General features: G+C 35.4%; 5 protein-coding genes and 1 long non-coding RNA gene across 10 annotated transcripts; 3 read left to right on the forward strand and 3 right to left on the reverse strand.

Moving 5' to 3' along the window:
• Window positions 1-3797: 3797 nt before the first annotated feature.
• On the reverse strand, window positions 3798-43946 carry LOC113492138 (protein yellow-like). 4 transcript variants are annotated; one of them, XM_026869469.1, is made up of 8 exons: window positions 43818-43946; window positions 29045-29323; window positions 21826-22023; window positions 11669-11816; window positions 8463-8649; window positions 7481-7675; window positions 5343-5475; window positions 3798-4618 (listed from the first exon to the last, which is right to left on the reverse strand). In XM_026869469.1, exons 2-8 carry the CDS (start codon window positions 29312-29314, stop codon window positions 4514-4516), a joined length of 1236 nt encoding a protein of 411 aa, XP_026725270.1. In that variant the 5' UTR covers window positions 29315-29323; window positions 43818-43946; the 3' UTR covers window positions 3798-4513. The 4 variants fall into 4 exon arrangements, with proteins under 4 accessions (XP_026725270.1, XP_026725271.1, XP_026725272.1 ...); XM_026869470.1 differs by lacking the exon at window positions 43818-43946 and adding an exon at window positions 43726-43806; XM_026869471.1 differs by lacking the exon at window positions 43818-43946 and adding an exon at window positions 43007-43713.
• Window positions 6868-10799, forward strand: LOC113492147. Its single transcript, XR_003400480.1, has 3 exons — window positions 6868-7165; window positions 7314-7435; window positions 9104-10799. It is a non-coding gene; the product is annotated as an uncharacterized LOC113492147 (long non-coding RNA).
• A 120-nt stretch (window positions 43947-44066) lies between the features above and the next one.
• LOC113492140 (protein yellow-like) lies at window positions 44067-52397 on the forward strand. Its single transcript, XM_026869473.1, has 5 exons — window positions 44067-45328; window positions 46233-46380; window positions 48353-48546; window positions 50917-51137; window positions 51413-52397. Exons 1-5 carry the CDS (start codon window positions 45111-45113, stop codon window positions 51697-51699), a joined length of 1068 nt encoding a protein of 355 aa, XP_026725274.1. The 5' UTR covers window positions 44067-45110; the 3' UTR covers window positions 51700-52397.
• Window positions 52398-52568: 171 nt separating this feature from the next.
• LOC113492149 (ubiquitin carboxyl-terminal hydrolase 43) lies at window positions 52569-62089 on the reverse strand. Its single transcript, XM_026869485.1, has 14 exons — window positions 61633-62089; window positions 61103-61294; window positions 60771-60905; window positions 60115-60249; window positions 59404-59507; window positions 59085-59205; window positions 58719-58866; window positions 58040-58186; window positions 57209-57393; window positions 56831-56937; window positions 56331-56462; window positions 55881-55976; window positions 54721-55808; window positions 52569-54582 (listed from the first exon to the last, which is right to left on the reverse strand). The coding sequence occupies exons 1-14, from the start codon at window positions 61966-61968 to the stop codon at window positions 54542-54544; spliced, it is 2967 nt and encodes a 988-aa protein (XP_026725286.1). The 5' UTR covers window positions 61969-62089; the 3' UTR covers window positions 52569-54541.
• A 467-nt stretch (window positions 62090-62556) lies between these two features.
• On the forward strand, window positions 62557-89347 carry LOC113492148 (ATP-binding cassette sub-family A member 1). Its single transcript, XM_026869484.1, has 31 exons — window positions 62557-62755; window positions 63378-63608; window positions 63693-63946; window positions 64030-64203; window positions 65592-65836; window positions 66111-66221; window positions 67322-67463; window positions 67784-67963; window positions 68516-68728; window positions 70215-70318; window positions 71314-71446; window positions 73157-73386; window positions 73935-74100; window positions 75404-75637; window positions 76060-76201; window positions 76276-76379; window positions 76469-76854; window positions 77263-77472; window positions 78388-78492; window positions 78922-79093; window positions 79585-79710; window positions 80158-80281; window positions 80797-80915; window positions 82145-82269; window positions 82640-82820; window positions 83382-83543; window positions 84031-84188; window positions 84475-84571; window positions 84954-85145; window positions 85421-85523; window positions 85839-89347. Exons 2-31 carry the CDS (start codon window positions 63397-63399, stop codon window positions 86020-86022), a joined length of 5088 nt encoding a protein of 1695 aa, XP_026725285.1. The 5' UTR covers window positions 62557-62755; window positions 63378-63396; the 3' UTR covers window positions 86023-89347.
• Window positions 89348-89994: 647 nt separating this feature from the next.
• On the reverse strand, window positions 89995-115029 carry LOC113492150 (ATP-binding cassette sub-family A member 3-like). 2 transcript variants are annotated; one of them, XM_026869487.1, is made up of 32 exons: window positions 114955-115029; window positions 108255-108499; window positions 105414-105745; window positions 104867-105040; window positions 104445-104692; window positions 104056-104166; window positions 103832-103976; window positions 103581-103754; window positions 103075-103284; window positions 102873-102967; window positions 102659-102788; window positions 101593-101822; window positions 100925-101090; window positions 100478-100711; window positions 100241-100382; window positions 100044-100159; window positions 99542-99761; window positions 99099-99264; window positions 98459-98674; window positions 98154-98258; window positions 97600-97771; window positions 97044-97169; window positions 96402-96525; window positions 96084-96208; window positions 95565-95689; window positions 94820-95000; window positions 94228-94389; window positions 93387-93544; window positions 92715-92837; window positions 91630-91795; window positions 91171-91297; window positions 89995-90803 (listed from the first exon to the last, which is right to left on the reverse strand). In XM_026869487.1, exons 2-32 carry the CDS (start codon window positions 108491-108493, stop codon window positions 90614-90616), a joined length of 5232 nt encoding a protein of 1743 aa, XP_026725288.1. In that variant the 5' UTR covers window positions 108494-108499; window positions 114955-115029; the 3' UTR covers window positions 89995-90613. The 2 variants fall into 2 exon arrangements, with proteins under 2 accessions (XP_026725288.1, XP_026725287.1); XM_026869486.1 differs by lacking the exon at window positions 114955-115029 and adding an exon at window positions 112207-112311.
• Window positions 115030-116517: the final 1488 nt, after the last annotated feature.

The following is a 116517-nucleotide window of genomic DNA, read 5'->3' on the forward strand; positions in this document are numbered from 1 at the left end:
ATAGTTTATCTTAATTTGATAAAGATTTTGATCAGTCATTAAGTATTATATATTAAGGAACAAATTGAATGACCTCAGTGCACCGGAATTGATTCGCTTAAGAATCTTTAAACTTCAATTGCGGCAACCGAGTTCAATCCGATTGAAATTGATTTTATTTTCATTCTCAGTGATACTCTAGCGTCTTAATATTACAGTTTTGAGAGATTTTATATTTTAAGTTAGGTCTGAAGAGATTCATCTGAATTACTAAGAGAGTAAGGGAGATTTCGAGTTCAAAAGAGTAGGATGTTTAAAAAAAAGGTTGCCTAACTAATCTCTGCCTAACGTTTTGTTCTATAAAAAAACACTAACTGGGTAAGTTTATTTTTTATCTGAAATAATCCATACGAATATATACGTAATACAAATGAGAGGTACCTTTTACTTTTCTCCCTTTTTTATTTCTTTTGAATCATTATTTAAATAATACGTCAAACCTATACTGCAGAATGCCAGACTATTGTTAGATAATTATCCGGTTTTAAATCTAGGAAATTGAAGACCAACGAATACGAATTGCTAATTCGAATAGTTGTTTTATAGTTGCAATTAATTTACTATGGCCACTGAATCTAATGATATGTTGTGGTTTGTAACGATTATTCAGGGCCCCGATTCTGCTATTTACAATGGCCGAATTCATCATTCAATGAATAAATGACAATTAGATTAAATTTGAAGTTATTCCTATTCTCTTAAGCATTTTGCCAATACAATAATTGGAAGTTCATTGAATTAACCTTGAGTGTACCATCCCGTACTGAATTTCCAATTATTGTGTACGAAAAATGCTTAAGAGATAGATAGAGCTGATACTAAAACTGTCATTTTAAGCCAATTTTTCATTTATTCATCGTTCCCTGAACCTTTGTATCTAATGTAGTCCTTTAGTATCAAAATGAACATACCAATAAACTATACCTAGGAATAAATTAAGATATACTATCTTATAGGCATATGTATATTTAGCAAGCTGTATTTCAGTAACGTGTAAATAAAACGGAATGTGTTGTAATTGCCCTAAATGTTAAGTCGGTTGCTATCGTTTTAATTGACTTTTTGACAGAAGAAACAAATGGTATTTAATTTATTTTTAATCATTGACGTATCGTTGTCTAATTTAGATACGCTAAATAAAATAAAGAGTTTTTCTAACTTGCTTTTAAATATACTTATCTTTTATCTCATATTCTTCCATTCAAATAAATTAAACCGAAATCTGTCAACTGCAAGTTGGTACCTCGATATTAAGGGTGCCGCAAAAAACCTAAAGAAATTGATTACCCATATTTTTTTATAACTATACTAGACACTGCTCAAACAGATTTCAATTCGAAAACAAGTTTAATTTCGAGAATAAGGAAAAAAACGGAAAATCAAAAACAAATAATTTTTAAATATTTTTTTATTATTAAAAATATAAAAATAGCATACAGACCGCCGTATCGATATATTACATTTATATCTTTAACGCAAATCACATACAGATGTATTTTACAAGGCATAAGTACAAACCGGTACTTAATTTTTGTATGAAGCTTGTTGAGATACTGCACTGTACAAGAGTTACAAACAATGTAACATCTGCGGTTTGTTTACAAGATAATGTTTATGGCAGAACGCAGTCACTGATAAAATGTATTGGCTTTCAAAAAGTAGGTATTTCAAAATAAGGTAATAAGGTTTTATATTGACAAAAAAGAATAAATCTCTTTCATGAAATCCGACTTATAAAGAGTTATGGTGAGAACTTTACTATTTAGGACCAAAGTGTAACAGTCCCTCTAATCAATTGAGATACAATTTTAACGTGTAAAGAAAATAATTCAATATATGGAAATGACATTTAATTAGGTACAGCTTCGATAAAACACGTGACTTTGTCCTGTCATCTCCATACATTTGAGCGGTTTCTATCAATGTATTCTCTTGTAAAATGTTGCTGTGTAGTTCTACGTATCTTTTTTATTGTTGTAATCAAACCAATTAAAAAAAGGATTATAAATATTTCTGCATCATAAAACGTCTGAAAAATAAATTATTTACATTCCAAGAAATATCATAAAAATATAAGATTTAACGCAGGTGAGTTTTGTATTTAACGACCACTCCTGCTTATAAGAAATTGACGGCATTCGACTGTTTATATGACGGATAGTCAATACATTTTATCCTTATTTGACAATCACGAATCTATTAATATCTATGTACAATTACGTAAGTAGGTACAGGCAAGCGCATCGTTTAATGGGTAGTTTCAAAGCCATCTTGTTGTGACGTCAGCGTGAGGCAATGCGTACTGGTAACCATTTATAATCTGTAGGTATATTACACGTCCTTTATACATGTTTATTCTAATCCTAGACTAGACCATATTAGACCTCGTGAAAAAGAAATTCTTACCTCCTAAAAATATAAGTTCAAGATACAAAATATGTAAATAGATTTTTTTAAACTTAAATATAGTATTTACTAGTGTTAGTTCAAACATGACGTCATGTCAAACATATAGGCTTTTTCTAGTTCAAATAGACGTGGTAAGTAAAAAGGGGAAAAACCTTATTACGGGAAAACATGTATTGGGAACAATTTCTAAAGAAACCGGTAAATAGAGGTCGGGTAATTCACATTTGGTGCTTATTTGGCCAACATAGATAACATACAAATGTTTTATCTGCCTATAATGGGCAAGTTCTATGTAAATTGCCCGTTTTTTAAATACTATATCCGTAATTAACTTAATTGGAATATAACTGTACTAGTTTAACAAAAAGGTAAATAAAGAAACAAGTTCTTATTCAGCGTTTTTTATATTTCGATTTTTAAATTCATTTGTTTTTTTTTTACTGCTCAGCTAAGATAATGAGGTTTAAAACCGCAGTATTCTCTAGTGTAACACCATCACACTATGACACAAGAAAAGGCCATCTTAAGGGTATTAGTACATGCCTGATATAAATATAATATGAACATTCAAAATATAAGTAAAAGACGACCATATGGAGATATGCTGTGTCATAGATAACAAATTATCTATGTACTGTGTTAAGTAAATTTTAAACCGATTTGAAAAACCCAACTTATTGTAAACATTAAAAAAAATGTTTAATAAAAATTTATAGATGATTTAAAAAGAAGTTTAATTTCAAAATAGGCTTTAGAAGCAATAAGCTACATTGTGATTTGATGATCAAAGCATAAAATTATAAATATATTATGTAAGCAGGTTTTATTAAAATAGAAAAGGAATAAAAAGCTTTCAAGTTCATTTACAGCGCCTAAAACTAAAACTCTCCAGAAATACACGCATGTTATCATTCATACATTCTTTGTTTCACGTACTATATGCAAATAAATTATATACGAGGGAAATTAAGCTAGCCTCTCCGAATCTCACTGGTACCTGATAACTGAACGAGTGCTACGAGATTCTTTAACTTCTGTTAGGATTCATTCACTAGGGTTTTTGACAACAATAACTATTCAGTCCGTCAGACAGATTTCCAAAAAAAAATGGTTCGTATTTTTTATTTTATCTTGAAGACCAAAAATGAAGGGGATACAGTGATTTAAAATCTGTTGTGACGTCACTTACCGTACGTTTTTTACCAGTAAGTGATATTTTTAGCCTACACTACCAAACTTAAGTGCTACTTATCTTACTTACTGTTTATTGTTGTGAAAAATGAATAATACAAATTCATTTTTTTTTACATATGCCTGACGGACTATACATTTATTTTAATCATTACATTTAGTCAAATACTCTATTGTCAATAGTTCCAGAAGAAAAAATAAGAAAATTTAATGGTCCCGCAATAACATATATTCGTAAAGAATATAGCATGCGTTTGCCTAAAAAGCTGAAAATAGGGACTCTAGAGAGTTTTTTTGCCCTATTTTAATGAGAAACGACTCACTATTTACATTTTATTGACCTTAAATTTACTTTGACGATAATGACCGCATCTTAAAACTGCGATCTCAGTTCAAGAACCTCGACACTCGTTATTGACGTATGACGTTTACATTCTATATATGCACAAACTGTTTGCTTAAACACACATAAAATAATTCTTAGAAAAACACTAACCGCTTTATGAATGAACCTCTTCGGTAGCTTAACTTATATCCGTACAAAGTCGCTGTAGGTGCTAAATGGCATTCGCTTAATTTAATTATTAAGATGTTACAGAAGGAATTGAAATCTGAGGGCGTAGACAATGTTACATTGCTTTGGAATAGATAAAGAGTAGAAAATTTCAAATATGAAAGAACGATTCCATTGGTAAGACTTTTAAGTGTTAGTTCAATGCAATAATGTAAAGCAACGTAACTTGTCTACAAGCCCTGTTAATTTTTGGTAACTCTTTTTGAATTATATTACTATTTTATTATTAAACGGCTCTCTGAAATGGAAGCTGCAATGACTTTGGCAGTGTGTGTCTGCGGACGTGCTTGTTTTGTGGTCTCAGTAGTTTGTGGTGGCGTTGAATTGTCTGGCGGCGCGACGCAGCACGTGCGGTTGGAGAGACACGAAGCCATTGTCGATGATGCGCACGATGCGAATGTTGATCTGGAATGAACAAGAGAGTGAGTTTCTACTGTTATATTTAGATCTAAGTGTTCGGGTGAAAATTCAGAAATGATCCCACAGGAACATGAAATCGGTATGAAAAATAAGTTGTAAACTATCTATGTACCAAATCCGTTCAGTGGATTTTGCGTGAAAGAGTAACAAGCATCCATCCATACTAACAAACTTTCACGTTTATAACATGAGTAGGATAGTTGCTTTCATTGAAAAAATTGTAATGTTTTCGGAACTTTCAGTCGGAAGGCATTTCATCATATAATCCAAAGAAATAAAGACAACGTCAGTATTGAAAGTTTTTGCGGGTCAATAACACTTTACTACGAGTGTGTTACAGTACAATATTCTTTTATTCAATTAGTACTATTCACACCAGTTAAACAAATATCAACACAATACGTACGTCAATACCGCATACTTATTCATCTTGCTCAAGTGACTAATCAGATAGAAGCTACTCCCGCAGTAGTAAGAATTGAATCCTAGTTTATCATAGTGTCGCGGGGGGTTTTACAAACACACAAATCACGTGCACCCAGACCCAGACTCAGAACAAGCATTCGTGGATCACACAAATGCTTGCCTTACGCGGGGATCGAACTCGCGACACGACGTTCAATGCGGGTTTAGCGTGGTGACCGCAACCACTCGGCTATCCGTGCAGTCAAGACACTACGTAGATAACTATGAATTGTAATGTCGTTACCTCATGTTTCGATGCAGATCGTCGGAAGAACTTGTGGAATCTTGTGGAGAGCGCCCACACGGCGCCGTTGTCGCGCTCCGCCCACCGCACCTCCGCGCAGAACTGAAGCTTCTCAGGGTCCTGCGCCAGCACCCTGCAACACGAGACGCAAGTTAATTAATATAATAATGTCCTGACGATTTTAAGACTACGGCGGCTTGTGTTGCAAGTCATTAGGGCCAGAATTCCGTTATTTAAAATGAATGATGATCGAATTGGAAATCGGAAATTAAATTACGGCCCAGTCAGCCGCGCGAGACATATTTTAGTGCCAAGTGGATGTATTATTATTGCCACACAAAGTTATAGATTTTAAAAAGCTAAACACTTATTTTTCTTGTCAGGTTTTGGTGAATAAGTTTTGATCTCCCTATAATAATAATATTTTTGTTACGGTAACTCTAACATGGCGCTCGATTTGGCTAATTTTTCATTTTTTAATAATTGGGAGTCTTCGGATCTACTCTAGAGATTTGATTACTAGGAATTTCTACTGTTATATTTTTCACGTCAAAACTCAAAATGTTCTTAATACAAATCGGGACTAACCTGGAACGAGTAACGTATAAGATATTCACGAACACATCATACAACAATATTTTAATTACCAACTCTACTCATACATTGTATGTAAAGATAGGAAAACGAAATGCACACACCGAGACGTTCAGTAACTTCCTTCAATAGGAAACATTCTTCGAATAAGTAAATGACTTAAGAGTCATTGTAGTGCTGTGATTAATTGTGAACTTCCCTTTGCATCATTAGCTGCAAGAGTTTCATTGACCTTTCATCATGATTTACTTGTACGGTCAACAAGAAAAGCGATGCACAATCAGATTCTCAAACAAAACAAGCGAACTCAATCAAATTTAATGAGTATTTTCTTAAAGGTAGCCTGGTAGTATGACAGTATAAAGACCAGGTCCAAGGGTCTGAAGTTCAATATCAAGTCACACACTAACCACTTCTTCCAGCTATACCGTTTAAACGATTTTATAGATTAAGAGAATAATAAAGACTTGAATTTGAATTCTAAACTATTCGAGTGTTGCGTGTGTTTTAGAAACAAATATGTTATCTTCCGTAATTAATAATCCGGAGGCAAGTAAAAATTTAGGCCTGACCTGTCTGCAATCATACCGGCCTGCCATCCCTTCACTCGTGTTACTGTTGGTAATTAACTACCCAAAAAGTACCCAAGGTTAGTGGGCTAGTCAACATCATGTTTAGTTAAAACATACTAAACATCTATTCCTTCATTTAATTGAAGGTTCCAACTAGCTCTTTATAAATCACATTAAGTTAATCACCTTCTGTTACTAGCTGTACCCGCAGTTACAAATCAATTGGATTTTCCCACGATGTGTAAGAAAACCTCAGGAATCCGCCTTTATCAAGGAAAGCCGATGCACCTTATTACCTTATAACTATTAAATCGTTTATTGTTTATTACAAAAATGATTCATAGTACCTATGTGCAATATAATATCAATAAAAACAACTTATTAATTTATATTATATTATCATCGCACGACTCGTAAAAACCTATGATTCAATAACCTTTAATAACAAACCTTTTTTATTATTGCATCAAATGCAACACAATGACGAATACAGATTGAATGAATGAAAAATTAATAAATCGTCAAATGTGACAGAGATGTGAAAAGTAAGTAATGCAGGTCAAAACCGAATTATTACGAAATAATTATTTTGACTATAAACGTTTTTGCTCCTTCCTTATTTAGCGAAAATTGAATGATAATCAAACCACACCTAAGGTAATTATCAACCTAAATGTTTAAAACTAGTCTTCAAACACAGTCTTAGCTAACAACAGTCAATTTGAACTACATATGTTTTGATAATGATGATTAAAGTAGATAAGTCACATCAGAAGGCGGTTTAAAGTTTAAACCCTTACAACAGGTTGCACCTCAACCATTTGATAAAAAGAAGAAGTATAATTGCCTGCGCTGACGCGGCAGCTCAGGATTAAGGACTCCGGTTGGGTCCGAAACTAAATAGTCGGGCTACCCCGATGAATACGCGTGAGTAAACCGTTACATCACCTAAAAAAGAACAATTATTCTTACTTGTGCGAGTTAGTGATGGGGTTCCAGGCTGCGATGGCGGTCTCGGTCATGGGGCTGAAGATGATGGTGTCGTCTCTTGGGTCCACGGCCACGCCGAGCCCCTGCGAGGATTTGCGGCCCACCAGGTTGACGGGCAGGTCGGTGCCCTCTGCTGGGGGACCAGACGCTAGCACCGCGGTCGATACGCTGAAAAGTCTGCAAAAGCATACAATATTAGGGGTATTCTAATTGAAACAAGCCCTCCATACGTGCCCATTATAGCAACTGAACTGTATACAAGGAAATCCACCGAAACACTGAAGTTCGGTGTATTCGGGGAAGCAATTAAGCGGCAGTCAAACGAGATGCGAAAAAGTGGGAAGGCAAAACTTAATATAGTTTCCCAGCTTAACAGCGGAGCAAGGACCTAGAATATCTTAGTATTCTAAGAATAGTGCTCATCTTGAAGAGTTTGTGCAATTCTTGGTATTGAAGTTGTTACGTCTTTCTATGATGCATTTACGTCATCAAAATAATGAAATGCCAATTAAAATCAATTGACACAGCTGCACTGAATGTGCAATAATAGTTTTAGGTTTTGGGTTTCAAATTGTTTTCATGACAACTTATTTCAGAAAAGGAGGCCGGAATCATCAAAAAATATGTTAACCTTCACGTGCTGAATGTACAAGTGAAGTGAACACAGCCAAATACTCGAAACAACTGTACACCATTTTATTTAACCCCCACTGTTTAAGCCCCACAGTCAGACAACAGAAATTTAGTATTTCTGTTGTCTCAATAGTTCTCAAGTTCAATCGCAATCATACCGCAACTTTTGTAATTCGGAAGGCAGGTCAAAATGTAGATCCTGCGCCTGACCTATCTTCAGTCTTATCGGGTTACTAGCCACTCGTACTAACGTTAACGGTCGAAGGTATCTCACTTGTCTTGATAGCCTGGAGTTATAAGGCAATGAAATTCATTGACAAGTCGTACATACCTGTCAGTGGCCAAAGGCTGGTAGTACAGTAGTCCCTGCGCCGGCGAGTGCGCGAGGCCGACCACTCCGTCCATGAGGGTGAACTTCTCGCCACCGATGTCGTACTCTCCGAGGTCGGGGTCCGGGTACATGGAGGCGTGTGTCACTCTCCACGCGTTGTCCCGCCTGCCATCGTACACTATAATACCTGGAAACGAAAGGTTTTGTGAATTTCTGATAATTCTGGAGGAACAGAATAAGGTTATCGTTCATCACCCATATATCATAATATATTCAAACATCACCTCACCCATCGGTAAGATGATGTTTGAATATATTTCTTGAAGATTGTTAGGAAATGTTAATATTAGCGACGTCAAAAAAATGATTAAAAAATGAAGTCATGTTTTAGCGTTAATCGAATAGTGCTTTTAAATTCAGATCAATGCTGCGTTTGTAATGCCTGTAAAAGGCCGCAAAGTTTTAAGTACCTATAAATAAAAAAATCTTGATTGATTGATCAAGATATATTTTTTCAAACAGTGTTCTAACCTGACCCACCAAAAAATATAAGCTATAAATAGCTATATAACTGTTTAAGAATTTGTCATAAAAGGACTAAATCACGCAAAAACTAATCTTTCATCACATATTGTTCTCAGGTTTGAAACAGTAATAAAACTGCAGTGTGAGAATCGATCGACTTTACATGCAAGTGATAAATACGAATCAATTGTGGGAATAATGTTTCTAAGCGTTAGTGCAAGAACTCTCATTATTAAGTACCACTTAGTGGTTGTTCATAACGTAGTACAGCGATAAACTGTGAACCTGCGACCACCATTATAACTACGTCATTTTTTGATGTGAGTGAGATAGCGCATTACATGGCGTGGACTTTTGTAGAGCAGCCTCTTGTTTCCACATCCACGACAGTTTTAGTTTAAGAGGTTGTGTCCCCTGTTTGCCACACGAGGTGAGGCAAGGGTGGGACAATCTGTCACGAGCAATCACTTTTGAACGGTCTTTAAGGCCTTCAGCAACATACATTCACAGGTTTCCAATGATCCTTATCAACAAAAGTGATTGCTTATTTCCTACTCTACAAAATTCTCAGTTTAAGCTCATGTGAATCAATGTTTGTGAGTTATTGAAATGAATATGCCTACTTATAATATAAAATACTCATTCATACAATAGTTCTTAGATCCTCGACTGTTTTCTAACTTTATTTTATCAGGCGTTTGCGTCTTAAGCGACAGCGTAATTAAAATCAAACCTTGTGTTTTGATAACATGTCAATATACATACCTACACTTTGTTCACAACGATCTTATATATGAGAACATGACCAAAGGAACTTTTCAATAACCCATACATACCTACATATATTTCATTTTATTTTGGCACAAAACCAGTTATTTTTACTGCTAAGTCTGAAACTAATATTAATGCGGAAGAGAGATGCCATTCTACGAGTATCGCTATATACTCGTAAAGTGGCATCTCTGTCTCGCTCCCACAACCATGATAATATTACTTTAAGACGGTTTCTGGTAGGTGGTAGACCCTAAGGTCGCCGTAAACTGGTTTTAACACTTACACATTTTTTTTTCGCAAGAAGGTCTTAATTACAAGTCATATCAACCTTTTCATTGAAAAAATGGCGCCCAACATTCTTTTAAGTTAAGCATTTTACGATGAAGAAATAATGGCTGCGTTATCCTTGAGACAATTACTTCAACTATAGGATAAGCCTATATATCTAAAGAGTTACTATCTATTGTTATATTTTAATTATACAGCTTAGCTTAATAGGTAGCTGGTACCTCTGCCTCTATTTTTTCTCATAATTTTTGCTGTTGCGTATAACATAAACAGATCATAATCTATTGTTGTATCACAAATCTCTCATATGTATAAAAGAGAAACGAACTCGACCATGTAAATGGCAATAAACGTACCGGTAACATCGTAAATTATACTTTTCACACTAAACTTACGCAATATTATAGTTTCCCAGAAGGACATACCTACTCCGTCAATTTAATTAGTATTAGTTTCGCGTATGTCAGCAATTGCATCACATTTTCGGAGAAAGCAACATTTGTACGCTTCGGTGGTCACTAAACACCCAAACACATGTACTTAACCGGCAATTATTCAATATGCCACTAGTTTAGACTCATACTAATTATACGGTCATTAACGCGCTCTACGGATATTCAATCACTTAAAATTTATGTTCGATATCATAATTAGCAATTACCTATACCATGCTAGCTGATTCTTGTAATACGAAAGAAATCTACAATGTTTTTTTTACTTTAAATTATTGAAACATTCTGTGAGCAGGATAAATTTAAAAAGCTAATCTGTTCTGATGTGTTGATAAATTAAATATCCGGTGTTTAGCAATGGAACTTAACAAAAACTACATAGTTCTATTAAGTTTTCTTTTGTTTTTGCCTGACATAGCGTACGTAAATTAATCTACGATCGCAACACGCCCTTTTCAGAGAAAGCGAAATTACTGGGAATTACTGATAGTTTTGGAAACGAGGTTAATATTTATTACCTCTACTACTGGTTAATTTATTAACATCTGTACTTCGACCTAAGCATTTTCACTTAGTCTAAGGGCCTCTATTAAGATATGCATTAAATGAGGTTACATAACCATCAGAAGGATGTTATTATTATATTTCGTGTAATAAAAATATAAATGGTACTTTATTTAGTTTCGAAATCTGTACTCTTCCTGGCTGATAGAAATACACTCAAAATTTGTGCTTTCATTCGAAATCGATTTTTAAAATATTTCCGCTTCTTGGAAGCCGACCAAAAATCATCATGGACTTTCTCCTTCCTAAACGGAAAAAGGAGGAAAATGACTTGGCAAAATCCCCAAACTCTTTCTACTGGATTATTACCGGTTAGTACCGCTGACCGAATCACTCGAATGAATAAAGTGGCATTTCATTCCGACCTCCTATTTAAAATGGCCGCTGAATGAAAGAAAATTTTCTCAAAAATACACTTTCGTATTTCCGTAAACATTTTTCCTACACAATAACTGGAAATTTAGTATGGGACGGTACACTCAAGGACAATACAATTATTGTGTTGGCATAATGCTTAAGAGAATAAAAATAATTTAAAATTTGGTCCTATTGCCATTCATTGATTGTATAATAGCCGAAACGGGGTCCTGGTTTTTTATTTACCTGGTGCAACTGTGTCACTGATGTAGGCGAAGAGGTTGTCGCAGGAGGAGGACAGGCGGGAGGAGGAGGACCGCGTGTCGTCCAGCACGATGTTGGTGAGGAGCGAGCTGGGGCGGAGCAGCTCGCGAGGGAAGTACACGCTGCGGACCTGGAACATGAGCGCTAGAATGTTGATACTAGTATATGGATGGTAGTATAAATATAATTTAAAATTTGAAAACAGTAAAAACAATTAATTGCTCGAGCAATTTTTATGAAATTTAAGAATACTTGCACATAATTCACTTTTAATACAAATTAAGTAAATTTAATATAAAATAAAATTTAAATAACTCGATTTATTCGGAAGCTATGATACCACAAAAATACAGACAGATACGTCAAACTTCTCTTTTTGCGTCGGGTTTAAAACAGGAAAACATTCCTTGGAACTGTGTAAAGAGGTCCGGTAATCCAAGGTATGTATATTAGTTGTTGGGTCTTGTCTTCAATTTCTTAGACAATCCCATGAAATCTATGATATATATATATTTGTAATATATGTATGATATTTTTTTAATATCTCTTTGAGAGAGAAATCATAAATCTGAACCAAGCAGCACCTATCAATTGTTCATTTGATAATGGAATAATGGGATGGCCAAAATTTGACAATTACGAATAACATTTAACAATAACATAAAAAAGCTACATAAAACAATAGACTATAACATTCCTAAACAACGTCGACTTATCACTTTAATTAACGTAATCCGTGAGGCCGAAGAGAAATGTAATATCCCCGTCATGGACTAATTGCAGGCAAATTTCGTGAAGAACAAATACCGCGGCTACATTCGTTAAACCGTTCACGAGGTTGAACACCATTCACTAGTTTAGAATACAGAGCTAGTTGCTAACCGCCTACAAATTGTGCGTATTTGAAACGGACAATTGCATTACGGACAATTGAACGCGGCAGTCGGCACACCCTTTCAAATAATAAGCCGACCTCGTCTAAGCTATCGACACCAAGACCACAGGGGAACTTGTCCTCCTGACTGTACAAAAATGAATAATGATTTCGGAAAGAATGGGGCGCTTTGATTGATGTGAACTATTAATCAATAAATTCATACAATAGACTTTTTTCATTTGACTGCAGTGGGAAGTGAGTTTTTGCGTTTGATTGCTAACAATTGATGTAGATTTATTACCGAATGTATATTACTTTTTTATTATACCTAGACAATTAAATTCACGTTTGGCTAGAAGTCGATCTTAAATGTGATTGTGAATATGAATAACCATTTAATAACAGAGGCATATAAAATATCCTGTCTAATATTTACTGGCAAACTTACAAATTAGTTAATTGTTCTCCACCTCTCGAAGTCACTACATAATTCGATTTAAGCGCCAACCTTTTAAGAAAATTGAGACAGGATTCTAAATGCATGATCTTAAGTATATATTCATACAATTAACTAAATATCAGGCCCTAGTATAACACAGATTGTTAACCTTATGCATTATACACTACTCTATAATTATTTGTTGCAGAACATTTTGTGCAATGGAAACCTTGTACAATCGTTATTGTAATCTATAGCTTCCTATAAACGCGAACACACATAATTATTTACGCACATTAGTAAATATGCATCAAGTGTCGATCTTCACGCATCTCTCAGGATGTTGTTCATTAGAATTTCTGATAGCCAACGTAGATACTGTTTTGTTCGGTACCCAATTACAATAGCATCCATTATTTAACTTGTAATTGAGAGAAGAATTCCTGAATTAACGGCGTTTTAAGCATTGCTCTCGGAAGTCGTGTAAGCGTCTCTAGCCAAATGTCTTTTCCACAACGAAATAAAAGGTATTTTTCAACGCGTAGCCAAATTTTAATCATACAACATTAAAAGCGGATATGCAATTGAAAATGCCAAAAAAGTGATGACCAAATAAACACACTATCAGGAAGATGACTCCTAAGCCGCCTATAACAATTTACCTTCTTGCTTCTGTATTCATCAAGCCTTTGGCCGACACTATTTTGACATTTTGGTTAAGAATTAAAAATAAGTTTGGTGGTTGAAAAATGAATCCTATATAATGCTCAACGCTCTTACCTAGAGGGTTGTAGAGCCCCAAAATAAACTATAACTGCATGAAACTTCACATAAAATACCACTATGTAGGTACTCTACTACATAGTGCACCAACCAATATCTATTCCAAGGTTTATTTCCGTACTATAACATGAATTATTTCATTCCATTAACTTTGGTCTGTTAACTCTAATTTCGCGAAGGTTCAAGCCCAATGTTAATTGTTTTAACACGCATTAGCTATTGTTGTTAGATACTCTAGTCTTTCGTAATAAGACTAGCAGTTATTTTAACTATAACTATCACGAATGATTGTCCTTAGTCTTGGTGTCTTTACGGTTGTTTTCTTTTTCTACTTAAAAAATCGACTACGGCAATAAGGAATTTAATCTTTGCTTCGCGGGGGGTTTGACAAACATATAAAACACGTGCGGAACAAGCATTCGTTGATTACAAAAATGCTCGTCTTACTCGGCATGCAGTTGTTTTGAAAATCTGTCCGTTACTCAATTTCTGTTGCTACCCGTAACAATTTATCTTTCCAATTTAGAAACCTAAGGTTCATACCCTTTCTAACAGACTTTGGTTTTCCGGTTCCTGTATAATAAACACTTGGAAATCCAGTGAACATTCGCAGTCTCTAGACTGTAGAGAATTTATAACTATGGCCATATATTATAATAGAACCTAGAAATAACTCCTTTCACTGCATCTATTTGAATTAAATGTATAGTTAGTGCAAAGCATAAATTTATATTTCTGCAAATGCTATAAGGAATAGGTGATCACTAAATAGTTCCTGTTGATTTTATGTCTTTATTTGCACTTCCAACATTTACTTAAGCAAAGGTATCTTTGTGTAATTTCTTTATGATACGTAAGCATATGCATGAGTTTCTTAATAAGAACCGGTCAAGTGCGAGCCGGGCGACGAGCTCAGGGTTTCGTACAAACAGGCTTCAGAAAAACTAATCGGTTGGGCGATAAACCATTTTGAAGTCGGATTCTAGAAGTTTATTAGTCATCCTTTCAACCTTTGCATAACGACATCCTTTTAACAAACCCTTTTAACCTGACTGTCAAGGGTTCCTTATATACAACCTTATGCCGGACAAACGATTAGACGAAAGAAAGTGGTGCCTCAGGCATTTAAATGTTACCCTTTTTATACAGAACCCTAAAAACCAATGTTTACTAACCGCACATTTCTTCACCTTATTGTTTTTTATGGGAGGGCATTTAAAATTGCACTCAATAATTAACGTGGTAAGGTCTATATTTATGTTATAGCAAATATTATTATTTTTATTAGGCTTACGTGTAAAGTGAAACAACGGCTTACTGTGTCATTGCCAACTACCAAAAATTTCTGCAAAAATATATATGAAATATTTTTGTATTTCGAATATTGCATAAAATAAAATAAAAATTAAATTTAAATGTGCCTATTCAAATGGCATAGTATATTTACTCTATCTGGTCTGCATAAAATCCGCTATTACTATTTAAAAAAAAAAAAAACAAATAAAAAAAGATATTAATCTACAAATAATTATTGTTACGAAACTTATATCCGTTGAGGCAAAAAAATCTAAGATGCAAAACAAGGCAGTTACATAACCAGCTTAGCCTCAATCCATAATTCGTGACTCTTTCATTACCGCCTCTAATCTAGACATCAATCTGTATCTAGATACCTTTTTACAAAAGCTCTCCTCGCGAAGGTTATATGTAACTATATAACTACGTATACGAAAAGTACCTAGGTATGTGTGTGTACAGTCAGCGATAAAAGTCCATGAACACTATTAGGTTTACAGTGCTTTTGACAATCGAATTCAATAATTAAGGTTAGAAATTACATAAGTAGTGTAAAGTCCTCGGTTATACCTCAAACTTGTTTTAGAACCGATCAAGTGCGAATCAAACTCCTGACTCTGAAGGATCAGGCCATGTAGGCTAAAGATAAACGAATCGGTTTGGTGACAAATAAAATTGTAGATACCCAGCCGCAAATTTAACCTCACATAATCTAACATCATTTGTTACCAGAATTATGCTTAACTTCAAAGCATTTTTTAGTATTTTTTGTAATATTGGCAGCAGAAATACATCATTTGTGAAAATTTGATCCGTCTAGCTATGGCGGACAGCGGAACCTAAGTAATTTAGGATACAAAATGTTAAAATGAATGGGTATTATAGATGTGTGACAACCTATAAAACTGAGTTACTCTAGACTTTCGTTGCTGGCTGTAAATAGATACCTACTTAAATGTTAACGCTAATTATACACAATAAACTCTGTATAGTTATGTCGGCAACAGAATGCCATTAGACTATTTGTGATTAACAAGATTTTATAACCTACGCTTTATTTCGTTCCATACAGCTGTACGTATAACGTTAAGAAGTTGTAATATGTACTTGCTTAAGTATCGTTAAACAGGATGATTAGGAATTGGCGGGGTATACAGAAACGGATTTTATGTTCTTAGAATAAACGAATTGATTATGATGACTTTTGACTGCTTAAACAAAGTACCTAGCATTTGTGACGGTTTCTTTCCCTGTTATAACAAAGCTCCTGTCATTTAAAAATAAACACATTCGATATGATTGAAGATAGGAAACTCTGTTCAAAATCAGTCTCTATTTACCACACTAATCCTATTCACCCCGCTTTTGAAACTTTAAATTAATAAATATATGAATCCTAGAGATAACCTTTAAGATGGAAGTGCAGTGGTGATACGAAACCCAACAACCTTACGGTGGCAGGACCATTAAACCATTTTGTTTTAAGTACCAAAGAAAAAAATCTATATTGTGTCAGGGCAAAAAAACAAAAATCAAACTATCTTGTAAGTTAAAAGATAACACTATGAATGAACATTGTTATAATAGCAATATCGGTAGTGAAACAAAACTATACCGTCTGTTACTACATTGTGATCGCGATCTAATCTCGTGAACTTGAAAAGTTGATAAATATTTTTGACAGAGCAATGCATTGTTGACACGGTAACCGCACCTGTATTGCGAAACTTTTGGTTTTTATTTAAACGACACCCATACTTAAGAACAATATTACAACATTCAAATCTTGTTATTTTGATGACTTGTTTTCTTGTGCGTGGGTACAATACACCCAGACTTAGAACAAGCATTCGTGGACTACACAAATGCTTCTCCTTCACGGGGATCGAACCCTCAACCAGCGCTCAGCGGGTTTCGCTTGTTGACCATTTGGCTCAGTGCAGTCATTCACTATTCAATAACAATAACAAAATATACCCAAGTACAATGTGGGCGTTGTAATTCAATCAACTTTCATAACTAGTTGTCAGCGAATAAATTCGTGTCGCATATTTGAAACGTTACAAAATGAAACCAATTTAAGAATTGAAATTCAATATTTAGTTTCCTAGTTACTTCACGTCGTTTATATTATGTTTGCTTATTTGAAGCATCAATAATCTAGAGTGAACTTAAATAATAAATAAATGCGGACAACATCACATACATTGTTCTGAACCCAAAGTAAGTTGCTGAAGCACTTGTGTTATGGAATTCAGATACAACGAAGGTACCACAAACACCCAGACCCGAGACAATGTAGAAATGTCAATTTTTACATTGACCCGACCGGGGATCGAACCCGGGACCTCAGAGCTAGCGACACCTTGAAACCGGTGCGTACGCCACTCGACCACGGAGGTCGTCTCAATCTGTTTGTTATGATTCGAAAAGATATACGAAGTTATTTATCTTAAGCCGGATAACCTCAAATTGACCTAAAAGAAAACATTTTTGCACATGTTTATTAAGAAACATGTATCACGGGCAATATTTGCATAATTTATGGAATAAAATCAATTACGATAATTTTATGACATCATAATTAATTCACAATATTGTCTCTCTAATACATTAAGTTAATCGCACTACCTGTCGAGGCGAATTTGAATCTAAAATGAATTTATAAATATCAATAGTGAAATTGACAAATCAAAACGATCTCTATCTTGGCTCGTGTACAAGATAAACGTATTCACAGTAATCAATCAACCGTGAAAATTTGTATCAATGTACAGTCGACAACAAATCTGTAACAATACCTGAATATTAATAGCGCTTTTCTCAAAGCAGTAAGGTTGATTTCTCGTTATTGTCTGCAACCATTGACGCGTGACCGGCTGTACTCTATTATAACAGAGATATATAAAAACTTCAATAAAAGAACGTGTTTGTGCGTGGATACAAACAATTACTTGTAATTCATATATTTATATGAGTTTTTTATAATATAATTGTATTTATTATACGTCATGTCACGATCGCTTGGCAATGTAGCTTTGGAATGTAATACTAATTTTAGTTTTGATTTGACATGATTGTTTGTATTTTGTCAATTCGGCTCTAAGAACAGATGAACTGCATTTCAACTGCAGTCCTAACGCAAATTGCTAAGTGCAGTTTAAATGAAGTTGACACGACTGCAATATAACTGCAACCCAAATGTGCGGTCAGGGCCAATTATGGTATTCTACAATGGCCGATGAATGAATGGCAATAGAATTAAATTTGAAATTTTTTCTATTCTCTTAAGCATTTTGCCAATACAATAATTGAAACTCAATTGTAGTGACCTTGAGTTTAGCGTCCCACATTGAATTTCCAATTATTGTGTAGAAAAATGCTTAAGAGAAAACGAAAATTGTCATTTTAATCCAAATTTCATTAATTCATCGGCCATTTTAAATAGCAGAATTGGGGCCCTGATTGCAAGCCGACTGCAATTTGCAGTTCAAAAAAAAATCGTAAGATACAGTCCCAAGTGTAATAATAAAATAATACAGTATTCATATTTACTAGCAAAATTAAAGACATTGTTTGTGTCAAATGAGCTCAGCTATTACAATTTTATCTCACAGTTGACACTGACAAAAATATTATACACCCAACTATGACATAATGGCTTCATAATTAAACAACATAATGGTTATACGTAACTTTAGAAACACTAAACTATCTAAATGTTACGAAGTTGACATCAATTGCCGCCTATGTGCCTATTAAACTTGCGAGGTGCGACGGTAATTAGGTATGTCAAAATAACTCCTTATGAAGGTGCAAAAAAGTCAATTGCATCGGTGAGGGCAACAGATTTATGTGAAAGGATAGTTCAATTGGGGACTTATCTATAGATATAAATAAAATTGGAATGTCTGTTTGTAATATTGTAAGAACCGTTTTTTTATTATCTGCCTGTGAATGTACGTATAAATACGGTACGTACACGTATTTTTTTCAATTTTACGTATTGGTCAATCTGTCCATCCATTTATTCGGGCTAATCTCTGTAAAGCCTTGACCGATTATGGCGAGATTTAATTTTAGTATTTAAAATTATTTGTTTAATTCCATATGTCTCCGCAAACCTATAAGCATTAACATTGCAGATGCGGAAGCGTGACAACGCTACTTAGCGTAGTGTTTTCTCTCTTACACAAGTAAAATAATTTACCTACATATATTCAATAGAAAATGATATCTCAAAAATTTCTGATAACTAATCAAGACAGAATTAACACGAGATTGGTTACACAATAGTATATTAGCTCTAAAAATAAATTAATCAGTCATCTGAACAATTGCTGTAGTCGACATTCAATTAAAACATGATTAATTCAAGTGTGTCAGCAATTCCGGTTGCATATTTTAAGAAGCAAAAACGTTAACCTTATGCTAATATAACCCATATGTCCTTTTAATATCTGTGTTTTTGTCTATACGTAATGTGTTGTCGATTTATAATAATGATTTCAATAAGATCGATCACTAGAGGTTGCCCGCGGCTATGTTCTTGGTTGTTATAGCTGCAAAATGGCTACCATTCTTTAAGAGCTGCAGTCGGATAATAGTAGCCTATGTGTTAATCCAAGGTGTCACCTCACCTCAAATTTCATCGAAACCGATCTAGCCGTTCGAAAGTGAAGAGGTAACAAACATACACACATAAACACATACTATTTATGCACACACACACTCACATAAAATTGATGGCGAAAAATTCACTGTCGAATTTAAAAAATTTAAAATACTTTTTTAGAAACTAGAGCGCTTATCTCGCAAAAACGCAAAAATAATAAACGTTGTACTGTGAAAAATATGTTTACACTGTAACGTACTTGTATGTCTAAAATCAAGGTATTCTACTCTTCTTTAAAAAAGATTTCGAAATATTTTTTTGGCTTTTAAACCACTTCCATATTTGTTTTTTTTACCCAATCATAAGATAAGCTTCAGAAATATTTAACATTTACTGCAGAAGCAGATACATAAAATTCTGTTTTATTAACGCAAAAATTCATACATCTTTTTACCATACATATTAAATAAATCGGAATATGTATGCCTATACCCATCTAGGAAGAAGTTACAACCACCATAAAGTGATTAATTAAAACTCTCACATCGAATATTTAGCTAACATCCTTACGTAACCATCCAAGACCACACAAGTCGTCCTAATAGGCAAAGTTAGAACAAGTATATTATCCCATCTAATATTATAAATGCGAAAGTAACTCTGTCCGTCTGTCTGTCTTTTACGCTTTCACGTCTAAACCACTCAACAGATTTTAATGAAATTTGGTGCAGAGATAGAGTTGACCTTGAGAAAGAACATAGGATAGTTTTTAACCCGGACTTTTGAAGAGTTCTCTTGGAAACGCGATATAACCGACCTCGACGCGGGTGAAAAGCTAGTATATTATCTACGGATGTAATATATACTTCACTGCTTATATGTAAGTAATGTGACCACTTACTAGTTACACCAACATTGTAATATGTTTAAGTACTTCGCAGTATCAAGTCTGATATCAGAGTAATGAACCAGGTCTCTATGAGTTGGTCCTGACCGGTTTCAACTGGTTTTGACCCCTTTTACAAATTGACATTTAATATCGCATTTTCAAAACTCGAATTTCTAGATCGCGATTTCAAAACCTCCTGATACAGATATTAGTAATGTTATAATTATTTCTACTGATTGAAGGACTCGAGAAGTTATCGAAAAGAGTTTTAAACATAACTCGATAAATGACGGGAAGTTTATTCGTTAATTAAAATGGCTATTAATTACTGATTGCTAGGACCATAAGCAACAAACTGTTTAAGCCAATCTTAAACGGAAGATCTTTCAAGTGAATGTATTTGTATACGACATCGTGTAACCGGCATGAGTTTCCGGCAACAGATATATTGTCTGTAGTCCTAGAGACCTACCGGCCACCATCACCACGTTTTAACGTAGTATAGTATTGAATATGTAGAAAAGAGATGCCGTTATTTACAGTGTAGAGCGCTATCTCTCTCTTCTACAACTACAATTACGTCACTTTAAAAGGTGGTGGTAGGTTTCTGTTCACTTCAAAAGATCAACACACCAAAGAGATCCTGTTTCTGAGGTCAAATAGGCGTGTGTCGATATCTCTTGATAACGCAGAAACATGAGTCTTTAGGACATTGTACGAATTTTAATGTCCTGTTTTCTAGTTTCGTAAATCTTGTAGAAAGTAAGGCAGCGATGTGATGAATAAAAATTAGATTGAGATGAATCTTGCTTTAAATAAAGATAATATGGAAATCGACCAAAATGTTACGTCTACCTTAAGGCTCACTGCAATTTAATAGCAGACCATTGACTGAAAGGGTATTAGCATGTATTCCACCATGCGTAAAGGTTACAAATAAAATAATTGTGTTCAATAAACATTAGTAAATCTAAAATTTGGAATTCCTGACAAAAGAAGAAAAATAAAAAGAAATTGGTATTTTTCGAATTTCAGTATAAATTTGATAAAATATTTTTACAGTCGAATTTTAGCTTTAAGTCGCAAATAAACCTGACTGAATTTCCTCATTGTAAACGATAAGGAATTGTAACGACAAAATTCGCTCGGTATGGTCCTCTACTCTACCCACAGCGGCACCTAATACTGATCATTCAGAAAGAAGGATAATTATCTTATTTTTCTAATAATGAAAACTTACCAAACGATCAGTAGCCATGTCGAAGATGAGGATCTTGGGTGGGCAGACACGTCTGAAGTCATCGATACTGGTGACGACGCCCGCGTCCAGCACCCAGAGCCTGTTGCAGCGGTCGGCGCGCACGCGGTACACGGAGATGAGGCCGGTGCAGTTGATGTCGCCGCGACCAGCCGTGTGCCAGGACCAGTCGGGGTAAGCCTGGAAAATGAACATATTCGTTAGGTTACTATGTTTTGGGTTATAGGGAATTTAACAAAATAAAATTACACGAAACATTGGTACGTACTCTTTTATCTCGTAAACAAAAAAATGAACGGGATGCAGTCACTTAAAATCTCGCGTGACGTCACTTACCAGTACGTTTTTTTATTAGCAAGTGCTGTTTTTTATTTAATGATATGATAATATGAAACTTATTCCATATTTTTTGGAAATCTTTCTGATGGACTCAACAGATTTATATTATTAGATTTAGTCAAACAAGAATACATCTGGGTTTTTCGCAAAAATCAAGTAAAAAGCTCTACATTTTTATTCTCATAGTTTTTTGATAATAACTCTCAATTATAATACTGAAAGTGAAAAAATATGCTTTTCAACATAATTATGTACGTATATCAACATCGTTATCATATTTTGTTTATTTGCGCCATGGTTGTGCAACAATCGTTAAATAGACTTTTAGTATCACCTCATAAAAAAAAACTTACATAGAATTACTGCTCTATTTATTTATGCTTAATTAAGTGAGGTAATCGATTCAGTAGATTTGATGAAACAAAAGTCGTGACTAGAGCTGCGAAAATTAAAAGTATCGATTACAATTTTATCTATATACTAGCTGACCCAGCAAACGTTATTTTGCCTAATAAATTATTTCTAAAAAAGATTCGTCCAAAAAATAAAAAAATATTTTTTTGTGTGGGCAACCCTTGTCACTTAGGGGTTTGAAAATTAGATGTTGTTCTATTCTCAGTCCTACCCAATATGTATACAAAATTTCATAAGAATCGGTCGAACCGTTTCGGAGGAGTACGGTAACTAACATCGTGACACGGGAATTTTATATATTAGATATACCTACTAGCTGTTGCCCGCGACTTCGTCCGCGTGGTTAGAAGATATGAGTTATGTTTATATCTGCCCTGTTTTTCCACATTTTCTAATGTATCTTCGCTAATATTAGTCGCAGCGTGATGGTTTATAGCCTAAAACCTTCCTCGATGAGTGGTCTATTCAACACAAAAAGATTTTTTCAATTTGAACCAGTAGTTTCTGATATTATCGCGTTCAAACAAACAAACAAACAGTCAAATAAACTCTTCAGTTTTATATATTAGTACAGAAGTATAGATTTATACCTTGTGGACTTATGTTATATGTTTAATAATTTACTTTGTTCATATTTAGTAGTCGTTCACAGTACTGCTGATCGATTTGTTTCCCATAAACGTATCGTTTGAATGAGAAAACGTCTCATTTATCGACGTGGCAGTTTTCCGATGCCGCATACAAATAAGTTCGTTGACAAAGGAGGAATAATGTCGGTGGCATCGCTTCGTGAATATAATCACATAAATAACTATTGATAAGTTCTACAAAGTATTTTATTCGAATAAAATGTAGTTCTTGGAGTTCACCTTCAATATTCGCATTGTTTGCGTAAGTCCTACATGGGCACTTACATTTTACTTTTCAAAACTATTTTTTTGCCGTATCCAAAAACAACAGAAATACTTTGTTGAAAATAGAACTTTAAAGTCATGAGCTTTAGATTGTTTTTTGTTTATATTTGTTGTTGTTGTCTTGCAATAATTATGCAAATATCAATTTATCTTGCGTAAGTTATCTATACTGTGTCGTCGTATTCGAAAGCTGTGTTTGTGCTTTAATTCTATAACAGTCCGCGGACCGCATATTTATGCAAGTCCTAATGTAATGCCGTAGCCTAGACACACTCTCACTTGCATTTGAAATTCAAGACAAAAGATGCATATATTAATGTTACATTCGCATTTGGACAGAACAATACGAAAATGACTTTTTATATATAATCAGATAGGAATCCTTACGTTTAATTAATTTGGAAACTGTTAGATAGTTTTTTTTAATTCTAACGGTAACCGCTCTCAGGAATTTAATCCTTGTGTCGCGGGGGGGGGGGGGGGGGTTTACAAACATTCAAGTCACATACACACCCAGACTTAGGACAAGCGTTCCTGTAAACAAACGCTTATATAGGGGATCAAACCCTCGAGACGCCCCACATATTGGGTTTGCCGTGGTGATCTCAACCACTCGTCTATCCGTGCAGAAAGTGTACATGAACGATGTTGATTAGCGTTAAGTGTCTATTCGCCTCCACATTCCGGTTGAGTATAACAAATACAGCGCCAGATTTTTGTATGCGTCCTTCTTGCTTATAGCTCATAAGTTTCTATCCATTCAACAAACGTCCTTAAAGTGCACATAACAATGTTCGTAGAGCCGTGAGAGTGGCACATCTAAATGTCCACAGACACAGCTAGCCAAGGCTAAACCGCAAGTCCGCCTGCCCTTCACGCTTTCCCGTTTCTCACGTGTTTCGAACATTGTATTGTAACTTTACGCATACTACTAATACTTGAACCTACCACGACAATTAAAGTCAGGCTGTTGTTTGTGAAAGCGGGACAGTGCAGTGACGGGGTATAGCGGCGTTTCTTTCCCACAACTGCTAGAGGGTAGTGGTAGTGGCAGATCTCTTCGTCATCATTATCATCATCATCAGTCCATATTCGTCCAAAGCTGGACATAAACCTCCCCTATCGCACGTCATCGAGATCTATCTTCGGTTGCTCGCATCCAGCTCCTGCCATCTTGCGCAGATCATCACTCAACCGTGCCGGAGGACGTCCTACACTACGTTTGCTGAGACGAGGTCTCCACTCGAGAACTCGTTTTCCCCAACGCTTATCGGCTCTTCGGCTAATATGGCCAGCCCATTGCCACTTCAGCTTGGTAATCCGTCAGATCTCTTACTAACACGGAACTTTTATTAAAATCACTGAATTCCCAACCACATGCTTGACATAGCTTTGGTCGATACATATGGTTATAACTGCCTTCTAAGCAGCATAACCAGTTGAGACTCTGGTTAGTAATAGGTATGACAGGAAAAAATTGATCTGTTTTTCATACCGGAAAACTAGAGCGACTTTTCTAAATTTTTTGTTATTTATCGCGATGCGATAAGCATGTATGATTACTTCAAGTTTTGCATTAGCTTGTTCCATAAGTTGAATATAAAATAGTGGTGATTCTATGTAAGTGTGATTGAGTTTAACACACGTGTGACGAAACAATAGTTCCTCTTATTACTGCGACCTACTGCTACAGGATGTGTTTCTTATTAAGAACTGCCAGCTATAAAATATTGCTCAAAATCCATTTTAAACTTTAACACAATTAGTGAAAACATATTTTACCATTTTCATTTTTCTAGGTCGGCCGATTAGTCAAGCTTAATTCCTTACATAGAATTATTACGTTTTAATTACAGTATTTATGTTTGGTAATGAACTGCCATAATAATACATCAAACTGGTAATAGACAAGCACAATTCTTTATCATAATTACTCTTTTATATAGCCAGTTTCAATAAAACAGTTGACAGGCACAGATAATGAATCCATTCTTACATACATATTTAGACTAAACTTACGCAAGATACTAATTTGACATTTTTATGTCAGGTCAGGCCACCTTTTCAACAAGAGTTATACGTAATTTATTGATTGACCTGTTGGTCCAATGGTTAGTGACCCTGACTGCTATACTGGAGGTCGTGGTCGTGGGTTCGATTCCCGCCCAGGACAATTTTTTGTATGAGCGCAATCGTTATGTATGGATTTAAATCAAAATCCATTTATTCAAAATAGGCTACAAAGTAGCACTTATTTAGAAATGTATAAGTATGTTTATCAGTTGTCTTAACTTTGAAGTTGTCGAAATTTAATATATAGAGCGGCGTTTCTTTTACACAATTGCAATAACTACTTTACTAATACCATAAAAGTGTATCTAATGTAATAATAATGTGTCTGTTTGATTGACTGAACCACCTTCAGCACCTTTATCCGATAACGAGTTCAGTTTAAAAGCCTCATTTTGAAATGAACTACATAATTACCACCTAGAGCAATCAATAAAATCGGTATTTTTAATTGACTTGTACATCGATGTTGAGCAATTTACTTCAAAATATTACACGATAATTGCCTATATCCTTGAAAACGCCTTTACCTGCATTATAAGCACATTATTTAAAGGCTAATAAGACAGATTCATCTATCAATCAACTACAAAAAAATAAGTGGAATATTTTTTTTGTTAATTTTTAGTTATAAGGACATAAAGAAAGCTATAATTTAAGTGGGTCAGCTAGTACTAAGGACCTACACAACGCACACAAACACAGTTTTCGAAGGCGACAAGCGCTTTATAAGATTGTGCAACTTTCAAGTTGAAATCCGAATATTGCAACTCGCCTCAACAGAATGCGTTCCAAACGTGTGATCGCATTTTGTTTTTTGTTGTTCAATTCATAAATTCTAGAGTAATTCCGTCGTACGCGAGAATACTTTACAAATCCTATTTAGTTATGGCCGGTCGCGATTAATTGTAGAAATATGCCAAGATCTTAAGCGCAGTGTCATTTGGAGCAAGAAATGCCTAGGGAGTACTAGGAAATAAGGTTTTAAATTAATAACAAGTGAGTATTTATAGACAGCAAGCTGTTTCATGAGAGTTATTATTTATTTTTTGGGATTTATACAAAAAGTATGGTTAAGTAATTCAATTATAACCACACTAGATGGCGCTTTGAAATGAGAGCCAAATTTTAGATCACATTATGGTTTGTTTACGAATGTTATCTTTCTTTTTGAACTTGTGTATAGAAGCGCTTTGTTTCATACAATTCTGAGAGCTAATAATATTAACAAAATCGTATAAACAGCTTTATGAAATTCGACACTTAAGAATTTTAATAGCTATCGAAATAACAATGTACGTAATTAATGCATGCGTGTCTACTGTTTATGCATGCACATAATTCACGTTTATTTGAAAACGGATCAATCTTGTTCTTCCTACGATTTGGCATGAGTTCAAATTTTACATGAATTTATGATATTTTAATCATTATTTATGATGATTATTGATTCGTTTTTAATGATTCATTATTTAAATTGATATCCGCTATTAAACACCTTTTTAGGTACGTAACATCTATATCTAAAAAAGGCATAACCCTTATTCATAATTATCGCATTTATTTTATGTACTTTGACTAATAGTTCTATCATTGTATCTTTACTGCAAAATCTATTTAGATTTGAACAAAGCGCCGTGAAATAGCTTAGACCTAACCAACCGTTAGTATACAAAGCACGACTTAGCTTATAAAACTTTGTTACTTAATAATGGTTTGCATAAAGTAGTTCAACTTAGATTCTGTCTGAGATACTTGGTAAAATTAACTTAGTAACAACGAGTCACAGCCTCGATACATAAATATACATGTTAAAAGTGTTTAAGGACAGTCAACTTAAGAGAAGCAATAGGGCTTTATCTACACGTATTTATTACAAAGAAGTAAAGTTTGTGATGTTATATCCTCGTAAGGCCCAACGACCTAATTGAATGACAAGAAAATATTGACACTGCGGCCCAGGACACTTTTTTACGAGGATATTGCATCTCAGAATTGACTGAACCGCTTTTGATTGTTTATATTTAAATATAAATGGGTTTCTTTTATTACTAATAAAACAATCAAAATCGGTTCAGTAGGTCCTGAGATACGCATAGCCTTTATACGAGTGTACCCAAAAAATGCCGCGGCAGAAGGCCCGGGTAAGCTAGTACCGGTAAAATTCCATATTATCCCAATGAGTTTGAAATTATAACATCAATTTCAACTATACTTATACATAATGGCATTCCCACTTTATGTTGAACAAATGTCCTCACTTTATTTATAGTTTGAATTGTTTAAATCGTTGTTTTTGTTTTACGCTCGTGTTTTGTTTTAATGCCAATATAAATTACTTTACTTCCTTAATTGCCGCTTATACAAAGAACAATTTAGAGCATTTTTAAGGTCTGTTAATTTTTCACGATAACTATAATGAAATAAAGGCGAAAATGAAATATAAATGATATGTATTACGCATTTGCTTACTTACTCATATTTATTTCAATATTTTAGCAATTGGCTATTTAGTTTATTTTTTTGGTGTGTACAATCTTTTATTCGATTGAATTTAAAACTTGTCACATAAATCATATCCTGTTACCATGGAACTCGAGAATCATTGCATCATAATTGCAATAACGATTAACTTATTAAACATAAATAATTAATGAGTAGACGACTATAACCTTGCCTCAAGGGAATGTACAAGGATCTAAATACTAACTCGTGTAGTTGCGTAAAACTAAGGTTTCCTAAAACAATTAAATAAAACCTAATTTTATTTTTATAATCTAAAAATGTAGAAAATGGACCGTGTGTGTTGGCTAAAATCCTCTCTAAAGTCCTTCAATTTGCTTCAGTTTATAATTGAGAATAACAAATTCATAATTGTTATTTCTCGTTAAAATTTCAGTCTATCAGCTAACGGTGTCACTGACTCCATGATTGACGTTGATTTGACTCGATCTTGTCTCGTTTAATACGAAACATTCGGAGCGAGATGATACGATGCCGTAACATAGATTGATGACACCAGTTTCAATTTCGTAAGAATGTTACAAGAAGTCCCTTGATAAATGTTCCACGCAATTATTGTGTATCTTGGTAATTGTAAATGTGGCCTCTCGAAACGGTTGGTCGGGAACAACGTGATATGCCACAAATACCGCGGCACTCGTTGAGGCCAACGTAGCTTTAATGTATGTTTAAACCATGTCGGAAATTTGTCCAAATGTTAAATTAAATAACCAAATTGCTTGTATTGAAATCGACTATCAACTGTTTTGCCTTAGTATCTATTAACTCAAATAACAGCAAATAACCTATTAAAGTAATTAAACAGAATTAACAAACTCCTGTTTTCAATCCTGTCCATTAATCAAACCGTAGGGATATTCTCAAAAGACCCTTTTATAATACGACAACCGTCAATTATTAATTTTCAAGTAGTACTAAATAGAAATCATAAAAAATCTCACCTGAAGAACAGGACTGACGCCCGGCGGTAAGCTACGAGGTATCCAAGCGAGGGTAGCGGGTACCCCGGCCCTCAGACGCGGTATACCCAGGTAGAGCCGGTCCCAGCCGATCTCGAGTCCCGTTGGGACCGTGTTCTCAGGCTGGAATTTCTCCAGCAGTACCGGGTCTGGGGGGAAGTCGAACTGCAGCAAACTCCATTGGTTCACCACTTCGAGAGTCGCACTCGCTGCGGCTAAGCAAGCCAATAGCACTGTAATGTGCCTCCTCATAATGACGGTCTGTAACAAAATTAATTAATTAATATTAAATAGTGCACTCGGTATTTTAGTTGAAAGGTAGGGTGCATAGCCAAGAGACGTTGGTTGGAGTCCTGTCTGAATTTTGATTTGTTTACTATTCTATTTTAGTTAATTGCAAATATTAAGTAGTATAGTAGAGGATCGTCAAAGATTCCATTAAGGCGTTTCAAGACGAGTACGACCTTTAGCAATGAAGAATACGACGATGAAGAAGAATAAGCAAATATTAAAATATTGTTTATTTGTACAACAATATTAATTGTAGCTCGCGTGATCAATACAAGAATAAGACTTAACAAGCAAATTCATTACCCTGAATAGTAAACGTCGGTTTCCGGAATAATAGTAAATTAAATAAAACCTGACAGCCTGAATTACCACGTTTAGTTTAATAATAATGTTATATTCTAAACTTGAAAATAACCTGTAATAGAGATATAATCTCGCACGAATCATTTTAATCATTATTTCAGACTATATTTGTTACAGTCAATTTACATTTCAAAATAAATTCGTGTTTAACTTGGCTAACTTTGTGTTGTTTTTCGACTCTATCTTTTATCACATCAATCTACATAAAATATTGCAACGTTCGTCTACAATTACGATAATTGAAAACAATGATATTGTTACATCGTTTCAGCATTGACATTGGATTCGTTGTTGCTTAATTTTTTGTGGGCGTTAGGCCGTTGACGAGCTGACCTGTTGCCCGCGATTTTTTTATTGCCTAACACTTTCGTCAACTTGCCCACACTTATTTGTTTAACTTTGCAATTTTCTTTATCAATGAGGTACCTACAATATTTTAACGCAGGACTATTGCTTTAAAGAACGAGACAGCACTCTGAGCGGGGGTAGAGCGGCATCTCTGTCCCACAAAAGTAAACATGCTATGAGAGGTCATAGTAGAGTCAGGCTTCTGAAATCACATACTTTTAAGTTTACTATTCGCACCGCATGTATATTGTTTGTGTTTAATATAATTTTCAATTCACACATCTATTGTTCGACTAACTTCGGACATGGTAGAGAGAATACAAAGACATGATAATGACCTAGCGAGCACGCGACCGACTTTTACTTTTAGTTCAAGGACGCTTCCGCCAAAATTATTGGAGTCACGCTTCTTACTGCGGCTTATTTATGTTCATTAATCATGTCTATGTAACCGTGACTTTGAGAGACGGCGGCAGTTCTTGAATATGACAATAAGGGCCAGTATATGAACACATATGTATGACTGGAATATGTAAATTTTGTTTTGACTTTACCATGTTTGATCTACTATTTTCGACTGGTTTGGAAGGTTATCAAAAACTTACATAATAAAAGTTTGTTTGTAGAAAAAATAAATGTACTTGCATAGTATAGGCAATGTTTATAGCGTCTCAATAATTTAACGGTAAAAAACGAAAAAGATAACTTGAAGAAAATAATTTAAAGCATTTCTTTCATTAAAAATGTGCTTCTCTATCACGACATTATTTAGTTCCAATACAAAGCTTGCTCTAAGAATTATCAGTCGTAAACTGTGTCAATAACTTGCAACAGCTGTGATCGTACGACAATCATATTTATAAAACAGGATTTTGGCTTTACAACAAGTGTGGATTCGTTCTGAGCACATCGTTCAGAACAACGCATCCCTTTAAAGTCAATACAGAAAAATTGACGGTGAAAGTGTTTATTCGTATTTATTTATTACGAGATTTAATTGACCATCTGTTCTACTGGTCTAGTAACTAGACATGTATTCTAGACTATTGTTATATTGTTTCTGCTCTGGTGCACACATACTCAAGTATTACTCAATTAAAACCGTTAATTTAGGTTTATAGTCATTATGCTGCAACTGTCATTTTAAGTAGGTGATAGGTATTAGTAAGATAGATAATTTACGTATAGGCACAGACAATATTGTCTTAAATTTCAGCTTACTAGCTTATTGGGAAGTAGTTCTTATGAGCACACACATATCATTGTGCAATTTTTAAGGTACCTTCAAACCCGATGACAATAAAATTTTCAACTATAAAAACGGCTCAACCGATTTTGATAAAATTTGAATAGAGTGTCAATTAAAAATGTAGGCATTTAGATTTTTTTAATTTATAATTCGGATCTCTCTTACACACAGGTAAAAATCCTACTTTAATACCGGCAGTAGACCCTGTGAAACTCAAGCCACGAACATACGATACTGTTGATGCTTCGTATTTACCAGTAATTAACATTGTTTAAGTTTTTACTAACCTACATACTCTCTCGTCCGTACACTTTACTATAATTATAACAATTTAAACACAATTTTGTAGGTACTGCTATTTTTAATAATACCACACATTTACAACAATAATTTCACTGACCCAAACCATAATTGTGCTAGAATTCATTATGATAATTATACAATAATTATTTTCTAATCCATTCTTAAATTTACATTAATAGCACATCTATTGAAAAATGTTAATATTTATAAATTTAAGCTAGAGTGATTTTCTCATTATCTTTGGTGGAACGATAGGACAATCGCAATAAAAGAAAATGGTTATAAAAACCCGTACAATAATCCCGGTCAAGTGCGAGCCAGATTTGCGATAGAGAGGGTTCCGCAAACTAATCTATTTATGCGATGTTTCGTAACCAACTTTCGGTGATATTGTTAAAAACAAAAAAGTTTAACAATGATATCGTAAATAACTTCTTACTAACTTAATCGTAAATCTCCTGTGAAGTTAATATCTATGACATAATCAAATCATTAAACATACAATCGAACTAGTTTCGTGTCATAAATTAATCACTTGTTGACTAGGTTAACTTTCCATTTTGATTTCACTACCAAGCGAAATCATTCTATAATACATTTAAGTACCTGCTGCTCTTGAAGGTATCAAGAGTGTACGCAGCAGTGTTATATTTTAAGAGTTCCGAATCTAAAGCTCAATAAAAGGATTATCATCACTGAGGCACCGCTGCCTGTTCGTCTTTCTGTCTATTAAGTAAAATATCAGAGATAATGTATTTCTATTGACGCCATAACAACAAGTACTGATATAATATCGAGCCTAAGCAACATTTGTTCACAAATGAAGTGGGCGCCCAACTCCAAATTTGTTTGCTATCCAACCGATTTGTTTTCAGCCTATTTGTGTCTCCAACTTGATGAGCTTTTTTCATCGTATAAACAAAACACCATCAGACCAGTCTAATCTCACTCATTGTTTATTACACAGCCATTGTATATAGTTATCAAGTTACGAGTAAAGCATTAGATTGTATCAAGTGCAATTTTCATGTCAGTATGCCACTCAAAATGTCAACGTAGCGAGTAGATTTGTTATGTTCTAGAGAATATAGCGAAGTGTTGACATCTAACGTTAGAACAATGAGCGTGCACTTTATGTTCCAGTAGTTTGGCGATTCATAATAATAGCTTATAGCTCCTGTTATGTTCTTGTTGAAATTGTTTACGAGAATTTTAAAGGTTACTGTTAAGTTTTATGGCTTTAGGCTAGATAGAAATAACTATTAAGTGTCTATGTGCTGATTGTAATTGAGCGGTGATTTGTGACGAATATTATTGCTGTCGATAAGTTCGTCAGGTGGTGTCGAAGTGAGATAGCACTACATGATGCAGAGCGCCTTTTCTTTTGTTTAAATTGTGAATCCAAATACAGAAGGTGATGGTAGGCTGTAGTTGTAAAATTTCTAGTTTAATATTTGTGACTTAAAGTATAAATTACATTCTTTTTTCTATATACTAGTCTATGTTATTACCAAACTGGAGAATTTGTTTGTTTATTTCTAAAAACGCGCTAATCTCAGAAACCAAAATCCGGTAAAAAACATGTCTGTAAGATTGTAGGACATATATTATATCGTCACTATAATAAATATGAAGGAAACAAATAGTTACAAAACGTGGAACAGTTTAAAAATCCTAACTTCACTTATCTTCATAACCGCGGATGAAGTCGCGTGAACTAGCTTATAGTTTAGTATTTATAATATATGAACGGTATGCAGAATATAAAATCAATAGCTTCGAGGTCTTGTGCAGGCAATCGACTGTTAATGTCACTGCACTTTCTTGAAAACACTATTAACTTGAAGGATAACGTTCTCTGTACGAGCGTAGTGATCAACACTTTGCTCACGACGAACAATTTAAATATATGTAAATTAAAATAGACGAATTATATCACCTTGTTGGAAGAGTAACGGAACGGAAGTAAGTTGGAATAATAGCAGAAGAAGCAAAGTAATAACTCTAGTAGTGATCAATACAGAATCAGCGAAATAATTATGGAGGGTGAATGAGATGGGCAAACCACATTTGATAGATAGAGGGATAGAAGGAATGCACAAGTCAAGCGAAATCAAGCGTCACGAAGTGAGGCCTACTTCTAGTAGAGGGTTATTTGAGGGTAATGACGATGATGCTAAGTTGCTCCTTCAGAACCCTACCTCCAAAGGCTGTTTTTAAAAGATCGCTGAGAGGCTGAAAGATTATGGCAACATGATACTATTTGTTAGAACGACCGGAATCAAGACAAAAAAACAATTGCCAATCACCATTTTAGTTCACCTTAATTCAATGTTTGTTTGTCAGCGGTGTTGTGAGCGAATAAGGTCAGTTTAAATAACGTACGTATGTGTGTCACAGCACAATGCTACGAGTGCAGGTGAACGTGTCCCATCCTGCGGTAATGGATTGTATCGGTCTTACGACATCCACAGGAAACTGGGCTAGTACAACTCAGATCGAATAGCTTTTGAATTGTGAACAATTTTGTTTGTAGAGCTAGCAACGAGAGACAATTAACGCTGTCAAATGAACGTAGATTTTTTTTCAGTATTTTAAATAGTCAGTATTCGGGGAAACGAAAGAATAAAGCATCGGAAGTCTACAAGGAATTGGCCAGATACCAATATTGAGAGAAATTTCTGGGATTTTGTAAATCAGAATTTGTCAAACGACTTTTTTGCTAACCTTACCAAGTTCACCCTGCATCCGGGACCACGTATCAACAAAAATATGTAGCAACAAAATGACAGATAAATAAAGTTATTTAAATGTCTACAAGGTTATAGTGCGTTCACTGACAGCCCAAGGAAGTGGGCTTGTAAAAAAGAAGTCGACGATCAAAACATTAAAAGTGGATATCCTTATGTCATTTGGCAAAAGGAAGGACATAATATCATTTCACACATGATAAGCACTTTCGTATAATTCAAGTGATAGTACTCAAGTTAACCTTGAAAACTACTTTTTAAAGATTTTTATATGTATTATTTTAATGGGCGTTTCTAATTAAAGTTTTATTGACAAAGATACCCAGACACAGGAAAAGCATTCAGGGTCCCAATGCTGCTATTTAAAATGGCCGATGAATGAATTAAATTTGGCTTAAAATAACAATTTTCGTTTAACTGAAGCATTTTTCTACATAGTAATTGGAAATTCAGTGTGGGAAGCTAAACTCAAGGTCAATACAATTAAGTTCCAATTATTGTATTGGCAAAATGTTTAAAAAGAATAGGAATAATTTCAAATTTAATTCCATTACCATTCTTTCATCGGCCATCGTAAAATAGCAGAATCTGGGCCCTGGAATCACACAAACATTTAACCAGCGTATATTTTTTGTTTAAAAAAACAAAGCAATCATATAATTCAGGAACTGAAATCTATCTATTTCGACAATCGTAGTCTAACGCTATAAAGTCGCAGATACAATACAGATCGCAAACTTATAGTCTTTTCAAAGACTAGACCAGTTCTCAAACAAACCTGTTTTCTTTACACAAGCGTTGCATGACATTGTACTTAGTCAAATACAAACTGTTAGTAATTCACTTTCATTTCAACAACTCCCGAACAAAGGAATTGTTCCTGGTCTGTCCATATACCAACGATCACTTAAATATATGTTTAAAGAAAATTCAGACTGAGAATAAGCATTTACGGATGACAACACTGATTTTGATTTCGATTCCTTATGCAGGGATCTAATACGACGCGCGTTTAATAGTGTGGTGTTAAATAGAGTTAAATGTCGACTAGACATGACTATGTGTGGAGTATATTATTATTATAAGTATGGATTTTTTTAGAGGTTCTCCAAAGAATTTACATTTTGGTACTGTGCATATAGAATCATAACTGTAAAGTTTTAAAAGTGCCTGGAACACGGCCTACTTGAAATAAAATCTTTTGATTTTGATTTAGTGTCGGGATTTTTGCTGATTGCCGATGATGCACATATGTTGTAAAACTGTATTTGATCAATTTTATTAAGTCAAATAGCAAAAACAATATTGATCTAGGTTAATACAGAATGGCTTGAAGCAATTTGCAAGAAGTCCGTCTTTAAATATAATTAAGTTTAATATTAACTATGACATTTGCATTAATAACCTCGGGTCATAATTAGTTGACCTTACAGGTGACTTAATATGTTTTAAATCATGTAGGAAGAAATTGCAGTTTTTAATCAACCACTATCACTTTCTTGTTATCCTTGAGTTTATTTATAGCTGAGTTATTAAGACCTGAGTTATAAATAAGCATTCCTGATATTCATAACCTTTGTTTTTTTTTTTAATATCATTATCACAATAACGAAACACAGAACTAATAATAACAAAATGTAAAAAAATAAACAATTCTTTGTTCTTGTCACAAAATATAATAGAAGCATACTAAACAAATGTTTACCACAAGCGGGAAATGAACGCGTACTCCATTATAGTAATATCTACCATAATCTGCTCCAAGACATTTAAAACAACGCGACTGCCAGACATAAGAAAAACTCATATAAAAAATGAATGCCAATAAATCGTGGCACTTGAATGCAATAACAATTCTCATTCTACAATCGCAATAGCAATTAGTACACCTCGTAAGTACGTTACGTAGGTCTCATTTAGTACCGCTATACAGGTTAGGTTTGAACTGGTCTAGTCTGACCAAACCGTGGTCATTGCGGTCAATGCTTACATTTACCGTCCAACTTCGTTTATACAACGAGTTTATAACACAAGTTAAGAAGTATGAACAACTTTCTTCGAGAAAAACAGGATATTTTCGAAAACTTTGGCTTACCATAAAATTTGTCGTCGGACCAGTAAAATAAAACATCTTCATATCAAAACACAGTTGCGGTATCTTCAATATGGCCGAGTTTTTTTTCATCCCCTTAAGCATAAAGGTACTCAATTATTATAAATGTTTATTTATAATAATTGCTTGCAGAGGCGGTACAAATGTATTATTTACATCATTAAGCCCGATTGTAGTTTTGAAGGTTATATTTTGAAATTGTACCTTCTTGTTTATTTTCATTGCGAGAATAAGTTCCTGATTATTGGCATATTAAGGAGCATTTCATTTATTAACATTACTACTATTTGTATTTTTTTGGTAGTAATTTTCGTTATTTTTTCATTCATGATTAGTCGTTTTGCAATTGAAATATTTTTTTGCATGGCTAATAAGTATATATGCCGGCAGCAACATGCGTATGTGCTATTATAGCCGGCTAGAATACCAATGAACTCTTGGAGGCCTAAGTAATTAAGCACACTAATTTCGTAATTTAAATACTTCAGCCATTATACCTGATTAATTTCGGTGAAGGAAGCAACAGATTAGGCAGAATAGTTTCCAGAAATATTGAATACTACGTTTTAAGAAATCTCATCAATATTAAACGAATCATCTAATTTAAAACAAGCTGAAAGATAAACCATCATCTACTGAAATGCGTCACAAACGCATTGAAATCTTGCATCAAATACTTTTGTACGTAAGAACACGTGTTATTATCATGTAAAGCACATTGTTATGATTATATCATTGCGGTTAATAGTGCAAACAGGGAGGAACGTGAACTAGGCCGGCAGGCGCAGGCGCGAGAGTGAAACCGGACTTGATATCAAAACGCCTCCATCTGTAACGACACACACCGCATACACGAATACCTTTATTCATTTACCAATGGAAAAAAGAGACAGTCGCTTAATGTAAACGATAAATCATGTTCCAATCTAGTTAATACTTCATACATGTTGATTATGACATTGACATTCGTAACTAAAACTGGACTGAAAATTAAAGCCGTGCAATTACGAGCGATTAAATCTAATTATGTGTGTGAAGTGTTGCATATATTTATGAGCTTGATTTTCGTAGATATACATATATCAAGTGTACGTTAAATTGGGAATGAGTGAAACTCGGTAATCATGTGTTTAGGTTAGTTATTGCTTTGATGGCACGCTATCGGTAACATTGTTTGACGATTATAGACGTTACGTCGCGGTCGCGAACGCCCGCTTGTGGAATGTCGACAGCAGATAATTGGCGATCGAAGCCTATGTGGTCATCGGAAGTTGATGCTCAAGTAATTATGTAATTTCGTAGTGAATTAGCGAACTATTTAGGTAGCTGTCACGCAACATTTGCTTATCAAGGTGTACGTTTTGGCAGAACGTTTAAATCGTTTTAAAAGATCCATTGCAGTCTTACTTTTACACATTTGCTATTTAAATGTTTTCCAACTGTGTTTGAAGCGACCACGACGTCATGTATTATTGCATTGTACTGTTTGTGGATTGTGGTATTATATGATTGCGCTGTCACATTTATTGCTTTCCCAAAACACAAGACAAAGGTGCCGCTTTGCTACAATTTGAACAAGATCTCTTTAGAAGTGTGCAGTTTTATCCTAACGGCTGCCTCAAACGATGATAAACGCGTATGCGAACTGTTACACCGATAAAAAAATACGAAGATAGACCAAAACACAGGTAGTGAAACGTGCGGAAGGCTTATAACGGCAGTTGTTGGTATAAAGTGTCAACTGGATTGTTATCACGAATTCAGCAACATATCAACAAAATCAGTCATTACAAAAAAGGATTTGAATTCTTAATATAAAAAACAGATGATAAGATTATATAAGTTGCTTTTGTCGAGAGTTTAATGTTTATAAACAAATTAATAAAATTAGAGGTCGGCGTCATGTATAGCACCAATGATGAGAATCGCGTGATTTCACACACCTTTTATAAGTGGAGCAGGTATTTCGTAACACATTCTTTACCACGCCCTTGTCGTCTGAATGTGATTGCAGATCCAAAAATTAATCTCAATTTCATATTAATGTTCAAGTAATGTTAATGCATAACCCATTTCGCCCAGGTCCGTCCACAGTTTTAGCTGTTATCGTTCAGAATACTAAGTGTAAAATATATTTTTTTTTCATATTAAAATTTAAATTATTGCATTATTATGTGATGGGGAACTGTCTAACTCTACTTTTGTAAATGCCTGAATTGTACGAAAAATGTTTGTTAAAAATGACATAATAAATTAACATAAACAAAATTCTCATCGACCTCTCAATTTCACACTTAAGTTGAACTCAAAGTGCGAATATTCAAATGGATCGACAAACCGGTAACATACATATGTATCAGTGTATACGCTGTTGTGACGTCACAACCTCGCCAGCCACTTTCACTAGGGCTGTCACTACAACAAGCGCACGAACAATACGGTTATAGTTATAACTGATGCAGTTACGCGTAACTATTATCTAACTATGAAGCTTATGAGATCGATATGTTATGGTTTTTATATTAATAAGTTATCACAACATTAGCTTCATTAAACTATTTTCTTTGATTTTATTAGAGAATGTAAACTTTTTTTGTTATTCCTTTTTTCTACTTTTTTGTTTACAATAGGGTACAGGACAATAGGTATGTATATTAATGTGATTTTCTTCCATGGATGAGAATAGACAAAATATTGTTTTTTTTACAATCTGAGAAATAACTGTTAGACTATTAACCTTTATGGTTAAAGTACCATTACCTATATGGTTAACATATTACACGATACCAAAATAAACAAAGTGTAAAATAAAGAATGGTGTCAAATACTACTAATCTAATACAATAAAATTCCCGTGTCACGATGTTAGTTACCGTACTCCTCCGAAACGGTTCGACCGATTTTTATGAAATTTTGTATAAATAATGGGTAGGTCTGAGAATAGAACAACATTTATTTTTCATACCCATATGTGATAAGGGTTGCTCACAATAAAATTCTTATTTTTATTTTTTAGACGAAATTTTTTGTTTTTAATTTTTCATAATGTGGTATTAAAAAATACATACAACTAGAAAAAAAAATCGGCAAAACAACGTTTGCTGGGTCAGCTAGTATTTTTATATTTTTCGTACAGGAAAATGAAGCCAATCATTTCTACTATGAAGTGATTTGTAACGCAGGTGGTAGCCCTAATAAGAGCTATCGCCCGACGCCGTGATTAAGTCATTATCATTAGCCACCGGTCTATGCGTGAAGTTCAGTAACGATAAGATCCGCATCATAAACTATGTATATTATTACAATACTAATAAATACGCATTTTATATTTTAAAGACTTTCAAACAGTTTTGAAAAGCTAATTAATTAGCATCAATTCGCCAAGAAGAATAAAAATGTTTTGTTTTGAATGCAAATAATTGTGTATCGCAGAAAATTTGGTGTTGATGGTTTATATGTCTGCAATTAAAAAAAAGCTCTCTTTTTTTTCATTTTTGTGTCACCACTTGCATTATACGGAATATGAATACCTACATAGATAATAAAGTAGCAAAACAACGAATTTCAAAAGAAGTAAATCATACAACTTATGAAAGGTCCTTCGAGTAAAATCAATACATTCAGAATATCTTCCTAACAAAAGACATAAACGCGTTTAAAGGTAAAATCAAAATCACTATTTCATGCATATCTTTTACAACTGCTTTGAATGCAAATACTTGTTCTGCCTTTTACTTTAGCCACAATATCTGTTCTCTATAGAATAGCAAGTATATTGGGAAATTGTCGGCTTAAATAGGGCTAAGCAGAAACCCGTCGACCGGATTAAACTATTCATTGTTTGCGTCGAGATACGCTAACGGACGCGAATTTACAAGATGTTCCAAGGATAAGATGTTTATGACACAACATAGTTATAATAATTGAAACAAATTGAATTAAAACTAGTTTTTGTTCCTTTGTACTATTGTACTAGTTCAAATTACTATTTCCGGATCTTAATGATACTGCATAAACTATTATGTTGGTTATAAAATAAATATGCTTTCAATTTTTTGCCTAACGTTAAGGATAATAAAATTGGTTTGACATGACATTCACGACCAGACTTATTTTGGGATACTTTGCCGTAAAACTAGTTACGGTCGCCTTCCGATCTTAAGAAGTTAAGATATTAAATTGACCACCAAGTTTACAAATAGTGACTGCTCATTAGACCCTATTTCTAATTGACGTTTCTGCAATCGTGGTATTTTCTACCGCACTAAACCCATTGTACGCAACGTGTTGTTGTTTCGATCCACGAACGCTGGTTTTGAGTCTGAATGGATTTTTTGAAAAAAATCACAGTACCATTAAATTAAATTAGTTAAATTCCTTACTTCTGGTTTAATAGCATTTTTTTTCTTTCAATCACTTGTTGATAGAGTGGCAGAAAAACGTCATCAGGGAAATTCATGAGATGCAGCTTCGTAACACACTGCCACACAAACGGATGAACAAAAACAAAGCCTTGATTTAGGGTTTTGTTTTATCAATTCGGGTATGGCATCCTCAAAAATATTGTTTAAAAAGTGATTACAATAGACATTTTGTGGTATCAAGGTAAACACAAAAAATCGATATTAACTTTTTATAGAGTTACATTTTTGCAACTCTTAAATCCACAGATTACTTCATTACACTTCACTGGCCTCAATCGTCACACCTACTGTGAGGTATTCGTATGTTTTATAGCTCTGCTTCCGAAACAGGGAAATAACTGAATTGAAACACAAATTGAAATATGTGCTATTGGCTCAAAATGGTGATCCTTAATACCGACATAATTATATCCTTGACAAGCAATAAATTATTTTGGTTAAATAATTAAATGGGTACAGAACAATTTTTCATTCCAGGTCGCAATTTTTACCGGTAAAAAAACAAATATGTATTTTTTCGATAACCAGCTTGTAAAATGGATGATTAAGCTTCAAACAATTGACCGAAAATCTTCTATATTTTCCGCACTTCTTATCTTTAAACAAAATAGGAAATTTCACTACTACATTAAAAAAAACAAAGGCAACTCACCCCCATTCAACACACGTCAATCACTGTTAACTTTTCAGTTAAAACTATTACTTCGCCGAGAGAAAGGGAGTAGTCATAATATCGTGATAATATCAAAACAATTGATGTCGTAATGACTACCAATGAGTTCATTTGTATAGGATTAGAGATATCACAATTGTACGTTATATACATACTCATAAGCAACTAGATCACTCTCTCAGGAGAATTTGTAAATAGTTCTATTTAAACGTAAACTACAGGTGTAAAACAGGAATGATAACAATCTTTTTGTTAATGTCCGTCGTGTAGTTCAATGAATAACAATGGATACGTATTTTTTTCTTTCGTCCCGCTAACATAAATTGATTAAATTATAGTGAATAGAACTTGTGCGAGATTTTTTTTACTTCTGTGTATAATTTTTGTGAAGTCACGAGACTCCTAAACTTAATGTTACCAATTGGATTGTTCAAAAAAGACAAAATTACGTGTCTAACATTTTTAATTAATTAACTATCTATAGTTTTTTGCTTTTTACCCTGTCATCATCCCTATCCTAAGCAATGATACCCCACTATTTATACATTTATTTAAAAGGCTTACATAACAAAGTCATCTAAACATTAAACGCAACAAACGTCAATTAAAATTACACGCAGTAAATAACAATAAATAATCTAGTAGTAAAACGTGTAAGAACTGGCAATTAATTAACTAGATGCTTTAATTCCCTGCGTATTAAAAAAAGAAGAAAAACATTGCTCTTATATTCGTAACAGCAAGAATTTGAACCAGCCAGTTACTTGAAATACCAATAACATACTCTGTACAAGCACACCTTTTTTCATCATTTTGCAATAGGGCGATACACATCGCCTTAGCCTATTCACACCGATTGTCATATTTACCTACTTAGAACAATAGATACCTACTAATATCTATGGGAAACGTTCGTATTGTAAATATTTTGACAAGTAAACGCGATTCTGTGGCTAAAACATGTGAATATGTACTTGTAGGTATAGGTATTGTGTTAGCTCATTGTCATTGTTGGAGTTTAGTTGTCTATACAGGCTTACTACTGGAGAGAGATACGTGTGTATAGTAGTATCTTTCATCCGTTTAATGTTTGTTTGATAAAATGATATTCAGTGCCGCGCGAATTTCGTTGTATTTTGCATTGAAAGAAAAATATGAAAATCAATTTCTTACTTTTTTGTTGAATACAATTTTTGACTCAGTATTTATTTTTGTATTGCATCTTACGCATTTTAAACACTACTCCGAAAAACGCAACAAATTCACCATTGTCATAGTAAACGGTTCATTATTAATATTTTGCCGCCATTTCTAAATATACATTAAACAAATAGCAAGACCGACAAGTATCATTAGTAGAATCTAGTTAATATTATTGCAAAACTGAATATATTATATTTAAATTACAGTACAAGCTTAATGGTACATACATAATAGTAAGTCAGTATCACATAACTTCATAACACACTCATATAAACCATAATTATTGAATAAAGTCGTAATGTGCATGATAAATAATAAAATTGTTCAATTAAGACATAAGATAGCTCGCTACAACAACTTCCTCCGCTTGTTAGACGGCCACTCATTGTTTCTCGTGTTTGTAAACACATAACGGCCAATTATCGCACAATGAACTATTGTTTACCTCGATTATTATAGGCATTGCCCAAACTTAACACAATTACAACATTTACCTAATACGCGTAGCTACAGATATTTCTATAAAATTCCATTCTCGTTTCTCTAAATAATTTAATTGTCATACAATATAGGTATGTTAGGTTTCGTATCTGCATAAATCATGATTTAAATGAGAGTGTTGAATTATTTACCCTGCTTAGTTCATTTTGGTAGTTTTTAATGTAAAAGTTCACTTTTATAAAGTCAGCATGTTGAGTAATTAAACAACATTTGTAGACCGAAACAATACTAGCAAAACTGCTCTACATTCAGTCTGATAGGTTTAACAATAATTTATTATATTACGTTATTATAAACCGCAATAATTAATTAAAGTGTACAGTTCTACGCGAGCTCGATTAGTTTAAAAAACCTAGTTCTTTAATAGAGTTACTTGTTACATTACACTGACATTATTTTATTCGTTTATGAATTTATTTCATAAAATTAAAGATTTTATTATTACCGTGTTTTTTTTTCGATCTTGTAATTAATTTAAGTTAGTATATAATCACTGCACTTGTATGACAGTTAGATAGTATGTCACTGCACATGTACCTGTGGTCGATGCGTGTAGGAGCGTGGCGATGTAGTGCGCCGGTGCCGGGCCGCGTGCGATCGGTCGCAGCACGTGTTCAATCACAATTTCGCGAGCTACGCAGGTTGGCGAAGCGTGTCACGGTGCGCCGCCTACGACCTATACTGGAAGAGAACATTCGCACTCGCACTGATTTTACTCGCCCCCCTACACAACACAACACCTTCAAAGTAAAAGTGGTCGATCCCGAAGGCGTGGCAGCCGGCCAGCCAACAGCCGTGACTCGGCATTGCCCACGGTATTATTTTAGTATCAAGGTGCGTGACTGCCAATCGTGGTGGCCGCTATCACGCTTGTCAATCACGCATTTTTAATCAGGAAATGTCAAGAACATATCATTTAAGCAGTCTAGGTCTCGCGTAACTATATCTAAAGTTTTTAATAATTAATCTAGATTTTTTGGTAACCTTGAATAGCTTTAGTTTCAAATAGTATGTAAGTAATTAATCTGGGCGGATATCTAATATCCAACTACCAGACGTCTGGGTATTACATAAAATATAATAAACATAAAAACACTCAAAAAACAAAAGAGAAACCGTTGCATAAAGTATCATTTTTATTATGATACTTCATGGTGTTACATATGCATACGTTATATAATACTAGTATCATGAATATCCTTCGTCAATCAGAAATGTCTATCAGTCTCCACGCCATATTGAACACAGAAATTAGTCAGCAGTAGAGCAATGAAATGGTTAACAATTATGGAAGGCAATGAAACACAGGCGGTTACGGAGCAGTGCTCTGTGCAGTAGGTTATTGCCGCAACTATGAGGTAGCTGGTTCCCAGGCACAGCACAATTGATGCTTTTTGTCCTCGATCGATATAATGCCACGGTATCGGAGACTGTGAGAGAAACAGGAAACATGAGCCCTGCCCTGTGTCGGAAGAGTTGGCTCATGTTCCTGCAAAAACAATCAGAGCGAATCGGAAATTCGGGCCTATCGATTTACATCTATCTTTGTTAGGACACACTATCTAATATATTACATATCGGTATTCGTTACACACTATAACCTACATTTATTATGGATTATAAGTGTCATATGAGTCATTAATTAAAGACTCATTTCATAACATTGAAACAATGCATAATAATTTTATTTCCCCGAAACTTATTCTGCATCAGCGCTTTAATTTAGTGTATAGAATTATGCACTGACCAACTTCAATTGCTCAAGGCAGAACATTATAATATTTTTATAATAACCGCGCATTCATTACCTTTTCAAATTATACCATAAACATGCATTTTGGAATAAATCCCGCATTATTGTGTATATTTTTACAAATAGTGAACATTAATGGTCATTTATCGAACTTAGCTTGGAACGGTGGACCTCTACATCTGCAATGCGAACGGGAATCTGACTTCTGGATGAGAAGCGGACAATACATCAAAGAAAATGTAATCGCAGTGAAAGCCATAATGCATCAAGACGATGTCTTCGTCATGACGCCAAGGTACGTAAATATTTTCAACACGAAAATTACAACAAACTAAAGAGTTAACTGGAACAATTCAAGGAACGTAACGACAATCAAAAATTTATAAATAACTTGTAAGTGTGTTAACTGACGAAAGGCGGCACCCTTGAACTGGTATGGTTAACTCTAAAAATACTTTGTGCTAAAAATAAACATTTTATATTTAAAATATCAATAAAATTTTCGAAATGCCCCGTTTGAGATCAAGATAAACCTGATGTAAGTACTTGGGCTGCTGACATCGTTACTTGAAAGTCAACTGCTCTTGTTTGCCGTTATTACCCATTAAAGGAACGCCTTTCGCTATTAACACACAGGCCTCGCTGTGTATATTTTGGTCAGGATTTTTAGGCACATGACAAAATGTAATATTACGTAAAGTTTATTTTTAGATCCTGAACTTTTACGTAAGTCTTCTTTCAGATTTTTATTTCTTCATTTCCAAATGTGGTGATTCTGTAATGGGAACATGAATAATTATATTTTTTTCGAAATTAGGTTTTTTTATTGTACAACTATCACGATTTTATAATAACTAAATTTGTATTTTTATTTTGCCTATCAGCTTTTTAGCGGCTGTCATTAAAAATAATCCATTATAAAGTGCTACAAATATATTGCTATTTGATTTTTTTTATGTCATTTTAATTAGGTAGACTAGTTTAGTAATTGCATGTAATATGACAAAGTGCTTTGATTGTATCTAATCGGATAGTTAAATTACACACTTACACATTAAGTTGCTTGTATATTTTTTTCTGTTAGGCATTGCTCTTACAGCAACATACCAAAGCAGACAATAATATCTGCTTTGATAAAAAAAAACTCAATCACGTACGATTGGAAACATTTTAAATTATATTTTTTTTACTGTCTGCAGATTGAAGCCTGGTGTTTTGGCAACATTTTGGTTGATTGTAAAAGATAAGAGCCAAGTGGAACTCCAGCCATACCCAGAACTTCGAGATCATAGTGTTGGCGACTGCAGCGCCATTCAAAATGCCGTAGACATGTACCTGGACCACCTCGTAAGTCTTGTCAACTACAGGTAGGTATATGAAAGCAGCAAAATATTTAGGTATCGATCAGAGAGTTCACACGATTATGATACACGGCAAGAAAAGATAAATTCCACTCTGTATGCGATTGTAGAGTTGACCTCCGCAGTTTTCTTGTCTTTGGTGACGAGGAAAATAAAGTTTTCCTGCCACCACTGAGGTAAAGTTAAATGTAGGTAGGTACTCAAGAAGGCAGTTAAGCTCTAATCTGTAAATTCTATGTTTATTTGTGTGTTAATATGCTAAAGATGTATGTTTATTTTCTAAATAAACATAGATAGCACAAATTCATGATTAGCAATTTGCGATCTTCTTTATTTTGTACGGTTGATGAACAGCTGTGCATTTGTCTTAGTTGTGCGGTGTACCGGTTTCCTCATCATTTCTTATCCGGATTCGAACCTACGATCTTTTACTAAAACATAATAGCCGAGATAGCCTATCCAATTATATTTTATAGTGAACAATTATAAGTTATAATTAAAATGGGATCACGTGACTACTTATAGACAACCTTTTAAAATCCTTAGAACGTCAATTTTTTATCAAAATTGTATCCGTTACAATCAAAACGAAAGTCTAACGGATATTGCATTGAATTATTTAAAAATGTAGTTGCAAATATAGCTAATAAATAAATGCTTTTTGCAATTTAGAAATGTATTCGATAATTTGTTAATTTCAATATAAAGTGTTTTAATATAATGTAAATTTATTTATATTGTTTTTTAATATAAATATATTGATAATTATTACTTAATAGTATTTTAATTGTTTTATATTTGCATTCCTAACAGACATGTCGAATTTAGTTAGTATTGTATAACACGGTTACATCTACAAATATTTGTTTTCATCTTAATATTTATTGAAATTATAATTTACTGTCAATGATATTTAAAAAATATTTAATTTAATTACAATTTATAGTAATGTAATTACCCGCATAAGATAAAGTGATTTGAATTTACTGGAATTTTAAGAGAATATTCCGTTCAAGAAATATAAACAAACTGCTACATTATTCGCAGAAGCTGTTAAATTATTATGAAAAGAATCAATAAAAGAACGTAATTCAGTGAAGTTAACATCAATATGTTTTTTATTTTTTATTTTAATCAATTCCCTTACAGCCACCTTCGATGTCCTGTACGTAAAGGACATATACATGATAGAGTTCAACCCTTCTTTATATCATACCTGTAGACTAAATTCACAAGCCAGTATATTCAATTCTATTGTTAAATTTTATATATTTTTTATTTAAAAAAAGCAATGTAATTGAATTTTCGTAATTGAATCGGCCATGTTTAATGAACGAAACACGATATACAAAAACTATGTCCTAGGTCTAACACGGAACACGAAATCGCATTGTGCGTATTTATTAAGTGTTACCATATGCAATAATAATAATTGACCTATTGTCAGTCTATGCAATATAAATTGAGGTAGGTCTATCTATGTAACAGTAATAGTACCCATAGTACCTTGAATAATTATACTGGTTGACCTCTAGTGTGCAAATCCAAAACACATTTTTAAATGTAGTTGCTCCATCAAGAACAAGTTACATTGATCAGTCCTTTTATTTTGTTAGTCTAGTTTGCGAGGTCATTTTAAATAGATCGATATTCTACAGACTACAAGAGTGTATATACATAAATAGATATGAATATAATTTCGCCGGAGGTTCTAAATTGCGAAACTTGCTTTAATTTTAATCGATACCTGTCAAGACAATTGGCTCATTTATTAAAATGAGGTTCTCAAAGTTTCAACTCAATAGAAATTTTAAAATATCACTAACCTCCTCAGGAGACATTCAAATTAGAATATTTGTTTAAACATGTGTAGAATAACTATTAGGAACGACTACGAAAAATCTCTAAATAGACAAATTGTGTTTACGTGAACTGTAGCCGAATATTTAATTCCACAGGGAAAGTTGTGGGTGCTAGACAGCGGTATCGTCGACACAGTAGCGAGCCCACAGTGTACGTGTCCACCGAAAGTGGTCCTCATCAATTTACTTCTACGGAAACTGGTCAAACGTATTGATATATCGTCTCTCTTAGAGGCCACCTCGTTGATACAGAACATCGTCGTCGAATACGAATTTGGAAAGACTTTTATGTAAGTAAATACATAACTTTTAAGTCATTGTGACAGCCGCTTCACAATTGATCTTCGTTTTACTACCACCAGCTCAAGTCACGTGATTATTCGAAATTATAATATCCAAACAGAAGACAAACATTGTTAAGGTATGAAGAATATAGTATAGTCATTCAACTCCATACGCTATCGATAAAGACAACGTATGCGATAGAACACTATTAAGTCAAACAATGACGCGCATATAACCTGTCATCTTCATACATTCGATTGTTTTTTTTATTGATGTTAACAATAATTGTAGAAATGTCGCTTAGTTAAAAGGGAATAAATGTCGCTCAGTTAAAAACGTTTCTGTACCGGCTGTGAGATACATTAACAAAAACTTATCTATTCTAGTGTTTCTACTTTCTATAACCCCTCTTACAATGCTGTACTAATTAGCTATGCAAGTAAGTACTTCAACGGCCACTACAGAATCGATATTACCTATTAGAAATCTAATTTAATCTAACAGTTTGACATTCTTTCTTACTTGGGTATGGTAGTTATTTATCTATACTTACATATATCTATTGTACCAAAAATCTTTGACTAACGCTGACATTCTAGTTTGTAAGCATTGAGGTCTTAATACCTAGTCCTAAATTGCGAAACCTTTACATAACTGACTCTGACACAAGTGTCAATTAATTATATTTTAAAACATGTTTTTACAATGAAGTAATATGTGACTTAAAAGCATTAATCAATTTATTATCGAACCGGGCTTTTACTTTTATTTATAACATCCTATCTATTGATGTTGATGGCTAAAGATATCTTATTAGCATTGCTATGGCCATCCACAAAGCTAGATAAACAGGCTACAAGTACATTACGTTTTAGCTAAATAAAAAAATGGAAAAAATCGGAGCATGTATTGATAAAGGCACGATATGTGATAAAATAGGAACTTCTGTTTTGCGGCATAAACAAACTCCGCTTGGTCTGCGGTTATTGTATACTAGCAGGTGTGACTGTGAGGTGCCCAATCGCAATGTGTGTGTCTAGATGAAAGCTAAATATAGACAGTGCGATAACTATTGTTAAAGTTGTCTCTTTGAATTACTTACTATTGTTATCTAGGTCCACATACCTACTTTTATAATTAAAGAAGAAGGGAATGCCCTCCAAAGATTGTCTTTCAACTCCCACATAAGAGCTATTAATCCGTGTCGCAAGAGATTTCAAGTTAAGCAGTCGTGGATCTGACAAATGCTTGTCCTACGCGGGAATCCAACCTGCGACACGTCTCGCGTTGATCGCAACCACTCGGCTATACGTGCCGTGTGCCGTCAATGCTATGTTGCTAGCTACGGAAGTTATAACCTAGGTCTTCATGTCTCTGCATCACCCTATGGTTGACTGGTAGAGAATGCCTCAGGCATTAAGTCCGCCATTATAAATTTTCAATGTATAAAAGTGTTTATAAATAACTAAATCTACACTAATATATAAAGCTGAAGAGTTTGTTTAGTTGTTTGTTTGTTTGTTTGAACGGGCTAATCTCAAGAACTACTGGTCCAAATTGAAAAATTCTTTTTGTGTTGAATAGACCATTCATCAAGGAAGGCTTTAGGCTATAAACCATCACGCTGTGACTAAAAGGGGCGAAGATAGGTTCAATGGAAAATGCGAAAAAACAGGGCAGGTATAAATCATAACATATATGTATCTTCTACCCACGGGAACGAAGTCGCGAGCAACAGCTAGTATTTCATAAAAATACAAGACCCAGAAAAGTCACGGCTACACCTCGTTTTGCAGTCGGCTGCATATATAACTTTATAATAAAATAACTGCGCCGTGCGCGTCTTTGCAATGTTTATATCTAGCGTGATATTCTTTATCACCGAAAAAGATCTACCTACTCGCAAAATACTGTAGTGGTGGTCCACTTAGACTGGTACATGTTTGAATATCTATGTAGATTATGATTATGAACTCATCAATTAAAAACACCTTTAAATCGCAACATTCAAATTATTACTGATGTTTTGTTCTCAATTTAATGTGTTTTAACTGTCAATGTTTTCAGCTATAGGTAGAATACAGAATAGTTAGCTGCGGTGAGTGAAATCTTATTAAAACGGCGCTGCCTTCCCTTACACATTTATCGAAAAAAAAGTTCATGAAAAATAGATAGTTATCTTTTTTTCGTTGGCTTCAAGTCTATAATTTTGACATAATATGTACAGACACTTTCATTTTATTTATCTGTATTAATTGATATCTATAAATTCGGTTATGAAAGACGTGCTTAGTTGAGTAGAGATAATATATTGAAATGAGAGTTCGTTAATCTATGTTAGCTTAACCTACATATTTTTATGGTTATGACTCTAGATACGTTTCCGACGCGTCACGTGGGGCAATCCTTGTGCACGAAGTTACGTCTGGCGCCAGTTGGTCCGTGGTAACTTGCGCACCCGCCACCGGTCTTCAGATCTTACTAGTGAAGCGACCAGCCCACACCGTCCTCATTCTAGTCAGACTGCACTATCAAGGCATCATTGAGTTGGATACCACTGCGTTGCGACGAAGGGATTCTCTTACTCCTCTGACAGGTAACTCTTCTAATTCCTTAAGGAAATTATCATGTGCATAGGTTTCACATCCTTGCATAAACCCAGATTTAAAATAGTCGTAGGTACATGCGAACAACACAAATGCTTGCCCCACGCAAGAACCGAGCTTGGGGCTCATCCGTATCTGTGAAGTTGAAGCTTGAACCTGAACAAATAATTTATTCATTTGTTTGTGACAGCCCTGTACGTCCATCAGGGACAATGATGTGTTATAAAGTAAGAGTTAGAATATTAATCTCATTTTTCATCTACAGTGTTCGGCGAGCAGAGCAAGCCGGTGGTGCTGCTCGGCGCAGACGGCTTCCACGTATATCTCCGTCACACTGAATGTTCAGACGTCTTGGTTTGGAACACGAAGGACCCGTACAACTCCTCTCGACTCGACAACATACATTCAGCCGGCCCCAGACTCACGACCACCTCAGTCGCAGCAGAACCCTTGAAACGAATCCTGCTTATTCTTGATACAAATTACTTGGACACTCTCCAAGGAAATTCGCCAACTTATCATAGAATAACTTTTGTTAGCAAAAATAATTAATATTAATGTTACAGTAGGTAATGGCTAAAAGAATACCAATAAAGTTATGTTACAATATTATGTTTTGTTGTTAACCTGTGCGAACGAAAGAAAAACACGCTATTGTTGAAAAATAATTTATATATTTAAATTACAATCATACCTTTTGACTACAGAACTAAAAATCGAACTCTAGCCCTACCACAATAAGCAATGAAATATATTATATTGATTATAACAGAAAATTCTACGCCTACTTAGGTACCTACAGCACAACTTAATTTAACTCACATGTTGAAATTTCAATCAAAATTATATTAAAGCGCTTTCAGATTCCGCAAGCATAACGCAATGCAAAAACTATACCTACAATACCTATACATGTCTAAACAGCTCTATACATATCTACCTATTCTAATAACTATCCGGAATCAATTTGGCTGTACACTATATCACGCGTTGGTACAAACAGACTAAACATTTCAGTTCAAGGTAGGCACCTTTCGATATTGTTGTCTACTTGCTTCTTGACAAGTCGCGATTTAACTTGTGTAATAAGCAGATAGGGTATATTGATTAGCTCAAGAACTTAGATTTGCTATGATCTACATAACTAAAAAACTGTGAAAACTGATTTGCCTTGACTACACAGATAGCCGAGTATGGCAAACAGACTGCGCGAGACGTGTCGCGGGTTCGATCCCCGCTTAGGACAAGCAAATGTGTGTTCCACGAATACTTGTTCTGAGTTTCGATATTTTAATGCATTTAACTTGTTTGTGAAACCAACTTAGAGCAGTAGTCTTTTTTTAAATTTATGTTTGTAAAATATCCCTACCAGCCTCCCGGCCACGACATTCCTGTTAATCAATTAGGGGATAATAAAACGATAAAACTGTGGACAACGCTTATATTTTAACATAACATGGTGAAATTAAAATAAACATCTTTAAATTAAAACAACGAACATAATACAAATATTCGGAGATGGACCCGTTCTAAATCTCAATGTTGTTTATGGTTCTAAAGGTATAGATTATAAAAAAAGTATGTCTCATGTATAAGTATCATTTAAACATCAGTAATTTAACAACGCAAATTAATACCAGCCAAAGGTTCATGTAATTTTAATTCGTTCCATTTTCAAAATTCCCAGGTCGAATCTCCGAAGACTTATCAATAAATTATTTAATCTGTGATCAAAAATTGAGAGCCAGACATTTATACCTATAATTAATAACATTTCAACTTTCCAATACAACAAAATTATCATAATCGGGTAAATTAAGCACGTCGGCAAATATCCAGAAACATTTCAGTATTGGACCTGAAACTATTATAACGAAAATACATTTATTTTATTCAACTTATGACGTAACACGGACTGGAAATTTATTTAAGATTTAATTTGAATCAAGTGTCCATAACATATATGTTTTTAATTTGATTACTTGCTAGAAATGTCACTGAATTATTTCATAGGTACTAAGTTATGTATCCTGATAAAGTAATGGATCACAGGTTACGTTTAGGCCACGTTACAATACAAATCCTGCACAAAACAGCCGTATCGTCGACAACTCAACCAATCCAACCGCTTATTCACTTCTAGTGCAAATCTGATACTTATTGTGATATAACAATTGTCTTTTATATAAAAATCAATTTCAATAGGTAGGTACAATAAATTAATACAAAAAAAATCATCACGATAAAATGCATAAAGTAATCTAAATCATGTGCATTTATGAAAAGTAAAATATAATTTTTAATATTTACAAAAGTCATTTTTTAATCCAAATTCGAATATCAGTTTAGGTAAATTATAGCAAATCACTAAAAAATATACATAAACACATGTATATGTACAATAATTAATAAATCACAATAATCGTCACGATATTATACAAAATCTTGTAAGTGGCATAGTATAATCACGGTAGACAAAGATCCCAACACAAACGCGTACCATATCAGTTATCCAACAGTAACTTATACTTTACACATATTACATTTCGAAATGCTTACATATATGTATATCGAAATAGCTGTACAAATATTTTAACTTTAGTCATAATGTTCGCAGCATAATGTATTTTATTTATGTTAAATTTTAAAATCACAACATCTCCAGGGCCAAGGCACAAATGTGATTACTTATAACGCCCTCTAGCTACATTCATATAATCAAGTTATCAGTTTCATCTATATTGTACATTGTATATAGGTACATGATTTATATTTATTTCAAATTAAAGTGAAGAACATAACTGATCTAAATGTACGAGGGCATGATTGGTCCTATTTATAAAACATATATTGTTAACTTTGTATCTAGTCAATAGTATTTGTCAAATATATCTCACCTAACGACAAATTATATATAAGGCCTCATTATTACCTGACAGTATCCTAAGACATATCAGACAATATCCCGATGTTGAGAGGAGGAGAATTTGCAACACCATAATATTGCAACAAAATAATAGAACACTTCAACTGTCATCTAAATTATTTTTTAACAAGTAACATTATACCGACTGAATTGACTCTTTGGCGTAACACACGACTATACGCATCGGGATACAACCGTAACACAGACAACAATCAGCTTAATGAAGATGCAAAATGACTGGTTAACATAAAGATGAATGGAATTGAGGATGCAAAAATAAGTTAACAATGGAATCTACATAATGTAATAAGCCTCTGACATACCGCCCTAGTTATACCGTGCGCAAATATAATTCTTACGCAATTTTAACTGTCAGCTACATGGAATCCTCAGATCTAAGTTTGTGTATAAAATAAATAAAGAACAAGTTTGTATATTAAAGTATTCTTCAAACATCACCTGCTGCCCTCATGTAGATATTCGAGTTTTCCAAACAGCAGACTTCTCTCCTGTAAACAGGTTGTTGCCATATAGATAAAACACTTGTAAGTACCTAATACGCCCTACACAATGTAACTACATGTAAGTATTTATATCACATCAAACTGCCATAGAAACATATTATTACGAATGAGTGGTATACTAACCTGTCCTATGAGATTCCCCAGTGACATGATTGGTGTGTCTAGGAACAATGAATTTCGATTCCTGGAACATAGACAACATCAAGTCTTCGGTGGTGGGATGATATTCGACCTCGTTTATACTAGCTACTAATGGAGAGCTCTCATAGTTCCTGTTCGTGTCTCTCGTCGCTGGAGAGGCGGCGTTTGACCGGTTCGGATAGTCGACTGAGCGCGGCCGGCGGGTGTCCACTGGTGTCATCTTAGGATTCACGTGGACGTCTTTATGTATGTAAGGTTCAAGCGCCACGCTCGTTTCGTTTTCGTTTTCGATTTTATCGTCATTAGTCGTCGTATTATTATTATTATTCCCATTTATTTCTACTATTAGCGGCCGTTGGAGAGTGGGCGACTGCACTATAGAAGTTGTTGTAGTTGTTGTGTTGTGTATAACAGTCACTGTGTGTTTCACTGGAGATGTGACTTCTACCATACTATCATCGGGAAGACTGGCAACACTTCGCGAGAGTGAGGGGCTGTGCGTCGCCGCCGTGACGTCAGACTCCGAGTCTGGCTCGTTGTTTGGTAGTTCAGTCTTGACTTCCTCGATGACGCTCTCCTCTTTTACCTCAGTCAACTCACTCTGCGTTTCGGTCGTTCGTTTAACATATTTAGGCATCCGTAACGCCCAATGACCGTTGTGGTCATCAGATGAATATGAATGCGTAACGATTGGCTTTTTTCGCTTATAGAACAGCATGTAAGCTGTGTTATTCACTAATTCACTATATGCGTTTTCATCGTCAACTGGTGTTACTTTAGAATCATCGAACTTGTACCAATGTCCGTCGTAAGGGTTTTTACAGGCTGCCGTGTAATGTCCAGTCTCAAGATCATCTCCATGGTGGTAACATATAGCATAGAGATCATACATATTTTCTTGAGGGTTGCTCGCAGGAGTCTTGGAGAATCTTCTTCTGGGAGACCGGGAGTGACTGGGCGATTCGGCCACTTGTGAGTTCCTTCTGACTAGATGTGGCGTCATGTCGAAATCATTCAGAGGAAACTCAACCATTGCTGTTAATTTTGTACTTGTACGACCTTTGGCTTGCCTAAAACATAACATGAGATATAAGTACAAGAGCTTTATGTATAAAATGATACATTAACATAACCATACTCACTGCCGAAATCTTTTTAAATGTATTACTAAAATATCTGGAAGAGACCAGAGACCGAGGGTTTTCACCACAGGCATATATCGTTGGCACTGTGGGCACCTGTAGAATAACAACAATTTATATATAATAACAATAACAATAATTAACAATCATCAGAGAGCATAACTTAAGAAAATAAAGTTGCTTAAAATTTTCAGCGAGTGATGGGTCATCCTTATCAATTTCCCGGAGGTAATAAACACGATTATTAGAATGTCAGAAAAATATTGAGAATATTGAAAATATTTTAAAACAGAATTGTTTCACAGTCTGTGTGTTTCATTGCCGCATAATCGACGGTACACCATCATCAGTGCTACAAGGCTGATTCTTTTCTGAAAAAGCATCACATCTCAAACGAATGCACTGTATAGGATATGTAGCGCTGGCTGTAGGTTGTGTGTGTGAGGTTACCTCCAGGCGTCCTCCTGCGCCAGATGCTCTGCGCGCGTGTAGTGCGCGAGGCACGCGTGCAGCGTCAGCGGCGCGCTCGAGCCCGCCGCCGACACGTGCACCTCGCACGACTCCGTGGCCTCGCGGATGATGCTGCACACAGACACACATACAAATCAATCATCACTCACATTGGAAAAAAGACCCTATGCGACTAAGCGTGTAGGAAGTGGCTCAAAAAAAATCGTCAGCAGTAATGTACGTAACTGTAATTTCTTCAGCAGTAATTATTATTAAATGTTCATTTGATGGAGTTTTCTTATCCTCTATTGAAAAGTTATAAATAAGGTCTAACGATACTTTTAGAAAAGCTTAAAACCAAGGTTTGTAGAGGAGTTTTTTCCCGTGGGTAAAATTTGTCGTTTATTCAGCAAATTGACAATCCATCGCAAATAAATACTGAACAAATAAAAATGGCGAAACTTATAAATACAAAGGAAAATATGTAAAACAATACATACCTATCTCGATGAGCGGCGTCCCAGAGCAGCTCTAGTCTAAGGTGAGGATGTTTGTCATGTGCACACAGCGCTTGCTCTACGTCCAGAGAAAACAACGGGTGTGGAAGCTGAACAAAAACAAAAAGAAATGTATCACCAATAAACAACTGCAAGGCCGACGCAGACCGGGACAGCATGGCAAGGGTGTCTTTTAAATGGCATGCAATAAAATCCCTTTCATCGCCACGGCATCATTATAAAGCATAGCAATTTATGTCATATTTCTGTAACAGTACGGTTGAATGTCCATTAGTATAAATTAAAATACCCTGTCATACCATCCCGGTCCGCGAAGTCTCTTAATAAACGATGTATTGAAAATGTGCAGTAATATTTTACCTCCGGTTGCAAATACGCGGGGTCCCGAGGGCGGTGAGTCTCGGCGATCCGAGCGCGGAATATGTCAGTCCCCTGCGCGTTTTCTAGCACGCGCTCGGCTACGACCTGGCACATCTCCTTCAGCATCAGCTTCTGCAAGTCCTCGTAGGATATCTCGCGAGGTACTTGCATGGCATAAGGTGATCCTACAAGCAAATCATGTTTAGCGTAACCTGTGTTGTTTGTATTAACTATGGTGAGAATGATTCAACGGTTTACTCGCTCGCAGTTCGACTCGCGACCTCGCCGCGTCATCTATCATTAAGGATTCCGGTTGGGTTCAAAAATAGTCGGGCAATCCCGTTAAATACGCATAAGTTACCCGTTGCATCATTTAATTTATGTGCAAATTATGTGAGTAAAAATCGAATATAATGCAATTTTTGTTTTATTGTGATTGTATCTTCTGTTTGGGCAAAATTATTTTACTTTGCAGGCTTGACCATTTCTAGATATTTATTTATTACGTTATGTATAATAAAATAAATTAATGCGGACAACATCACATACATTTTCAGAACCCAAAGTATGTTGCTAAAGCACTTGTGTTATGGAATTCAGATACACCCAGACCCGAGGCAATGTAGAAATGTGAATTTTTACATTGACCCGACCGGGGATCGAACCCGAGACCTCAGAGCTAGCGACACCTTGAAACCGGTGCGTACGCCACTCGACCACCTGTATATTGAAGCATACATACATATTAACGACCTCCGTGGTCTGCTTACCGAAGCATGTGTGGCCTTTACATTTGTAAGTAACGTCAACATGGTAGTCGTGTCTGCTTACCGAAGCGCTCCCCGTCGAGCAGGTTGACCCACAGCAGCAGCAGGTAGGGCGCGGCGGGCGCGGCCAGCAGCGGCGGCGCCTCCACGCAGTACAGCGCGCCCCAGTCCAGCCCCGCCGCCTCCCAGCCCGCGCGGGACCCGCACCAGCCTGGCGCACACGGGGACATTACACGAGGCGAACGGGATGCTTTTTATGATTCGTAGAAAATATAGTTAAAAGCTCATTTATTGGATAACATGACTTATGCAAAACTTATTCTTAATTTTATTGGGCTTATTTTTGTCAAATGATGTTTAGAGTATTTTGTCCATGTTGCTGGCAGTTTTGGTACATTTTTTATGGGCGGCCGCCGGCCTGACGCCAAAGCTTTTTGGGAATGCCGTTGTTGGAGTTTACTCCCACCAGGAAGAGCATGGATGTGGATGGGTATAGGGGAAGAGGACGACCAATGAAACGATGGATGGATTGTGTAAAAGACGATATGGCTGAAAAGTGTTCGTTGTGAGATGACGTCCGATGGAAAAGTATGGAAGAAGACGACATGTTGCGCCGACCCCAAATAAAATAAATGGGATAAGGGTAGGGGAATGAAGATAATGTTTAAAGTATTGTTATATTCAATAAAATTAGTTATATCTAAATTTTGTAGATTAAATACGATTTCAAACCATTTGTTTACCCATTTCATTAATTTCTGCGAGTATGATGTGGTCGCGATCGATTCCCGTATCGTTGTGTAGTGTTGTCCGCAAATCGTCCATTGTCGCGTTTGGTGTCAATTCTACACCGATTCGCACTTGTCGCGGCTGCTGGTTTACATACACTACCTAAAATTACAACATACTTTTATTAAAACTGTTAACTAATTACTACACATATACAAAGTGTTATAGGACTATCTGCTTTTTAAGGTTTATTACGTTTAAACTATTTCGAACTGTAATAACATTTTTTATACTGTCAGTTATGAATTCGACAATTATATTTTTATTCGCTCATTGAAATATCACCCTATATATATTAACATACTGCCAGTGTAACTTACATTAACAGGGAGGGGCGACGGCTGGGCCGTAGCCAGTCGTGACGGTAGCTGCACACTTACGCAATGGAATGGATCAAATGTACACGACGTGCGCTCACACTTTGCACAAGTCAATGCTGACCTGTAATATACATATCGGATTATCTAAAGAACATACTTGGTAGATTACTACTATTAGGAATATTACTTTGAGGAATGACAAAATGTTAAGCTTTTGCTTTACTTTGGGCAGATATTGCAAAGAACAGAAATACTAAAGAAGTAATACAATGCTGTTAAAAGTGAAAACTTTGAATAAAAAAAGTTTTAAGATTTATACCTATACTGAGCCTGAAAAACAGCCTGAACAAATGAACTGTTCCGTCTAGCATGGTTTGCTAATGTTTCAGCTGCAACTATTTCATCGGGCTTACCACATGTGTTCTGTAACAAACAAATTCATCTATCTATCTTGTAACCAGACATTCTATGAGAGTATACTTAGTAATGCTTGCCGTAGGGCAAGATACAATGAGCACATTCAAAGTCTCGGTTAGTCATCTCTGTGGCTTACCAACTGCTATGTACAGCCAGAAGTTGCAGGTGCGAGTTGGACGTTGAAAGTTTTAAATTGACTTATTTGGTTAAATAACAGTTTACTAATAATACTATTAGTGTTTATAATTATTTATTTATCAACGGTTTATTTGCGCGTACTTATCGGGTAGCCGCCCGTCGCCTCATGATTATGGACTCTGGTTGAGTCAGAAATTGTCGGTGTATCCCGATAAATGCGCGTGACTAAACCATTACTAAATAAATGATTATAAATCCGAGCCATGGAACTTATTATAATAATATTTTATTCAATTAACTAGTAATCAAAAATTTACATAGTGACTTTAAGATTTGAATACATATACCATGTTAGTAGTTTTCTCAACAGAGGCATACTTTACAGTTATCTAGGTCCATGCATCTTAGGTCTCACTTGTATTACGTCAACCTGAACAAAGCAAACCAATATTTGAATAAAGTAATTCATTCTTACCTTAATAGTCTTATATTTCTTTTTTGTAGCTGTATTTAAATCCTCATGAACTTTGTCAAGTAACCAAAATAGAAATTCCTGTGCATCATGTTGACTGTTCCCTCTGTACTGGGTTCCATGTCTTTCAACTGCACCCTAGAAAAAAAGAAACAAATTCAATTTCTGAATATAAGCAGCAACAGCAGCCTGCAGCTAAGGAATCTTCTCAATATTATAAATGTGAATGTTTCACCATCAAATAAATAGAGATTTTAGAGATACAATGAAATGGCACACATACATATTTATTTATATCATGAACTAGAAAACTAGATTAACATTGAATGTCTCATAAATTTAATGAGCAATATATTATGAAGGTAATTTGAGCTAAATGTCAAAATTAATATATTTGTTTTATATGATAAACTTTAAGGAAGTGTTGTCTGATCTCTGTGTGAAGGCCTAGTGCACTAATCTATAGTTAGCTGTTAACAAGGTTAACAGGGTATTTATCATCTCTATGGCCTTGAGTCTTATTTATTGTATGATTTTATATTTCTAGATAAGTCTTTTAGCAAATTCCTATGTGGAATTTTAACTCAATAATATAGCATCAGCATTTCAGCATTAATATATAATATTGTAAAAAAAGGTCTTATTAATGAGTAAATTACTTTAAAAGCTGTACTCATATCAGGTGTGTAATGACACGCCCATAAAGCTTTCAATATTGCTGCCAGTTGTTCTGTCACTTCTCCGCGGGTACCATACTTTTTAGAATTAATTTTATTTCTTTTTTGTAAATCCACCTGAAAAGAATATAATTTTAATATTAAGAGTAGTTGCAATAGAACAATATTTTTTTAAATTCAGAAATAATTATTAAGTGCTGACTGATTACAATAATTTTCTTTTAGCTGCATATTAAATGATGCAATTATATCACTTAATGACTAATTTCTAAAAATTACATAATACTTGATGGGACTTAGTAAGTATTACTCACTTTATAATGGTCTAGTACAAAATATTCGGAAATAACATCCGTGTGTGAGAGACACTGCAAGACAGCATTCATGTAGCAAGTGTTGCCGTGGTTCTTTAGTCCGGTGACTGCTGGAGTAGCACCCAATGGCCATGGTGGGTCCCCACTGCATGGGACCCGCTCACCATTGACAAGAGCTGGAGCTGACTTCACCTATAGATAAAATAATATTGATGTAATTTATCTTAACTTGTAAACCTGATATAGGGTTGGTATAATGGATTCTAAAGTAGGATTCAAATAGATGTTTAGTCACTTGTCTCACAGATTTTGGATTTCATCAATGTTATCAAGGAACTTAGATGTAAACAAAATTGTATTAGTATAATGCCGTAACAATTTTCTTTAATTCTTTGTGGCCTGATTTCACTGAGAGTACTTATTACATTTAGTATAACATTGACAATAATAAGTAGGATAGTTGGCCAAGAGGTATGCTAATTGTTCGTTTTATTTGGTAATCGAATCGATGTAAATTATGATATACTTACGCCTGATACGTGAACAGTGCTCATGTGTTGCGCTATCTTGTTTAGGAATCTTTTCCATGATGGCCTTCTAAACAACTTCCTTTCTATGCCATTCTCGTCTTTTGGAGCGTCTCCAATAACAGAACTAGCGCTTGATGGTTTACTTTCGTTCTCGGCAGTTTTATTCTTACTGGACCCGGGCTTAGTAGTCCCAAAAGGATTGCGAGGCAGTGTAAATGTACGTTTTAATCGGGATCCTTCCACCTGCTTCTGTGTCATACTGTTTTCAGACACTTCATTAATCAACTCACTTTCAGAACACGATTTCAAAACCGAAGACAAATTATTGGTAGACATATTATATTATGAATCGTAACAGGTTTACATTTATATCTTACTTTTAAACAAAAAAATCCAATAGAAAACATTGATATGTCACTGACGTAAACGCCATTTTGATTAATTTTTGTACATTGCTCCTTTTTGTCTATGGTTTACAGACATTCCTCTATATAAAGTAGGTATATAATCTAAGATATAAAGTAACACTAAATTTTTTCACTATCTTCTGATCAATACCTCGTATTTTTAAGAATCTAAATCACAGTTATTCACACAATACACAAATCATTAATGTAGAGTAAAGAAAACAACAATTGTACCTAACATTAAAGTCCTCCAATAAAGTTTTAAATAAAATATGAAGATTCGATTTATGAGCAATAAATAAAAATGGTACAAAACACATGCATTATTATTAATCGGTCGACAATGCTTTCAATTAGGATAAACAAGAAAGCAATTACCTTTTTATCTATGTTTGATCTTTGATTTTCAATCAGATCAGTAAGAAATCCAATAAAATTGATTTTTCGTGTTTTTAATGCTATCACTGTTGGTCACATTATATCTGTCAAAATTACAATGACATTGACAATCAGTTGACTGATATTCAGTTACAGTAGTAGTTGGGAGGTTTTGCTCTTGTAGAATAGATAGTTTGTTGTGCTCTCAGATCTGTGACCTTCATTAAAATAGCATCAATTAATTAAAAACCGTGTATTGAGTGCCATAGCAGCATGTGTGTTTAAAATATTATTTATAATTAATTAATAAAAAATATGAATCTATGAAGTGTTAGTTGGTAAGTCTTTTATTATTTCATATTCGGCAAGTGATTACTGCGACGAAAATAATCCAGTTTTTTCATTCGCATCAGTGTCTAATAATAAGTAATAGTGCTGAAGAACACTATATGTATTTAGTAGCATATTAAACACGAAACACATAGTAAATCAGGTGAACAACTAGAGAAAGACTGCAACAAAAGAAAAAATAATGCCGGTATAAATGCGCCGCATAAACCGTTCTTCTATATATATCACTTTAATAAGAAAATAATAATATTAAAAAAATATATTCTTATTAGACTGGTAAAAAAATCTTGAGTATGTCTTTATTTTTTTAAGAAATAAAATTTCCCTATATTTACAAGTGTAACAACTGCCTTAAATCATATTGACCACTGGTTTTCTGTGATGTTCCACAATTAATTATGTTTTAGACTCGAAAGTGTTGATAATGTTACTATGCATTAATAGTATGTAATATAAAGTTAATTCAAAATAGTTTGATTCTCTTAAATTCTGATATATTTGGTGTGTTTTCTATGGCTTTATAAGGTTGTCCTAATAAGTAATTGAAGGAAAACAACAAGTCAATGTATTATTATATTATTTTGTGTTAACTTAACAATATCCTTCTAGATGACTGACTCATGGCACAATGTCATCCTTTGATAAACTGAAGCTACTCATTTGGAAGAATTTCCTCCTTCAAAGAAGGCACAAATGGCAAACTATATTCGAGATAGCATCACCTGTAATATTCTCTCTGTTCCTAATACTGACAAGATGCTTAGTCGATCCAAAATCGAAACCAGATGTCAGCTATCCACCATTTGCCCCAACATACTTCAATATGACTGGACGAAATTTGTAAGTTTTTTCTTAGTCTTTTATTAATTACTAAAATGCCTATTTCTTGATGGATATGCTATTATTTTGTTGATAATATTTTAGAGGCAATCTCACCACAGCAAAAACAGGAACTCTGGCCTTCTCACCTGACAATGAACTGACTAGAACTGTAACTAGGAATGCCATCACTATGGTGGCTGATGAAAACTTCCTAATACTCCTGGCCTACCTATTCGACTCAGACATGCCTAAGCCTAAAGGTTTTAAGAACGCTAAAGAAATGGAATTAGCTCTGACCCAACCAAATGTTATGAACCAAATACTTGTTGGGATTCAATTTGATGACAGTATGGCTAGTAAGTAAATTATACAATGTATGTTTTTGTCTACTTTGTATGTGTGAAATGTCGTGTATATTACAGTAAAAAACGTATTTCAGATGCCACTGAATGGCCTGATGATATTAAGGTAACTCTGAGGTTCCCGGCGGTTATGAGAACGCCGATGGTAGAACATCCGTTGAGGGCAAGCTGGAGAACGAATTTGTTGTACCCGTTGTTCCCGCGACCTGGCCCCCGCGACCCCGACGACATGTATGGCGGGAAGACACCAGGTTCAATTCATTTCCATTTTTGTCGACAACATTTTTCATTAGTCATCCACTTAAGTGACTAACATAACAATTTATTTATTCATACTTGTTTCGGTAATTACTTGCCCATTTGTTTCGTATGTTCTTTATTATTTGTTAGGTAATTAAAAAAACAATTTGAATTTAGATATAAAATGTATACAAGCATAATTATTCATTCATATCATTTGTTATTAGCGTAAATTATAAAAGGAAGAAAGATTTTATATACTAAATAGATGTCCGACAGTTACATCTAAGTGAAAACTCCTTTTTATTTTTACTGCCGAAAAAATACAAATTGAAAAAGAATCTTCATGTTTTTCACGAAGTAATCTTGAATATTTCATCACTTTCGGTCGTCGCACGGAGAGAGTATTCTTACGTATTCGAAATGTAGGCTTTATCAGACATTCGAAATAATGAATGAAAATACTAAGATAAGGGCCACTTAGTATCTACGTCATAACTTTGCGTATTGTGACGTCATGCGACATTTTGATTGAGTCGTCGTAAATCACTAAATTCTAAAACTCTGTACGTGATAATACCGCAATGTGGACATAATATTTTTCATTGATCTAGTTAGCGGTAAAAAATAGAGTCGACATTACGTAACAGTACTAAACAAGGCAATAAAAATGTTGTAATGTACAAAAAACATTATGTTCATGATAATTGATAACACAAACCCGCCTATTTATTAAATGATGCTGCTGTTTCACGTATCTGCAGTGTGTACGATTCAAGGTTAAACTATTTAAACAAAAAAAAAACATTGACCTAATACCAGCATCACAAGCGAATTTAATAAAACAAGCACAAAAACGTCCCGAAAACATGAGGTTTTAATTACCTATTATACGACTACAGGGCCTAAAATGGCGCTCTTTCTATGTCGTCATCAACGAATATATTACAACAAGCATACAAGGAGTTTGATTTCATGCGTAATTTTAGGCTCTAATCCTACTTTGGTTTGTTTCGAATAAGGTATTTGACAAAATTGTAGTTCGTCAGACAGATTTCTAAGAAATATTGGATACGTACTTTCTCTTTTATCTCGTGAACAAAAAAATTATGTGATGCAGTGATTTAAAATCTCGCATGACGTCATTTACTAGTAGGCGCGCTTACTATAATATAATAGCAAGTGATGCTACAAGCCCCCACTAGCATTCGTTCCTTTAAATAAGTACTAATTTTTTTTGGAACTATATCTGACGGACCAAATAGATTTCGTAGAATAGATTTCGATAGTAAAATACCTGCTACTTATATTTAAGTTATTACACAGTCTCACAGTTTTACTGGTTTCATCTGAATACCGTATTTATATGCGCATGCTCTGACCTCCAAAATATTTTTAGGCTATTCCCCGGAAATGTTCCTAGCAGTCCAGCATGCTATATCGCAAGAAATCATAAAACAGAAGGCTGGGAAACCGATCAACACTAAAGTGTATTTACAACGTCTACCTCAACTGGCGTACAGAGAGGACCAACTGCTGGCCGCGCTCGAGAGATTCATATCGATGATCATCATGCTCTGTTTCGCGTATACCTTCGTCAATACCGTCAGAGTTGTTACCTTTGAAAAAGAACTGCAATTAAAGGTACATAATCTATATTATCTCTCTGTATTAGAGCTAAATAGCTGGCGTCATCGTACTCATGTCTTGAAACTAAAAATCATAGTTTATCAATATTTGATAACCTGATTCTCGAAGAAGGCTATTAGACTATTTAATATCATGTTACTCACTTATATTAGGGGAGTCAAAAGTTACATTCAACGCCCAAATGTCTTTTTTTATTTACATTTTTTAATTACTCAGAACTCTGTAAGTACAAGTTATCGTATACAAATCAATATCTGTATGTTGGCAGGAAACAATGACAATAATGGGTCTTCCGTCGTGGCTGCACTGGTTGGCATGGTTCATTAAACAGTTTTCATTCCTATTGATATCTGTTATACTCATTGTAATATTATTTAAGGTAAGTTCCAAGTCAGAGGTATTTAAAATAGTAGATAGTATTTTTTTGTCTTGTCACACACCAACCTTTCTACCCTTCTAACAAAAAACTGTTTCGACAATTGCTCACGATGATTGAAAACGCTTGAATACGAATGTATGGAGATCACAAGTCAAACTGTATAATGTATTTATTATTCAAAACAAAAACAACAAAAAATTTCCTTTTCGAAGCCCGTGAAAAATAACTTTCGAGGGTTTCTGTTAACGCTTGTAGAATGTAGAATTGTATGATTGTAGAAATGCAAATTAGCAAGAGGGCTGTTCTCTGAAATAAAAATATAAATGTAATGTAATGTAATGTTCTATTAAGATTTAAAAAAAAAACGACTCCCGCACTAAGGAATTCGATCCTTGTGTCGCGGGGGGTTTACAAACATACAACTCACATGCACAAAGACACCCAGACTCAGAACAAGCATTCGTGGATCACACAAATGCTTGTCCTACGCGGGGATCGAACCCGCGACACGACGCGCACAGTGGCTTTGGCGTGGTGACCTCAACCACTCGGCCATCCCTGCAGCCAAAGTATCAAAGTCATCGAGACAGAATTTACGTCAATGGCCTAATGGTTTCTGAGAATAAAGTAGAATGATGAACTCCATATCAGGTATGTCATCATTATGCATTCATTCAGATCATTACGCCTTTAATCGAGATTGTTTATGGTTAATGAGCACACATGAATGAAACCTTGTTTTAAGTAATCTCAACTTATTACCTTTAGATACTGTTATAATTTGATTGCACGGATAGCAGAGTAGTTGAGGTAACCACGCGAAGACTCACTGAACGCGACGTGTCGCGGGTTTGATCCACGTAGGACAAGCGTTTATAAAATCCACTTTGTGCATGTGATTTGAATGTTTGTGAAACCGCCTGGAAACAGGGATCAAATTACTTAATGTGTGAGCGGTTTAAGAAAAGTAAACGAATAGAACTTAAAAATATATATGCTAGATTAAGTCAAAATTAAAAAAAAATCGATTGATACCTGTTTTAAGATGTGATCTTAAGTCCTGCTGACATTTATAATTAAAATTCATGTTACAATTTTAGATACCATTCAACCATACGGTGGCTGGCGACGGATACTCAGTCCTAACGTTTACACCATGGACAGTTTTGTTTTTCTTTATGGTGTTATTCGTTATCGCTTCATTAGCGTTCTCTTTTATGATCAGCGTATTCTTTTCTCGAGGTAAGTTATTTTTTTATACATATTTTGCTTTCAAAATTTCGTTTAACCAGCCCCCTGGCAGGAGACCAAAGTGATGTGTACTAAAATAACATTCAAAAATAGTAAATACTTCTTGTTTTCCAATCGTCCGGTGGTGATTCGAATCTGGCGAATGATACGCGAGATTCGTACGAACAGCTAAATTGTCGTGTCCTTGGGTCGATACGATCAATACAGAACAAAACAATTATTGAAACTGTAATTTAATCGCTTCTAGTGGAAAACGTCACATTGGTTTAGTACTGTCTGGTTATTACGCATACATTTTTTATGTTTCGTAGCCAACACCGCTGCATCGTTTATGGGCCTAGCGTGGTTCTCAGCGTACTCTATATTCATGCTCACACAAGTACTCTACGAAGATATAAGTCTGACAACAAAACTAGTACTAAGTTTGATATCTAATACGGCGATGGGATATGCTTTCCAAATGATCATTATGTGCGAGGGAACTTCCAGAGGTAAGTTGATACAGCCATCACTTTTTATTTAGATTTACTGGCCGTGATTTGAAATAAACGTTTGGACCTTGGCTCAAATCGCAGACCCTAACTATTAAACAATTATTACTTTTCATCTATAATGTCCCTTTGATTTGAAATAGCAGATATAATTGTTTTGAAACTATATCAAATATGCTCTGTCATCAAAGAACAGCCTGTAAAACCGACAATCAACATGACAAAGAAGGAAATTACTTATTTAAGCGTTTCTTCGTCGCCTTGAAAGGTTTACGATAGGTCGGATATGAATTTCAGTTCACATTCAAGTGACTTTCATTTGATTTTATCATTGCATGTTTTCAACTTGACTTTTTCTTCGAATACATCGATCTAAATCAAAAGTCATTTATATTCAGATTAAGCTACAAAGTCACACTTTTTGAATGTAAACCTACACTAAACAGCACCCAGATTCTCCTGCCCTTGACCGCTTCACATTAAATATTTTTGTGTACCAGTTTTAAATCCCGTATGCCGTTCTTATTTTTAAACTTTTCATTTATTTTTTAGGCCTACAATGGAACGAATTCTTCACTCCTGTTTCCTACCACGACCAACTCCAGCCGGGCCACATCGCTCTAATGCTTATTCTCGACACAATATTATACATGCTCATTGCCATGTATGTGGAGAAAATAAGGCCCGGCCTGTACGGAGTGCCACTGCCTTGGTACTTCCCGGTCACGAAAAGCTTTTGGCGACCGAACAAGCACAAAGTTGAAGGTCAGTGAACTTGTTTAGAACTGAATAAAATACGAACGGGTATGTAAGTGCGTTTTTGAAGCTTGATATGTTGTGTAACGAATTCTATATATAGAGTTTCGTTTAGCCCGACATCAATATTTCAAGGGCAAGCAGTTTTCACGGAATCTCTTGAACATTGTTTACAAATGCTCGCGAAGTTTGTTGGTAACGTGTGACGCGTTTGCTGTTCCGTTTATTTCCGATTGTCTGGAACAAAACTAGGAAGTTTATAGTCCGAAATTAAGAACTCGATAAAAAAATATAGAACGAAAGTTATGACAACAAGATGTCTGCGTAACATTTCGCCATGGTTTTATTGTATCTCATCCAATATTTATGCTTATGAAACTCCTATAATACATTATTCGTACTAAAGTCCAATATGTTATTGCGGTCAAGATCGTTAAAGTTGTATTTGTACGCATACAGCTTAAACCGGTTAATTGATCCATTCTTGAATTCAAGTAGTTATAAAAGTTTTTGTTGCTAACGGGTGTCAAAAGTCAATCCAAAAATAGTAACTTCCTTAATAAACATTCACGTAAAAAAGTTTCGACTTAATTAATGCGGCAAAAGTAAGACGCATTGAATTAAAAAAAAAGAATAGAACCATAGCTTCGAAAATGTCAGATTTTCGTAAAATACATGTTTATTTAGAAAAGATCTGAATAAAATATAATTTAAAAATCTGTTCCATGTATTCTGATAAATAAATAATGTAATCGATCATAAAAATCTAAATATATAAATATCCTTCAGTCGATCGGTGTTTTATAAATTTCTTGTCGGTCTCAAAATTGGGTCGATGTGTATAAATTACTTCTTGATATACATAATTTATTAGAACGTCATACATTTTCATTATAACTATTAATTGAAATGAAACATTTGTATATTGTTTATTTTTATCAGTTGCCATGGTTACGGGACCTTGAGAAACGGTAGCAAAATTGTTGATAAGAAAGTAATACGAAATGTGGCATTTCCTACTATTTTTATTTCCTGTAGTAATGTTGTACCACCTGGAACTATTTCATTGTTACACTCGTAATATGCATGTTCCATTAATTCTGCTCTGGCCATTGTTTTCCTGACAACATGTACGATTGAAGCCCTGTTTTCCATGATTTTTGCAATCTAATGTATGTTCTTTATGATAACAATTATATTTTCTGTATACAACAACGGTCTCGGTCATAGACACAATGGTTAAACAATGACATTGCTCATATTATGACTCATGGGCAAGAAAAGAACATTAGGTTTATTTTTTAGAATACCAAGTATTAAGTAAAAGACACTGATATATTGCAGAGCCTATTATTAGACGGTCGCTTAAACACCCACTCCAATATTGATTAATCTATTCGATTTGAACTTTAAACTTCATATGCCCACGAATGCCAATGACTAACATCCATTGTTCATTTTGTTATCAGTATGATGAGTAGATTTCCTGTTTTAGACGCGACTAGGAGGTACTCTAAAGACCTGGAGTACAATGCTGCGCTGCTCAAGGTCGTACATGATGAAGAGCCAAAAGGTGTGTCGACGGGCGTCAATATACAGGTAGGTGACATAATGCGGGTTTCCCCCTAGATTTCTTGTCACACACATACTCTGAACTTATAGTTCATCGGCCTAGCCTTTTTTCCTACTATGTTGGGGTCGGCTTCCAGTCTAACCGGATTCAGCTAAGTACCTGCCAGCGTTTTACAAGGAGCGATTGCCTATCTGACCTCCTTAACCCAGTTACCTGGGCAACGCGATACCCCTTACAGCCGGGACCCACAATTAACGTGCCTTCCGAAACACGGAGGAACTTGTTATGACAAATATGGTCACCCATCTACGAACCAACCGCGTCAAACGTAGCTTAACCTGCGATCGCACTCACTTATGCAGTTATGGCTTAGCCACGAGCTTCAACTCTTATACTACTCTGCTCTAAACTCATCAAACAAGGAAAGTCTACTATAATTTTTTGTCATCAATTCACCCAAGGATACCTGTCATGACATCATAAGTAATTTCGTATTGCGTGTTCTACCTTACCTAATTCACAATTTTGTCGTTAGCATCCAAAAACGACATTATCGAATTACCCTTGGAATTTCGTCAAGTTTTCGACATTAAGATTACGTCTATTAAACATTTATGCTTCCCTACATTTTCTGTGTTTCGGAATGAACGGATGAATGTAAAAATGTGGGAGTGTCTTATCTCTCGGGTCGTGTCGGATTGCCGTCATATCTGGCTATAAAAGTAGGGGAATGGAGAGTGCATCTGCTTTGCGCTCATTGTACATGGCTGGAAGCAAGTGATTGAGTATGTTTTAACATTTCTCAGGGTAGTCAGGTAAAAATGTCGACACCAGCGTTCTCAAAAACATACGTGTAAACGAGATGATATACCCTACTTGATGATTTTATTTCAATTAATTTAAGTTGACACTAGCTGAAACGTCGTGGCTGGAAGTCAGTCAAGGACGTTATAATTTTTAACTATAACCTCCATACATCCAACCTTAATGACTACGATACTAAGAAATGTTTCCCTTTCAGAATCTGACAAAAATATACAAGGGCCGTAAAAAAGTCGTCGATAACTTGAACCTAAGGATGTATGAAAACGAGATTACTGTTTTACTGGGTCATAACGGAGCAGGGAAAACTACCACCATATCGATGCTTACAGGTTATTATCTATTTCTATTATAGTTTTATGTCTTGTAATAAGAACAGTCGGCAACAGAAGTTGGTTATAGCATACCAAATGTGTACTTATTCATAATGTTGCTTCACGTGTCGCAATTAAGTCTGATTTAACTACTATGTATCAAACCTATTTAGCTTTATAATTCATTTTGAGTATTTACGAATCGCGTCTAAACAAGACTTGAATTTCTCCACGATATTAAAAATGGTGCACGAAAGCAAAAAGTATTCGTACCCCTTGATCACCACCTATAGACTCACTCTTTACATGCCACCGATATGGCACAAAATGTCATAAAGCGTTATGACTGCATAGATACAACAGTCATCTATTAAAAGTGTTTTGTTACAATGACTTTATTGGTATATCAAGCCTATTTTCGTATTTGACAGCTCAAAAGCAATTCGGATTGTCTCCCGACTTTTGTTGCTAACCTACCTAGTTTATACTTTAAACTCGTGTTAAATTTTGTCCGTATACTTATCTAGTTTAATGTTCATCACGACTTCCCTGAAATTTTCCTAACACGGGAGGTCATTAGAGCGCGAAATTTGTTAACTACCAGAGTTTAAATTCGGGAAGATTCCAATTTTCGTTAGGATAAGGTTCAGTTGCTAAGGTTTTCGACGTGTCTGTATGTTGATGTCTTTTGTCACTGTTTAAGTAATCACTGAATAAGTTTGAATACACGTATGCATCGATGTCTGTATTTTTGCCGATCCCGTTAGATATGTTAAGATCGCGTATTGAGAATAGTCAATAGCATAAATCTTCTAGGGAACTTTATAGCTTTTTCATTTTACCAAGCATAATTTAAAATTTTAAGTATTATTTTTTATAATATTGCTTCGGAATAGTAACCTCCCTTCCACGTGTTTTATTGCTAGCATATTTTTACCTGCTGAGGTCTTGTTGAAGAAGTGTGAACCTACACAGAACAGATATTCTTTGTACTTAATTTTAAGTCTACCACGTTAACAAACTTTTTTTAAACCTCCATAAGTACCCAAAACAAATAATCCCGATGTTAAAATTGTACGTAAAAAATGAACGAATAAATAACTTTAAAATATACAGTGACAAACAAAATCATTCGTAGAGTAGAGATTGTGTAAAACAAGTGACTAACGCCCGTGTCAACGTTCGGGCTTCACTAAGTTACGAGTCGCGTGCTAAACAACTGCCCAATTAAAGCCACTTTACTGTAGTAATGATACTTTGACTCGTCTGATTGCATCGTTCATTGAAATGTATGTGTCTAACGCTGATACTATATTCAGATTTATGTACCGTCACTAAATCCGTCGTTTATTTTTTGATTTAAGTTTTAGTATTTTAGTGTCGCTAGATAAAAATAGGACAGTGACTTCAATCTCATTGTTTTTCCTTTAATATCAGATTTCTTCTGACGTATTTATGATTGTTTTTCTTTTATTATAATCTTTTCTTTACATTAACTTACACATACATTGACTTAAACAAACTTCTTATTTTAACAAAACTGTTTCTTCACAATTTATTGTAAGATCGTTCTTATTAAGATATTATGCTAGGTATTAATTTTCGCATGCCTACAGAAGGCGAGATATGCTAAGTATATTATTTTCTTATACCACCTTTTGCATTTACCATGTCTCTGCGAATAAAGATTTTCATTTTCATTTTTAAACCTTACGTTACGTTGTACAGGAATGGTGCCCCCAACTTCAGGGACAGCGTTTATCAACGGGTACAATATAGTGCATGAAACCGGCTTAGCTCGTAAGTCACTGGGCATATGCCCGCAACACAACGTGCTTTTCCCAGACCTCACGGTCGCCGAACACATCATATTTTATTCAAGATTAAAAGGGGTACCGAAATGTAAATTGAATGAAGAAGTCGATCATTTCGTCAAACTATTGGATTTGGAACAGAAGGTTAGTATGTTATGTAAATTGTCTTGTTTTTTTCTATCTAAGATGACGTCCACGTGTTTTTTTGCTTGCATGTTTGACCTTTGTATCTACTTATATAATGACTTCGCAGAATTATTGCAAGCCAGTTAAGAGTTAATAAGAATGATATATTTCTATAATCGTTATAGGTACTTAACGTTATTATGATAAATGTTTCCATAACTTAGTACTAAGGTGGAAAAAATGAACAGGTAAATTATGAAAGAGGAATATATTCACAATGTTGTAAAGACATGCTTTAATGTTCCTACCCAGCTTAGTACCTATCCTGAGATTAATGTCCTTACAAAAACGGTCGTATATTTTACACTAAAATGTCTCCTGTAAAAAAAAGTGAGCATAAACACGCCAATTTTCAATTTTCATTCTTCAGTAATTTTTGTTTACTGAAGAATGAAAATTGAAAATTGGCGTGCTTAGGATATGATACTTATAAGGATGTAATTACATTTTATTTGATTTTATTAATATCTATTTATTAATATTATTAAGTATGTTTTCCTTGTCAGCGTGACGTGACGTCGAACAAGTTGTCCGGGGGTCAGAAGCGTCGTCTATCCGTGGGGGCTGCGATGTGCGGCAACTCGCGCGTAGTACTACTCGACGAGCCGACGTCCGGCCTTGACCCGGCCGCCCGCCGCGCGCTCTGGGACCTACTGCAAAAGGAAAAGAAAGGTTCGTTAACATAATTCTATGCCTTGAATATTTCAACTGAAAATAACAGGCTGATGTTCCGTTATTTCAAGGTTTTTGTCGTAATCAAAGAAATTTATTGTAATCTCAGTCAGATTTTTTTGGTTTTGTTTTAGTAACGGAGGAAAATAATCGTTTTCAGTAAATTTGTTCATCATTGGCCTAGCCTGTTCCCAACTATGTTCGGGTCGGCTACCAGTCTAACCGGTTTCAGCTAAGTACCAGTGTTTTACAAGGAGCGACTGCCTATCTGACCTCCTGCCTATCCAACCCTGTTACCTGGGCAACACTCTACCCCTTGGTTAGACTGGTTGTCAGACTTTTTCAAGCTTCTTACTATGTACCTGTAAAGACTGTCAAAGATGTAGGAATAACAGCCGAGACCCACAATTTAACGTTCCTTCCGAAACACGGAGGAACTCGTTATTACAAAGATGGTCACCCATCTACGGACCATCCGCGTCAAGCATAGCGTAACCTGTGATCGATTCACTTATGCGGTTATAGCTTAGCCACGAGCTCCTCGCAGCTCCTTTCAGTAAATTTGTTATTTTCAGAATTTCACACCACTATAAACAGATGATATTATAAATAGAATTGAAATCGATTTTATACAAGCCAGTCGGTATTGATCCGGTATTCTTCAAAACACTAAAATTTTCCACTATTAATATTAAGTGTCTCATAAGTCATTGCTCAATAGAGCTTACGCTTTTATAATAATTGCGACCAATGACCTAGCATTCCATCCATTGCGAGCCTTTGAAGAGAACCATTTGACATGACTCGTAGCGAAGTATTTGTCAACAACATTACAACCTTCTTGCTATGTAGGTGTAGGTGTAGGTTTAAGAGGACGAAATATGATACTTTCCGTTTTTATGGGTAAAAGCTAGAGATACTCTAAGTGGTACGTGAAGTGTATCACTTGTCTAAGGTACAAATATACGTATAATAAGAAAGGTTCTGAAGTTCAGTCAGGGGTACCTATTACTAAAAGTTTTACGATATTTATTCGGTCCGTTCATATATCACCAGGCTAGCAGGCATTAACCGCGATAGTTCGTTGACATTAACTATTTCCATAATTCTATTGCCACTAAAGCAGCAAATACAGAATAAATAAACACGTTAGAGACAACAACTGCCAGACAAGAAATTAGTGCGGCAGTGATTCGCAATTGACGAGTTTTTACTCATGTAAAATGTTTACCTGTGTTTTTGCCTACCTTAAAAACGAAGAAAAAAAGGTCATGTTGTGTATTCATAGTATTTTGGTACTCAGGTCGAACTATGTTAATCACAACACACTTTATGGACGAAGCGGATGTTCTCGGCGATCGCATAGCCATTATGTCCGGAGGTCGGCTACAGTGTATCGGCACGCCATACTTCCTCAAAAAACATTACGGCATTGGGTATAAAATGACCATCGTGAAAGGAGAGAATTGCGTCGCTGATCATGTGACTAAATTCTTCAAAAACTACGTGCCTGATATTAAAGAAAATACTAATATTGGTAAGTGAAAGGTAACATTTTTATATGTTGTAATAGCAGCCTAAACAGCTCTTAGGCTTGTCGTATTGATCTGAGGACCTGCTACCACGTATTATACAAAACAATACATGGCGTAGAGAGGCATCTCTCTTTCATACCCGCTATAATATTACATTAAGACGTAGCAGTAGGCCCCTGTTCTGAAAACAAATGAAAAATATTTACATTAAACATTTAATAGGAACTTTATATAACCATATAAACTCAAAGAATGTTATTAGAATACTTTCTAAATAAGAAACTACTTGAATCTCATAAGCCTAGTTTATTACTTTCGAATTGACTATTTTTTATTTTTAACTATGAGTTCGTTGCCCGTTTTTGCTTGCCAAGGTCGCATATTTTTAGTTCTTCAAGCGGTATAAAATGGAGTGAATTTTCAGGTTCTGAATTAACATATATATTGCCGAGTGACCATGTTAGCAAATTCCCGGATATGCTGAAAGAATTTGAGGCGAAGAAAGAATCGTTGAACGTTTCTAGCTATGGACTATCAATCACCAGTTTGGAAGAAGTTTTTATGAAGTAGGTGCTTCTTTTATTAGTTTTATAGTAGGTATTCTATGGCAAGATTCCAATCATATGTATTTTTTTAATAGGGCAGGTGCAGAAGATTTGGAGGCAACATCTGCGAAGAAAACTCGAACTGCCAATGAATACAATGACGTTGCTGTGGTACCTATTGAAAATGATCAATGTTCTTGTAAGTGCATACAGTGAGCTATTAAGCTTCTCCACTTTTATTTATACGTATTGTATGGATAACACTAAGTCTGTTATTCTCATTTCCAGCGTATAGCGAACCTATCCAAAAAGTACGCGGAGTGAAACTTTTGAGGAACCACATTAAGGCAATGTTCCTGAAACTGGCCTATAACACTATGAGAAACAAACTGACCACCCTCATACAGTTCGTGACGCCGATAATTAACATAACAATATCTGTAATTATCTCAAGGTCTTGGAAGTTTTTATCACAATTGCCGCCGTTGAAGTTAAGTTTGGAAAGCGGATTCCCGACGACTCAGACACTCATGTCACAAGTCGGTGTCACTGATGGTAGCATAGAGGCTAAAAGTATGATGGCGTATAAGGATTATTTTAAAACATCGACGTATCCGGGAATGGGGCTAACAGACCTAGGAACCTCAGACTTAGGGAAGTTTTATTTGAAAATGGTGAGTTCATTTTTCTCGGATACATTGACAACTACAAAGATTAAATGGGACTCGTGAACGCCAACTTTTAGAACCTATTTAATGTCACCATGATTTATTTATTTAAATGCAGTCTTATTATTACACTAGTCCATCAAGAGTTATGCAATCAAATTGATTCCAAGGATAACTGTTATTGTATTATATTATGAAGTGACTGAATTACGAAGATGTTTCATAAACATTCAAGTTAAATACATAGAAACGCCCAGATTCCTGTGTGTGTCGTAATGTATCGCGGGATCGAACCCGCGGTACGTCGCACTCGGGGGCTTCGGCGTGGAGACCTATAACACTCGGCTATCCCTGCCGTCAGAAGTTAGAAATTTAAAAGATTACTGATTATTTTAAAATCTTCTTTCACAATAGAGTGCAGCTGATCTAGCTCGCGTGAGGTATGAGCTATTGACTGGCGCGACGTTTGGCAAGGGAAACATCACGGCCTGGTTCAGTAACTATGGTTACCACGACTCGGCGATTTCGCTTGCGCTCGTCAACAATGCAATCCTCGGCGCTTTGTCGCCCGGGAGCACGTTGAGTATTGTCAATCATCCTCTACCGTACTCCATAGAGCATTTGGTAAGTCGAACTTTTTATTTATTTATGCATTAATATTATTAAATACACATTACGCATTGTTTGTCCGCGATGGACTCCTAAACTGCTTAATCAATTTTCAAAATCTTCAAAACCAATCTTAATCAAATTAAGACACCGTGTGCAATTTGATCCAACTATTTTGTAAAGACTTTTTTTTCTTTATAATGAAAGGTAGGAATGCTTGATTTAATTAATTTTTGTCTTTGATTTACGTAATATGTAAAATATTTTTTTCTAAAACCAAATATAAAATTGATGTATGTTCCAATTAAGACAAAGAAAAATGCCTTTTAAATAATCATCAGATCGACCTAAGATCAAATGGTCTGAGTTGTCCAATTGAGTATAAATGGTTTGGTTATTTAAATTAAACTGCGGCGCGCGGCGGTGCAGATGGCCTATTAGACCAGACAGTTGTCGTTACTCATTCAATGTAGATATTTTGATAGACCTTTTTAATAAGTTACAATTAACAGATGATTGACGGATGAAGTTTGTTGAAACATTTAATTTGTATGATTTTTTTCTTACTTTCCCCCAACGCTCTCTAGTCTCAAACTAAGCATAGCTTGTATTATGAATACTAGATAATTAATAAACGTACTTGGATATTTCTAAATTCATACATCATCATCATCATCATCATCTCAGCCTATAGCAGTCCACTGCTGGACATAGGCCTCTCCATATTTTCTCCAGCGCGACCGGTTCACTTCATACATATCATAGATAAATTACGCCCATACACAGAACAAATTATCGTTCTCATCACATAAACATTTGTCCTGTGTGGAATCGAATCTATTACCTCCGGAATAGCAGTCAGGGCCCCTAACCACTAGACTTGACTAGACCATCAATAGTCGTTAATACATCATTATTCATTTGTTTTAGGTAAAAGTTATGGCTTCTGGCAGCAGTATGGGATTTCAGTTCGCATTTAACATCGGCTTTTGTATGGCTTTCGTGACGGCGTTTTTGGTACTGTTTCCTATTAAGGTAAGCAATAGCAATATTATTATTACATAATCTTACGAGTTACACTAATAAAATTATCAAGGAGTTCACAGGCACAAACGAATTTTTAGGGTATTTTCGGTTTTGGTTGAAAATCAATTAACATTGCTCACTCAGCAAGACAATTTTTGTTCACTTGCTTGTTGCTTACTGGAAAATAATTCGCACTGTTAATTAATATTCAACTTTATATCAACCCCGATACAAGTGGCATTGCTTTGAAAGCACTTGAATATTAACATAATATATACTTGCTTTCTCCTATTATTTAATAAAATCCTCCCACTTACAGAAATTTAATCTTTGCCTCGCGTGGAGTTTCACAAACATTCAAGTCACAACACAAAGACACCCTGACAGTTTTCTATAATTTTGCAAATAAATAGTTACTTATCCTTTCTGTGGTACCAGGAGCGCATAAGCGGCGCGAAGCTCCTCCAGCGCGTGTCCGGAGTGCGGCCGGCGGTCATGTGGGTGACGGCGCTCGTGTGGGACTGGCTCTGGTTGTTCCTCGTCTATCTGTGCATCATACTGACTCTAGCTTGCTTCCAAGAGAGCACGCTGTCCACGCCTACTGAGTTAGGTTTGTTGACTTTTTAATTTGTTACCAGAAGAAACATATTATGTTGCATAATGTTTATTGATTGTAATATGCAGCAAACAAAGTGTGGCGGATATTAGTTACTGAAAAGCATTAACAACCTATTTTTAAAGCTTCCTAAACATAAAATGATGTTAACTTCTTCTTTCTTCAGCCTCTTGACCAGGCAACTCTTAGGGTTTTTTAAATTTTCACCATGAACTGAAGGAGCCACTCGCTAATGAAAGGCAAACTAAAAGCAAACACAACACAACTTAAATAAAAAATGCTTGTTTTTGTTTCGGGCCTTTTTCTTGGATGAGTAGGTAATCATCAAATGACTCCTTCCGCTTTGGGTTGAGCATGTCGGATGCTGAATGACTTAAACGCTAAATATTATGTCCATTGCCCTTCCTTGCCTTAATAAAACACGGATAGGTGTACAATAGTGTACATACTCTATAGTTCAAATAAGGTTATTTATCACTTTACAGGCAGAGTACTTCTAGTCCTCATGGTGTTCTCAATAGCGACAATACCATTACATTACCTCGCATCGTTCTTCTTCGACGCGGCCGCTACCGGCTTCTCAAAAATGTGCTTTATGAACATTTTTACTGGTAAGCATACAACTACTTTTATTATTGAAATGATTATGACCAATAGCTTATTAAAAATTGTTTCACATAATACAATCATGTCATTTTATTACAATATATTAATAGCTGTTGAACATTGAAAAAAAAAATTAAATTAAATTAATTCAGTCGCCGTTGTACGCATATGTGAATAATATTATCATAAGTTAATGTGATTTTAAGATTATTTTGTGTTATAATTTACTTATAAAAGTTTATAATTTTAAATTCAATGAGTACAACAATTACACGTGAATAATAAATTACTTAACAAAATACTGTTTACGCTGACATTGCACTCTGGCACTTAAACATTGCAGTCTTATCTTATTTTATTGTTGTAGATCTGAGAATGATATTATTTTGCATATAATTGAGAAGAACCTTGAGCCGACATAATTAATGAATTAATTTGTTTTATATTATCAGGTTGCATGCCATTTTTAATCACCGAATTATTGAGATTACCAGAAGTAGGCAGTCCGTTTTACGCTCATCTGTTCGACTGGATTTTTTCTCCGTTGCCTATTTACTGCATCAGTAGAAGTTTCAGGTAAATTACTTTTTTTATTTATTTATGATTGGAACTTACTGTAACATAAAAATGCTTTTAATATTTGATTGAGTGGTTAGTTCACCACGCCAAACCCACTGCGCTTGATTTGTCGTGAGTTCGGTCCATGCATAGGACAAGTGTTTGTGTGATCCACGCATGTTTTTCGGGATCCTGGGTATAAATGTGATTTAAATGTTTGCGAAACCCCAGCAAAACAAGAATTAAAACACCTTCGCTCGGGAGTCGTTAAAAAAATACTCTTGATAAGGCGTTTACGATATTGTCGGTAGCTTTCGACTCAAAAATACTATTTGCATATCTAATGCCAAATCATGTTCAGAGAAAAAGAATCACTGTTGAAAGATTAATTCTACACCTTATACGCGATAGTTCAATTATCATTCAAAGTTCAAGAAAATTATCAAGCAAAATACGTTCATATTGTCTGCCTAGCATCTCTACTAAGCCAACGAAAGTCTACAGGCTAGGTAACAATCCTCTCCTTACTACAGGGACATGAGCGTGTCAGCGTTCTCTCTGCTCGCGTGCGACGGCCTCTGCCACCAGCTGAACATCGACAACTGCACTCGTCACACCATCTGTCACAAGCTCAACCTCTCCGTGTGTTGTAGTAAGTGAGTTTTGTGAGTGCGTGTTATGTACTGGTGTTTCGTAGATAGATCAATGTGACGAGAAATTCTTAGATATACTTTAAAAAAGGTTTTATCACTCTAAACTGTGTATGTGTCACTAAGACTACAGTAAGTATAAAAATAGAGATATGAAATGTGAATTTAGAGTTTGCACTTTGCTTATGTAATATGTTTTTTGTTCGTTGTATGTTTGTTAACAAATTAGTTTTTATCTTATGAAATGAGATAACTGTGCTTCTAAACTTAAAACCAAAATATTTCCAAATTAAAGTGTCCCAAATAAAGATTCCTCTTTTATATACCTATTCCGATTTTGAAGACTAGATCGAAGTTTCGTTTTGTGTCAGAATTATCAACCCCCAAAATATCTACTTAGCACTGTAAACCATACTATACACGGTGATTTTTAGTCGTCTTACAAAAGCAGCCCAGTTCATGTATCCGACGTAAAATACCCTTAGGCGCGATTATTATTTTTTTATCATCAACAAGATAATAAGTACGAAGAAAATTAAACAAGAGAAATCTGAAATATACTCTTAAAAATGATAAAATTGCCGCCGCCCGCGCCCCTCACCATTGTTACAAGGCTCGGACCGCGCTCGCAACAGAGCTGTGTTTCTAAAAAACTTCGAATTGCATCATAATATTGAATAAAAAATGTTTTTTTTTTTTCAAATCTCATAAATACCTATTTTTTTTTATCATGAACGTGTTCTAGTCATTGGATACATGAACTGGGCTGCTTTTGTAAGACGACTAAAAAATCACGGTGTATAAAGAATACTATATCACTACCACAAATACCACAATCACCATGGGTACGACATGCTGCGAGGTCAATACCCAATAGAAAAAGGCTGAGGTAAAGTCAGCGCCAAAAGTCGATGAACAGAATCAACTTTACAAAACACCTGTTCACAATAAAATGCCATAGGCTATAGACGCAACTAGGAAACAAAATAGCCTGTACCTTAGAAATTTTCAAAAGTCGTTAAACACGAGTATTTAAAAAGTCGCTGTACACCATAAATCCAAACGTCGCGGCTGTCGCGGACTGTACATGCATGTGCTTTCGATGTTTCCAAAACTCTTGCAAAACAATGGTTAGTTGCCTTAAATTTAAGCAGTAGACGTGATTACAACCTCTTTCTTACCAAATTCAGCTAGATTTGCACAGGAATAATACTGTTCATTTATATTACAGTCGACGACGACCCGTTTATGAAATGGGATGAGCCCGGCATCGGCAGATACCTGTTCATGATGAGCGTAGTCGGCATCATAGCCTTCACTATACTGCTTATCAAGGAATATGAGCTGCTTAACAAGGTAACTTATAAGATAATAAGGTTGAAATTTGCTTGAACTTTTTATTTTTACTGACAGCAAAATAGTCCACGAATTCTGTAAGATCTACAAGGCGTATCAACTCAACAATACGACATTAGTTAGAGTTGGAGCATCCAGAGTTATGACACTAACATAGTCATTAAAATAGAAAGCATTTTTTATTTTATTTAACTATACTCTTGAATTTCACCGAAATTTGCTAAATATCTAAGTTGTAGACTTCGCTAAACAATTATTTTAATTTGTGAATTGGATTACGTTAATTGCCTTTTGTTGCTAACCAACCATAATACATTTCACAAATACTTAGTCATATGACTATTCTAACGATACATATTTGTTGTAAAAGGTGTTCTACAAGTCAAGTACCAAAGCAACGCCGGCTATAGCTGGTGAGGACAGCGACGTGGCGGCCGAGCGCAGCCTCGTTGAGAACATGTCTCGAACTCACATACCGAGCCACAGCCTCGTGTGCAAGGACCTCACTAAGTTCTACAAGCATTTCCTAGCAGTCAATAGGATTTCGTTTGGTTAGTATTTATAATTCAAAGAAAATTTAATTGTAAAAGTATTCTGATTGATGTAGAAGTCGATGCCGCTCTTCGAACATGCTTTAACATCAAATTTTAACAAAATTACCTAACTATAAGCCCTCATTTAAAATCCAATAATGAGACTATATAATATCTAACATTCTATGGCGTTAACTCCAAGGCCAGGACGAAAACATAAAAGCAAATAATTTCTCTACTTATTTATCAATTTATTATTTTTTGTATCGATCTATTGCAAATCAAACTGTGGCTACTTACATGAAAATTATCTAAAACCCAGAGTCTCAATAACATCATTTTTATTGACCATTTGTAGCTTTTTACAAATTATGCTACAATTTAAAACTACCCTATCATGTGTCCGCATTTGCAACTGTTTCTGAAAAAATATTTTTAATTTTCATTCACTTTTTAAACGTGTGTCAAGTAATGTAAGGTATTTAGTTGTTAATTTGTTATGTTCAATGATATATTCAGTGAGTATAACTGGTTTGGTAAGCCGTTGTAATGAAAGTAAAACAAGCACATGTACCCCAGCGGTGCACAAGGCGGAGTGTTTCGGGCTGCTGGGCGTGAACGGCGCGGGCAAGACGAGCACGTTCCGCATGCTCACGGGCGACGCGCACATCTCCGCAGGGGACGCCTTCGTGCACGGACTGCCCATCAAGACGCAGCTGCAGGACGTCTACAAGTGCATCGGTTAGTGAGCATATGAAGATTTATACCCCCGTTTTTATAAACTTACCTTTCTTGTTTGTTTGTTCCGATTGGATTTTAGTAACTCAATTTTGAGGAACTTCCCGATAAGCTAGCAGGCTGAAATTTACAGGGTAGCTTCAAACCAATGCAATTTACAATAATGAAAACTGCTGCTGCTGGACCGATTTTGATTCAAAATTCAATAGAGTGACATTTAAAAACGTGGGTTTTTAGATGTTTTTAGTCTATTAATTTCTTAGTTTAAACGCTAGTTTCAAAGACTTGTTCTTTTTTAATATTTGAATCGAGTACATGACTCGCAATTAAGAAAGGGTTAAATGATAACGCGCTTTTTTCAGTCCATTGAAATACATGCAAGCCAGCTCTTTGACTAATGGGATGATAAATCTATAAAATGAGATATCATGTGCCTATGAATGTTAAATTCGTATGAAAATATTTATACATTGTCACCTTCATATTACAGGTTATTGCCCTCAGTTCGACGCGTTGTTCGACAACCTGACAGGTCGCGAGACATTGCGCGTGTTCTGTCTTCTCCGCGGTATTCCCGTGAGGGAGGGCAACGCGCGAGCCATGCGCCTTGCTGAGGCACTCGGATTTACTAGGCACTATGATAAGAAGGTATAGTATACTCAATTATACTTTATGTCAATGAATTAAGATTCATTTTTAACTGACTTTAGAAAGGATATCAGTTCTGCAGTCATAAGTATAGCTATAAATCGTATATGATATTTTATGTCAAAGGAATATGGTTTATTTTCACACGTGAAGCGATATTTCTGCAATAACTGATGGTTAGCATCGAGAAATTTGTGACTGTTGATTTTCATAATAGAGTTCTGGAATTAAGTACATTGATTATAATAATGATCGATCTGCAATTAATTGTTTGCTATCGTATTAGGTACATGAATGTAGCGGAGGAACTAAAAGAAAAATCAGCACAGCAGTTGCGCTGTTGGGAGATGCACCTTTAATATTCCTAGATGAACCTACCACAGGTAAACATTCTGCGTACGCTAAGATAATATCACAATAAACATCACTGTAACTTATTTTTAATAATATTGTTTTAACAACAGAACCTAAAATAATTGACAGCATTTTTAAGTTAAATAAAAAGAGAATCAACAATATCGTTTCATTAAAACAAAAAATACAAAATACGGACGAATTGAGAACCTCGCTGCTGTTGAAAAAATACATGTTTTCAGTTATCCACTAAGTAAATTCATTCACGTCCCTCCTTTCTTAAGTCCGTACCTTATCAAGCCGTCAGGAAGCGATGCATAATTACTAACTAGCTACACCCCACTTCCCACCTTTCTTCTACCTACAACCTACCAAATATGAAGCCTAAAGCCTACTTACACATTGTCCCAGGCATGGACCCCGCCTCCAAGCGTTTAGTGTGGAGCTGCATAAGCGAGGCGGTGTTGTCGGGCCGCAGCGTCGTGCTGACGTCACACAGTATGGAGGAGTGCGAGGCGCTGTGCTCGCGACTCACCGTCATGGTCAACGGACGGTTCTACTGCCTCGGGCCGTTGCAACACTTGAAGAATAAGTTCTCGCAAGGTTGGCGTCTAAAGGCTTTTGTATCGAAACATGCCGCAATTTTATTTTTGTCGATAACATCGAAAGTCAATTAACGCTGCAAATGCAGAAGATTTTTTTTTATTTTGAACCTTATGTCATTGCACATAGGGTTGATTTTCAGTTCACAGGGAAAAATATATTTACGCTGTCTTTTGACATAAGTCAATTTACATTTTCAAAATATTGCTTAGTGTAATTTTGATTATGTACACAAAGTGTTCGCAAATCACTGATACATGTAATTTATATTTCAGGTTATACGTTGATAGTGAAATGCAAAACCGGCGCCGACAGGGATACAGACGTAATCAATATAAATCAATACATAACGGAGAACTTCAACAATGCCAGATTAATGTAAGAATTTTACACTATTTATTTAGACACCACGTCTTAGAATATTAAAGAAATTTAGATGTAGTTACATAAGTACATGCTGTGTGTGATCGAACCTGTAACCTTGTACATAATAACATATACTTGGAACCACAAGGCCTTAATGATTGTGAAAATAACTGGTTAATTGACGTACTATTAGTAATTGTTTTTATAGTAGTTGTCAAATGAATACCTATCACAGTTTATGAGATACAACCTGATAGTACATAAAGTTCTGTTTTAACCCTTTCGCTACAAAACCCAAAAAAACTGACAATTGGTATTTTGTTACAGTGAATCATACCTCGGTATAAGTACATACTACCTGAGCGACGTTGGCCTGCCTTGGTGGAAGGTGTTCGCAGTTATGGAGGAAGCCCGAACCCAGTTCCCGATCGAAGACTACTCCGTCTCGCAGACCACGTTGGAACAGGTTTTCTTAACGTTCACACGACAACAGGGCGTGGCGGAATCCTGAGGTATATTACACGAATTTTAATTACATCAGGGTAAACAGCTGATAATCGGATATGTATTGAATCTCTTTAGTAATCGACGATAGAATATATAATACTGGTTGTTACGCTCCAGAAGACATCTAGTTTTTTGATGACATTAGAAAATAGACTCTGAAGGTATGAGTATAAAGTGCATAATTGTTTGAACATCGTGGCCTAGAGCAAACGCAAGTTTTTTACCTTGGTCAAGTATGAATAAGCTTTCAACCAACGTGTTTAAAGTCTATTTTCGAGTGACATAAAAAGTCCTCTCCTGTTTGTTTAAGATCTCGAAGGTTATGCGGACTTTTAAACTATCGCCGATTAATTAATATTACGTGAAAATCCAAAGATCCGGTTGAATAACGTCGTATCTGCGACTATACATAGTACTTAATATGTATTTATATGAATATTAAAACGACGTAACTATTTTGTATGTGGATTTAACTTATAGATAATATATTCCAAGTGTATCGTTAAATGTTGATGTTTATGTGTTTGAGAACTATATACTCAATGCGTACAATGTGTATTCAATGCAATAGTTTTAATAGGAACAATTTGTAATTGTATTGACGTTGATTTGTGTACTACGTACTAAACTTGCTGTGATTCAATCTTATTTACTGCCCATTCATCATCAGTTGCCTCTAACATCTATTACAGATGATTCAGACAGCAGCCGTGTATTTTTTTTTGTTTTGGCAACTTGCGCTGTCAACGCAATATTGTTATAAAAATATGGCAGCTATTCTAACAGCTATGATTTTTTAAATGTGAGTTTATTTGTTAGCATCCTATATTCATTGCTCAGTCTGCTGGTCTAGTGGTTGGAGGCCCTGACTGCTAAGCGAAAGGTCGTGGGTTCGATTTCTACCCAGGACAGATATTCGTACTATGAGCACGACCATTTTACTCTTAATACAAACTTTTTTATTTTATTTATTTGCTTACTTTGACACTAGATGGCGTTGTGTGAAACTTGCGTAATATTATATTTATTTTAAGTTTTCTTTGTATACCTTCTTCAACCTGTGATTTAAAGGGTGAGGTCGTGAGAACTCAAGTCCATAGTACATATAATCAATGTTTGTTCATAAGATGATATTGAAATAATGAATGTCGATTAGCTAAACTGAATTTCAACGTAAGCTCCTCATTGTACTTAACCAACCATCATGTAATAATTGAATCTCCATATTTAAATCTGAAAGTCTACTTTTGACCTGCATTTGTTCAAAATTTCAAGACGCGCTTCTAAACCGTCGTTTCTGACGTCACTTGTTAGCAATATAGATGAAAATCGCACGTTATGAAAAGTGCATGTTAGTTTGTACCATAACACTTCGCAAGTTATAAATGTATTTGCATTGCCTGCTTTCGCACATATGGACACAAAAAAAAAAAAAAAGTGACTCACCGTGGTCACCTCGTGGACTATAATTAGCCAACCTGTCAAAAAGTTCAACTCAACGCAGACAGGGAATATACACATATTTTGGGACTCGGCTGTCTTCATCGAACGGTCGCTTTTAGATAGGTAAACTAAATATCCACCATCGTCATTCCACTCAGATCTGAACACGTTATTACAAATCTCAAGTTGACATCTCAAATATTTTTCTGATATACGTTTAATTTAAGTTAATAGTACAACCTAGACAAATATACAACGTAGTTTCTGGAGTAAATAGTTCAAATATTTTATTTTTAATTTTAAACTTAAGTACTCTGCCAGCCATGAGCCATAATATATGTTTTTTTTAATTAGAATTTAATCTGTGACCGCGTTTACACACACCATAATATTATTTTTCGGTTCCATCGCAGCTGATACGCGTATTTATCCAACTATGTAAGCCGCCTTGTCTGTTTGGGGCCTAAAATAAAGAAAACACGAATCTATTTGATACTCAGTATTACATCAAATATAAATTGTGGCTGTAATAAGTTAGAACCTCCGTTGAAAATAAATACAGAAAAACGTGTACGTCAATACCTTTTCTTTAGAAAAAGTTGGCTAAGATTTAACACTGTCAGTATTGTCACAGAGTAATTTAAAAATATAATGTTAACAGTTTATTACAAATTACAGGCCATGCTTAAGTAAATGCAATTCTATTTATAGAGGAAATAATACTATTCAAATTTGTAAAAGTATACCTGAGTCAAATGTTTTGGGTACGTTTAAAATTGAATGGTGCTTATCTTTGTAGATAAATTTCATGACGCATACTCAACTCACATGGTTGAGCTAGTTTCGTATAATTAATTAATTAATGGAAACAATATGATCGAATTATAAACGCTAGTGATGTATTAAATACTCACAAAATTGCAATATAACTTAAAACTTTTTGGTAGCGAATATCTGTGTTAATATATTTTTATCTCAACTATTTTTCTGTACTATACCAAAGCTTTTTTTGCTGTCATAATTGATATGGTAAAAAGTAATTACCAACAATAAATCTCATACATCAAGTTTCTATGGAGTAACCTTGCCAATAGATCGTATTTTTTTTTATTAAACTACGTAATTTAAATATTAAAATAGAGTAAATTTATACAGTTTTAATACATGTTTAATCTGTCGATGTTAGCGAACACTACTTATAACACTAAACCTATTTTTAAACTGACTTCTTAGTTCAGACGACTGTACCTTTTACCTCGATACTTAAGGCTCAAAAGCCACTTACTATACAAACGAATGATAAAGACGGTGCTTTTATTTAAATAAGCTTAAAAGTATTTACGTTTCTATTTTGCCAGTGCACTGGCATTTGTCTTTTGCGTCACTACTTTTTTCACGCTTGCTTATTATGAATACTTCTCGTGATGAGCCTATGAAGTATAAACACGTTGGCCATTGAAAAAGCGCCCCAATTTTATGAGTATTAGTGATAATTATTGTACAAGATATGAATTTGTGTGATATGATTTGTGATCTATTGTTATTTGATATGCGATTAAATATTCATTTAGGAAAACTCGTGTACGCTGTTAGGCAAAGGCCATATACAGTGTATTTTATTTTTAATTTTGTTAGTACAAGTTCCTCTGAATGTAAAGTATTATATGTAATCCCTACGCAACGCAACTCATAGCATATTATTAAAGATATTATTTATTATTTTTACGCTTGAAAAGTAAAAAAAAATGTTTATAATTTACGCAACATTCTGGCTTTAAAGTATTGCTTACCTCTCGATGTTTTGTATATTGTATTTGATAAGAATGGTGTTTGTATTGTGTACCTAGTGTTTTAGACAATTTTTAATAAAATTTAAGGACATTCTATATACTTGTTATTATTTATGTACCTATAACTTGCAACCCTGCTTGTTTGTGTTACGTAAGACTAAACAAATTGTGTAGATTGATCAAGAGATTTATTTAGAAACAAGAAACCTGCGACCTTGGAGACATGCAGTCGATTATAAGACCGCGTTGAAAGTACCTGTTCTGTTATAGGTGATAAAATACTTTTAGACATTATAATATATTTTGCAAGGTTATCGGTTCCATGAGTAAAACCACGTATGTATTTATCACAAACGTCATTTTATTTAAATAGCCATATTTTTAAATACACTTTTTTTATTACAAATAATGCCTAAGTATTACTTTTTGGTATAAAAACATGAAGGTTTTAAATTTACTACTTATATTTAATTGCAGGCGCATGCGAAGCGCTTGAGCATATAATTTATTCCTATTAATGACAATATTTTTTCACTAGGTAACATACATAGGACTCCTTGGGATACAATTATTACATATACACATTATTTACAATTATTTTACAGTACAAATCGTTATTTAGGTAAAAAATATACTTTTCAAGTTGCCTATTAAATCCAAGTTGATGGTTGTGTCTTTATTTCCACAACACTATCATTAATTATTAGATAGACAAATCATGTAAATTTGAATAGAAAAATAGACTATGCAGGAATCAAAGCAACCTTGATTAAAATCGTTGAAAACTTGACTACTTCTCTAGCGATATTGACCAATATACAAATGATTGCTATTATAATCCCATTAGGGAAAAAGACGTCATTTTGACGTTTAAGGCAGCATTGAAAATGGCTACCAATAGAAATGTACCTATTGTCAATTTACGTCATACCAATATGGCAGGTAATTCTTCTATTTGCGGAGTAACATCTGTCTAGCATCGTTAGTATAACTAATGACTTCCTATTTTCACATCCTGCTTTCACAAAAAGCAGCCTTCAAACTATAAACTACGTTATCCAACACATGCATGGACTGATAAGCTTAGATTTCGCATTCATACACAATTATTCAAACCGCAGAACATTAATAGCATAAACGGCTGAGATAATCATACAATACATATCACAGATGGAAGCATATCAACAAACATTATTCTAGGAGACCTAGGCTGTCAACGGGTATTTACACAGGAAGGTAAACTCTGTCCCGGTAAACGGTTACGTTTACTTATGACCCCAGGTTCCCCAAATAAAGTCAAAGAACATAGATGTCGCCACTGACACCAGTCGCCGGGCGAACTGGTGCAAAGTGAGACAACGACTATGATTCGTCTCCCTCTTGCCGCTGGTACTTTGTAAACTGTAGGAATATCTGTTCTAATGTAGTCTGTGATATGCTGTAATCTTCGATTTCTAGATCTCGTTTCGCTCGCTCCATTATCCCGAACATCCGAGACCACGCCACAGTGCGGTCTGGGAGGTAGTATGTTAATAAGCCTTGGTATTCCTCCCTGAAAAATAATTATTTCATTAGAGTCATGTCACATTAGACTTCCCCTATTTCTACGGTACTGTGCCAGCGTCATCCAGAGGTAGAAGTTTGCACGAGAAAGGGGGGGAAATGTCCAGAAGTGGGAGAACAAAGGTTGTGGATGATGATAATGTCACATTATATCTACACTACTTTTTGGTAGGGTCAGCGGATTCTACCATTTTTTAGATATTGCGGTATAAATAATTACAGCAATAAATCGATTTCAGTGTTACTAGACGATGACTTTTTTCAGGATAAATGATACTGTATGATAGATTTTTGCTCTTTATTATATATAGGGATCTGTGCAGATTATCACAATTATAGAATTAGGAAATACTCACATTATCCTTGGAGTCTTGAAATTATTTTCAACATATTCCTTAACAAGATCAACTTTAACGTTGCCGCTGTTAGTCGACGATGTTTCTGGGTCATCCTCCATTTTCATTTTGATTGTTAACGTAAAACCTGAAAATGGACACTCATTAATTTTCGATACATAATAAAAATAAAAATATATACTACTTTCGCTACGTTGCATTATGCCTATTTAAAACCAAACCTCAGTCTTTAAGACCAGTGCCGTATTATCCATAAGGAAGTTTAGGCCCAGTATGACCAGGGGCCCACCACCAAAGTAGGCACAAATTTTTCACTGAATGAAAATAACTAAGTGGGGGCCCCACTCCCTTGTTGCCTCGGGCCCCTGGGCCCATAGATCCGGCCCTGTTTAAGACTCGTCGAATCAATAACTATTATTAATAGTTATTCATTCCTACATTTTAGTCTTTCTATCTTACCTTCAGAGAATTTATTCTTGAGATGTTGCGGTGTTCCAAGGCATTGGAACCGTCCGTTGACCATGATGGTGAGTCGTGAGCACAGTGCTTCACACTCCTCCATACTGTGTGACGTCAGCACTACGCCGCGGCCCGCTCGCTGCACGCCTCGCGTGGCTCGCCATACCTATACACATGAAACACATTTTTCTTAAAAAACAAGTAAGGTAAGTTCATATCTTTTAGACTCAAAAGCTTAAGTTTATAAAAAAAATGGTTGCCTGTAAAGTTGGTTTTACGGGCGAAGATTTTACGTGACAACGTCTTTTTCTCGGTAGAATATTTATTGATATGAATATAATTAAATTGCACAATAGGAACAAGGAATTGAATGAAAATAAGAATTGCACAAATTTTAACTATAGAAATATATTTTGTTGACTAAAACATTGTACATGTAAGCGCCGATTCAATACGCCTAATTCTCTAGTGCTGCGCGCGCGGCAGACCGATCATAGTTGAGTGGGAGAGAGACGCAAGGCATTCGGCGGGCCTCTCTCTCGTTCGGTGACTCATCGTAACGTTACCGGGCGTTGCACTTATTCATAAGTGACTCCCAGCCGCAACCTAATTTAAGACGTTGTCACGTCAAAACAAAAAGCGTATGCAACTAGATTGGGAGTTACATGGGTCACAACCTGCTGTCCTAAGACATTTCTACAACAGTAAACGCTTAAATTCATGGAAGTGACATATCATGAATTTCGATAAGTCACGCGGCTTTGACCTGTCATCTTCATACACTCGGAGAGTTTTCTATTTACGTTATTATAGTGATAGTAGAAATGACACCTGGCTAAAACGGTTAGAATCCAGCAAAGCAGAGAGGACAGATTGGTATATTCAACTTTGACCTGTCATCTTCATACACTCGGAGAGTTTTCTATTTACGTTATTATAGTGATAGTAGAAATGACACCTGGCTAAAACGGTTAGAATCCAGCAAAGCAGAGAGGACAGATTGGTTTATTCAATCACTCCTCTGTTCTCCTATCGTCTTTACTATTGATTCACAATGCACTGGTACATTATTGTTTGGTACATACGTGTCGTTTAGCAGCGGGGTCTACGCCGGTGGTAGGTTCGTCGACGAACACAAGTCTCGTTCTTCCTAAGAATGCAATCGCTGTGTTCAGCTTTCGTTTAGTGCCTCCTGAATATTGATCAACCTGAAATATGAAAAAAATACAATTTCAAATAAAAAAATTGTATCGATATTGAGAATGGACAGGCTTTCTCTAAGAACCAGGGTCCGAGCGATAGGTACGGGTGTGCATACCGCTGCCACAGACTTACGACGGGGTATCGCACTTTGGTGGTAACGGGTGCGACCCCAGCATGAGGCGAGGTGGCCGACGCTCGTTACCCGTCGAGCTTCACACACAAACGCTGCCGCACCCTACTTAACGGCCAGCGAATCCCTGCGGCTGGGCTTGTGCAATTCTATGCGTCCCCACGTGTCGGCAACAAAACGCGGCAGACGTCATCCGGTGATTAGGATTACTCAGTAAGATTCTGACACTACCCATTCCCTCCCCCGAGAGGACAGGTGTACATGAGGATTCCCCCGCCATACCAAAACAAAAAAATAAACAAAATAGACCTTTTGGTCCGTAAATGACTTTTAAAGTTAGGATAGGTATTCATCTCAGTATTTTTTTCACGGGCGTTTTAATCCACGTCAAATACCTATAGGCCAAACGAAATATTGAACTAACCCTCTTATCGAGATGTCTGAGAAAGCCGAGTGCGTGCGCGAGCGTCTCGACGGCGGGCGCGGCCGAGCTCATGCGGAGACCGCGCATCAGCGAGAACATGCGGAGAGTCTCGCGGCCTGTCAGCTCGCCGAACAGGGCGTCGAACTGAGGACAGTAGCCTGCAAAGAAAATATAAGTATGTAATGAAATGGCATTTCTTTGAATTGAATTTGCCGTGTATAAAGTTTTCTGTAGAAATGAGTAAATGACGCTTCGGGTTAACACGTTATTAAATGGCGGAAAATATTTTGTTGATATAAAGTTATAAAAAAATTGTAGTAATGAAACAATTTTTGTTGCAAAAATCGTAAATAACATATCTTATAGGTATTTTGTAGAGTCATTTGTATTCATCATGGGCCTAGCCTTTTCCCAACTATGTTGGGGTCGGTATGTGGGGGTTCTACAAGGAGCGACTGCCTATCTGACCTCCTCAACCCAGTTACCTGGGCAACACGATACCCCATTGTAATATCTATTACTTTGTTATATGTTAACTTTGAAGTTAAGAATCTTATTTCTGAAAAGCGAAATGATAAATCTTTTCTTTCGACGACATCAGTTTCCTTATCTTTGGTCGGTTTTCCAGTATGATTTACTTTTCATATGCTAGAAACTTGCTCGAGCCATAATTGAACGATTTATTAAATGTTGACTTAGACTCGCTACCATGCTGCTGCGTCAGCAAATGATTAAGAACTCCAGTTGATTTCGGAACAAGTCGGGCATTCCCCATAAACATTCTTGAGGAAAGCGTTGCGTCATTTAATAATGAGTCCTCATGAAAGTTACAGTCACTTACCAATATTCTCATGAACCCTGTTAAGGTTCTTTCGCACGGAGTGTCCGCTGACGTAGGCCTCGCCGCTGGAGATGGCCTCGTCGCCCATCAGCATCTTGAAGGTCGTGGTCTTGCCCGCGCCATTCACTCCCAGCAGACCGAAACACTCTCCGTCATTTACACCTGTTCAAACAAGTCTTTCATTAAGTAATGTTTACTTTTGCTATTGTTACTGTTATTTTGGCGAGAAAAAATGCAAGATGACGAGTAGACTTTCTCGTCTGTACGATTGTAAAAACAGAAATAGTAAGTCTTTTGAATTTCAGAAGAAATACAAATTGTTAGTTATTCAGTTATGAATTAAATTTTGCGATAATAAGTTTAAGGACTTTGCCTCACAATTGTGACAAATAAATCGACATTGTTCTTTTCAGACTTTGATTAAGCTTGTTTTTAAAGGCCCACGACGATCCCCGCGTAGGACAAGTAAGTCTAGGTGTCTTAATGCATGTGACTTGATTTTTTGTGAAACTCCTCGCGACAAAAGGATTTAATTTCTTAATCTGGAAACCGCTTTTTTTTACATCATAAACTATATATAATTATGACTTACTGAAGGAGACTTGGTCTACAGCGAGATGTTTCCCGTAGTACTTGGCGAGGTCTGTAGCGAGCAGTGCGTGGTTGGCGCGGTCGGCGGGCGGCGTGTGACGCGCGTGCTCCGCCTCTAGAGCCACGTCCTCGTCGAGCGAGCCCTCGTCCACCGGCGGCGGGGTTTTGCGGAAGGTGAATACCTGGTGAAGGGGCAATTGATTATAAATTAAAGTTAAATGTTTGTCCTTAAGCTTCCTGAATCAATTAAATTTTGTTGAAAGTTGAGTTGGATATACTAATGATTTTGCGATCGTCTGCAAAAGCGTTCCCGTTTGGCCCGGGAACGGACAAGTATTCCGGTGTTTTTTTTTTCGGTAAAAGTCTAGTACAGCCGTTTGCTCCCACAGGGCGAAGAAATTCCATGAGGGTTTTCGCCAGGTAAAAAAAGGAATCATCTAATGACGCCCCTCAAGATAGGCGTAACATTATTCTAAAGCACAGTTTGCACAAGTTCCGTTTTACTAAGTATGACAATGCGTTTGGATTGCTAATATGTTTATGAAAATATTTTTTACAAAATGTGTTTCTCATTTTTCTTTTGAAATATTCGATTCGTGTTATGAGAAAAACCTAATTATAAAAAACACGAAGTAATGCTAACTTAGGGCTTCTTTGGTTTGTCTCTATAAGTGAGCGCTAATCATATGTGGTAAACGAAACCGTCGGCACAGTTTTATTAACTAATAAATATTTGCCATTCTTACCTTTTGGAAAAGTCTGTATTCGATGACCATCAGAATAGCCCACAGGACGGCACAGGTGCCTGTCATGGCGATCAAGTACCGCATGACGCCCGGCTCTTCCCAGTCGAAGTACGGGTTTTCACGAACTGGAACAACATATAACTAGACTAAATTTTTTCAATAATTACGTCATCACTATAACAATCATCAAGTTTTATTGCCTATTAGTCTCTATATTGACATTGTGGGTGACAAAAACTGACTGGTTTCTTAGGTTTAGGCGAATGTTAGACATTGAAATGAAACTACTTTTACGGATTTTATCGCGGTTTAATATTAGACTTTAGTTCCCGACGTTTCAGCACCTTTGCAGGTATCATGGTCACGGGCAGACTGCTTCTTTTAAGAAAATATCCTTTTGTCTTAAGCACAACTTTTAAATAATTGTTTTTAAGACGTTAGTCAATCGGTCTTGGTTATAAAACTATTTTGGATCAATTTTTTTCTGCTTATTAGATACGTTTATAAAACGTTTCTTACCGCAACATGTGCTAGAGAATTCACACATGTTAGCCATAGTGCACTCCACGTTGGGGTAAACCGCCTGCAGGTATTCACAGCCCTGAAGACACGTGTACTCACGGAGACCGATCTGGTTTAAGTATCTGAAAAAAAGAATCATTTATTGAAAAAATATTAAAAATAAAAATATTACTTATAAGCAGTGAAGAACTCATTTTTTTATTTTTGTGGGTGTGTGGATTATGAGGCAAGTGGTATTCATTTAAAATCTACTTTAAGTCGATTGTGGATTGTGGTAAACACTGGTATATCAATACAGTTACTATGCAATATTACCTGACAGCTGTAACAAGACTGTAAAGTGGGAAGAACTGCAGTATGTTGTCCATGATGTGCGCCACGTGTTGCGTCGTGAGGTTCGGCGACGACAGCGCCTCCACCACTTGCGGACCCATCATACCTGCGGACGAAACAGATTGCTAGTTAATGAACGAATATGGGACAGCCTGCTTGGCTGTTTTTTCTCCGACATCGTGGGAGTGGGCTGGTCATGTCTGCGAATGCAGCCTAACCGTTGGGAAAAAATCGTCACCCACTAGACACTGGAGGAGGGACGTCGACAACGAGGTCGTCCGCGACGAAAGTGATGTGATGATTTAGTCAAATACGCGAGGCGGGCGTGGCCAGAAATCGCAAACGATATAGAGGTTTGGAAGAGAAAGGGCTTTGTCCAGATGTGGGATCTAAAAGAGGCTAGACTTATCTTGCGAAAGCAGGAAGCAGTGAAGCGTTGGCGAACCTTATTTATAGTAGCGTAATTATTTAGACTACATTTTTCACTGAATTTGTTTCCACGTTTATATGCCCTGCTCATAAAATCAGTAATCAAGCAGAACGATTTTTCAAGATAAGATATATTATGATTCCAGTCCAGAAGATAGTTGTTTACAAATATTTTCAATACATTTCATTACTTACCGAATAGAACATTCATGAAGAAGAAGCTGACAAATCCGACAGCGGGTCCTTTGAACACGTGCGACATGATGTAGCCGAGCGGCAACATCGCAGCCCCGTACACCATCGCACATAAGTACATGCGACCTACGTTAACAATGGTTTAGTTTAAAAAAAACATTGGAATAGAAAATCACTTGACTAATATGAGAATATTGGAGTGGATGAAGTCTGTCCAATGTTTGGCAACAGGCCTCGACAAAAATTGGTCAATTTAGACAGGGGCCTAAACTGACTTATTTTTGTCGCACTTAAGAATCGCTTCATATTGTAAAGGACATACAGAATTCAGATTAAATTTAATAACACTAACGCTTAACACAATACATTACTCTGGAGAAGCATAGCAAACTACAACTCTATATTATACTCTAGCAGTACATTTATTTTCCTCCTCATTGTGGCAGGTACATCCGCAGTAATCAATAGAAGTACTTTGAATTATATACAGTACACTAGTACAGACACATTATTTACGTACTACATACTTAACATACGTAAAATGGCAACTCTTTACCCAACTCGGAAGCTGTAGACAGTCCTATGACCTGGAAGGCTGCGCAGGAGATGACGATAGACACGCAGGTGAGCAGGAAGGCCGTCCAGTCGAACACGGCGGCCGCGCCCCACAACACGGCCGGCTGCACGCCCGCCGCCTTCTGCAGCAACTTGGCGCCTGATACACGCTCCTGGAACAAATAGGACGATAAGACATGAAAAGTGATACGAAAGTAAAAGGTTAGATAGAACCCTCCGCCCCCCTTTTTCTAACAAATATTCTTTACGTCTTTACCGAACTGTGCTGCAGCCTCCCTCTACGATTTACATATATCCTTTCCTTCTTTACACTACCGTGTCTGAACTACGATCAAGCATAACGAATATGTGGAATAGGTAGTAACTTAGTAGTTTTAAGCTGGGGAGGATTACCCGATTCAAATAAAGGAAAACTTGTACAAATAGGGTCATCGAATAATAGGGGAACGACAACTTCGTTTTTTATAACGATGACTCTAATAATGTTATCCAAGGTCAGATTTTATTAAAATATTTATAGCTTTTGGCACTAACCTTAATGTAAAACATGATGAAGACAGCGCTCACGATGCCCACACTGCTGCCGATACCAGACGCCAGTTGCATGGACAACATCGCTATCATCGTTTGCAAATCACTCTGAAAAAGACAACACATTTAACAAGTCGTTTAAAATAACTGGAAAACCAAGAAGTGGTTATTTTCACTGCAACAATAAGAAATTGCGAAGACACTTTTCAAATCAGGCGTAAGTCAAGTCAATATTAGGTATGCTAAAAAAATCAGAAAATAATTATAATACCGCGTTCTGCAGTAAAATATTCTGGCAATAAACTCACTTGATCCGTATACGTGGCTTCTAAGGGATGATTGTAAACGTGGATGTAAGCACTTGAGTTCTTGGCTCTGAGTAAAGCTGAGTAGACAGCTGCTAGTGATGTGGCGACATCGTGGTAGCCGAAATTGCTGAACCAGGCGGTGGCCGAGTTGTCATCGAAGGTGGAGCCAATCAGCAGCCGGTGACGAAGACTGGCCATTACTATGGTGTCATTTGCCTGGAGATTTGTGAGTCAAAATTAGTTCAAAAGTTATTTTTCTATAGATGACTGCACGGATAGGCGAGTGGTTGAGGTCACCACGCCAAACCCACTGAGCGCGATATGTTATTGGTTAGATCCCCGCCTAGGACAAGCATTTTTGTGATCCAAAATACACGAAAGTTTGTCGTGAGTCTGCGTGTCTTTGCGCATGTTTGTGAATCCCCGCAATAACAGAAGGATTAAATACCATAAAGCGGTTTCGTTTTTAAAAATATATATTATGTAAGATGAGTTTGAACGAAACGAAAATATTCTATAAAGATGCGGACTTAAAAGTTAAAATTAATTATTTTCCTTTAATGACTATCTACTATTTTATTATGATAGAGTTATCAACGATTTGATAGTGATAAATGTAATATAACTTCTTGTTACTTACCCTATCAAGATAATATTCTTCGACTGGTTGATTGCCTATCACCGTAAGCTCCATATTGTCAACTCCGGACGTTTTGAACATCGTTTCGTATGCCCTCGCTGCGAGAGCTCCAAGCGATGACGCTGTTGTACCATTGTAGCTCAACAGGGTCTCGGTAAGTACGTAACTGGAAGTACACGATGAAATAAAGTATATCCGGGTAGGTTTATTGATTGCACTTTGTTCCGCCTTAAAGTCAAACTTAAGGAGTCCATCGCGAACAAATAACTCGTAATTTCAATCTATTTTAAAAGAAGACCAGTGGAACGCTAAACCTAATTCTAGATTATGCGTTCCACTGGTGTTTACCACTAATCCTTTGAGAAGTGTTTGATTTTTTTTACTACCGTTTTAAGCTACGTGTCCATTTAATACCACCTAAAAATATAAATTTAATAACTTACCCTTCTGTCAGATCTAAAATCCTGTTGTTTATAGTTGGCACGAAGGACATAACGTATTGCAAGACCCCGAGCGTTGCGTTTATCAGGACTATGGGAGCCGCAAACTGCAGAAGCACAAGCCACCATGATCGGTACCAGACCAGGGCTAACTTCAACCATACTGCTAAAACATGCTGGTACAGTAGACGGAACCCTTTCACGCTACTTTCGTCTCTATCCACTGCAAGATGAAAAAGAGTTTTATAACAAAACTTCGTTATATTATAAATAAACTGAAGTCTAAACAGCTGCTAAGGAATTTTACTACCAAAGATTTGGGTCCAGATAAGCACGTGTGCGTAAGCTATCGTAGACGTTACGGATAGTTTAACTATAAGAGAGGGTCGCATCAGTTGATGAGCTCAAAAACTACAAATATTCAGGCTAGCTAACCGGAGTCTTTTCGCCAATGTGACTAATAAAATATTAAAGAGGCGCGAGGTAATATCGGCATGATACTTACATTGTTCTAAAGATGAATCGATTTCATGTTTAAGCGCATCTTCCATTGAGGAATCAGTAGTTGTGGTCGCAGTATCGTCTGTCTCTGAATGTACAGGTGCCAAGTCCGCGCCAACACTAAAACGTAAAATTCCATTACAAAAAGTTCACACACTGAAAGGAAGAATAGTCACAGAAACATACTCCTAAAACACTTACCTCATAAATACATCTTCGAGCGTGGTTGCCACCAAGCCATAATTCTTCAATTTAATTTTGCCCATGTTCTTCTCCAGGTCATTCAACATATCTTCGAAAGTGTGTGAATAATCGTTGACTAGACTATACGCTATTTCGGATCCTAGAAACAAGTTTCAACATTAATAATCCGCGCTTAGATAAGAACAAGAAAATGTGTGAAACGATAACGTTAAATTGTAGTTTAATGATAGTTACCGCGATCTTCCTTCATGATACTGCCTGGGACGTAGTTATTTATAAGTGCAGTGCATGCCTCGAAGTCGAAGTCATCATCCTTGACGACGACCAGGGTGTACCCGACGCCGTAGTGACGTTTGAGGAAGTACGGCGAGCCCACGCACTGCAGACGACCGTTGGCCATTATGGCGACTCTATCACCAAGAATATCTGCCTCGTCCATGAAATGCGTGGTCAGGATCATTGAGCGACCTGGGCAATGCAATAAAACCGTAGAAGTATTATTAAAAGTGATTTTAGGGTCGGTTTTGAAGATTTTTAGGTTTTGAGTTTCGTTGGAAATATTGGGAGGGGGGAGGGTAGCAAAATTGTGGGATTCCATAATCTAGGAAGGAAAAAAAGATCAATATCGGAAAGGGACAAAAATTAACTGTGCATAAAAAAGGGGAAAATTACGGTAATTACCTTTCTTCTCCCGTTGCAAAAGCTCCCAGAGAGCACGTCGTGATGCAGGGTCCATGCCAGAAGTGGGTTCGTCTAGGAGTACGACACGCGCTGCACCACTTAAAGCTATCCCGACACATAGACGACGCTTCTGACCACCAGAAAGACCTTTAGAAGGATAATCACGCTGCAAAAAGGAAAACGTCAAATATAATTAAGTTCTTTAAAAGATAAGAAATTACGGTCAGTAACAAAAGCCCGATAACATAAATCCATTTTCAAAACACCTTTCCACAAATAAAGAAGTTGTTGGTGTCATAACCTAAGGGTATTTTTTTGTTTTACTGAAAAAAAACTGTTACTATGCTAATCTTACATATCGTTGACTTAAATCTATACTCTATACTAATATATAAAGCTGTAGAGTTTGTTTGTTTGTCTGAACGCGCTAATCTCAGGAACTACTGGTTCAAATTGAAAAAATATTTGTATTGAATGGACCATTCATCGAGGAAGGTTTTAGGCTATATACCATCACGCTGCGACTAATAGAAGCGAAGATACAATGGAAAATGTGGAAAAAAAAAGGGCAGGTATAAATCATAACTTATATCTTCTAACCACGCGGACGAAGTCGCGGGCAACAGCTAGTCGTTGATATTACTCAATTAAAACGTAGGTGAAGTTACCTTTTCTTCTAGTTCCAATTTAGTGATAAGAGCATCGATTTCGTCCTTTAATTGTTTGCCTTTAAATCCTTTGAGGCGGGCGAAAAATTCCAGATGTTCTTTAACAGTAAGTTCGTTGAACAAGACGTTGTGTTGTGGACACAAGCCAATGTGGGAGCGAGCGGCGGCGGCTTGAGAGCTCATGTCGAACCCAGCTACGCTCATGGACCCGCGAGTAGCTTTTAAATTCCCTGTAAGAATTTTAGTAATGTAATGAATGGTGTATATCTTTTGTTGGAGATCCTTAATATATAAATAAATATTAGGTTAATCACTGATAGGAAGGTATTAAGTATCAAGTATGTGCATTATACTCGACTTAGCTATATGTAAGTCGAGGTGATTTCGTGATTGTCCTTTAGTATATAGGCGTACATACAAATTACGGTTTGGAAAAAGAAACATACAGGCAGAAGTACAAAATACCGGTCAAGCGCGAGTCCGTATTGCTACATTGAGGGTTCGATAGAAATACACTGGAGAAAAAAAAATCAGAAATTGATCATCCATCAAACTTATTACCGTACCAAAGTTTTCTTAGCACGAAATTTTTTTTATTATTTATTTTTATAATTTTTCGTCGAATTAACGTCTATTACTAGGTGATGGTAGTAGGCAGTAATAGAATTTCGATTGCCTTTTGGCAACGGCAATCTAAAAGTGGTTAAAAAGTTATCCATATCAAAAATTATAAAAAGAAGTAGTTACCACTTAAAAAATGTTGAATGTACTCAGTTCCGCATAGCACTAAAATTACTATGTTAGTTTTAACCTTCAACTCTATTTACTTAGAAGATTACAATGATTGAAGGCATTACGAGTGAGGCTAGTGGCCCACTTCACAATTTTATGACCGCAACCATCCAGTTGGCAACCAGAAATGCGATTTGTGTGGGTGCAATAGGATTTTAATTTGAGTGACATAGTGTGGATCTTCTTACAACATTCCGACGTTGTAACATGGCATGTTCAAAACATGTCCGTAATATTTTTGATCGTCTTTTTTCTTTTAAATATGAATACTAACCTGTCAACATAGATATGGTAGTAGATTTCCCAGCACCGTTGTGACCCAATAAGACAGTAATCTGATCATTATAAATATTCAGAGTAAGGTGATTGACGGCTATGTTATTCCCGTAGATTTTTGTTAGATCCTGAAAATAAAAAGCTTATAAATAAATGTGTAAACTTGTTGTATTTGTTAAGAAAGTAGGTTTTTAATGTTGAATTTAACTTACATGCATTTTTACACCGATAGCATGATCGATTGGGTCTTTCTCTTTAATGATATCTTCAGATTCACTCACTTCGTTTTCAAAAATAAAACCGGAATCTAAAAATTACACACATACAATTTAATTGTTCTATTATTATTTTTGTGTACATATAGACATATATACTTATAGACGATTTTTTCAAATAATTTCTTCAAATATTTACCTGAATTATAATTGGGCAGCCAGAATTTAATCTGGAAGGGGAAATACCAGGGTTTTGGGGTTCCAAAGGGCCCTGGCATAACCTGTTCAAGGTATAAAGTGATGAGCATGTAAATGACGCAGTCCAAGGCCAGCATGATGACCACGTGCCCGAACACGAAACGGTTCGTCTCCGTAGCCGGTGACGACATGAATTCGCCCCACTGCAGCCCTAATTGAAAGAATATTTAGTAAAGCAATTTTACACTTAGACACAGTCGCTACGTAAGAATTTGCTCTCCTACGCGCGGTATACGCGGACATCAATTACTCCTACACAGACATGTTATTATAGCGCGTATTACATGTAAACACAATTGCGATGTTAAACACGTTACGTTATCAAACTGTATCTAATCGAATTCACCTAAATACAACGCTTCAAAAGGGAAAGAACCTTTGCATATAGTACTTATTAATCTGCTAACACTCAAATAGCATTTTAAGAAGAATATTTTAAAAACGTACCTCCAATACTCTCCTTGGCGAGTAGAAGTTGGAAACCGTAAGACATCGCTGAATTTATGCTGAGACATGTGAAGACTTGCATAGCAGTAGACATGTCAATATCCATGGCCAAGAGAACAGCTGGGACGTATGATAGGAACCAGATCACTCCCATACACAACGCCGCTGTACTACCTTGAAAGGAAAAAAAATATCAGTAGAGTTAAAGCACACACTACAATATACGAGACAGAATAAGGAAAACACCATACCTTTCGAAAAGAAACTGCTTATCATAAAACAGAAAAATATAGCGCATGATAAGTACAGAATCATGAAAAAGAACAGCACCGTCCAGGGGGTATTAGTAAACACTGCGTATTCAGAAAAGCCATCTTCGTTAGTAAACCAATTTATCTAAAAGCAATACAAATGTTTATAGTAATGTACATGGTTCATATTTCATTTGCAATAAATATCAAGTGAACTCGCATACCTTTAAAAGGACTATAATCAAAATCGCTGTTACAAGGAGGTAGAGAAACTGCTTGCAAAACCATGCCGTCCAATGTAGCCATGTGGGTAGACCCATAATTTTCATCGTTTCCTAAAAATAAGTGTGATTAATATCTAAAGTATTTTCCCACGTTTTTTTACACTCACTTTCTTGTACGTTTGTTTGTTTCGGCACTTCTCGATAAGCTAACAGGTTGAAATTTTCAGGGTTAAATTTTCAAACACGACGACATTGCAATTTACAACGATAAAAACGGCTAAACCGATTTAGATAACATACGAATGGAATGACATTTAAAAACGTAGGTGTTTAGAATTTTTAAATCTATTAACTTTTGTGGCTTCCTGAAGATTCTTGGTGACAGTTACCTTTAATTGTAATTCCTTTTCTACCGTAACAGCCCTCGCTATATTAACAGCGGTGTAACTGAAGCTGAGCATGATGAACATCGGGAACATGAACTGTAGGACATCGACCGCCAAGTCTTGGATGTAAGGCGGGTGAGGGTACCTCTGGATATTGATCCTGAACGATTTTAAATCTTCTCCAGTAGCTCTCGATATCAACTCGTTAGAGATAACGTGTTGCAGCGCGATAAACATTTCGTTGACGTAGCCTGCGCAATAACAATGATAAACATATGGATGGTATCAAAAAAAGCATTCTAAATACTCGAAGCTTACATACTTTACAAAGATAGGTATATTATCGTTCACTCAAAGCAGGTTTTATTACAAAGCGTAAGATTATCATCGACACGGATATGGAAAACAAAAAACAATCGTTATACCTGGATCATTGCCACCTTCCCAGGAATAAGCGAATCTGGGCCCTGGCATTTCGAATAACGGGAACACAATGTCGGTTCGCCAAGTGCGACCTCCTCGTTGAAAGAAAGAGTTCAATCGAGGCCTTTCAGGGAACCGTAGTGCAAATGATAAATTGTTTGACAAGTCTTCCGCGCCTGAAAGAAAAAATTACACACGTTTAGTGACGCGAATTAATATTTTGGGTTTTCATTAATAATGAGAGTATAATCTTAAAGAAATTATGTCACTTAAAAATATTATGAAGCTGGAAAAATTAAGCCGAGTAACTACATATTCTAGTCTTTGATATTCACATTTCAAACTGAAACTTGCAATAAAACATTTAAGTTAAGCTAATTATAAATCTAAAGATCTTCAACATCATTCAAAGCCTTGGTCCTCCCACTGCTGGGCGTAGGCCTCCCCTTTTTCGTGCTAATTTCTGCGGTCCAGCGCTAGCCGCATCCAGACTCGACACCTACATCATCGACACAACTTGCTCTTAACTATAGATATAAGCATACTAACCAAAAAGTTTATCATCAAACTCAATCCCAGCGATAACCTTGCGAGTGGAATCCTCTTGCACGTAGAGTCCTCTTAGTTCATGACTGTTGTTATAAGGATCAATTTTTATTCGTGACTTTAGGACCTCGATAATAGCTGTAGAGTTAAAATCAAAATCCGGTGGAAATTCTATACCCGGTAAACCAGGTATAGAAATATTATCTATTAAAACAGGGATCAGATCTTTTGCATTCGCTACTAATAAGTTTGTGATTCCAGTTCTGACGACGTCTTCTAATACTGGACTTTTTGGTGAGTATGCTATTGACATCTGCGTTAAGTTCATGCCCGCTCTGCAAAAAGAAAAAACAATGTTAAGAAGAAACATTATCATCCTAGCCTCTTCCCACTTCAAACTACGTTGGGGTCGGCTTCCAGTCTAACCAGTTGCAGCGAAGTACCAGTATTGACGACTGCCTATCTGACCTCCTCCCTCCAAAACACTCGACTATAATTCAAGAACATTGCCCAAATCGGAATGTAACTTTGCTTTTCTACATTAAGAATAAGGTTTTATCTTTTACAGTACTAACACTGGTAGGTTTTCTGGCAAGTTACAGACAATCTGTTATTCAATTATATTCAGTTTTCGGTTACAAGGAACATGGCAGTTTTGAATTTGGCACAAAGTTGGACAAATCTATCTGCAGATAATTTGTCTGTTGGATCTCAAATTGACAGTGCTAAACTTGTGAACTGTGTTGGGACCACCACTTATCATTCTTCAATAACTACAAATTAATCTTATGATCTTTGCCAGAGTATTACATCTTTATATTACTACAAGATAAAATAAAAAAGTGAAAAACCCCGGCGATAACCCAAATGACAAATTATCTTTAGTAGAACAGCAAATTGAGACGTAGTACCTAATTGATACTCTCACTTGACAATCGGATTTCCATATCCCTTTTCCCAATCCCACCACCAATTTTATTATCAAACGAAGCTAAAAACGCTCTTGATTATTTCATCAATATTCTATTTAAGCGCGTCTTCATATGAGTCCCCACTCGAGTATATCGGCTTTTAAACGGCTCGAATGACTTTTATCGATCACTTCTACGAAGATTCACACATAATTCAACTTTAATACGTAACAAAAACCAGTAGAACTCGCTTAATCCAGCTATAAAGTCACAGACAGACGTACACCTCAAATTTATATCACCCCTCTTTTTGCGTCGGGGTTTAAGAAATACAAAAAGATTATACGTAAGACAATTAGGTAATAATTAAGGAAAATTCTCGCACTGTTTTCGTTTGGCGATAAACACGTGAACACATAAGCACATTTTGCGATAATTAACCTTGATATCTAAGTATATTGATAAAATTGTATTTAAAGATTCATAAACATATCTATCTATAAGTTGATATAAAATGATAAAAGAGGTACCAATAGTTCCGTGGAAAAGCTCATGGCTAAGCAGCTAAGTAAGCATTACGGCTTGACCGATAATAAAGGTAGGATGGTCTATGGATAGGTGACTTATGAAAGGGTAGATGAGTTATTGACTTTTAAATATGACTGACAGACATTATCTTTGTCATTTTTATTACCATTTAACAAAACTGGTGGACTCGAGACACTGAGGGTTCTGAGCAAATAGGTAAACAAATCGACTGGGTAACAAATAAATTTTTTTGTCACGCAACAAAATGGCCGTAACACTCGTAACCAACCGCGATCTTTATTTTTATTTTTTGTTTAAGTGGCAAAATGTATTAATCTAATAAATGAAATTTAGAACTGTCTAGCTAATCCGGCATAAACGATTCCTGAAATACAGTTTGATGTCAGATGGACGAAGAGAGGTGAATGGACAACAGTAATAGGGTTGAAAATTTTACCCTTTGGGTACGTAACCATAAAAAGTGACTGAGCAACTAAACTGGGTTGTGGAAGTCAGATAAATAGTTTTTCTCTTTCTAGTAGAATGTAGTAAGGCCCTAGTCTGCCATCAACATACATTGGAAAAAGTTCGGGATTCAAGCTACGCTGTGCTTATCTAAGATGCTTTAGCCCAACAATGTTGCATTGGGATAGTATTGTATTAAAGTTGTTCACGTGTTTAAAGAAATTTTGTTTAATTTCATTTTTGCCATTGTACCTGTTGTACTTTGTTAAATTAGTTTACTTACTATTTTCTATCTTGTAAATGAGTCATTATAGAAGTGTACTCAAAAGACGTTCTTACAAGTCAAACTTCGCATAAGCAAATGTAATCTATGATAAGTATGGTTATCAATTAATAGTTGACAAAAACAAAGATAACTGTGTATAAACCAGTACTTTTCGGTGCCTAATAACTTCCGACTTAATTAAATAATCAGCTCGATCCCACGCTTACGCCACGTTTTACCCGCTCCCGCAAAATTACGATGTATCAAATCGTTTTAACATTCAAAAGTTCTGGAAAAAAGCTAGTCATAAAATATACTATTCGTAATTAAGACAGAAAGTCTAATTTTATTAACTAAGCAGAAGGAGCTACGCCTGAAAACAACAGTCTACGTCAGGACGACATGCAATCTAGGAAAGTCATGCCAATAAAGCAGTATTTAGATAGCTTAAAATTTAATATCTTAATATATATAAATCTCGTGTCACAATGTTTGTCCCAATGGACTCCTAAACAACTTCACCGATTATAATAAAATTCGCTCACCATGTGCAGTTCGATCCAACTTGAGAGATAGATTAGTTTAAATCTCAAGTTATAGTCGCGATTTCTTCTAACCACTCGGACGAAGTCGCAGGCGACAGCTAGTACGTTATATAAAATTAATATAACTCACAAAACTGCTGTGGAATAGTTGAGTGTGTGTGCTGGCAGCGGGGGGTACGTGAGGGTCCCGACTGTGATTGGCTCCATCTGCCATCGCAAGACGAGGACCAGGGTCATGGTGAGCACTGGCAGCAGCAGCTCCGTGATGGTCTGCAGCCGATGCCTCCACTGCTGCAGGAAGTTCTTCCACATGAGCAGCCGGAACTTCATGATCGCGCCCGCGGGCCTCGCCTCTCGCCTCATCTTCATGACGCCCTGTACGTAATTAAAACGGTACAGTTTATTTACGTTAACAGTGTTCGGTCATTACTAAATCCTCATTCTTTCTTCCACCATCACCAAATAATTCGATAAGGTCGATTTTCTTAATCGCAATAAATTAGAGATAAAAAGCTAGATATGCAGTCCAGTACAATATTATACAATGGAAATAATTACAATTCTTATCCACGTGTGTTAGGTGCATTTTATATTTTTTTTAGTTCTATTTCGGTGCGTTTCGATAAAATTTATTTAAGTGACATTTAGCAGCAAAGTTATTATTTCTGTTCACTAATATTCTTACTTTTTATGAGCTTTCAAAAGATATTACAATTGTTAATATGAGCTTAGATTACCTCCATGATCAATTAAAATAATTACTGGCACTGACAATGAATTTTTATTATCATTTGATTATTAATAGATTACAATACGATATGACTCATTTAAAAGGCTTTTAGATTGATTATTTGATTTCCTAAACCTAATTAATATTTTCGATTAAAGATTTCCGAAAATAATTTTCTTTGTAATGTTTTCAGACCGAAATTTCGAAATTAATAATTGAAACCTAAATATAGAATCCCAGTCACTATATCACCCACTTCAACAAATTTTACTCTTGAGTTGTGAGTAATAAACGCACTAACAATGCACCGAGTCACAACAATGCTAAGGTATAATGGCACTTCACGGATGGTATATTTAGTGCAGATAAGTACTATTACCAGTAGTTAGTTGGGTAGGTACTATTATCATAAGTGTTGACGTACTCAACACATACTACAAACAAACAAATATAGAAGATTATAATATTTGTATTACTCTTAAATTATGAGAAGTCGTCGCAACGGGGGCTATTTTCACCATTATTGAATTTCCCTATAAATTACTTCATTTTGAATTCAATAGGCGTTGAAAAGACCAACGGTACAATGTTTTCGTAGCGCGTTTCAGGTTATGTTATTCGGCATAACTCAGTTATAAGTTATTTTATCGAACAGGACACTTGAACGTCTCCTACCAGTGTCTGCGACCGGAATTTTGCAAACTCAAAGAATATTAAATAATACACAGACACAAACATGTTGCCGCTGAATGTTACAGTTTTTCATTTGACATATTTCAATGTCAAGTTCAATGTGTCTGCGCAACACGTGCATAACAGTGCCTCGTACTGAAAGATAGTGAAGCCGGCTTCAAACTCGGTAATTTGAAAACTATATTGGTTAAATTGACATATAAAATTAAATGAAAAATGCTGACTAAGATATAAGTAGGAAGGAGGCTTTTTAAAAATCTATGCTGCTAACGAATTCAAAAAAGCTGAATTATTATTTTTGCTTTCTTGATATTTTGATTTTAATAGAAATCATAATGAACGTTTTGGGAGCCATTAAAAAAAACATCTGATATCTCGGCAAAATAGCCTTTATATAAACCATTTAATAAATTAAATCGCTGAACATTGCCGCGCCAACGCAACTCTGCCTACCTGCACTGTTTCTCGCGAAGATCTTTGAACAATTGATTTTCAATCCAATGGTATCTCCGACAAAACAGTCACCCTTTGAAATTATAGAGAGAGAGATAACTTTAAGAAAACAATAATCGTTTTCCGTGCGTAAATTACTTACATTATATATGTAGATAATTCTTTACAAAATATTGATCTTGGATCATTTATATGTGCACAGGTGCGCTACACAGTTTAACGCTACAGTTTCTTTCTAAATATGGGATCAAGAGATGGGGATGTAGAGATACTGGGCAGAGAGTATAAATTGGAAGTTATGAAGACAGATAAAAAAATATCTTCTCACCTGTAACCACGCCTTAAGCATCATTGTTGTAAACTACAACTCACATCTAAATCGATTGTAGGTATAAGACTTTAGCCTTCACAATCGACGCTATAATCTGTTACTTTTAAATCCTTTCTTACATATTACTTGCACTATCAAAAATTGTTTAGGCAAGTAAAATATCTTGCTTAACAAATCTACTTCCTAATATTTTATCTTTGTAATCTGAACAAAAAAGAAAAATGAGTTAGCACGACACTCGAATACGTCGGATTTGGTGGGCACTGTATTTAGAAGTAAAGTGATGTGATGTGATCCTCATTAAAATTCGCCGGCTACACAGCAAGTGCCCGACAAGGAAAGCGTTGTTTCGATTCACGACTTAGCCGATCGACGGCTAAGGTCACAATGTTGTCATTACAATAGATACAATATATTATTAGAGTAATCAATCTTGCATTTGGTACAATGGTATCTTATGGAAAACATATTTGTCATCTCTTCTAAATTATAACAAATCCCACCTCTTCTAGAAAATTCTCTATTTTTCCCTTTTCTGCTATTGGTCGTGCAGCAGTGGCATGGACGATCATGAAATGCCTTTCAAGGCTGATTTTTCCGAGTTAATTATAGGGTTTATTAAAAGCATGAATACCAAACACATTAAGGTGATCTAGTTTCCTTAGTTTCTCTGATTTGGGAAAGGAATAAATTTATATATCTAGGACTTGTCGAGTGATGAAACAATGGCCAATTAATTTTCAGTTGATGGCTGATAAAAGTTACGCGGTAAGTCACATCTATTGACATGACGCATTTAATGATGACCTAGCAAATACTGTATGCCACAATATTTGCTTTTCTACACATTTTGTGTAATGAAGTAGAGATAAGGAAAATGGGTCTTTGAGTTTTATGCCTTGGATCTCTGTACAAATAGCACAAGTATCTTGACAAAAAATCATTTCAAAAATGGTCAGTCGCCAGTAACTGTAGGTAAGTAGTACCTTTTCATGGGCAGTGCCAGACTTTCATTTTATATTGAAAACTGATTTAGGATTTTTTGGAAGCAGCCTTCTTAGCATCTACTTAGATACCACTAGATTATGACAGACCTTCGTACCATGAGGTTGTCTTCTATATCAGATGACGTCACAAGTAGATTTTATGAGACGCCTAATTACAAGACTACGAGCAAATGGTAGGAACGTAATTTATACTTACTTATTTTGCGCATTAGTTTTAATTAAATATTTCCTTAACAGGCTGTAACATGTTTGCAATGTTTTTGTGTAATAAAGGAGCTTATCTCTTTGATATCAGAGCTTATTAATTATTTTAAAGATATGCAAACATAAAGGCGATATAATTAGAAACCCAGCTAAGCCAGGCTACATGTAAATCCTGTTAGGTACAATTTTTGATTAATCAATTTACGTCTAAGTTTTGTATCATGAAGAAAATTCAAGACAAAGTCAATCAGGTAAGGAAGAAATTTTAGAACGCAATATAATATAAATATAGCAATAAACGAACGAAACTTAGCATAATATATTAGTCAGGGTTAAAACGATGATATTTTTTGCCGCTGCGACAGTTAATAGCAGAAAAAAAATATAAATAAGAAAGTAATAGAATTACATCGATTTTTAAATAACATACCCGCTTTGTATATAAATAACTGAACACTTTTATCATATACAACCTAATCATTGAGACATTGTATATTTAGAGACGAAAGATTTTTTTTATAAAATTTGTGTCAACAGTCCGTCGCAATTAAACAAGTACTTCAAAGTAAATGAAACATTTCCCAATAGATTCTCAATACATAACTGCGTACGAAATTTTCCAGATTGTTATTGAACATCAAACAATACATATTATATTACACACCTTCATTTTGTTTAGTACAACTGCACGTAGATATCGTATTTTAACAAACACACACTCCTCACTTAACTTCCGCAGCTGTTATTTCATCACTATTCAAAATTGTACTGACTGAAGCGTTATATGATATCTGCTGCTCACATTATAGATAACAAATCTCAAGATAAATGGTATCCTAATCGATATGTGTACTGTTATACCTGCCCATATGTATGATGTACACAACATGTTATCTTGTCTAAATACCTACGTATCTATAGTTTGTAAATTGTATCTATAGTCTATACGATACATACATTTTATAACACGTTATAAAAATAATTTCCAGGATGTTAAACAACGATTTGATAAAAGAGATTCGTAGCAATTGGCTTCCCTTGGTATCTTTTACCGAAAGCATTGTTGCTATTGAAAAGTTATTTAATTCTAGCATTTATCAAACCGGCAAATTTTTGTATGTCTGCGATAATTTTGTCGCCATGTGATTTGTAGAAAAAGACAAAAAAATGGAAAAAACTAAGGCACAATAGCAACAAGAAAAAATAAAGACAATATTAGTGGCGGGTACAATAAGCGGTCTTATTCCATATGTGATCCTTCCCGGACAACTTTCAGCCTAAAACTCAGGGCGAGGTATTTGGCCGAAAAGGAAATCGCGGCCCATACGCAAAGAGAAGAGACCGGGATGGGTATTAGTCAGTGAGAAACTGAGTGACACTCCTTTCCTCTCAACCCAAAGAAGGGTGGAGTCGTTTGATATCTCAGCCGGGAAAGCCTTAGCCGAAAATTATAAGAACTGTACAGTGTTACTGTAAACTAATTTCAGAAACAGATGCAGTAAGTCCAAACGTATAAGGTATTAACCTAGTTAAGTCGTTAACTGCAGAATGTATAAATAGATAACCAAGTGACCTAGAATAAAATTATGCTTCTTGATATCCACTTGGTGCTGAGCGCGATGACTAACGAGGTTCATTAAAACTTGACACGTTCCTTAGACGAGTTACGACTAAATTGTGACCATACATTTGTTTATATCCCTTGACACTCAAAACGACTATATATTCAATAGCTATATTAGGTATGTATAGGTAGGTGTACCAGAAGTCCGAAGCTATTGTATTCGTATGAACACTAATAACACCGTTTAACTATTTATAATGTTGGATTTTTTTATTTATAACATAAGTGTGTGAAACTGCTGTGGAACATTGTTGGCAAAACTTTAGTGCGACGTAATACATTCGACAAGAGTATTTTTAAATGATCTACTTATTTTAGTTGTATTTTGGAAATGTCGAATATTATCGGGATTTTTTTTTAATAATAAGGTTTTTTCCCCGTAAACTATCGATAAAATTATTTAAAAAGTAAGTTTGCCAGTAACTCTCATATTTCGTGAGTTTTTTTTTAACTAACCTTAGGCACTCAATTCCCGACGATCAAGGATGAATTTAAGCTTACTCTAGATTTAAACTTGTTTCTTTTTTAAATCGCAGGCTATGACTAATACTAATTTGATAACGCACTACTCTACAAAAGATAAGTACGGATAAGTACGTATTTACTTTGGTTATTGTAAGCACCCTATGTATGAATCAGCTATCGAAGATACAGACAAACTCTGATTAGAACATTGTATTGCATAGTCAGGGTGTAATAGACAACTTACTCGTAATAATTTTAGGTTAGATAGGGCTGAATCACAAAAATAAGTTCATTTAAAAGTGCTTACGAACAATGGGTAAAACCGAACGCATACCAACAACATATTATGCGATAATACAAACACGTATCTTCATTTAACATCAAAAGATAATATATTTAATGAATAGTTATCATCAGATAACCTTAAATGAGTTAAATCCACTGAAATTGAAAACGTAATCGGACAGGTGCGAGTTTGACCCCCGTAGCTACGAAAGGCATATAAGGCACACCTACTAAATTCATAAATCAGACAATGATCTCCTAAGTCCACATCCACATACACATTAGTCGACCTATATGCATGAGTCGTAAATTAGGATCGGAAAAAGGAGGTTACAGCGAATGGGCCGAAGGAGTATGTAAAAGACAAACAAACATCAACGAACGTGCTACAGTAGACAACTAATTAACTATAACAATCAAATTATTATAGAGAGGAAATAGTAGAACAATTGCATAGGAAACAAAACAAATATTTCCAAACGGAAAACAAAAAACAAACACCTCATACGCTGTTTTTCAGTTTGAATAGGATATTTGTCTATATGACTAATAATATAAATCCGTATAGTCCGTCAGACAGATTTCCAAAAAATATTTAACACGTATTTTTCATTAAAAAATAAGGAATTAATTCAAAAAGTAAGGAAGATAAAAGGCACTTAAGTTTGATAGTGGTGGCTAAAAATATCACTTGCAAGTAAAAAGCGTACTGGTAAGTGACGTCACACGAGATTTTAAATCACTGTATTCTCTTTATTTCTTTGTTTACGATATCCAAGAAAAAATACGTATCCAATATTTACTGAAAATCTGTCTGATGGACTAATCAGCTTTTTTTGTCAAATACCCTATAGGCAACTTTCAGAATACAATATTTTTCTATGCGACCAAATTGTGTAATACCGTACATGTTCCTAATGCTGACTAAGACACTTAAAAACAATCACATACATTGATTTGCATACCTATAAAATATAGTTTTAAACTCATCTGATACTTAACACTTCTATTAAAGCAAAACACTTGACCATTACTCACCTGTTTATAACAAACACTAGAACACTACAGAACATGAAATACGTTGAATACTCGTAAACCAAAAATATTTCCTTCACTTAAATTCCGTGCAGTACACAGATAGTGCGATAAGTCACCTATTGAGGACCGCGATATAACTCGGTAATATTAATAAAGAAGTAAGCGACCATGTCTACCTCCTCTGGTCTAAAATGTAAATGACCAGTCCTGCCTCACTTGTCCAGCATCTGAACGGAAGTATTAATATTTACGATTCGCTACGTTTTCCCTGACTGTTTCAGTACGTAAAGTGATTCAGGTGTTTATCTCTATATGGTCATGACGATGGCACTGTTGAGTTGAACATGACATCTGGCTAATGTTATCTAATGTAGTAATTAAATATGTAGGTACATTCTAATTGGAATCGATGAATGAAAATCTTATCAGTAGCCATGGTCTGCGTAATAAGGTCGTAGCACATGTTCAAGTAGCTCATTTTCTCCAGGATATAACTATTTCCTGTAAGTCCAAAACTGAAATCGAAAACTAAATTCGTTGCTTTATCGAATTAATTCGGTCAAGAGCGAGTTGGACTCATAACACTAACGTTCCCGCAAAAAATGCAAAAGAAAAACAATTTTGTTTAAATGATTGTCCCTCATTAAATTTATGGCAACTTGCTCATCTGTAAAAAAAAATACTGTCTAGTAGGAATATACTATCAAACGGTTCATGAGATACAACCTGGTGAAAGTCGGATGGAGATAGAGACAGACATTGGAGCCTTAGTAACAAAGAAAGAGAGAGAGACGATGCTTCTGAGATATTAGAACAAGATGAAATTTTTGTAGCGGCGCATTTCTTGGACCGATTTTTATCAAACATAGGAGTCAAAGAACTGTACCGTTAGTTGGTAGAGCTCATCTCATTCAAGGAAAAAATTATAATCAAAATCGGTAAATCCAATATTGAGCTATGATGCCACAGACAGTGATACACCAACATACATGTCAAACTATTAACCCGCCGTTTTTGGCATTGGGTATCATAAACACTCTTCCACTCATTATCTACACTATCAATAAGGATGTTTTGGTAGAAATAAAAAAAATATTAAAAAGACTTACCATTAATAACAGATTAGATTTCGATGTATAATTATGATTTCTATCAATTATATCATATCGTGCAATCATTTCAACATGAAAATTTGTAGCAAATAATGTGCGCTACGAGCGATGAATACTTATCAGGCTACAGCCCTCCATTCATTAGCTACGTCCGACTGGATTAAGCTACAGTGCAACTTAGCTGGTTACTAGATATATTTTTTATCCCCCAATTTAAACGACGATAAATGCGTGAAGGCTACACGGCCAAACAGAATGTGGCCAATTGTCCGAACGTAGTGATAATATTTTGTACCTTGCATCAGAGCACACGTGAAGTCACGTGAATAAGTTAATAACATGGAAGTTTTATTGTTATTGGTTTTATATTGTTTCAATATAGGCCTTATTTATAGTACTTAAATAATGCGTAAAATATTTATAGCCTTTATAGTGTGATTTATTGGGTTAT

Source organism: Trichoplusia ni, chromosome 3 (genome assembly GCF_003590095.1).
Source record: "Trichoplusia ni isolate ovarian cell line Hi5 chromosome 3, tn1, whole genome shotgun sequence".
Taxonomy (NCBI): Eukaryota; Metazoa; Arthropoda; class Insecta; order Lepidoptera; family Noctuidae; genus Trichoplusia; species Trichoplusia ni.

What these genes read in the sequence shown, in the direction of transcription:
- LOC113492149 (XM_026869485.1), bottom strand. Translation starts at nt 61,968, where the DNA reads ATGTCTACCAATAATTTGTCTTCGGTTTTGAAATCGTGTTCTGAAAGT. An exon ending in GCTCGACGGGGAGCGCTTCG is followed by an intron (nt 57,394 to 58,039) that starts GTAAGCAGACAC and finishes ATTTGCTTGTAG; the next exon opens with GATCACCTTATGCCATGCAA. An exon ending in GCGCAGGAGGACGCCTGGAG is followed by an intron (nt 55,977 to 56,330) that starts GTAACCTCACAC and finishes GTTATTCTACAG; the next exon opens with GTGCCCACAGTGCCAACGAT.
- LOC113492138 (XM_026869468.1), bottom strand. An exon ending in CAGCCTTTGGCCACTGACAG is followed by an intron (nt 7,676 to 8,462) that starts GTATGTACGACT and finishes ATGCTTTTGCAG; the next exon opens with ACTTTTCAGCGTATCGACCG. An exon ending in GATCTGCATCGAAACATGAG is followed by an intron (nt 4,619 to 5,342) that starts GTAACGACATTA and finishes TGTTCATTCCAG; the next exon opens with ATCAACATTCGCATCGTGCG.
- LOC113492140 (XM_026869473.1), top strand. Translation starts at nt 45,111, where the DNA reads ATGCATTTTGGAATAAATCCCGCATTATTGTGTATATTTTTACAAATA. An exon ending in ACATGTACCTGGACCACCTC is followed by an intron (nt 46,381 to 48,352) that starts GTAAGTCTTGTC and finishes TTAATTCCACAG; the next exon opens with GGAAAGTTGTGGGTGCTAGA. An exon ending in GAATTTGGAAAGACTTTTAT is followed by an intron (nt 48,547 to 50,916) that starts GTAAGTAAATAC and finishes TTATGACTCTAG; the next exon opens with ATACGTTTCCGACGCGTCAC.
- LOC113492148 (XM_026869484.1), top strand. Translation starts at nt 63,397, where the DNA reads ATGTCATCCTTTGATAAACTGAAGCTACTCATTTGGAAGAATTTCCTC. An exon ending in AAAAAGAACTGCAATTAAAG is followed by an intron (nt 65,837 to 66,110) that starts GTACATAATCTA and finishes GTATGTTGGCAG; the next exon opens with GAAACAATGACAATAATGGG. An exon ending in CACCATATCGATGCTTACAG is followed by an intron (nt 71,447 to 73,156) that starts GTTATTATCTAT and finishes TACGTTGTACAG; the next exon opens with GAATGGTGCCCCCAACTTCA.
- LOC113492150 (XM_026869486.1), bottom strand. An exon ending in CGATTCATCTTTAGAACAAT is followed by an intron (nt 99,762 to 100,043) that starts GTAAGTATCATG and finishes TTCATCTTGCAG; the next exon opens with TGGATAGAGACGAAAGTAGC. An exon ending in ATTTTAGATCTGACAGAAGG is followed by an intron (nt 99,265 to 99,541) that starts GTAAGTTATTAA and finishes GTGTACTTCCAG; the next exon opens with TTACGTACTTACCGAGACCC.